This window comes from Eulemur rufifrons, chromosome 24 (assembly GCF_041146395.1).
Source record: "Eulemur rufifrons isolate Redbay chromosome 24, OSU_ERuf_1, whole genome shotgun sequence".
In the NCBI taxonomy this organism is placed as follows: Eukaryota; Metazoa; Chordata; class Mammalia; order Primates; family Lemuridae; genus Eulemur; species Eulemur rufifrons.
Window position 1 is genome coordinate 10,888,000 of NC_091006.1, and position 141,410 is coordinate 11,029,409.

General features: G+C 49.1%; 4 protein-coding genes across 5 annotated transcripts; all 4 read left to right on the forward strand.

Moving 5' to 3' along the window:
- Window positions 1-18,149: 18,149 nt before the first annotated feature.
- HIF3A (hypoxia inducible factor 3 subunit alpha) lies at window positions 18,150-43,319 on the forward strand. The gene is made up of 15 exons (XM_069456909.1): window positions 18,150-18,175; window positions 23,236-23,426; window positions 24,524-24,669; window positions 25,908-25,992; window positions 26,268-26,380; window positions 26,710-26,918; window positions 27,959-28,065; window positions 28,301-28,448; window positions 32,131-32,249; window positions 33,053-33,243; window positions 34,265-34,369; window positions 37,838-38,109; window positions 39,184-39,301; window positions 40,850-40,931; window positions 43,222-43,319. Exons 1-15 carry the CDS (start codon window positions 18,150-18,152, stop codon window positions 43,317-43,319), a joined length of 2,010 nt encoding a protein of 669 aa, XP_069313010.1.
- Window positions 43,320-48,178: 4,859 nt separating this feature from the next.
- On the forward strand, window positions 48,179-81,852 carry PPP5C (protein phosphatase 5 catalytic subunit). 2 transcript variants are annotated; one of them, XM_069458513.1, is made up of 13 exons: window positions 48,179-48,362; window positions 54,385-54,626; window positions 66,445-66,592; window positions 67,296-67,417; window positions 75,826-75,891; window positions 76,204-76,302; window positions 77,046-77,151; window positions 78,445-78,587; window positions 78,722-78,809; window positions 79,775-79,815; window positions 79,924-80,102; window positions 81,049-81,130; window positions 81,309-81,852. In XM_069458513.1, the coding sequence occupies exons 1-13, from the start codon at window positions 48,242-48,244 to the stop codon at window positions 81,369-81,371; spliced, it is 1,500 nt and encodes a 499-aa protein (XP_069314614.1). In that variant the 5' UTR covers window positions 48,179-48,241; the 3' UTR covers window positions 81,372-81,852. The 2 variants fall into 2 exon arrangements, with proteins under 2 accessions (XP_069314614.1, XP_069314616.1); XM_069458515.1 differs by lacking the exon at window positions 75,826-75,891.
- Window positions 81,853-86,032: 4,180 nt separating this feature from the next.
- Window positions 86,033-108,269, forward strand: PNMA8A (PNMA family member 8A). The gene is made up of 9 exons (XM_069456910.1): window positions 86,033-86,138; window positions 86,619-86,722; window positions 87,194-87,213; window positions 88,724-88,846; window positions 89,742-90,029; window positions 105,826-105,930; window positions 106,051-106,163; window positions 106,427-107,716; window positions 108,216-108,269. The coding sequence occupies exons 1-9, from the start codon at window positions 86,033-86,035 to the stop codon at window positions 108,230-108,232; spliced, it is 2,166 nt and encodes a 721-aa protein (XP_069313011.1). The 3' UTR covers window positions 108,233-108,269.
- A 26,631-nt stretch (window positions 108,270-134,900) lies between these two features.
- Window positions 134,901-135,512, forward strand: PNMA8C (PNMA family member 8C). The gene has a single exon (XM_069457972.1). The coding sequence runs from the start codon at window positions 134,901-134,903 to the stop codon at window positions 135,510-135,512; it is 612 nt and encodes a 203-aa protein (XP_069314073.1).
- The last annotated feature ends 5,898 nt before the right edge of the window (window positions 135,513-141,410 follow it).

Here is a 141,410-nt window from a genome sequence, read left to right on the forward strand (position 1 = left end):
TGGAATAGTCATGAGTTTTCTGGGAAAGGGGTGGTGAGTTGTTAGAACTGGGAACCCTCCCCTTTCTTGACCTTATAGGGTAACTTCCGGGGATTGCCGTGGCATTTGGAAACTGTCATGGCGCTGGTGGGTGTGATTTTTTTACTATGTTAATGAGAGTAGTTCTTTTAGGGACACGGTCACCTCAACTGTGCACATGCTCCAATTAAAGGAATTGCCCTTCTGCTTCAGATAAAAGTGTTAAAGGAAAAATAGAATAACTCAAGAGTCCCAATTGGCTACCTTTGTCTTAGCTAAGCATTTTCACATTCTTGTAGCTTTCTTATCCTGTTGGCCTTCTCCTCTGACCCCTGACCTAATTGCCTGCAGGATATCTGACTCCTGTCTCAATCCCAGGACATGTTCTTTTTTTTTTTTTTTTTTTTTGAGACAGAGTCTTGCTTTGTTGTCCAGGCTAGAGTGAGTGCCATGGCGTCAGCCTAGCTCACAGCAACCTCAAACTCCTGGGCTTAAGCGATCCTACTGCCTCAGCCTCCCAGGTAGCTGGGACTACAGGCATGCGCCACCATGCCCGGCTTATTTTTTCTATATATATTTTAGCTGGCCAGATAATTTCTTTCTATTTTTAGTAGAGACGGGGTCTTGCTCTTGCTCAGGCTGGTCTCGAACTCCTGACCTTGAGTGATCCATCCGCCTTGGCCTCCCAGAGTGCTAGGATTACAGGCATGAGCCACCGCGCCCGGCCATGTTCTTTAGACATTTTTTATGTGCTCTGTATCCCAGTGTGGGAGACTTCTCAGTTGCCTCCATCTTTACACCGTGAGCTGCCACCTGCACTATGCTGAGTGGGGCTCTGTCCATGGTGCTGACCGCGTGCCTCCATGCATATGGTGGCAAGCAGATGAACCATCATACAAAGGCAGGACACACATGGACAGGAGAGGACAGGTGAGGACTGAGTTGCCTCTCACCAGCCAGGAATGTCAACTATTGGTTCTTCCTTAAAGTAACCACTGTTTGGATGACAAATTTGGTTGTTGATTCATATTGCCAAAGCCATAGTACAAAGAGTCACTGGCTATTTCACACAGGCTAGGAATTGCCACTCAGACCATGTGTAGATTCTTTGCTGGGTCCGATGTAATCCTCTGCCTCCCCATTCATTCTTAACCCAAGAAGTTTCCCTTCATTCATTCACTTCTTTATTGCTTCTCTCTTGAGGTCTTGTGAATCCTTAGTTTTTCATGACTAAATACTTTAGTTTCTCTCTTTCATAACAGATGGTATCTGATTTTCTGAGATACTTTCTATTATTAATGTGGGATCAGGGACATCTACATAAATTCATCATGGAAAGACTGATTGTCCTAGACCTAGAATTTGTGGTGGATCTTGTGCTTATAGGTAGCAGGAGGAAAGATTGCTCTTATGTGATATATATATATATATTTTTTTTTTTTTTTTGAGACAGAGTCTCGCTCTGTTGCCCAGGCTAGAGTGAGTGCCGTGGCATCAGCCTAGCTCACAGCAACCTCAAACTCCTGAGCTTAAGCGATCCTACTGCCTCAGCCTCCCGAGTAGCTGGGACTACAGGCATGCGCCACCATGCCTGGCTAATTTTTTTTTCTATATATATTTTAGTTGGCCAGATAATTTCTTTCTATTTTTAGTAGAGACGGGGTCTTGCTCTTGCTCAGGCTGGTCTCGAACTCCTGACCTTGAGCGATCCACCCGCCTCGGCCTCCCAGAGTGCTAGGATTACAGGCGTGAGCCACCGCACCCGGCCTCTTATGTGATATTTTAGAAGAAAATTGTGAAATTTAGGATGAGCAAAAAGAAGGTGGTGGTTCTATACTCCTGGGATGTTTGCAAAAAGGGGCTGGATGCTAGGAAATCTTTGGCCTGATCTTGAGGAAAGGGCAAAGCTTTGAGAAGGCCTGTGGAGGGGCCAGAGGAAATGGAATGGTTTTCAGTGTTAGTACCAGGGAGATGTCCATGTCAGAGATAAGACCCATCATTGTCATGGTGACGGGCACTGATAGCAGAAGTGGGTTTAAATGGCAGCTCTGCCAGACACTCACAGGGCCACATAGATTAATTGATGCCACTTCCTTTACTGTGTGTGCCTCAGTTTCACTAGTTGTATGGGAAAGATCCTAATACTCTTGGATTCATGACATTTTAGGAAAGATTAAATGGATAAATGTACACAAAGTACTGAGTACAGGACCAGGCACCAGCAAGTGCTGAGAGATGCTCACTATTACCACCCCTACCTGGTCCTCAGCACTGGGATTTAACCCTCTGACTGCCCATGTCCTCTGCCCCTCCTCACCTCACCTAGTCTCAGTGCCTCTCTCTGCCCCACGCTGTGCCCCAGGGCCTTTGCTCCTGCTGTTTCACTTGCCTGAAATTCTCTCCCATGGGTCCCACCATGGATGCTTCTGAAGGTCTCAGCCTCAGTGCTTCCTTGTCCAAGGGACCTTCCTGGACACAGCCTCTACCTATATTCAGCTGTGGCTTTCTCTCTCTGCACTTTTAAAAAATTTCTAGCACTTTACATAAATGTGGACTGACTGCAATAGATCTGCCTCCCACTCTGTGCTGAGAGACCTGTGGGCACAGGAGCCAAGTATGTGTAACTCACAGCTGAGAGGTGATGCCTCAATTTTCTCATCTGTAAAATAGAACAAAAAACTGCCTCCAATTCCTGAGATTTTGGAAAGTTAGAGCAAGTAATGTATTAAAGCTCATTGGCGCAGGGTCTGTCAAATGTAACGCTCTGGACACCTGGTGGTGTTAATGCACTTAATGTTTGTCGTGTGAACCTGGTGTGGCGATTCCTCCCTGTGGTCCACACTCAGGGCAGTCCCTGCCTGCGCCGCCAGGGGGCGCGCCAGCCATGATCTCCCCCTTGGGGCTGAGACCAACAGGGGCTCCCGCTCGGCTCTGAAGCCGCCTCCTTCCTAAGGAGCGCGTCTTGCTCCCCGTCCCACACCCTGGCGAGTTCGGTGCAAGCACCTGGAGCCCTGTGATTTTGATGGAATTGTTATGCAGTGAACCCCAGAGAACCTGGACGTTAATCTTGAAACTTGCCTATATGGAACAAACGGGTATGTCTTGCTGCCTTGGATGCAGAAGGACCCCACATCCGCCCTTTACCAACCTTGATCCTCCTCAAACTTCAGCTCCCATAATTACACTAAATACAACGTACACCATGAAAAGTTTCTTTGTGCTTTACCGCCTGATGGCAATAAGGATGCAAGGAAATGAAATTTCTCAGAAAGGGGCACACAGAGCCAGTCTGGAATTGTGCCTGCTTGAAATTGTCCATAGGGTCAATGGTGATGGGTCTGGGGCCCAGGGACCCCTCATCTCCGCAAAGCCCCTCATGCTTCTTCAGGACCATGGGAGGGGGACCAGTCACCCTACTCAGGGCAGATCCAGGCTGAGTGTTAAAGAGGGGACAGAATGAGGAGGTGGATTGAGTCTGAGTCTGTCCTGTCTCCAAACACCCACTCCACGTCCCAGATCTGAGTCAAGGCCAGACCCCTCTCACCAGGCTCATTCAGGACGCAGGTGCTGGCCGTCAACTTGTCACCTGATCTTCCATCAGTTGATGCTGGTGAGTGAGAAATACAGACCCAGCCAGAGACAGACAGAGAGTCAGAAGAAACATCAACAGAAAAATGGAAAAGAGAGACAGGAAAATAAAATAAAATAAAAGGAGGCATCGTGTCTGTCCCGATTGCCGCGGTTTCCCTGTGCTTAAAACAATACCTGACACACAGCAGGCGCTTAGCAAATATTTTTGAAATGTACGACAACTACTAGGAGAAAGGATAGAAAAGATGTCTAATTTGCTAATTAAAACCCCACATCTGCTCTGTGGTGTCTGTGGGCACCAAAATCTGTGCTCAGCTGAAGTCCCTCCTCCTGTTAGAATCTTCTGGAAGGCCAGACTATAAACTGGGTAGAGGTTTCCTGGGGGAAGGAGGACAAGTGACCAGGAGGAGAAAGGGGGATGTGAGTTTCATTCTATTTATTTCTCTGCTGGACTTAGGTAAATTTGGGGCCAGGAACTCCAACAACCGGACTCCATGTGGCACCATGGCCAGGACATGGCACCTTCTTCCATCACGCGACCTCCGCTATCCCATATATTTGCGGGTACAAAGTCCTGGAATGGCTTTCACGGGGACAAGATCGGCATGATCCTGCCCATTCCTGCCGCCCCCGGCCGGGTGGCGGGGTCGGATCTTACACTGGCTTCGCCTGAGCGCGGGAGAAAACGGTGTACAAGTGGCCGCCAGGTGGCGCCCGACAACTGGTCCTGACGGCACTGGGTCGGATCCTGGTCCCCCGGCCGGTTTGGGTGCACCAGCTGCGCCCGGACGCCGGCCTTGTCCCGGTGCCCCTCGGACTGCGTTTTTCCATCCGGAACGGTCAGAGGGCGACCCGCCAGGCCCCAGTAAGGGGACTTGGGGAAAATCTGGGAAGAGTCCCCTCTGGTCAGCGGATCCTGCCAAGCAACGGACAGACTCACCTATCTGCCCGGAACCTGGTTTTCGGAACCCGGAGGGGAATTTGGAAAATTGTCTAGAATAGTCTCATGGAAACTACCGAGCACCAAAAGGGACCTGGGCCGGCACGGTGGCGCCCTCCCCTGGGCATCTCAGGCCAGCGCAGCTTGGTCCCCATCTCCAGAGGGAGACAAAAAAAAAAAAAAAAAAAAAAAAAAAAAAAAAAATCTTGAGGCTCGTCTCAACGAGAGGGACCTTCGAGAGCCCAGGCGCGGAGGGTAGGGGACCCTCTGTCACCACCTTCAGTAAATCGAACCCTCTTCATGGACAGAGAAACTTTAATCAGTATTATAACAACAACAATAAGCATCGGTAATAGTAACAATCATAATGAACAGCAACAATAATAAAACTTGACCTTCGTGAGCTGAGCTCACTGTGTATGATGGGAGTACTGAGCAGGCCCAGGATTTACGATGCTCTGGGGAGAAACGGGCTTCTGCCGGAGAAATTAGGGACCAGGTCTCCTCCCATCCAACGCTTAGAAGCAGAGATGCCCAGCGCCGGCCCTGAGGGTGCTGTGTGACTGCTGGTTCCCACATCACCACCACAGCCCCCACCTTTGTCCAGCTGGGGGAGGGGCCCACGTCTCTGCCCTTGGCAGCTGCCGGCCGGACTTGCTAAGGGGGGAGGGGGCGCCTTGAGTCTCCCCGCCTTCGCCTCCCCCTCGTGTCTCCGATCCCAGGCACCCCCAGAGCCCCCTCCCCAGGCTGGACTGAGGAACGGCAGCAGACACCGGGAGATTGAGCAGGGGAGGTAGGGGTAGAGGGGGCCCCACAGAGAAGAGAGGAACAGAGGGGGAGAGAGAAAGGGACACAAGGGGACACAAAGAAGGAGAATGAACAATCAACAGACACTGGAAGAAGAGACAGAATCTCAAACTTCCCAGCCAGATACCCTACGTTTTGTGAATAACTATGATCCATAAGCAAAAATCATACTTGAATCTGGATGCAATGAAAAAAATCTTAACAGAACAAAATTATAGTCTATGGCCAAACCACGCTGATCTCCTCTCGCATCATGAAGCTAAGCAGGTTTAGGCCTGGTTAGTACTTGGATGAGAGACAGAGTCACAGATTTGTACCTTTTTTAAAAAAAATTGATGCTAGCTTGCTACCACAATGGTCTGACAACACATTCTGAGTGAGTTTGATTATTTGAAACTTATTGATCATTCATTTTTATTTATTTTATTTTGGACTTTATTCTTGTAGAGCACTTTTAGGTTCACCACAAAATCCGGAGGAAGGTACAGGGATTTCGCATACACTCCCTGCCCCCACACAAACACGGCCTCCCCAGGGTCAACATCCCCCACCAGAGCAGTACATGTGTTACAACTGATGAACCTACGTTGACACATCGTAACACCTAGAGTCCACAGTTTACATTAGCCGTTGGTGTTGTACATTCTATGGGTTTGGAGAAATGTCTAATGACATGTATCCACCACTATAGAATCAGACAGAGGAGTTTCGCTGCCCTAAAAGTCATCTGTGCTCCACCTCTTCAGTACCTCCCCACTCTAAGTCCTTCTTTATGTCTCACTGTGGGGTTGATTTTGACAAATGTTCCACGTGCACAGAGAAATAATGTGAATTGTCAACTGTTGAATATATGTCAACACGTGTTGTAAAGCTGCATAACTGGAAACATGCAAATTCATGATGGCAGTGTCTTCCTGTTGCATCGGCCCCTTTTTTGCTCTAATAATACTTATTTCTTAAAGTCTACTCTGATATTAGTTGAGCTACATAGCCTTCTTTGGGTTAGAATTTACATTAATATAATTTTTCCATCCTTCCCTTTCAGTTTTTCTATGTGTTTGTATTAAAAGTGACTCTTATAAGCAGCATGGTTTACTTTAATGTTTTAAAAATCATATCTGATAACCCTGGTGTTTACATGGACTTTTCAGTCCATCTCAAATATAATTAATATAATTGCTGGTATATTTGGGTTCGAATCTACCATCTCACTCTGTGTTTTCTAGTTTGGCAACCTTGCATGTTCCTTTCTTTTTCCTTTTTTTCTTTTGGATATCCAGCTTTTGGACCTTTCCATTTTTCTTCTATCAATTTGTTAATTATATATCTCTTACTCTTTTCACAGTAGTTACCTAGAGATTACAATATATATTAGTATTTTAGTCAAGTGCTAATTATTATTGACTCCTGGGATCAAGTGATCCTCCTGCCTCAGCCTTCCAGGTAGCTGAGACTACAGGTGTGCGCCACCACACCCAGCTAATTTTTTATTTTTTTATTTTTATAGAGGCAGGAACCCTATGTTGCCCAGGCTGGTCTCAAACACCTGGCCTCAAGCCTCCCTCCCCGGCCTCCCAAAGCACTGGGATTACAGGCTTGAGCCACTGCACCCAGACAGAAGCTATTTTTAAAAAGGGCACAGGGCCAGGTGTGGTGGCTCACAGGTGTAGTACTAGCTACTCAGGAGACTGAGGTGGGGCACTTAAGCCCAGGAGGTCAAGGCTGCAGTGAGCTATGATCAGGCCACTGCACTCCAGCCTGGGCGACTGAGCAAGTGACCCAGTCTCTTAAAAAAAAAAAAAAAAGGACACAAGAGCCAGCTTGAAGGGCCTCCTACTGGATAATTTGGGAATCAAAATATATGAATGGATTTAAATGAATGAAAAAAATGAAAGGAATATTTTCCTTACAATGGAATGCTAATTAATAAATGTAGAAGAAAATACAACTAGAAAATTTTCATCTGGCAACTTTCATAGTAAAAATAAATTCAGCCAAGAAACATCAATAGGCATTGTAAGCAAAGGGTGAAAGTTTGAAGAGGAAGGGGATGTTTACAAAGTGTCGAAGTATCTCCCCACTGAACATTTGTTCATTACAAAGGGAAAAAGAAACACTTGACAGAAATGTGGAAAGCAAGGCCTTAATCAAGTGATCAAAGTCAATACGATGGGTAATGACAAAACGTAATCATGTATCACCTGCAAGGAGGCAATAAGAAAATCACTTCTGTGATGTTCCTGCCTGGGATGCACATCCTGAAGCTCATCACGAGAAAACATCCGACAAACCCAATTGAGGAATGCCCTACAAAGTAATTGGCTGGCAATCTTCAAAAGTGTAAAGACCCTGAAAGCCAAAGTATATTTAGACAATTACCTGTCATGTGTGGTTCTGAGCTGGGTCCTTTTGTTGTAAAGATGCCATAGGGACAATTGGCAGAACCTGAATGGCCTCTAGGGATTAGATAGTAGCAAAGCATCTTGGTAATTTCCTGATCTTGGATTTGGTTGTATTTGGTTGTGTTATTTTGGTTGTGTTCTTGTTTGTAAGAACAACACACCGAAATATTCAGAGGGGAGGTGATGAAACATCATGTTGACTAGTTACTCTTAAATGGTTCAGGAAATAGAAGTGAGGTAGTAATGATCACCTTCTAGGACAGATGTGAGTATTAAATTATACGATGTGAAATGTTTGTAACTAGTCCCTGGCACATAATTTTTCAACGAATTGGAGATATTAATATGTAAAATCTAGCCACTAAAAATATGTAGTCAATATGGCCTTTAACTGTAGGTTGCTATTTCATCACAACCAAATACACACACACAAACGCGCACACACACACACACACACACACACACACACAAACACACACACTTTTCAGGTTTGTTTACCGTCCGAGTCATCCTAATTTCTGCCACCAGAGGGCGTGTCAGGCTTACCTAGGGTTCGACTGCTTAGTTTGGATCAACCACTGGTTGGTTCTCAAATGATTTAATCTCAGAACTCCTTTATGCTCTTAAAAATTATTGAGGACCCCCAAAGAACTTTTGTTTATGAGCCTTATATACAGTGGTGTACTAATAAAACGGTTCTCTGGGGGCAGGGGAGCCCTCATATAGCATTTGCTGATTCTGAAGTGTAAATGACTCCCACCATAGTCCCTTTCAAACCACCACAGTTACCGCCCGGTTCACAAGATCGTGAACATTTAACAGTTGGCTCTCCACGGACTGCGGGGGCTGACACCACCGCACCACTGGATATCTATCAATATTTACCTTACTGTTATTTAACTGAGGCATTTTTTAAAGGTCCACTTATTCATTTAAAAATAACCATGTTAAATCTATTACATGTTAATATCACAGCAAGGACATTGTCAAATATCACATAAACTCTGGAAAAACTCAGTGTATATTGGAGAGAAGAGCAAGTCAAACAACATCTTAGTATTATTGTCAAAATAGTTTTGACCTTGTGGTCGGAGGACCCCTGAAAGGATCTCAGAGAGCCCCCAGGGATCTGCAGACCATATTTTGGAAACCACTGGCTTCAGTTTTCAACCCTATTCAACCCACTACTCCCCCTTTTTGAATAAAAAGTATGTAAATGTTTTGTAACATTCTTTTTATTGTCATGAAATGAAATTTACATAGAGCATAACAACTGCACACATAATCTCTGATTAAAAAATCACTACATTATCTGTAATATAGAAAGAAAACAAGCATACAAAAATACTGTCTACAATCCCTTACTAGATGTGTGTGTAGGAATTGAGGTGGTGTTTGGATTTTTAAAAGGTGGCGCACATATGTGACGTGACACCCAGCTGGGTTCAGGGTGGCTCCTGGAGTGAAACACATCAATGTTGGTTTTTTTTTTTGTTTGTTTGTTTTTTTTTTTTGAGACAGGGTCTTGCGCTGTCATCCAGGCTGGAGTGCAGTGACCCAATCATAGCTCACTGCAGCCTCGAACACCTGGGCTCAAGTGATCCTCCCACCTCAGCCTCCCAAGTAGCTGGGACTACAGGCATCCACCACCACATCTGGCTAGTTTTTAAATTTTTGTAGAGACAAGGGCTTACTATGTGGCCCAGGCTGGTATCGAACTCCCGGCCTCAAGCAATCCTCTGGCTTTGGCCTCTCAAAGTGCTGGGATTACAGTTGTGAGCACATAGACATTTATGCAGTGAGATGTGGGCCATTCACACCAAAGTGGAATAAATACAGACCACCAAAATAGCCTCAGGTCAGATTTTGCCACCAAATAAGTTAGATAATAATCTCTCCCTTTTCAGAGCTATTTGGATCTTGGAATTGTGATGGACAGATGATGAGCCTGTACTTTATTTTATCATAGATAAGAGGTGTTTCATTAGGCCAATGCTAGGACAGGATTCTGCTCACAGACATACAGAGTCAGATGTTCCTGCTATTGACAAATTACACGTTTAGATTTAAGGTGAATAAGACAATATTTGGTCAAATGTCTATTTTTGTTTATAGTTGACATTTTGAAATAAGGACTAAAGAAGACCATTCATATATCTATGTAGACTATGACACAGATTCATTCAACAAAGCAGAGGGACCAGCTTAGACGGTCTGGGATTCATACCATAAGGGGGCAGACATCGGGGATACAATTCTCTGAAATGGTTAACACTCCCGATACCGGCTTCTGCCCCAAACAGGGTATGATCTGCCCTTGATTTACATATAGTTGCTTTCCTGGAAAATTCAGAGTATATGAAAATGGTGCAAACTTCTTGTTGTTTCTATGTAAAATGGGAGAGGCTCTAGCCTCTGGTGATTGTCAACAGATTCTTCCTGTACAGGCAGACTCGGGCAGGATCCATATTTTAGAGGTGACAGGTGCCCTTCTTTACAGAACCCTGATGTGTGCAGATGTCACTATCAGCCACTATCAGCACCAACGTGTGCCCATGTGCCATCATCAATAAACATGCTACTCTCAAGGCGTGCCTAAGGCTAAGGGTTAGATCTTGGTACCATGGCATGTGCTGACATGTATATTTGTCAGAATCCACGTGGGTGGACACTGATTTGTGCGTTGATGGTAGCTTGTGACATGACACGGTCATCAAGACGTGCAGGGACCACGTAGATGTGGGCACACATGTCCGCACTGGGTAGTAAAGCCACTTGTCTGAGCTTTGTACATTCACCGTCCAGACTGGAGCCCCTGGGTGGGCTGGGGAAGTTCCGATTAAGTTGTGTCCCCAGTGTCTGGCAGAGAACAGATGCATCATAAATGCTCGAATGAATGAGCAAGTGGATAAATGAGCGAATGACAACAAATACTGCGGACAGACCGGGTGCTAGGCGCCGCCGCTCAGCATTCATGTGCCTGATCTAATTAATCCATACCACAGTCTATAGTGTAGGGACTATTGTGATCCCACTGTACAGATGAAGAAAACTGAGTCCTAGAGATACCATGTGACTTTCCCAAAGGCATACACCGTGTAAGTGACAGAGTCTGGATTTGGCCCAGGTTTCTCAAACTCCTAAACTAGTGTCTGATCCACTGGCCCGTCTTAATTATGACGCGACAATCCTTTCCGCCAATTCCTGGGACACACTGCCAACCTCTTTCGAGGGCAGGCATGCAGCAAGCTAGAAGAGAAGGCAGCCTTTTATCATCAATTCAAAGAGGAGAAAAGATGAAAGAGACACTTTAAGCCCAATGAGGCTCAGAAGTTCTGTACCAGGTGGAAACTCCTGGCCCTGGGAAGGGGGTGGGATTGTCTTGTGGACACTCAGCTTTAGGGCAGAAGAATGGGAGTCCTTCTCCCTCCCCCATCACTGCGGATCTATAGTGCTCGTGTTAGTGAAGATGTGGAGAAATTGGAACCCTCGTACATTGCTGGTGGGAATGTAAAATGGTGCAGCTGCCATGGAAAACATTTTGGTGGTCCCTCAAAAAGTTAAATGTAGAATTACCAAAGGACCCCGCAACCCCACCTCTAGGCATAGACCCAAAAGAATTGAAAACTCAAACAAATACTTGCACACCAATGTTCATAGCAGCATTATTCACAATATCCAAAAAGATGGAAACAACCCAAACATCCATGACCTTGAATGAATGAACAAAATGTGATATGCGCATACAATGGAACAATATTCAGTCTTAGCAAGAGATGACACACCGGTGCATGCTAAAACACGGATGAACCTTAACAATGATGCTAAGTCAAAGAAGCTGGACCTGAAGGCCACATATTGCATGATTCCATTTATATGAAATACCTATAATGAGAGTATCCGTAGAGACAGAAATTAATGGGTGGTTGTCAGATGCTGGGGGGTGGGGATGGGGAGTGACTGCTTAATGGGTATGGGGTTTTCTTTGGGGAGTAATGAAAATGTCTTGGAACTGGACGGAAGTGATGGCTGCACAACATTGTGAATGTACTAAATGCCTCCAAACTGTACACTGTAAAACGGATCGTTGTACTTTATGTGAACTTCGCCTCCGTTTTTTAAAAACCCTACCCCCAAATAAATAAATAAATAAATAAATCAGTCCCTTGGTCACATTCAACACATTTCAAGTGCTCAGTGGCCACATGGGCAGTTCAGATATAGAACATTTCTGTCATCACAGCACCGGTCTAGAATTTCCCACCGTCTATATTGGGTTCGCTGCATCCTCATGGTGTTGCTTAACATATTTCTCTGTCCACTGCCTTTCCTGTAAGCCAGTCATTACCTCTGGAAGCTTAATCAGGTTCAGGTTCACTTATTTTAGTGAAAATTCTTCACGGGTGCTGTGTCCAGCAGGTGGCACATCCAGTTTGGTTGTCTCGTGTGTGTGTGTGTGTGTGTGTGTGTGTGAGAGAGAGAGAGAGAGAGAGAGAGAGAGAGAGAAAACAGCACACTCACATTCTATTGGCCAAAGGAAGTCACATGACTGAGCCCAAAAATCAATGGGCCAGGAAATGTATTTGGCGTACTCAAGAGGACCTGTAAAGTCATATGGTAAAGTCATGGATATATATAATTCTATATCACTAGAAGGGAGAAAAGCTTTGGAAACAATAATGCAATCTACCATAGTGGCATATTTGAAAATCAAATGCATTTTTCAGAAATGACTCTCTGAGCCACAGACAGGTCAAGCAACTTGCCCAAAGTCACACAGCTAGTAAATGGTGGAGTCAGGATTTGAACCCAGGCAGGTTGGCTCCAGAGCCTGGAATCCTAATTACCACCTTATAGGCAAACCATAGAGCCCACTTAATGAGGCCGTGGTGACATCCCAATAAGAACAGGAATGCGCCAGGCTTAAGACAGCACCTGTGCAACATGCTCGGGACTTGTGTTGTTATTTCCACAACCTGATTCCAGGTTGGCCTTGGCTGAAGTTTAAAGGCATTTTCTGCCCCTGGCAGTGTTCCAGGGATGACAGCTGGACTTTATAAACCCACCGTATTAGGAGTCAGAGTCAGGTGCAGGGGGATTGGAGATAAAATCAGATCACAAGGGGTAGCTGTGAACGGGTTAGGAGCAATTCTCCCCATCCTTGGGCAGTAGGGAAGGTGAGTCAGCAGAAGTGATTGTCAGGCAAGTAACATGTCCAAGCAGATGTGCAGGAGACAGTGGCCAGAGATGCTGACTTATTAGAATTGGGTTCGTCCACACTTCTGGGTTTTGTTGCCGAACCCTCTCTCCCTGTCAATGAAACAAGCATTTCTTCCCTGGTATCCCAAGACCTATGACTCCAGGATGCTGCTCACAGGCAGAGCTCCAAGATATTGTCCTAGGAGGAGTGTGGCAGATGATATTTCCCCAAAATGGCAACAGTAATATTTTGGGTCTCAGATGATCTTTCTTGTGGGAGCTTGCCCCTCTCATCAAGAGGCAGAGTGTTTCCCTCTCCTTGAAGCTGGGCAGGACTTTGTGATTGCCTTGACCCCCCCCCCCCAAAAAAAGAGGCAGAAGTCACAGTGTGACTTCCAAGATTAGGTCATAAAAGGGGACAAGGCTTCTGCTTGCCCCTTCTGTGCTCCTCCTTCTCCCTTCTCCCCTCCTCTGCCCTCTGGGACCTAGCTGCCATGATGAGAGGAAGTCCAAGCAGCCACATGGAAAGGTCACAAGCAGATGTTCCAGCCACAGCCCCCAGGTGAGGTCCCAGCTGACGGGAAGCATCAACTGCCTGACAGGTGAGTAAGGAAGCTTACTCATTCCAGCCCACAGCCTTTAAGCCATCCCAAGGGATATCGTGTGGAGCAAAGATGAGCCATCCCTGCTGAGCCCTGCCCAGATTGCAGATTTGTGAGCAAAAGAAATCTTCTCATTGGGTGATTTGTTTTGTAAACTAGAGAGCTTCCAGTTCTTTCCCAGCTGAAGGGAAAGAGGACTGAAGACTTTTCCCTTCATTCAAACTCAGATGTCACTTTCTTGCCTAAAAGCCTCCCATGTTCCCATCTCCCTCAGAATGAAATCTAAAGTCCACACATAATCTAAAAGACTCTTTCTAGGTGCAGTGGCTCATGCCTGTAATCCCAGCACTTTGGGAGGCTGAGGCAGGAGGATCGCTTGAGTGCAAGAATTCAAGGTTATAGTGAGCTATGATCACACCACTGCTCTTTCGCTGGGTGACAGAATGAGACCCTGTCTCTAAAAGAAAAAAAAAAAAATGGAGAGAAGTCTTTGAAAAAAAATAATAAAAGACCCTTCCTGTATTATGTGATCTGCCCACACCACCATTCCTGGTCAACACCACCTCTCTGACCTCACCTCCCACTCTCCCCATCCACCCTTCTGCTATAGCCACACTAGCCTCGTTGTTGATCTTTGAACTTACCAGGCAAGTCCCACCTCAGGGCCTTTGCACTTGCTGTTCTCTCAGCTCAGGATACTCTTCCCCCAGAAATGCACATGGCTGCCCACCTCATTTTCAGGTCTTTGCTCAAATGTCACTTTCTCATTAAGCTCTTCCATGACCACATTATTTAAAATTACAGCTCCCCCCACAACAAAAATAATCTCTAGCCATCCCCATTCCCTGAGTTCCACTTCTCCATAGCACTTTGCACAATCTAATGTATTACATATTTCACTTACTGCCTCTTGTATATAGTCTGTCCAACCAGAGTTCCACGAGGGCAGGTGACGGATTTCTACCTGTCGCGTTCGCCACTGTGTCCCCAATGCCTACAGCACGACCAGGCATATGTTTGCTACTCTGTAAATATTTGTTGGATAAATTGAAGGAATGAAAGGTTTAATGGGTCAGTATACTGTCGGACAAATAGATCCAGGGGGCAATGATGGAAGGAAGAAGGCAGAAAAAGACCCCAACCCACCTTTAAAACATGAAGACTTCCATTTGTCCAAGGCAGAGCATACTTAAATAAAAAAAAAAAAAACAACTCTGTTATCCCCACAATCAAATATTAATAATTGATCACTCTCTAAACCATGTTTCTCTCGCCTCCTAAATATTTCTTGTTTTGTCCAACATTTTATTATGAGCATTTTCAAACATAGCATTTTCAAACAAAGCTGAAGGATTTTGCAATTAACACCCTTATACCAATCACCTAGATTCTACCATTAACATTTTGCTATATTTCCTTTACCATATTTCTATCTGTTTATCCAACCATCCATCCATCCATCCATTATTCCAGCCTTATTTTTGGATGCAGTTCAATGAAAGTTGCAGACATCAGTACATACCCATATTTTTTATTTTGTTCTTTATTTTCTATTTTGAGGTAAAATTTACATACAACAAGATGCACAAATCTTAAGTTGCCATTCACTGAGTTTGGATGAATGCTATACCTGTGTCACCCTAACTCCTACCACGATAAAGAACCACTCTCCTAATTTTTTCCATCACACATTAGCCTTACCTGTCCTGGAACTTCATTTAAATGAAATCACATAATATATTCTTTTCTGTGTCTGGCTTCTTTCATTCCTCATAAGGTTTTCGAGATCCACCCATGCACATGCACACGATGATGCCTGCGCATCAATAGTTCATGCCTTCTTTTTGCCGAGCAGTATTCATCGCACGGGTGGACCACAGTTTGCTCATCCATTCTATTGCTGGTGAACCTTCCTGTCTCTTCAGTCCGTCTGTTGTCCTTCCCCATGGCCCCTGCCCTGGCCCAGGCACCTCCTCTTTACATCCAGGTCTTCCCCAAGCCTCCTTCTTGGCCTCTGACCTCCAGTCTCAGCCTGTCTCCTCCACCTGGCATGTAGCATCCAGAGGAATCTGTATAAGGAACATGTGCTTCTGTCCTGCTCAAAACTCTGCCATGGCTCCTCAGTGCTCCCTGGGAAATGTCCCAGCTTCTTTAATGGCTTTCAGGCTTGGTTTAATCTCACTCCCACGCACCCCCCCACCCCCCCACCCACCTTCTCTCTTTATACTCCCGGCTGCAACCACAGCCTACTTGCCGGCCCCACAGGGTGGGTGAGGAGCCTCAACCAAGCTCCCATGGTCCCTGGTGGCTCAGACCACTTTACATTTTCATATAAAAAGTTCTGAAGTTCCCCCTAAATTTCAGTTCCAGTTACAAAACTTGTCTCTCCGGACGAATAAGAACACATCCTTTAGCAAAAATTGGAAACCATTTCAACACACACATTTCCTTTATTGCCTTAGCTGCTGGGAAACTCTGAGTGAAGTTTAATGCTGACCTAGATCATAGACACTTAGTGCCTCTGTATATATAAAGTTTTTGTTCTATTTTAATGTTTGTTTAACAAGTTCCAGCTTTCCTCGGGCACCTGTAGATCCCTCAGATTGTCTATCTGCTATGACTCCCTCGTCTCATTGCAATGGGTTCTTTCTTTCCACTGAATCATCAGCCCTCCCTGGCTCCCTCTCCAAACTCTTCCAACATACCCTCTGGAACTTTCCTACCTGGTTAACAACCACACTCCCTCCTCAGTTTCTTCCTTGAACGTATCTTTCTTTACTTCATGTTCTTAACTAAACCCTGAGCAGCCCGAAGAACACTGCTTCCCCTGCAGCGCTTTCTAATTCAGGCCTCTCATTTCCTTATACCCCACATGCCTCCACACTGAAGATTGAGAGCAAATTTCTCTGTTCTGCAAGATCCTTTTGGGTGCAAGCATCTAAAATCCACTTAACGATCCTAAGCACAAAGTAAATAAAGCAACGGTATAATAAATAAAGCAACATTTGGCAGCAATCAAAAATTCCATAATGGTTCATGTGAAAGTCCAATATTAAATTGGAGTTCAGGTATGGCTAGATCAAGGCACCCAAGTGCCGGCATCAAGACTGTCTTTCACAGTTTTTTTTTTGTTGTTGTTAATTTCTGCTCTCCTCTGTACTCAACCTCCTCTCCTAAAGCCTCTCCCCTCTTCGTGGCAGTATGAGCCCCACGAGCTCCAGCTTGGCAACTCCAGCAGAAATAGAACAGCTCTTTCCTGATAGTTGCAGCAAATTTCTCAGGGTTGGTTCTCATCCGGCTGAGTTAGGTTACATTCCTTCGCTGGACCAATCGCTGTGGCCAGGGAAACAGAATAAACTGATTGGCTGGGTCTGGATCCTATGGCCACCCCTGGAGTTGGTGAGGGCAGGGCTATGCCAGTCCTATTCAAGTTAAGCAGACTGAGAGGGGAGAGAATTGGGTTCTGACAAGAAAACTGAGTGGGATACTGGGGTGAGGTGAGGAGCTGTGCGGATTTCTAGGGGGAGAGCATTCTAAGCTGAGAGAACAGCAAGTGCAAAGGCCCTGAGGTTGTACTTGCCTGGTGAGTTCAAGGATGAGCAAGGCCACTATCTTCTTCCCTGCCCAAAGCTGCATCTAGAACATTGGGGCAGCATGCCGTTAACTAGCACCCTACTCCACGCACGGCGCGCACGCACACTCTGTTCCTTATCCAATTGTAATGCCATCACCTCTCCTCCTTAATTTAAACCTCTTCCTCCTTACTTGACTAGTGAAAGGATACCATTTCTCTGCTCTTTTTAAAAGTGGGTGTGGCTGAGTTAAAACATATTTGCTTGACATAAGCTTAATTATTCATCAGTGGGAACCCGAAAAGGGAGTCAGAGAGGGGAAGGGGTCAGGGTGGAGTCGAGGGGGGCCGGGGAGGGGAGCTGGGGTGTAGAGGGTGCCAGACTGGACAAATGGGGGGCGAGGTGGGGGACCAGCCAGGCCGGGGACAGGGGCAGTAGGGAGGGGCTGGGGACCGAGAGGGAGCGTCGGGATCCAGAGGGCGAGGGATTGCGGAACTGGGGTGGGGTTGGGAGTTGAAGCAAGTGGGGACTCAGTGAATGCGACAAGGCTGGGACATTGGAAGGGGTGGGATTAGAGGTCGGGGGCGCCCGACAGAGGGTAGGAAATGGAGGGGCGAGACCCGGGCGAGGGTTAGAGGGCGGGCGCTGGTGTGAGGGAACAGAGCGAACTGGGCAGGTTCCGAAGAGTACCGGTGCTGCAACTTCAGAGTCTGGGCCAGCGAAGGCGCGGCCCGCGGACGGCGCGGGCGACACAGGCGAGGAAGTCCGCGGAGCGGAGCGCGGGTGGGGGAGGGGATGTGCATTACACAGTGTCCCCCACTCCTCTCGGAGTTCCAAGTCTTTTCCTCTGGTCCCGCCTTCTTCTCGGGAGTGACAGACCCGTCGGCCAACCAGAGCCGCGGGCCGGGCGCCGCTCAGCCAACCACGTGGCGGAGGGCGGAGCTGAGGAGGGGGCTCGCAGGGCCAGGGGGAGGGGGCCGGGGGCCTCCAAGGGCTCTGGAGCGGCGACCGGCGAGCCATGGCGCTGGGGCTGCAGCGCGCAAGGTACTTGGGTTCGGGGGCAGGAATGGCGGCGATTGGGGGGCTCTCCTTCCGGAGACCCCTGAGCTGGGTGGTGGAGGGGTGCGCGGGTGCGAGCCAAGGACGCCCCGGGGCGCGCAGTTGGAGGCACGTCCCAGCCGCACCCTCCACCCTAGGGGACTGCAGGGCTGGGGGATTTCCCCAAGTCCCCGGCTGCCCCGCCTGTCTCGCCAGGAGCGACTTTGGGGTCGTGATCCCCGATTTCCTGCTACCTCGGGCTCACTTCCCCGCCTGGCTGGGGGTGCGGAATTAGGGGTAAGCTGCATTTGAGCGGTCCCCGGGCTTCTGGGAGTTACTCTCCCAACACATACTGATCGCTCTGTCCCCGAACCCCCAGGATTGAGGTTGCTCCTTTGCCAGCAGACCCCTGGGATCCTAGGAAATATGAGATGTTCCCAAATTGAGCCTTTCCCAGATACGGGGAGTCCCTTGGAGTGGCATTCAGCTCCTGACTTCAAGAGAAAAAAGATCTCCTTAGATAGGACCCTTCCTGATACAGGCTCTCAAACTTTGAGTTTTCCTAGAAATGAGCAGAGAGGGGCCCCTTTCAGAAGCTGCCTGGGACCTTTCCCAGGGGCCTTTTTGTAGCCTTTTAAAAGGTAGGGTCACCCCCTTAAATAACACGGAAACAAGATCGACCCACTTCCCAAAGTCTGGCCCTTTGTCTCGGTCCTCCACCCCCACCCAGTCCCTTTTACTGAGGGACAGGGGGGCCCCATCCAAGCCTTATTTGGGGGAGACCCCCTGGGGTGGGAGCTGTGCGGGCTGCAGTGTGAGAGCCTGAGCCGCTAGCTGTGGTGGGAGCGCCCCCTGCGCAGGGCTCAGCTGGGCTCTCCTGGGCAGAGGGTGGGTTTCTGGGTTCACCTCCCAGCAGGGGCAGATCTGCTGGGGCAGAAGGGAACCTGTGCTCTGGGACCACTGGCAGAGGGTCCCATCTGGCCATGTTCTCATGGGACTCCGGAAAATGTCCCAGGTCCTTAACTTTCCCTGTCCAATCTGAGGCATCCAGTAAGCCTCACCCCCTTCCCTCCTCCCTGGCTTCGCAGGTCTGATTGGACCCGTCCACACCCCCATGTTTTCTTACCTCCCTCCTAAATTCGGCCCCCCTCATTCTATTCTGGTCCCTGGCTCTGGGCCGACCAGGGAACTCTATCCCACCCCTTCTGGGCCAGCTGTGGCCCCACCTCCCAGCGCCCCCTCCTGGCTGGGTGGGGGCCGATCCTGGCTGAGCTGGGGTGCTCCCCCCTCCTCACTCAAGGCCAGCCCTTTCCTGTGGTGTCATCTCGGCGCTGCGCACCACTCACTCATAACTCGCACCCGGATCCCGGCCGCGCTCCGTCCCTTCCTGCGCCCCCAGGGTGGCACTTCAGCCAAAGGGGGCCTGGGCAATGGTGAGTGGGCCCTCCACACCCCCTTGCCCCCTTCCCTTCTTCCAGTTTGGGCTCGCTGCCATCCCACCCCGAGCAGGGGTGTTTGGAAATCCTCGATGGGTACAGGGCCCTGAGTGACCACCAGAGGTAGGGGGCTCCTGAAGAAGACAGGACTTTGGGAACGGGCACCCCACTGGATTACCATGTCCTTGGGCACAAGAAGAATCAGGGGAAGAGAGGACCCTCCCCCCGGCCCCGCCCTGAGTCTTCTCAAACCCAAACCCTGCCTCTGGACTCTCGGACTTCCTCCCGGCAATGCCAAGAGGAGTCCTTGCCCACGTACAGTCTAACCCCCCACCTCCAGATCCTCCATTTTTTGCAAGACCACTAATACCCAGTTGAGTATCAGAAGAGAGAGGCCCAGAAGCAGCCCTGAATGTGGGGCAGGGTCTCCCCGCTTTCATCATGCTGTTGCTCATGGGTGGCAAGTCCTTCAGGCAGGGAAGAGGTGGGCTTCTCTCCCTCCTGGTTGGGACAGGGGGCACTGGGCCCCAGCCCCTTTCCCAGGCCTCACCCTGAGGCCTCCAGAGCGTGGTCCCACCCCTGTTCTGGGCTGGAACACAGAGGAAGGGTGGCAGGGTTCCAGCTGCACGTCCCGAGCTGGGCAGAGTGCCAAGGGGCTGGCCCAGGGCTGGGCATGGGGCCAGCTGGGGAGATCAGGAGGCAGCAGGGGTGGGACGGGGGAAGGGACTGTGGCCACTAGGTGAAGGAGGGGCAGGGCAGGGGCCCCTTAGGTGGTGGGTACAACTGCCAAGAGCACAGGCCCCAAAGTCAGGGTTCAAATCCCAGCTCGCCCACTTTCTGGCGGTATGGCCTTGTGCCCGTGGCTGCCCCTCTGAGGCTTAGTTTCATATCCTGGAAAATAGGGGTCATACCTCCCCTCCTCCACCCCACAGCAAGATGAAGAACCAGTGAGGAAACAGACCCCGGGGGTGGGAGACCCAGTAGGTGTGCAATAAACTGCGCTCAAGCCGGAGTTCTGGGTGGAAGTAGGTAGACCTGGCTTGAATCCTCGCTCTGCTATGGAAAGCTGTGTGGTCTTAGGCAAGTGCCATCACCTCCCTGGGCCTGATTCCTCATCAGGAAACGGGAAGGTAATGGCAGGTGCATGGTTGGATTAACTGAGAAGCAGGTGAGCGCAGCTGAGGATCGATGGTGGGCGCTGGGATTCCCCCGGGGTTACTTGGGCAGGGGCTGCTCTGACCCTCGGTTTCTACCTCTGTACGAGGGAGATCACTTCTGCTCCATAGGGTGGCTGTAAGGATTTAATGGGGTCTCTAGCTCCATGAGTGTTCAATACACCAACGCTATCACTATTACTACTATCATTATTCAGTCCTCTTCCCAAGGTGCTTGTATAAAAGCCGTGTAATTGTACACACACGCCACACCATGGGGTCACCACCACAGCCCACAGGTTACTGCAGTGCCCAAGAGGCTCCCAAGCCTGGGCCTTCCATCCCTGATGTGCACAAAGGGAAAAGAGTAAGTTTAAGGTTTATATAGCACAAACCCATTGCCAGGTTCTGTTTTCTAAGTCCTTGATATGTATTAATTCATTTAATCTTCAAGCAACCCTATGGGGTAGGTGCTGTTACTGTGCTCAGGGAGGCTGTGCAACTTGTCCAAAGTCACACAGCTGATAAGTAGTGAAGGTGGGATTGGAACCCTGAACCGGAGGAACTAGCCTCCACACTCTAACAGGAAAGGCCCGCATTTCCCGTTAGAGATGTTAGAACATTCCGAGAACGGGCTGGGAGCTGAAAGGAGGGTCCCTCTGCAGCCCCTGGCTGGCTCCTTCTCTGGAGGAAGCAGCCCTGCCACGAAGAGAGAATTACAGAGCCCAGCTGCCTGGGAGGTGGGGCGCGGGCAGCGCCTCTTCCCACTCCCTGTTCCCTCTGTCTGGGCCCCCAGCTCAGGGAGGCCCACCCCCCCCACCCTCTGGGCAGGAAGACAAACAGGGCTGGAAGAGAACAGGACGGAATGTCCTCTAGGGCAGAGAGGACTGAGGCCCCTGCCCCCAGCAACCAGGAGGGAGGAGATGGGGGCCATATCTCCCCCCTTCTGTGCCTCCCACCCTGTTGCACTGAGGGCGTTTTTTTTTTTCCCCCTCCTCTAATCTAGACAGGAAATCTCCTCCCCTCTCCCTGGGGGTGGGGCTGCAGGTCTCCTGCCTGGGGCTGAGGTTGATGCCACCGTAGAAGCTGTCTTTGCTCCCCTGAACTTAAGAAGGGACAGCATGCCCTCCTAGCAGTTGGTCTCGCTTCCCTGGGAGGGGTCCCAAGAAGGGAATTAGAGAAAAGACTGAAGGTTTTGAAACCTCCCTGCCTGGATTCAAATTCCAGCTCTACCAGTTACTGGCTTTGTAACTTCTTGGGCAAAGGACTTCACTTTTCAGAGCCTCGGTTTCCCCTTTGTAAAATGGAGGTCTAAAATGCCTCCCTCCTAGGGCTCTGCTGAGGATTGAACGAGTACACACAGGCAGAATACCTAGCACAGTGCCAGAAACATAAATGCTTAGCAAATGACAGCTGCTTATTACTAATGGTTTTATTAATGTTATAAACATAGATAAGACTATACTATATGCTATGCTAGATGTAATACACCCTGTAATTTTTTATTCAAAACTGAAAATATAGAGACACTGGGTTCCAACAGACCTGGAGTTTGAATTTGAAGACAGTGGCAGAAGCAGGGAGTGGCACTAAAACCCGGAGATAAATCCAGGGCCACAGAGACAGGGAAAATTTAGGAGTTCAGGCAGACCAGTTTTCAAACCCTGGCTTCACTATTTATAGGCAAGCACTGCACCTCTCTCTGCCTCAGTTTCCTCATCTGTTTAATGGGAATGTCATTATAACTTTCTTCGAGGGCTGTCTGAGCATTATATGGGTTAACAAAGTTCACTCTGGGCCCAGGGTCTGACATAGTAGTAAAAGCTGGATAAGGGGCAGATATTTCTGACGAAAAGATACTCATTCTTCCGGCCCCCACACGCAAAATGCAGGTATTAGAAGTGGATTACAGGGCAGGAATGAGTGGTAAGCCGTCGGCTAGACAGAACTGGTTGGTTTGCTGTGTCACCCTGACAGGTCCCTGCCCCTCTTAGTGGGCCGTTAGACTTTGAGATCTATGTTCCAAGATTATGAGGACTCAGCTCAGCTGAGGGGAAAAGACAGGGGAGGAGATTCTGGGAGGCTGTAGGGCAGGGGGCCTGGGAAGCTTCCTCCCTCCCCTGGCCCCAGGCCAGCTCGGCCAGCCCCCTCTCAGCAGGAGGCCTCCCTGTCCCCTAGGCATCCCTAGCCCAGGATATAAACTGCAGATAAAAGTCAGGGAGGGGACAGAGGGGCCCTAGGCGCGCCTCGGAGAAGAGCAACGCGCTGGCAGCATGGGCTGGCTTGGGAACAGGTAAAATCCGGGGCTAGGAGGGGCTCCAGGGTGTAACCCTCCCAGGCCCAGAAAGCGCCATGAATTCGCCGGGGCCACACAGCCGCAGCCCTGCCCTCAATGAGCCCGGGCCCCATGTGGCGCGTCCTGTAGTCCTCTTGCCTTTCGGGGGACGCCATCAGTGAACGCTGCTCTTGCCCTCAGGTCGAGCACGGAGCTGCGCAAGGAAAAGTCCCGGGATGCGGCCCGCAGCCGGCGCAGCCAGGAGACCGAGGTGCTGTACCAGCTGGCGCACACGCTGCCCTTCGCGCGCGGCGTCAGCGCCCACCTGGACAAGGCCTCGATCATGCGCCTCACCATCAGCTACCTGCGCATGCACCGCCTCTGCGCCGCGGGTGAGCCCCGCCCCGGGAATACCCGTCTCGGCAGGCCCCGCCCACAGAAAGCTACAGCTCAGGGAGGCCCCGCCTCCGGGAAGTCTTATCCCGCCCCGGCCCCGCCCCCCGGTGACGTATCCCGGCGGAGCCCCACCCCCTCGGGAGTCTATCACTTGTGAGGCCCCGCCCCTCGGGGGGTGCGCCCTTGGGAAGCCCCGCCTCCTTAGGATTCTAGGTGAGGCCCGCTCATTCCACTAGGCCCCTCAACCGTTAGAATTTGGTCCCCTAGGACAGCGATCCTCAACCTTTTTGGCACCAGGGTCCGGTTTCATAGAAGACAATTTTTCCACGGACTGGAGCGGGGGGAGGCGGAGCTTAGGTGGTGATGCGCAGCCCGCTTCCTAACAGGCCATGGACCTGTATGGGGACCGGTTTGGGGACGGCAGCCCTAGGAGATTTTCCCGGATAGGCCCTGTCCTGTTATAATAAATACCCAAGGGAGGCTCGTTGCTGTACTTGAGAGTCCCCCTTCCCCTCTCCTCCCCTCTAGCTCTGCCACTTCTTCCCTTGGTAGCAATCCCCTTGACTTTCAACTCTGCGGGAGGCCTTGCCCTGCGCATACACGCACAGACACACACACACACCCCCTTTGGAATCCCTGGATCCTGAAAAGATTTTACCATGAGGGAAGTAGAGCCCTCCTCTGGCAGGCTCTGCCCACTGGACCTTCCCTGCCCCACAGAATTTTACTTCTGCGTGAGGCTTTGCACCTTTAGAATTTTGTCCCTTGGGCGTCCCTGCTGCTGTAGAGTTTTGCCCATCTGGAAGGTCCCGTCCTCCAAGAATTCTGAGCCCCTGGGAGGCTTGCCCACCCGCCGTATTCCAACTCCCCCTTAGGCCCTGGACCCTTAGAATTCTGTCCCCTGGGAGACCCTGCTCCTAATTCCAATGCTTGGTGGTCTTGCTCTCTTCCTTGGGACTTCCAGCCACTAGGACGTGCCCCGCCCCCCACCTGGGGGGAACTGTAAGTTTCTCTGAATGATGGGAGGCCAGCGGGGGCGGGGGGGGGCCACAACTGACTAGAGACACCCCCGTCCCCCTGCCTCGGGCACCAGGGGAGTGGAACCAGGTGGGAGCAGAGGGAGAACCCCTGGATGCCTGCTACCTGAAGGCCTTGGAGGGCTTCGTCATGGTGCTCACCGTCGAGGGAGACATGGCTTACCTGTCGGAGAATGTGAGCAAACACCTGGGCCTCAGTCAGGTGAGAGGAGCTGCCTGCTCTGTGCCTGGCCCTGTGCTGGTGATGCTGGGAATATGGTGGTGACCAAGACAGTCTTGGCCCTGCCTTTATGGGAATCACAGTACAGAGGGGAGACGGGCATGTCACCAGACAGGAAGACCCAGAATGGTCAGGGCTGGGATGGGACAGCCTGGGGGGGTGTGGGAGACCAAAGGCAGGGGATACCTGACCCAGCTTGGGGGGAAATCGATGGCTTCCTGGAGGAAAGTACATCTGAGCTGAAACCTGAAGGTCTTGGCCACTCAAAAGGGTATGGGGAATGAATGGGACCAGTGATGATCAGGAAGATATACGACAGAGGGAACAGAACAGAAAGAGGCTCAGAGACGAGAGGAAGCAGAGCACTTTGGGGAAATAAAGAAGTTTATCCTGTCTAGGTGCAGAGTGCAATGGGAGAAGTTGAGAGAGAAAATTCTAAAGAGGTCAGTAGGGGCTGGACAATTTAGGACCACATTAGAAGCTTTCTCTCCAGGGCCCTGGGGAGCCATGGAAGGATTTGAAGCTGTGGAGAGGTTGTGCCAGAGAGAGAGAGAATCAGATTTACATTTTTGGAAGATCCCTCTAGGTGCTGCATGGAGATAGAGTTGGAAGCAATGAGACCAGAGGTGGGGAGATCGAGGTGTGGGTGCCAATCTCGGGTGGGAGAAGAGGTGTAGGGGAGAGGCCATGGGGATGGGAGGATAAAAACAAGACGCTAACTTTAATTAACCCTTACAGTGAGCCCCATGAAAAAGTTCCCATTCTCTCTTCTATTTCATGTAAGTGGATGTCATGGTTGGCATCTGTCCCTTTTCCCTGCCTCATGACCCCACTTCTGGTACCAATGTCTCTGTTGGTATGAGCTGTTGAACTCAGAGAGGTGACTGCCCCAAAGCCAAAGCTGGGAAGCGGCCGAGCCAGGGTGTGAATCCAGCTCCAAGAGGTGCTGTCAGAGGAGTGAGACCTCACTCTTGCCCCTTCACTGTCACTGTCACCACTCACGTGAACTGGTGTGGGTCCCCCTTCATCTGTGTCCCCTCCCCCGGCACCAGCCTCACTGATTAAGTTGGAATGAGCAGTTGGGTTTCTGGCTTGGCAAACAGGCGTGATTTGAATGGGGTCTCATCTCAGGGCCTTTGCACTCGGGTGAGGGGACTCGGATGGCAGGGAGGAGACGGGTCAGAGGCCTGATTCTCGAGCTCTGCTCCCGTCCCTGGCAGCTGGAGCTCATCGGACACAGTATCTTCGATTTCATCCACCCCTGTGACCAAGAGGAGCTTCAGGATGCCCTGACCCCCCAGCCGAGTGAGTTCCTTGGAGGCCTCTGTCCCCACTTTACAGAGGAGGAAACTGAGGCTCCATGCCTCCCTCTGCATATCCCTTCCTCCTCTGCAACACCGGACTAAGGGAAGTGGAAAGAGGAGAAATAGCCCTGCCCTGGGGGTCTGTGGGGACACACTGTCTGGCTCCAGGTCCCAGTTTTGGGGATGAAGCAGGGGAGACTTTCCAGGCTGCTGGAGAGAACCGGGCCCTGTCTGTGGCTCCCTGGTGACCTGTCCCCACCCCCTGACCCTCCCCAGGCCTGTCCAAGAAGAAGCCAGAGGCACCCACCGAGCGGTGCTTCTCCTTGCGCATGAAGAGCACCCTCACCGGCCGAGGGCGCACCCTCAACCTCAAGGCGGCCACCTGGAAGGTGGGCAGGGCCAGGCCCAGAGGGTGCCCGGGGCCTGCTGCGGCCAGGCTTGAGCCCCTGAAGATCTCGAAGGCGGTTGCGGTCCAGGGGTCTCCGGGGCTGGGGACCCTGCGGGGCTCTCTCAGGCTGGGTCTGGTGGGTCCTGAGGGCGTCTAGGAGGTTGGGCTGTGGGCCTGGGGCCGGGGCTCCTCAGCCCCTTGAGTGTGGAGTCCACCTGGGGTTGGAATCTGAGGGTCTGGAGTCCTCAGGGATCTCCTCTGAGCTCCCTGTGGGGGCCAGGTCCCCGTGGGCCCCGCGGCATCCCTGCCTCGCTCCCTCCCGGCCCCCAGGTGCTGCACTGCTCTGGGCACATGAGAGTCTACAGGCCCCCCGTGAAGACCTCCCCGGCTGGGAGCCCCAACTCGGAGCCCCCCTTGCAGTGCCTGGTGCTCATCTGTGAAGCCATCCCCCACCCGGGCAGCCTGGAGCCCCCGCTGGGCCGGGGGGCCTTCCTCAGCCGCCACAGCCTGGACATGAAGTTCACCTACTGTGACGAGAGGTGGGCAGGGGCCCAGCTGCCCCCCAGCCCTTCCTCTTCCGTCCTGCCCAAGTTCACAAGCTGAGTTTCCCCTCCCACCCTCCTCACCCCCACCTCCCTCTCTCTCTTCCTGTGTCTGCCTATCTCTGAATTTTCTATGGGGCTTTGTATCTTTGATTCTGTCTGTTAGTGTCTGTCTCCCTTTGTTCTTTTTCTTACGTGAGTCAATTTGTAGCCTCACTGCAGCCTCAAACTCCTGGCCTCAAGCGATCCTCCCACCTCTGCCTCCCAAAGTGCTGGGATTACAGCCGTGAGCCACTGTGCCCAGCCTATTTCTTTTCATTCTTTCCTCTCTTTCTTTTTGTGATTTTCTTTCTGCCCCTCTCTTCCTCCCCTCCTATTTCTTGCACTTTCTTTCTTTCTTTTCTTTGCTCTTCCCCCGCTTTTCGACCTCTCTCCCTTGTGTCAATTTCCTGTTGCTGTTGTAACATTACCGCAAACTCCGTGGCTCAAAATTACACAAATTCGGTGGCTTATCGTTCTCGGGGTCAGGAATTCGAAATGAGTGTTAGAGGGCAAAACTCAAGGGCTATGTTCCTTCTGGAGGCCCCAGGGAAGAGTCTGTGTCCCTGCCTTTTCCAGCTCCTCAAGGCCGCCTGCTGTCCTTGGCCCGTGGCCCCTTCCTCCGTGTCCACGCCACTCCTTTTCATGCTCTGACCGCCGGCCTCCCGTTTATTAATGTAAGGCCCTCCGTGATCACACTGGGCCCACCTGGGCAATCGGGCTCATCTCCCCGTCTCAAGATTAACTTCATCACCTCTGCAAGGTCCCTTTTGCCACATAAGATGCCATCATATTCATAGGATCTGGGAACTAGGGTGTGGACATCTTTGGGGGCATCGTCCAGCCCAACACACTCCTCTTTTTCTGTTTCTTACTTTCCCTTTCTCTCTGTTACAATCGTGTCTCTATGTCTCACTGGCTTTGTCCCCGTGTCCCCTTGCCCTTCCCTACACCCACCCTCCACCTCAGCCTGGCTGATGAGACACCCCCCATCCCAGGATCGCGGAGGTCGCCGGCTATAGTCCCGATGACCTGATTGGCTGTTCCGCCTACGAGTACATCCACGCGCTGGACTCGGATGCAGTCAGCAAGAGCATCCACACCTGTATGTGTGCTGTTTCCCCAGCCTGGAACCGGCTGCTGCATGGCCCCCAGCCGACACCCGGCCCCCAGCTCCCCACACCCCAGGGAGCCTTCCTCTCCCCACCCCAACACCAGCTCCCCAAGCCCCAGGGAAACTTCTTCTTCCTGGCTCCCCCATACCCAGCTCCCAATCCCAGAGCCTTCTCTCCCCAGCCGCCCCTTCTGTGGCCCTGACCCCTCCCCATCCCCCTCCTCAGTGCTGAGCAAAGGCCAGGCAGTAACGGGGCAGTACCGCTTCCTGGCCCGGAGTGGTGGCTACCTGTGGACCCAGACCCAGGCCACAGTGGTGTCTGGGGGCCGGGGCCCCCAATCAGAGAGTATCGTCTGTGTCCACTTCCTGATCAGGTACGCAGGAGGGATTGGGGTGGCAGTTTGTGTAGGTCTGGTCTACATCCGTGGACAGGCGTGTGTGTGCGCACATAAGCATGCATGTGTCTCATGCGTGTGTGTGAGGCAATGTGCACGTGTAATGTGTGTGTATGGCCATGTGAATGCACCTGTATGTGTCCACGTGTACACATGTATGTGTATGGGTGTGTGTACTATTAAATTTGTGTGTACTATTAAATTTAAAAGGACTATGTTGAAGTTAAAACAAGAAATGCAACAGAATTATGGGTTTTTTTTTTTTTTTTGCTTTTTAAAAATTGAGGTATAATTTACATACAGTCAATTCTATTTTTGGTTTACAGTTCTATGAATTTTGACAAATGCATGCGGTTATGTACCCACTACCACAATCAAGCTATAGAACAGTTTTTTTGGGGGGGAGGTTTTTTACACAGTCTCACTCTGTTGCCTGGGCTAGAGTGCCATGGCATCAGCCTAACTCACAGCAACCTCAAACTCCTGGGCTCAAGTGATCCTCCTGCCTCCTGAGTAGCTGGGACTACAGGCACATGACACCACACCTGGCTAATTTTTTCTACTTTTAGTCACCCAGATAATTTTTCTACTTTTAGTAGAGACGGGGTCTCACTCTTGCTCAGGCTGGTCTCGAACTCCTGACCTCAAGCCATCCTCCTGCCTCAGCCTCCCAGAGTGCTGGGATTACAGGTGTGAACCACGATGCCCAGCTGAACAGTTTGATCACCCCCAAAAATTCTCTTATAGTAAAACCCTCCCCAACCCCCAGTCCCTGGTAACTACTGATCTGTCCCCTGACCCTAGGGTTTGCCTTGTCCAGAATGTCATACACAGGGACTCATACAGTATGCAGTGTTCCGGGTTGGGCTTCTTTTGCTTAGCATGACATATTTAAAATTCATCCATGTTGTGGTTGATATCAATGGTTCCTTTGTAATGGTGAGTACTAGTCCATGGTATGAATGGACCACAGTTTGTTTATCCATTCACCAGTTGGAGGACTTTGGGCTGTTTCCTATTTTGGGTGATTACAAAAACAGCCACTGTAAACATTCTCATACAAGATTTTGTGAGATTACACGTTTTCATTTCTCTTGGGTAAACACCTAGGAGTGGAATGCATGGGTTATGGGGGAAGTGTATATTTAACTTCTTAAGAAACTGCCAAACTGTTTCCCAAAGTGGCTGTACCATTTTGCATCCCCATATCTGCATTCTCATCCACACAGCCGTGTATGAGAGTTCCAGTTGCTTCACATCCTTGACAGTATTTTGTATTGGATGGGGTTTTTTTTTTTGGTTTGGTTTTAATTTTAGTCACTCTAATAGGTGTATAGCGGTTCAATCATAGGCTTTTTACCCCTCCCCCATCATGCATCTTAGAGGATTTTCACCATTTAGGAATGCAGGGGTATCAATGACAACACTATGATGGGGGCAGCATATTATTACATAAGACAGAGTTAGAATTAAAGCTTTTCTGCGAAGGTTATCTTATAGGACATGGTGCCAATTTCTAAAGCCTTAGGGGTCTTCCCAGATCTGGGAAGTGTTCTGAAATACAAATCAATTTATGTCACTGTGCAGCTCAGAGGGCATTTCTGTGGCTCCCCAGTATCCTTAAGAGAAAGCTCGAGTGCCTTAGCGTGGGTTACCAGGCCCTGTGGGACTCCTGCTTCTCTCTTGTTCTCACTCACCCTCCAGACCTCAGGGCCTTTGCATATGCAGTTCCCCCGGGCCCCGTGTGCTCTGCTCTCTTCCCTCCCCTTTCTGCTGAGTCATGCCCCCTCATCCTTCCAGTCTCAGCTCAGACATCACTCCCTGGAGACCCTTTCCTGGGCCCCCACACCAGGTCTCTCCCCAGTATCCACTACTTTTTTTTTTTTTTTTTTTTTTGAGACAAAGTCTCATTCTGTCACCCAGGCTGGAGTGTGCAGTACTACGGTCACAGCTCACTGCCATCTTGAACTCCTAGGCTCAAGCAATCCTCCGGTCTCAGCCTCCCAGGTAGCTGGGATTACAGGTGTGCACCACCGCACCCTGCTCAGCCCGGCCTTCTTTGACTGCCCTTTTCAAAATTGCAAACCCCTAGTACTTATCACTATTTAAGCCAACACTGTCCTATAAAAGTGTGATGCCAGTCACATATGCCATTTTGAATTTCCTAGTACCCAAGTTAAAGAGGTAAACAGAAGCAGGTGAAATTCATTTTAATAATACATTTGATTTTTCCCGTTCAAGGTCACACAGCTCATAAGTGGCAGAGCTGGGCTTTGAACCCAGATCACTGGCTGCAGAGTTCTTGCTCTTACCCACTAGGCAGTACTGCTTGATTAGGAGGTGCTTGTGGAATGGACAAATGATTGAACTACATGTGGCGTATGTGCATATATGTGAGCCCAATTGTGTGACGCCAGGGAGCACACCTGTCCCTGTGTACACTTGGGCATACGTAAGTGTTCCTCTGTGTGCAGTATGTACACGTGTGATTGTGTGTGCTTATGCTTTCCAGGGGGACAAGGGTGGCTTTGGTCCAGCCTAAGTTGGGATGTTTCCTGCCCAGGAAGGGTCTAGTGAGGATGCCAAGGGGTCCTAGCTTCTCAAAGAGCTGGTGGGAAGACCGGGCCGACCTGCATTCTGTCCTGTGGGGTGTTATGCAGATGAGATGCAAATAACAAGGGCCTGGTCCTCGGCCAGCCCAACCCTCCAAAGGCCAGTTTGCCCAGCGAGCATTTGGATCGTCTCCGCAGCCAGAGACTGCGTGACGGGAGGCGCAGGGACATATGAAGGATGTATTTATAAATCTGTTCCCTTGAATATGAAAAACATCTATGAATAGAAACATCATAAATAAAATCTTATTCATAAAAATATAGCCCCATGAATTCTTCATATTTGGTAATGTAATAAAGAACATGTTAAAAATATACCTTTTATCAATACATGTATAAGCATCTGTTTATAAGTAAATATCTATAAAGAGACTGTTTGTTCTTCAGCCTTTCACTGTCCCCTCTGCTCCTGGGCCTCCCCCCTCTGACTTTCACTCCCCCACCCCCACCCCTTGGTCTCCCTTTTCTCTACCCAGGCTCTGCCACGTGCCAGCTTTTTTTTCTGTCTTTCCTTCTACAGAGGGAGCTTGGGAAGGGACAAACTTAACTTTCTTTTAAAAATGCTGTTATAGGCATGGTGGCTCACGCCTGTAATCCTAGCACTCTGGGAGTCAGAAGCAGGAGGATCGCTTGAGGTCAGGAGTTCGAGACCAGCCTGAGCAAGAGCGAGAACCCGTCTCTACAAAAAACAGAAAAATTAGACAGTTGTGGTGGCGTGCGCCTGTAGTCCCAGCTACTCAGAGACTGAGGCAGGAGGATCCCTTGAGCCCAGGAGTGTGAGGTTGCTGTGAGCTATGATGATGCCACTGCACTGTAGCCTGGGTGAAGAGCAAGACTGTCTCAAAAAAAAAAAAAAAATGCTGTTATAATAAAAAACAGTCAACAAAAATCAAATCTTTATGAGAAACAAATACACGTGGAAATTATTTTCTGCAAAATGCCCTCCAGCCCCTGGACACCATTGCCTCCTATGATAGGACATCATCCGAAAAGGCTGCCTGGGCTGGGACCAAAGACCCTCCCTGACTCCCACCCCCCTTTCTGCCTAGCCGGGTGGAAGAGACCGGAGTGGTGCTATCCCTGGAGCAGACGGAGCGGCACTCTCGCAGACATGCTCAGTGGGGCGCCTCCTCTCAGAAGGACGCCCCTAACTCCCGGGACAGCCTTGGTATGGAGCAGGGCTGAGGCTGGGAGAGGTTGTGCCCCTAGGACCCTTGGAGGGAAGCCCAAGTGCCTTAGTGTGGCTCACCAGGCCCTGTGGTACCTGCCTCCTGCCTCCCTCCCCTCTCCTGCGCCCTCCAAACCATATGGCTTCCTCAGAGCTCGTGGAACATGGATTCTTTCATGCCTCAGGGCCTTTGCACATGCAGTTTCTCTCTTTGTCCTCCCTCCTCTCCTGTGTCCATGGGCTGATTGCTCCAGTCTCCTGTCGCCCTCTGCTCTGGGTCCTGTGGCTCCTCCTCTCCCACCCTTAAGCTTCCTTCCTGTTCCCGCTTCGCTGCTGTTTGGCATCCAGTAATCGTGACCCTCCCAAGTCTGGCTCCTTCCTCCCGCTTCCTTCTCTGCACCCCACGTGTTGGATGAGCCTCCCTACCTGCTTGTTCTTGGGGTGCAGCTGCCCATATCCTCTCCCTTTCAGCCTCAGAGCTGGCTCTGAGCCATGCCTTGTCCTCTGGGGACCTTAGAAACTCCTTGAGGACAAGCTCCCCAGAGCTGAATGGCCAAATGGTGTTCTGGGGCCCCAGGCCCCTACCCTGGAACCCTCGGGGCCTCAGTACAATCTGGCAACTAAAGTTAACACCTGGCCTGGCCCAGCAGGGGTTCCACAGGCCCCTTCTGCCCAGCACTAGGAACCATGGCCATGGTGACTGGTTAAGATGTCAACCGCGTTCCCTGGGGTTGGCGTGGAGGGCTCTGACCCTTGGCTCTACATGACCACTGCTGTCCTCCTCACCTCCACATGTCCTGCAGACGCCCCTGGTCCCCGGATCCTTGCCTTCCTGCACCCCCCTGCCCTGAGTGAGGCCACCCTGGCTGCCGACCCCCGCCGATTTTGCAGCCCTGACCTTCGTCGCCTGCTGGCGCCCATCCTGGATGGGGCTTCAGTAGCCGCCACTCCCAGCACACCACCAGCCACGCAGCGTCCCCAAAGCCCTCTTCCGGTAAGCAGTTCTGCCTCCCACCCACCTGAGCCCTCAGGACCCAGGCTGCCTTGGCCTTGGCTCAAGCCTTGCTGTCCTCTGGGCTTCGGTTTCTCCATCTGTGTAGGGGAAGTTGGGATGAGAAGGGGTTGAGATTCCTTGAAGACCCAGATTCCAGAGTCTTCAGTTATTAGAATTCCGGAGTCTGGCCCCCAGCCTGGGAAGTTCCAAGCCGTGACCCCACCCCCAAGCCTGCAACCCAGTATCCAGGCTCTCTGAACTTTGACCTCAAAGAGTCGGAACGTCTAATGTCTTGATTTAGCAGAGCTATATTCAGATCCTAAGGCTGCCTCTCACCAGCTGTGTTACCCTGGGCAAGTGGGTGCTGGAGGCCTTAAATTCTTCACTTATAAAAGGAAGACAATGACAAGTGGCCATGTCATTGGTTATTGTGTGGGTTAAATAAGATTATTTGTAGGAAGCATCTAGTAGAGGCCTGGCACCTAGTAGGTGCTCAATAGACCATAACCTGGATCCTTGAGTGCGGCCTTTATTAAAAGGATTTGTTTTGTAAAATTTGGATTGAGCCAAGGGGCTGTACTTGGGGACCACGGGTTCTCCACCATCTGGTGTTGACTGTCTTCATCCCACTTCCCACCCCAAGAAAACATCTTCTCTTCACCAGAGAAATACAGACTGTGACCTTTGACCTCACCCTTTACCCCTGAGACAGCTGGATTCAGCATTGTTTTCCCCCCAAAATCCAGACTCCAAGACGTGTAGCCCAGAGAACCTGAATGTCTTGGCCTCGGACTCTGGTCTTTCTAACCTTCGCGATTTGCCCTGTTGACCTGCATATACCCGGCCACTCTGACTTTTGAACACCCAGGTTCAGAACTCATTTTCGTTTGATGTTGGACTCCCTTGTGTCCCCAGCTGTCTGACATATGAGCCCCACTTCTACCCCTGAGGTCCAGACTGTTTACTGTTGATACATCCCAGGCTTAAGATTTCCTGAAGTCTCTGCTCCCTCTCCCTGCAGGCCGATCTCCCAGATGAGCTACTCGTGGGCATGGACAGTGCACACAGACTCTGCGCCTCCGGGAAGGACCTCGAGGCAGTGGAGACAGATCTAGATATGGCTCAGGTAAGGGCTGGCATGGAAGGAGCAGTCTTCACCTCTGTGCTCTGGGGACTGACACATCTGGGCATTAGAGACGGGTGGTGCAGTGGCTAAAGAGATGAGGGGCTGGATGGATGGATGGACGGACCCTTGTATTCATTGGTTGAATGATGGTGGGTGATGTTTAGGCAGATATTTGGATGGATAAATGGATGGATGGGTGGATGTTTAGATGGATAGATGGACCACTGGTTCATTGGCTGATGAAAAATGCATAAAGATATTTGGATGAATGATTGATTGAATAGATAGATAAGATGACAGATGGATAAATGAAATGACATAAATGACATGATGGATTAGTTACCCATTACTACATAACAACTGACCTAAAAACTTAGCACCTTAAAACAGCTAACAGTTATGTCACATGGTTACTGAGTATCAGGAATCTTGGAGCTGCTTAGCTGGTGGTTTTTGCTCAGGGTCTCTCGTGAGATTGGAGTCAAGCTCTCAGCCAGGGCTACGGTCATCTGGAGCTAGCAGATTTGCTTCTAAGCTCTCACACATGAGATTGTTGGCAATCCTCAGTCCCTCTCTGGCTTTGGCTGGAGACCTCAGTCCCTCATCACATGAGCGTCTACATTGGTTGCCTAAGTGTCCTCATGGCGTGGCAGTTGGCTTCCTCCAAGGGAAGCAATCCAGCAAAGAGAGAGAGAGAGAGAGAGAGAGAGAGAGAGACGGGCAGGAAGGCAAAGAGATGGCAAGAGCGAGCCTGAGACAGAAGATACAGTCTTTCATAGCCTGATCTCAGAAGTGACGACCATGCCTGCTGCCATATTGTGTTGGTCATACAACCCAGTACAATGCAGGAGGCAGTTACACGAGAGTGTGAACACCAAAAGGCAGGGACCATTGGGGACCTCCAGTGATGCATGTCTCTCCCTCATGCAAAATACAGTCACCCCCTCCTGAGGCCTCCCAAAGTCTCTTCCAATGAAGACCAGAATATTTTTGTGGTGGGGGCACCAAGCATGAGTATGAGTCCAGAATCTTATTATCTAAATCTGGTCTGAGTATGGGTGAAGCTCCTCTCGATCTGCTGGCCTGTGGACTACAGAGACAAGTCATCTGCCACACACACCCCCAGCGTGCAGTGGTGGGACAGGCATAGGATAACTGCCAGAGCCACTCCTATTCAAAAAGGGGTGAAAGTTACCAAGAAGAGGAGGTCTGGGGAAAAAAATGAAAAAGAAAAAAAGTGGGGGGGGGAGTGAAAGAGGCAGCACACATGCATCTCTGGTCCATAGCAGTTCTGAAATCCGTCTGGGCAAATATGAGAAGTTCCTTGATTAGGATTTATTTGTACTACTTCCCAGGAGTTTTTCTTTTTCTCCGTGGCTCTTGGTGCCAGCCTCAGGGCTCTTGGCTCCTTGCTCTGAGTCGTCCTTCCTTTTTCATAAAAGGTAACACGTATTTGTAGCTGAGTAGTTTTCTCAACTTGCTTCCTCCTTCTAGAACTTTGGTGATCCAAAGGCCTCTTTTCATTCTGTACTGTCTCTATCCCTTCCAGTCCAATCTGACGATGTTTCTGTTCATATAATTCTCTTTTTAAAACTTTGTGGGACTTAATTAGCCGGGCATGGTGGTACGTACATGCCTGTAGTTCCAGCTACTCAGGAGGCTGAGGCAGGAGGATCACTTGAGCCCAGGAGTTGGAGGCTGCAGTGAGCTGTGATGACAAAACTGCACTCTAGCCAGGGCCACAGAGCGAGACCCTGTCTCAAACAACTTTGTGGGTCTTACGTGAATTTCTTTGGAGTTAATTCCACTAGACAAAAGCCACACCCACAAATTGCTTCAAGATAAGCCCTCCTCTACCTCTACTCAGCTTCTGCTGAGAAGCTAAGTGATAGTGCCCTTAAGTTTAGTAGAAGCCCTATTATTTGACTGACAAGATCTATGAGGGCTACCCTTAAACTCTTTAGAGTGTCTTTTGTCTGACCAAAGGACAGGCTGAGGCACCACTTTTCATCTTTCTGAAGCCTGAACAAGGAGTTAAGTCCCACCCTGAGCTTCATCTGCAGCCCATGCTTTCCTGGGAGGGCCCTTCTTTGCTCAGAAACCATTTCTTAATTTTAGCATCAGCTGCCATCTGGAGAGTTCCTACAGTCAGCCAAACTCAAGGTTAACGATACAGTTCTCTAGACTGCCAAGTCTGCCCCAAGTCTTCTGAATAGCTGCAAGTTTTGGGGTTCCCAGGGCCACCCTCACTTCAGACCAGCTTCCTAACAATTAGGAGATTTCCACAGTCTCCCACAGACTCCCCAGGTTTGATAATTCACTAGAAGTATTCATAGTACTCAGGAGAGCACTATACTTAGGATTTTTGTTTTATTATAGCAAAAGAATACAAATCAGAACCAGCCAAAGGAAGATATGCATAGCATGGAATCTGGGACTGGGAGGGTCCCAAAAGGAAAGCTTGCATGTCCTCAGGGACATGTTACAGTCCCAGTGCTGAAATGTGGCAATGTGTGCATAGAGTATTGCCAACCCAGGGTGCTTCATCCAAGCTTTGGTGTCCAGATTTTTTAATGAGATGTCATTACATCGGCATGATTGATTGAGTTACTGTCCACGTAACTGAATTCAATCTTCAGTCCCACCCCTACCTTCCCTGGAGGTCAGGCTGATTTCATGTGGCCCAAAGCCACAACCCTCTAATCAGGTGGTCTGGCATGGCCAGCCCCCATCCTGAGTTATCTCATTAGCATAAACCATCTAGGGGGCTCGCATGAGTCACTTTGTTAGCGTAAACTATCAGGTGTGGTCCAAGGGGCTCACAGGGAACAGCAAAGACACTGCTATCACTCAGGAAATTCTAAGCGTTTAGAGGTTACTCCTAGCAGCTGGGACAAAGGCCAGACCTCTCTTTGGATAAAGTTAATTCTTCACTACACAGGAAGGTTGAGAATTTTCAAAACCTTCAAGCCCCAGATCCTTCATATTTAACATTTCTTCCTTTAAGGAGAAATTTCCTTTCTCTCTTTCCTATTGCCTTTTACTATGAGTAGTAAGGAGAAGTGAGGCAGCTCCTTCAACATTGTGGCTGGAAATCTCCTTAACTGGACCCCCCGGTTTACTCGTTACATTTCCTACTTTCCACATAACTGCAGGCACTGGTGTTGCCAAACTTCCAGCCACTACACAACAGGCCCCTTTCCTCTGGTTTCCAGTAACACGTTCCTCACTTCCCTCTAAGCCCTCATTGGCAGCCTCTTCAAGGTTCAGACGTTGATCAATAGTTTGTTCAAGGCAATTTAAGATTTCTCTAACGTGCTCTTCAAAGAGTCCTTATACCCATTTTACAGATGAGGAAGCTGGAGCTTGACCTCAGGCACGCAACGCAGAAGTGGTGGAGCTGGGACTCCAGCCCAGGTCCACCTGTGTCCAAGGCTCACGCTCTTGACTCCCTCCTGCCCCGCTCAGGACGCTGATGCTCTGGATTTGGAGATGCTGGCCCCCTACATCTCCATGGATGATGACTTCCAGCTCAACTCCAGCGAGCAGCTACCCAGGGCCTACCACAGACCTCCAGGGGCTGTCCCCCGGCCCCGCGCTCGGAGCTTCCACGGCCTGCCACCCCCAACCCCTGAGCCCTCCCTGCTGCCCCGCTGGGGGAGTGACCCCCGGCTGAGCTGCTCCAGCCCTTCCAGAGGGGACCCCTCAGCATCCTCCCCTGTGGCTGGGGCTCGGAAGAGGTGAGCCACAGCAAAGGGGGGATGTCACAGGAGTGTAGGGAAGGTCCCTTCCCCTGGTCTTCTCCTTGCCTCTCCATCAGCCTCATCCCTCTCCAGTCCTGCTACCCTGCTGTCCGCTCCAGCCAGGCCCTCAGTGTCCCCAGCACGTGCCAAGTCTGTTCCAGCTTCTGTGCCTTTGCCCACGTTGTGTCCCCTTCTCAAGTGCCCTCCACTGTTACGGTTTATCCAAATCCCACCTGTCAGCCAGGGCTCTCTCCTGGGGAACATACTTACATCTGGCCTAGTGACAATTTATGTCACAGCGAGGAAGACATGGCCACCATGTCAGAGAAGGTGTATAGAACTAAGTCTCTTCACACCTTTGAGAATCTGATGAATGCTATGGACTCCTTTCTGAGAAAATGTACACATGCAGCTTTGCATATAATTTTGGAAGGTCTATGTCCCCCTTCCAAAGGCATTAGATTACTAACACTCAAGTTTTTGCTCTCCAGGTTGCACGCATGTGCCCACTTAGTATCCAGAATGGTCTTTTACTGTCCTTAGGAGGATTTTATGGATACATATTGGTATCTCCCAAGGCTCCTAGCTTTGGGCTGAGTATACACTGGGTGCCCAATAAAGACTTATTAAATGAAGGTGGGAGGGAATTATTAATGAATATAGTGGGTAGGTGGATGGAAGGATGGATGGATGGCAAGTGGGTGGAGAGACAGGTGGATGAATGGAAGGATGGATGGGTGGATGTTGTATGGGTGGGTGATGGATCATCAGTTGGATGAATAGGAAGATTATGGGTATGTGGATGGATGAATGAGTGACTAGGTGGATGGATGGCTAGATGCTGGGGGGAGGCGGAGTAGGTGGATGAATGCTTAGATAGGTGGACGGATGAAAGGAGGGATGGATGGAAGATGGGGTGGCTGGGTGGGCGGGTGAGGGATCATGGGATAGATGGGAAGACGGATTGGGGGCGTATCAGTAAAGGAATGAATAGGTCCCGGGGGGAGTGAATGAATGCCCACACCTGCCCAGGTTTGCTGTGTCCTGAGATTCTTGCCTGTTTTCCTCCAGGGCCCTGACCCAGAGCTCAGAGGACGAGGCCGAAGGAGCAGAGCTGCTGGGAGTGAGACCCCCCAAACGGTCCCCCAGTCCAGAACCAGAAAACTTTTTGCTATTTCCCGTCAGCCTGGTATGTTGGGGGATTAATGGGATTCTCTGGCCCTCAGAACCCAGCAGGTTTATACCTCCTCTTTTATAGATGGAAACCAAAATGGAGCAGGGGCAGAAGGTCTTACAGAAGGTCGTGGGCCCGCTGAGGCTAGGACCTTGATCTTCTAGTTTCACCAACGGGTGTGAAGGGGCTTTGCAAATATGTGTAAGTTGGCAAAAGGTGCAAAGGAGAAAAATTGAGTAGGGCGAGGGGAGAAATGGCAGGTGGTTAGTATCTGCAGGAATCTTCTTTGCTCCCATGGGACCCCCACCGCAAACTAGAATAGGTCTTGGCCTTGGATGACTAGTGCAGAATTAAGAGTACAGACACTAGAATCAGACTGGCTTGGGTTCAAGTCCCGGGTCTGTCTGCCACCTAGTAACTGTGAGACTTTGGGCAGGGGACATCACCACTCTGAGCCTCAGTTTCCTCATCTGGAAAGCGGGAATAGTTAATATCTCACAGGCCTGCCATGAGGATTAAATGATATGAGGCCCCTAGCTGACACTCAGTAGGCTGTCCATAAATGGTGTACAAAAACAAACCAAACAAAAGCAGCCCCTCCACCAGTGTCCCTGCCTCCAGTCTCACCCCTGCTATCCATTCTGCACAACAGCAACCAGAACGCACTTTCTAAAAGCCAGCCTGGGCTCTGTCATTTCCACAAGGCCTCCCTCTGGGACCTCCCATGGCTCTCTAGTACCCACAGAAGTACCCTGGCTCTTCACTCTGCAAAGGGCTGTTTTAACATGGGGGATGAGGTTGATCGTCTCAACAGCTTACATGTATTGAGTGCCTATTGTGTACCAGATGCTGACTGCACTGAGTGCCTTATGTGATTAATTTATTTCACCCCCACAATTGCTCTTAGAAATATTATTGTCGGGGGGAGAAAAAAAAATATCATTGTTATTATTATATGTATTTACACAGGAGAGGTTAAGCAACTGTATCAGTCAGAGTCTGGGCAGGAAACAGCACACTCAAATGGGTTGTTGAGGGGAATTTAACGACAGGACTGTGGACAAAGCTGTGGACAGGGTACAGGGAGGTCAGCAAGGGGCGGTGCGGCACCCGGGGCTAGCAGCAGGGAAGCCGACTCTAGCCCTAGCCTGAAGGTGCAGGCCAGGGGTGGCCACCAGATCCTGGAGCCAGTGGGGTTCACTTGATAAGGGCTGAAACCTTCCATGGAGGGACACAGCCAACTCACAGTGACCCAGCAGGGAAACAGCTACAAGAATAAATCGCCCTCTTGGATCTCCCACGAGCTGAACCCAACAGGAGCACACAGAGCAAGGCTGCGTGGTGCTGCAACCACACGCACAGGCCAGCCTCCTGGGGCACAGAAGATGGGGAAGAAGTGGGGGCAAGGCCCTGGGGGAACACAAGGAGGACGTCTGGGGCAGTGACAGGCGGCTGCTGGACCCCAACAGTGCCCTTGACCACTGCACCGTCCTGCCTCCTTGGATATTGATGATCATGATGGTGGTGACGGTGATGATGGCAGTGGCTACGTCTCTCCCACAGAGTTTCCTTCTGACAGGAGGCCCGGCCCCAGGGAGCCAGCAGCATCCCAGCACCCACCTCCTGGACCTGAATGAGCCCCTGGGTGAGTATCCACGCTGGGCATCCAGAAGCCCTGGGTCGTCATCCTCTGCCCTGGGAGGTGCTTGGATCATTGAGAGAAGGATGGGGCCATCCCAGAGGTGGTGGGGGACTGTCAGGGCCCAGCGGTGACCTTGGTGGAAATGGGCAGACCTCCCCCTCTTTTGTGGGCACTGCGGAGGAAGCAGAGACCCTCAGGGAGGCAGGGGCTGGCCAAGGCTGCCCCTTGGGGTGGAAGCCGAGCCCAGATCCGAGCCTGGGTTTCCTGCGCCTGCGTCTGATTATGCTTCGGAGCCCGTCTGAGTTGGGGTTGACCCCCGCCTTGGCCGCTCCCAGCTGTGTGGCTTTGGGAGAGCTGCTGCTTCTAGAGCCTCAGTTTCCTCCCGTGGATGGGGGCCTATTGAGATAGCTCTTATCTTAAGGAGATGTTTTGAGCAACTCACGGAGATGCCACACTGGAAGCGCTCAGCCCAAGAGCTGAGCGTTGTAAGTGCTCAAGGAACAACCGCCCAATGGCTGTGGTGATGACGCTGTTCCCAAAGCCCCTCCACAGAGCATGGGACAAGCTGCTGTGCTTGTCATCTTCCTGTGCAGCTATCAGCAGCCGTAGCTCCACTTGAAACCTCCAGGCTTCAACCAGAGGGATCTTTCCAAAGCATGAATCTGACCCTGGCCCTCCTCTGCTCAAAACCCTTCCATGGCTCCCTGTTGCCCTTCAGAGAAAGATCAGGCTTGGACTCAAGTCCCTGCAGGGTCTGGCTGCTGCCTCATCTCAGACCACACTGAGCTTCACACCCTCTGTCTCAGCCACCATCACCGTCTTCCAGTTTATTCCTTCCCTTCGTGCAGGTCACCAATATTTGTGGAGCACACAGTATGTGTCCAGACCTAGAACACCATACCGCCTTCGTGGAGCTGACATGCTAGTGTGGGAGACAGACCCTAACAAAAAAAACAAGTACAATAAAAAGGGCAAGAGACGAAAATAGGTGCCACTGGGGAAAAGAACGCATGCAAGGGGAAAGAGGGCTCTTGTAGGGGGGTGGGATTTCAGTTTTAAATAGTATGAGCAGGGGTGGCCTCACTGACAAGGTGCTAGTTGGGCATAGACCTGAAGGAGTGAGCCCTGATGATATCTAGAACAGTGTTCCAGGCAGAGGGAACAGCAAGTGCAAAGCCCCTGAGGTGAGAATGTATCTGTATTATTTGGGGAAAAGCAAGGCCAGTGTGGCTGAAACAGAGAGAAGAGGACAGAAAGGTGAGGGGCAGGTTGCATAGAGCCTCTATAGGGCACTGAGGTGGCTTCAAAGTTGCCTTGCTTTAGCACGCTGCCTCAGGGCCTTTGCATATCCTGATCCCTCTGCCTGGAATGCTTTTCCCTCTATTCTTTGCCTAATTACCACATCCTTTAGATCTCAGATCAAATATTACTCCTTCCACAAAGCCCTCTCTTGCTTCATAAGCTCACGGCTTATAATGCCCATCAGTCCATAATTATAGAGACATAGGTGTTTGTGTCATTATTTGATTACTGGCTGTCTTCTCCCAGCGAGTATAAGACCTATGAGTGCGGGGGCCAGGGCTGTCTTGGCCACTGCTGTACTCTACTTTGTGTGTGTGGCTGGGCACAGAGAAGGTCTCAGAACATTCAGGCACACTGCCTTTGTGCCAAGCTTTGTGCAAAATCATTTATGTACGTGATCCAATTAGTGTCCCACTCTGGAATGTCACCCCACGAGGGCAGGGAGTTTCATCCATGCTGGTCACTGCTGTATCCCCAGCACCTAGCACAGTCCCTGGCACATAGTAGTTGCTCAATAAATGTGTTTTGCATGAGCATATTCTCATAATGAGGTAGGCATGAAATCCCCATTTCCCAAGGACCAACAGCTCACTCACTGAGCACTTACCAGTACTAGTTATTGTTCAAAGCACTCTACTTGGATTTACTCATTTGGCCCTCACAACAGTCCTGGGAGAGAGGTACTGTTATTCGCCCATTTTACAGAGGAGGGGACTGAAGCACAGAGAGGTAAAGCCACCTGCCTCCGGTCACACAGCAAGTAAGTAGCAACACCTGGATTCAAACTAGAGCAGCATCTGGCTCTGGACTTGGGTTCTTAACTCCGGACTTAAACATCGCAGAGAGCTTCAGAGAGCAGAACGTGCCCAAGATTCCACTGCTGTGTGAATCTAGGCAGGCTTGACTCACCACCTGGGCTTTTCACTCCCATGAAGGGAAGATGGGTTGGGGTGATAATTCTCCACTGACTTGTCTTCCATCTTCCCCACAGGCCTGGGCCCCTCGCTGCTCTCTCTCTATCCAGAAGAGGACACTGTCCAGCCCAGGAGCCACTTCCAGCAGGCGGCAGGCGTGGCCCAGGCCCACTGAGCCAGCCTCCCTTCCCTTGTCCCTTTTCCTTCCCCAGCAAGGACCTCAACCACACTCCAAGCTGGCAGCCAACGCACAGGATGGGGGTGCCGGGAGAGGGGCCCGTCTCTTCTCTGAGTACCCCCCACCCACCTCGGGCCTACCTCAGCCCTCACCCCTCTGCCTGCTCCCAATCTGGGGGCTCTTTGGGGCATCAGCTCAGTGACCTCTGGGAGGGGGTCCTGGCCCCCTCCTTCTGCTCTCAGGACTTCCCTTGGGGTTCTCAGTACTTGGTTACCTCATTATCCCTTTCTCGGACTCCCTTGGCTTTATTTTGGGGAATAAGGGGCGGGGAGGGTTCGGGGTCAGATCTGTGTTTCTGGGCTCTGGGGAGCGTGGATAACCATAATCACATTTCTGTCTATCCCTCTTTTATTATTATTTTTGTTGATTTCATGATATGGTTTTGAATCACTATGAATTGTTTGGGGTCCACAAGAATGTGGGACTCCGCTCTTCCCCCATCCTCAAGTGTCACTGGGGGAGACTCTGGGCCAGACCTCACCCCTAGCGACTTCTGATTGCGGCCTCAGCCTCCCAAGCTGCCACCCAGCTCTGGCTTCCTCTTCCACTCCCAACTTCCTGCTGTCCCCTGCTCTGCCTGGACACGGACTTCATCTGTGGTCTTCCTATTTCAGGGGCAGCCGCCAACTTCCTCTGCTTCCAAACCATACACCCTCCAACCTTCTCTGGTTCCAGACTGCACAACCTCCAACCTTCACTGGTTCTAGACCACACAACCTCCAACATGGTCTGGTTTAGACCTCATCCTGAAAATCTTTCTAATTCTGGACCTCACAACCTCTAATTCTGCCTGTTTTCAAACATCAGCAATCTCCAAAGAATTATCTGGTTCCGGGCCTCATAACCTCTAACTCCCTCTGGCTCTAGAATCTATGACCAACAGATTCCATTGGTTCTAGAACGCACTCTCTTAACTTCCTCTGGTTCTAGACTTCTCCCTATAAATTCCTCTTGTTCTAGATCTCACACCCTATAACTCCTTCTGGTTCCAGATCTTATATCCAATGATTTCCTCTGGTTCTGGACCCCACAACTTCAAGATTCCTGTTGGTTCCAGTCTTCCCAATCTATAATAATATAATACATTTGGTTCCAAATCCAGACCTCCTAATTTCTAAATCATTTTTATTCCAGACCTCATGAGGCCCAGGTCATTCCTCTTCAACTCTCTACAATCAAGACTTGTTTTCCCTGTGAAAAAGAAGTCAAATGAGTTTTATGTCTTGATCTTATAACCAGTTCTTCCAGAACCGACATCATGCTTTAGTTCTTTTAGGTTCTGGACCTCATGGCCTCCACCATTCACTGTAGATTACATGACCTCTAAACCTTGTGACCTCCTGGGTCCTCTGATCCCACATCTGATTTTCTGCCATTTTTCTGGTTCTAGAACTGCGTTGCAAATGTCTTCTGAGTCTAGACCTCATACTGTAGGTTGCCCTGCTTCTAGACCTCACTGTCCAACTCCCCCTCACTCTAGATCGTAAGGACTCCAAATTACCCTGGGTCTAAACTCAGCCTTCAAACATCTTAGTTTAGACCTTGTCTTATAAATTCCCCTGGTTCTAGATGTCACAACCCCCCTCCAATTCCTTCTGATTCTAGATCTTATGGTGCCAAAATCCCTCTGGTTTTAGAACTCAGTCTTTGGGCTTTTTCTAATTCTAGTCCTCACTCTATAAATTCCTCTGCTTCTAGGCCTCACAATGTCTAATCAGTTTCCTCTGATTTCAGATCCAAATCCCTCTGGTTCTACAGGCTGCCTTCCAAATGCTTCTGATTCTGGAATCTAGACTTTACCTTGTAGATTCCTCTGGTTCTGAATCTTACAACCTTTGAGTCCCTAACTGCAGGTCCCACCCACCTGACTCTGTTCTGGGCTTCCCACCCCACTGAAAATACCCCAATTACTACCCTGTCCTAAGTCTTCCCATTCTAGACCCCTACCCTCCAGGTCCTGCTGCTCCTGGACTTCTTGCTCAAGCCTCTCTAACCTCGTATCCCTGTAATTTCTGTCTTAGAACCCCCTCCACTGCCCACCCCAGCTCTCCTATGTGCACTTACCTTGACTTCACCCCAGATGTCTGGGAGACCTGGGGCTCCCTCACCCCTACAGGGGGTTCACAATCCAGAAGACTCTTCCAGCCGCACAGGCGCACGCACAGCCTTATCTGCAAATCACAGGGTGGGGAGAGAAGCCAGGACTCCTCAGCTCTCTGCCACCACCTACGTGTCCCCCTAACCTCCCAGCTCCCTTTCTACGATGGTGCTACTCTTTGTCTTCCACAGGAAAAAGTCTCCCCTTCTCAGCTCCATTCACCCCCTTTTTGGAAGGGAGTGCTAGCTCTGTTTTGTCAAGGGGTGACCTATCCAGATTGGTGCTATGGGGAGAGTTAGGGTCTGTCCCCTCCTTCCATCAGGGGGTGATGTGGGTCATCAATGGCGGGAGCTGTGCTAGGCTAGGGGAGGGGAAGGGACTGGACCAGCCATGCTGCCTCTGAAACCCACTAATCTCTGTACCACCATAAAGACCTCACCTTGGTAGGCACCACAGCTCTGTGTGTTGACTCATCTTTGGGATCGCTTCTGAGACTGTGGGTGCACTGGGCGGCTGGGAGTCCATGTTATTAATTCTTTCTGATTCTGTGTGTACATGACTGTCTTCCTACAGGGGTCTGTGTAACATGTATGTCTGTTGATGTGGTCATTCTGTGTATACACGTAGGTCTTTGTGACAATTCTGTGAACCTGTGTTGGAGGGTTGTAATTCCTTCTATGGGTGTGTGTTAGTATCTGGGTGAAACGATTTTGCCTTATGTATCTCTCTGGTTACTTTGAGTGTCTGTGTTCCTGAGTGTGGGAGGTGTGATGATTCTTTGGGACCTGTGTATGCCGGTGTGATGTGATTCTACGTATGTGTGTGGCACTGTTTGACACTGTGATTCTGGGCACCGGTGTGTGTCTGGGTGACATGATTCTCTGTACTTAAGTGAGCATGTGTGTGTGAGAGAGAGTGTGTGTGTCTATAGATTCATGTGCAGATGGCCATGTCGTTCTGTCACATGTCTTTATTATCACTCCCATAACCTCTCTCTGGTGGTCCCCATAGGAATCTTCTCAAGGGAAGAAAACCACTTTTAAGCCTTTGCACTTGCTGTTCCTTCTGCCTGAAATGCCTTTCTCCTTCCCCTCCTCCCCTCACTTGGTTATCTCCTGCTCCTATTTCAGATCTTGGTTCAGACACCCCCTCTTCCAGGAAGCCTTCCCTACCTGCCCTAGTTGGCCAAAGTCTTCACACAACCCTTTGAAAGCTCCTGCCCCCATCACAGCACTGGGCACTCTGCCCCACTCTGCGTATTTGTAATGGAGTGAATATGAAATGAACTTACACTGTGCTAGGCCTCCTGACATTATAATTCTATATAATGCGCATAAGTTATTCTCCCCACTTTACAGATGTTGAAACTGAAGCTCAGAGAGGGTGATCACTTGCCCAAGGTCACACAGCTGGGAAAGGACTAACGGGGACTTAAATCCAGGATTTAAATCCATTATGGCAGCCTCCCCACCCCCTAAAGAACAAAAACAAAATAAAAATTTGCCAACCCTCTGGCACATAACAGAGGCAGTAGAGTAGCAATTATGAGCACAGGGACAGATTCAAACCCTGGCTCTGACACTTCCTTGCAGTTTGACCTTTGGCAAGTGTATTGACCTCTGCAAATCTCAGTGCCCTCATCAGTGAACTGGAGATGATACTGATAGTTACCTTCTAGGGTGGAGGGAGGCGGTGTTTGAGCTGGTGTTACATAGACAGGACAAGAGGTTTAGGGACAGGATACCTTGTACTGCCAGGAGTGGAGCCCCAGTAGAACCTAAAAGGACTCATGAATAGAGGCTGAGGGCTTGGAAAGAATGAACTAGAAGGGTGTACAGTGTGTGAGGGTTGAGGGAAGGGGGTAGGGTCTGGCCAGACTATTTCGGGTCTCATAGGTCACCAGGAGTGGGTTTTCTCCTAAAGGCACTGGGGAGCTATGGAAGGCTGGGGGTGGGGCTATGCCATGGTCTTATCCTGTCTCACAAAGATCCCTCTAGCTGCCATATGGAGGGTAAACTGGAGGAGGGAGGCTGAATCAAGCAGTAGAGAAGGCTGATGCTGTGATCCAGGCGAGAAGAAAAAATGTAGACAAGCAGGAGAGTCAATTTGAAGATTCAGCAGGATTTGGGAAGCTGAACACAGGGAGGAGAAAGATGTTCTGAGCCTTGCTCAGGATTTGGGGGCCCAGGGTGCTTTCAGTTCAAAATTTAGAAACACTGACCCTCAAGGTTGGAAATTTATTTTGCTTGAGAAGTCACCCATTTTCCAAAGAGGGTTAACTGAGGCCCTAGAGGAGGGGAAGATTTGTTCAAGGTCACGCAGGCAATTGGCAGTAGGGCTGGACGCCCAGCTCCCGCTCCGCGTCGGGCATGGTGCTGCCTTGCAGAGCAGGCGGCATTTGCAACCCACCCACCAACTGGCGAGGACGGCAGGGAACCCCACTTCAAGACCTGAGAAACTTTTGTGGCCTCCGAACGTGGTAACTTTGGGATCAGAGGCCACACCAGGTCTTTTCCTCACATGCCCTTTTTCTCCTTCCCTATTGGCTCCTTCTACAAGGGGTGCCGTCTGGGGATCCTGTGGTCACCTTGTCCCCGCGCACTCCAGCGAGAGCGCTCTGCGCAGGCGCGCGAAGGGAGCTGTCGGGGCCCGCGCTTTACGACACTTGTGCGACAGCGGCTGCAGCCACCCGGCCCTCCTTCGCGACGGTTCGGCCGGGTGCCGCTGGCGGCCGTTGCCAGGGTGGGGGTCGCTTTGCGGCATGGCGATGGCGGAGGGCGAGCGGACTGAGTGTGCTGAGCCCCCCCGGGACGAGCCCCCAGCTGATGGCGCTCTGAAGCGGGCAGAGGAGCTCAAGACTCAGGCCAACGACTACTTCAAAGGTATGCCCGCCTCTGAGGGCCGGTGGACAGCGGCCCAGGCCGAGGGGTGCCGGGCCCGCGCGGAACCATGGCAACGCGGAGCGGCAGCCTGGGCGCGGGGCAGGCACTACCAAGTGACCAGGCGTGGGGAGGCCCGGGTTGGCACTACCAAGGGGCGACATAGGGGGCTTTGAAGAGGAGGGGTAATGCCTAGAAGTGGTGTACGGAGCGGGTGCTACTAAGTGGGAGACCAAGGAGGGCGCTACCAAGTGTGGGGCGGGAGGGGGACCGGAATGGAGGCGCTACCAAATGTGAGATCTGGAGAGTTGCTACCTGGTGGTGAGACCTGAAGAGGGCGCTACCAAGCAGTAACATGTGGCAGGGGAGTGATGGTGCTAGCTAGCGGGGAGACCTGGGGTGGATGCCACCGAGTGGGGGGCAGAGGGGGGACAGTCCTAATAGAGAAGGCAATTATGGGGGTGGGGAATAGAGCATTAGATGGCGCTGTGGGGGGGGGTCAAGAAGTGGGAGATTGGGGTGACCCGAGCAAGAAGGATGTGTGGGGTGCCCTTGGGAGCAGAGGTGGGGGGTCTCCCAAAATAGTATGACTTAGGATCTTGGGAAGGACTGAGGTGTGGGGGCACTCATTCATTCATTTATTAAAAAAATGTTCATTCACTACCTGTTATATGCCAAAGGTGGCGCTAGACTCTGGCGGTATAGCAGTGAATGAGACTAATGTAGCCCTGCCCTTAGGCAGCTTGTAATTTAGTAGGAGAATCAGACATTGAGTAGACAGGCAAATAAATAAAATGCTTAAATAGTGATGAGTGCTTTGAAAGAAAACCAGCAGCGTGATGAAGAATAAGGGTTGGAGGGTACTTTAGATGGGGTGGTCAGGGAAGGCCTTACTGAGGAGGAGGCATTTAAGCAGAAACTCAGAGAAGGGGAACTGGGGAGGAGTGTTCCAGGTGGGTGGAGCAGCATGTGCAAAGGGCCTGGGATGGGGAAAGGCTGGCGTGGCTGGAACTTTAGGGAAGGGGGGGGGGGAGACGGATGCAAGAGAGTAGGACAGAAGCCAGGTCATGCAGGGTCTCATAAGTCATTGCAAAGACTAGTTTGGATTTTACTCAGTTATTCAAGAGGACACATTGAGTAGGTAGATGGGCCAGTCTGGACTGGAGAAGAATTTGGGTGTGATCAACCTGTGGTTGGAAATGTTCTAAGAATGGATGAAGTCATCCAGGAAGAGGGTCTAGGGAAGGGGCCTAGGACAGAACTCCGATTGCAAGAGGGAGAGGCTAAGTGGTTAGCTAGGTGGAAGGAAAACCAGGAAAGCTGAGAGAAGAGATGCTTCTGGAAGGAAGAGCTGGTGCCCCGAGTCGGATGCTGTCAATGTGAGCACCAAGAATTGACCATTAGATCTGGCTGCACGGATGGTGGCGGTGACGTTGACAAGAGCAGTTGCTGGGGAATCATGGGGGTGGTAGCCAGCTAGGAGGGCGCTGAAGAGTGAATGGGAGGGGAGGAAATGGAGACAGCAGATGTTGACAAATGTTTGGAGTATTTTTGTTCTGAAGGAGAGTGCAGAGATGGGGGAGGGTGGCAAGAGGGGAATGGGTGGTGTCAAGGGAAGATGCTTTTTTTTTTAAGGGGCGGAAGAGAGTAGAGTATGGTCCAGTAGAGACAGAATTGATTCTGCAAGAGAAAGGACAGATTTGCAGCAGCAAAGCCCTGGAGAAGGTGGAGGGTGGGAAGAATCTAGAGCCTTAGAGGAGAGTTGGCCTCTAAAGGGAGCAGAAACAGATTCAAAGTGTGGGGAAGTTTGATCAGGCAGGAGCAGAGAGGTGGAGGTAGGACTGGTGAGATATGAGGCCAGAGATAGAGCCTTGGAGGCCAGGTTGGGGAGCATTGGGTGTCGTCTTGAGGGCACTGGGGAGCCATGGAAGGTTTTAAGAAAGGGGCAACACAGTTTGATCAGTGTTCGATGGAGTTCTCCTGGCCACTGTGCAGAGATTGGACACCAGGGCAAGACTGGAGACCAGGAAGGAGACTAGGATGGTAGACAGGTGAGGGGTGGTGGTTGCCGACCAGGCTGGGGGGACGGAAATGGACTCTAGAATATAGAAGTGTTTCAGAGAGGAAGTGAGAGTGGCTGCCTGGAGAGAGGGGGAAGGGTACTCCAGGCAGAAAAAACTGGGTGGCAAAGGCCCAAAGGTGAGCAGAGCCTGGCACCGAGGAGGTGAGTAGAGGAGGCGGGAGGAGTTTTTGGTGAGGCCACAGGGAGCGAGTCTCGCAGGGCTGTGGGGAGGAGCCAGGACTTTGCTGAGGGTTCTGGGGAGCCATGGGTGGTTCTGAGTAGGGTAAGGACAGGGTCAGGTTTGTGCTTTAGAAACACCCTTCTGCGGGGGCAGGACTGGAGGCTGGGAGACCGGGGTGGAGGCTGGGGCAGGAGCCTGGACAGGAGAGGACAGAGGCCAGACCAGGGCAGAACGGGGCTGGGGGGTGGAAGGGAGTATGTGGATCTGAGAGGTGTTCAGGAGGCTGACTTCGCAGAACGAAGTGACCACCAGGCTTTGGGGGTTGAGGGGTCGGCGGTGTCCTGGAGGGGCCCAGTTTCAGCTGGGTGTTGGGCTGGAAAGTGGCCTGTCCCTGAGATGGTGCTTGGGAAGAGCAGCCAGGGTAGGGGTTGCTGCTGAGGCTGTGAGAATTCTGGGGAACCGTAGCCATTGGGAGGAGCCCCTTGTCCCCCAGGACTAGGGATCCAAGCTCTCAGGAGCCCTGGGCCTGGGCAGGCAGCCAGAGGTGCCTGGCTTTGAGCTGGCACAGAGGAGAATACATCCCTGCTGGTCCAGGCCCCCGGGGGGCGTCTGGCAGGCAGTGGCAGGCACAGAGCCCCAGGCTCCAGGGCTGTGGGAATAACAATAAAAAGAATAATTACAGCTCACCTTAATTGAGCCCTGCAGTGGCCAGGTACACCATGGGTTTAATCCTCCCTGGGGGCTGGGAGGTAGGTAGGAACAGTCCTGTTTGTTTTATACGTAGAGGAAACGAGGCTCAGAGAAGCGAAACCACTTGCCCAAGGTCAGAGTGTGTGAGCAGCAGGGCCCGGATATCCCCTTCCTTGCCACGTGCTTGGAAGCACCCACATTCAGCGTCCCTACCAGAGCCCATTCTGGTCCTGTTGGAGAAAAAAGGGGCCCTCATGGGAGGAAGGGTCCCAGGAGCTTAGAGGATGTCCCCCCACCAGCTGTGGCTGGTTGCTCTGTGAGCCCAGGCCCATTCCAGAGGTCCTGGAGGGCAGAGCCTGGTTCCTGACTCAGGTCCAAGTCCAAGGGAAGTGGCTCTGCTGTCTTCCCCTGTCTCGGGGCTTCAGTGCATCCCTTCTGTAAAATAGAGGGTAGGGGGCTCTGCTTAACCCCTAAGGAGGCGCCAGGTCTAAGAGTTCGTGGAGAGGAAGCATGTCATCACAAGAGCTCAGGCTGCCTGGGTTTCAAATCCTATTTCTTCCTCTTTCCTGCTCTGGAATCCCTGGGCAAATGACCTAACCTCTCTATGCCTCAGTTTCCTCATCTCTAAAATGGGGAATGTCTTGACGCTTAAATGTGCTCGTATTTCTAAAGCACATAGAGCAGGCCCAGGATGTGGTGTGTAGGCCCACACGTAGTACGGGCCCCGCCCATTCCCTCGTGCCGCCTTCGTTGCTTCATTAGTCATTTATTCATTCACTTCTTTTACACGTATCTGCTGACTACTGCTTCTGCTGAAGCCAGTTTTCGTGAGTGGGTTCAGAGAACCTCCCAGCCAGCCAGGGAGGCAGAGCTGGTTGCGATGCTCAAGTTCCAGGTGAGCAGGTGAGGCTCAGAGAGGGGAGGCTGTCGGCCTGAGGCCTGCTGTTAGGCATCTGCGGAGCCGCTGTCAGGCTCCGAAACACCAGGCTCTCCACCCTGTGCCACTCGAGTAAGTAACAGCTCACCTGTCAAGGGCGCTGGTCGGCCGGCCTCTGGAGCACAGCCAGGAGGCTGGAAGGAGTCCTCGAAGGCGCTGGCATTCCAGGGCAGGTCATCAGAGCTGGGCTGCTCAGCTCTGCCCTTGCTTGTTTCTGGAAAATCCTGCCTTCTTCCTGTGGCTCACAGTCCTAACAGTGACAACTAGAGTGGATAGGGCTGGGATAGGGGGGCCCGGGGGCTGAGGCAGCCCGGTGGGAGCACTAGCCCTGCCTGGGGCTAAAGGGGGGCTTCCCATAGTGGGGACATCTGAGGCACTGGAAAGATTGCCAGGAGTTAGGCTGGCGAAGGGGGTTGTTGTTAAGACTGTTGCCGGCCACATCCCCAGGACCCAGCTGCTCCTTTCTCCAGTGTCTATCTCCGTCTCTCAGTTCCTCCCTCCCGGAACCTTTCGTTGGAACCTGGGACTCTCCTTCCTTCCTCTGTCCCTGGCTCGCTCTCATCCTCCAGGTCTCAGCTGCGGTGTGCCCTGGGCTGCCCCAACCCTAAACATTCCGGGGGCATCACTGTCTGGGGATGGATGTGTCTTCTCCACTGGACTGTGAGCTCTGGGAGGGGAGGGCTGGGGGCTGCTGTGTCCCCAGACAGGGCAGGGGCTCAAGGAATTAAGGTGGGGCTTAGGTTCCAATGGTGGAAATGGATACCAAGCAGACAAACAAAACAAAGGAAAGTGGTGGTTTAAAGTGGGGGTTAGAGCAGGGACTCCGTTCAGAAACTGAAGTCCAGAGGGGGTTCCTAAGTGGCCCAAGGGCACCCAGCTAGTAAGAGGCAGAGCTAGGAATTGAGCCCCGACTACCTACCCCTGCATCTGTGAGTGCCCCTGTACCAGGCTCCCACCCAGAGGTCACCCTGGCATGGGAGTGAGAGTGGGCACATTGACCTTGGCGTGGCTCAGAATCCCCATCTGTCTTTTGCTGTGTGACCTTGAGCACAGGCCTTACCTCTCTGAGCTTCACTCCCCTCATGTGGAGAATGGGGTAATGCAGTCGTCCTTGGGGTCGTGAGGGTTAAGTGAAGGGCCTCCTGTACTGAAACCCTGCATGGCACCTGGGACATCACAGTCCCCCAATGTGGGCAAGGCTCTAAGGCTGTCCAAGCCTTGGTTCTCCTGACTGTCAAATGGGCACGTGGAAGAGGTCAAGCCCGGCTCTTTAGGTGCAGACAGGGAGTTTGACCTTGAATGAAACCCTGTGGCTTGTCGAAGTGAGCACCAGCTGGTACTTATGCCATGGAGACATACATGAGGATTCCACAGGTTCCACGGTCAGGATGTAAAGTGCAGGGCACAGCCATGGCTTATCCCACGTGGCCAGAAGTCACATCCTGTGACTCTATTTTAGAACATCAATGTCCAGACCTCACTGTGGCTGCCAGGGCCCTGGGGATCTGCCTCCAGCCTCTCTGCCTCCTCTCCTCCCAGCTCCCTCCACCCCAGCCACACCAGCCTCAGACTCGAGGCTCACCCTGCCTCAGGGTCTTTGCACCTGCTGTTCCTTCTGTCAGAGCACTCTTCCTCCAGGCCTATGTCTCGCTCCTTCAGGTCTCTGCTGATATGTCCCCTTCTTCTTGAGGCCTAAGTAGGTTCCTTCTTCCCCACTTCTAGGTCTCCCCTCTTTGGGCTTGTTTACTTGCTTTGGCGAGCTACAGGAGGCCCAGGGCAGACTCAAAGATGCCTGGTTCGAATCTCAGCTCTGGCCCTCACTAACACACCCCCTGGGGACCACAGGGAGGATTCAGGAAGCCCCTCCTGAAGTCCTGAAAGAAGTAGTACCCAGCTTGGTGCCTTGAGGGGTGGGTGATGGGTGGGTGTGTGGAATCAGCTTGGGTCCTGGAGATTGTGGCCTGAGGGGACAAGGCCTGAGCTAGAGGGATAGTCAGTACAGGGAAGAGGGGCAGGTTGAGGAGACACTTCTGGGTGCAGCAGCGGACCTCAGCTTTCCCACCTGTGAACCCCTCGGGGACCAGGCCATACCCAGCCCGGGGCCTGTTCCGGCCGGGTGGAGCACTGCCTCATGCCTCCTCCTCCATCTCCGCAGCCAAGGACTACGAGAACGCCATCAAGTTCTACAGCCAGGCTATCGAACTGAACCCCAGCAATGCCATCTACTACGGCAACCGCAGCCTGGCCTACCTGCGCACCGAGTGCTATGGCTACGCGCTGGGTGACGCCACGCGGGCCATCGAGCTCGACAAGAAGTACATCAAGGGCTACTACCGCCGGGCTGCCAGCAACATGGCGCTGGGCAAGTTCCGGGCTGCCCTGCGAGACTACGAGACGGTGAGCCGGGCTGCAGGGCGTGGGCCAGTGCCGGCTCCTGAGCCAGGCGGCTGCCAAGGGGCGGGTATGAGGGGCCGTTCTTGTCTTCACTCATTGCTCACCCATCCAGCGAGTACTCGTGGGTCCCTTTAGCTGGGAGCAGACTGCCCGGGTCACAACCGTGCTTGGCCATCCCATGCTTTGTGACCCAGGACAAGTTACCTGGCCTCTCTGTTCCTTCCTTTCCCCATCTGTGAAATGAGGAGAACAAGAGGACCTTCCTTAAGGGTTGCTGGGAGGAATAAGTGAATTTTTGCTTTTCATGCTTAGCCCAGTGCCTGGCACCCACTCAGCGTCCTGTGATGATTAACCTGATGGTTTTTGTCGCCGGTGGTGGTGGTGGCGAACAGGAGCCACACACCCCTTCTGGTGCAGTTTGAAATTCAGGCGAGGGCGAACAAAACCCCACCACTGAGTAAGTCAGCAGCTTAATTGCAGGTGAGGATCTGTGCTTTGAAGAAAGTAGAGCGACATGCTGTCTCGGCCAGCAGATGGGACATATTGCAACGTGGTGATGAGAGAGGGGACCGGGAGCCCGGCTAGAATTCACTGGTGCCCTCGCTCACCCTGCCACCACCACCACTGGTGATGTGCTCTGATGATAATCATGACAATTGTAAGGACCTGCAGAGCAAGCACACACCTTCACACCAGGTGTGTTCTGCCCCTTCCTTCACGGAGACTGGCTCACTCTAGTCATTGCAGCAGCCTGGGAGGTGGGCACTGGGATTGTCCCCATTGCACAGAAGAGCAAACTGAGGCCCAGAGGTGTTAAATCACATGCCCAACGACCCCCAGCTGATAAGTGGGAGAGCTGGGATTTGAACCCATTTGGGTTGACCCTTGGGGCCTTGTCCCCTCCCAGTCCAGAGTCGGCTCCCTGAGAGTAGGGGTGCGCACTTGCTCTGTTCATTGGGATGGTACGGCAGCAGCGCGGGCAGTATGTGTTCTGCTCCCACACGTAGACGCATCTTCGCTCCCTCTTTCCGTTGCATCCATCACACGCTCTGAGCAGCTTCTGTCATCTCTGTCACCTAAGGAAGGTCAACCAAGGGGGGCTGAGAAGCCACAGTCTGCATTTGGTGGGAGCCAGGTCAGACGGCCTGGACTGGCTGCTGGTCTGGGGTGGACAGTGGACTTCAGGCCAGATAAAGGCTTGAGCCAAGCCTGGGACCAGGGCATACCTGTGTCAGGGTGGGGGCAGAGGCATGGAGGGGGGTGCTGGAGTGACAGCCAGGAGGGTAAAGGACAGCAGAGCAGAGTCCTTCCGAGCTTTGGCTCCCAAGCCATCCCCTGGCTCTGATGACGTGGTGTGAGTGCGGGTCACGGGGGGTGCAGGGCTCAGTAATGAGTAACCAAGAAGGACAGGCGGGGTTGGATGGGGGCTGGGCTCCCTCCAGACACCTCTTGTGACAGATGCTGGAGTGTGACAGAGGACGTGCCCTGTCCTCTTAGACCAGGAGCTCACCTGGGGGCGAGCCGAGATGTGACCTTGGTGGAAGCAAACGAGCCCGAGGCTGCCTTTTAGCAGCCTGGGTCCTCGTGGGAGGGTGTGCTCTGTGCAGCTCAGCCTGGGCCCAGCGCTGCTGGGAGCTCTTCGTGTGCCTGAATCCAGCCTGTTTTACAGGAAAGAAACTGAGGTCTAGAGAAGGGAAGCCCTTCCTCCAGGGTCACACAGCAGGAAAGTGGCAGAGCTGGAACTTGAACCCAGAGTCCGTGCTTGTAACGGTTTGTGGGCAGCAAAGTCAATTGAATGCCTTGAGATCGGCACTTGTGTCTTCCTTAAATAGAGAAGAAAAAACTGTTCATTGGAGGAAGTGTGTGTATGTTGTTTAATGAAAGGTACTTTCCATTTACGTGAATATGGACGTGTGCTGGGTGTGATGCAAAAGGGCCGTAGTCAGGCTGAGGTCAGCAGTGCAGGGGTTGGAGCTACAGGCCCAGGCTCGGTTCACAGCCAGCTCAGATCCCAGCTGTGGGTCTCCCAGGGCCTCGTCTCCTCGGCCTCGGTGTCCTCATCTGTTAAACAGGGTGAGAATACAGGAGTAAAAACCAGTGTTTTTTCTATTTCTCATCAGTAATTAACTTCTGTGGCCTCTGGTCACCAAGAAATGTGTGGCGATTTCTCCCTACCAGCAACTAAGCGATCATTGTAGCGGACAGTAGCTGGGTGTCCTGTAATTCAATTCAATTCTGACATTATCTATCTTGAGATAAGGGCAGATCCCACAGGTGGAGGGCTTAGTCCCACAAGATTGTCCCCAGTTCCGACGCTGACCAGCTGGCTGTAAATCGGGGTTCCCATGGCCCCTTCCTTGGGTTCAGTTAATTTGCTAGAGAGGCTCACACAACTCAGGGAAACACGGTTACTGGTTGATTCCAAAGGATGCAGATGAAGAGATGCGTACGGGAAGTATGGAAAGGAGCGTGGAGCTTCTATGCCCTCTTGTGGCACACCACTCTCCAGGGACCTCCGTATGTTCAGTTATCTGTAAGCTTCCAGAACTTAGTCCTTTTGGGTTTTTGTGGAGGTTCACTAGGCAGGCATGATTGATTAAACCACTGGCTATTGGCGATCAACCGAACCTTAGGCCCCTTTCCTCTACCTGGAGGTTGGGGAGGTGAGACCAAAAAGTTCCAATCCTGCAATCCTGCCTTGGTTTTTACAGTGAGCAGACCCCACCTTGAAGCTACCTAGGGGTGGCCAGCCATCAGTCAACTCGTTAACATACAGAAAGACACTTACCACTTTGGAGATTCCAGACATTTTAGTAGTTGTATGTCTGGGAATGAAACGTGATGAATCCAAATATGTATTTCACAGTATCACAGTCTACCCTTGGTCTTCGAACACAGTTCCCTCACACCAAAAGGATATACAACTCAAAAGACACGGACACATTACTACAATTCCATCCAGTCATTGTCAATCTAGTCTGTCGACCCAAATAAATGACTGAGGCAAAAATCTCAATCAAGAGGTTTATTAAACCAAACTGGGGGCTCACCCCCAAAAAACGCTAACCACAGGCAGATCTGTGGCCGTTTCTCAAAGGGGAAGTTGGAACCTTCCGCATTTAAAGGCCTGTAAGGACAAAGGAAGGGGAGACTGATGAGGCAAAATGGTTATATTCTTGTGAGGCCCAGGAAATTTACATTTTACATCAAATAAGGGGAATGTTAGAAGAAAAAAGGGGGGTGGAGGAAGCATCAATTATATAGATGTAGGTGGAAGAATGTCTGATTCGGTGTGGCTCCAGTTCTGTTATCTGTAAAGTTAAACTTTGTTAGTCATTGTTAGTGTGGAATCAAATAGGCCTTAGTTTTAGATTCTGGAGAGTTACAATTGGCGTGTCCGTGCTTACGGGAAGTCAGCAGGGAATTTCCTTAATGTTCTTCACAGGTGCCTGAGGCCTTTACCTTCCTTTTGCATATGGAGTTGGAGGGTGAAGTTTTGACTTTCTTTTTAGAAGCCCATCATATTGTATGAATATGCCTCACAGGGTGAGGTCACTCAGGTTTGCAGGCCTGCATTCCCTCTGGGCAGCTTCCACAGGTGGTCTTGGCAAACACAGCTTCACCTTTTCAGGCATCTGGTATAACTGAGCTAAGGGACAGTGCCATCTCTTGCCTTGTGCCTTTTTTGAGGGGTTAATGTAATACTGGGTTTCCCCCGTTCATAATCCATTTATTCATTCCTTTACGCTCAGCTGCTGTTTCTCCTTCTCTTCATTTATGCTTGTTGACCTAAAGGAAGAAACTGAGGCAACATTAATATAGGTAGAGAGTTTCTCTGGGCCAAGGTTGAGAATTGCAGCCCAGGAAACTTTTCCAGATTATCTTGGGAAGTGCTCCAGGGGACAGAGGAGAGGCTTGTGCTTTTAAAGAAAAAAGGCCATGGCCAACTAAAATATATATAGAAAAAATTAGCCGGGCATGGTGGCACATGCCTGTAGTCCCAGCTACTCGGAAGGCTGAGGCAGGAGGATCGCTTGAGCCCAGGAGTTTGAGGTTGCTGTGAGCTAGGCTGACGCCACGGCACGCACTCTAGCCAGGGCAACAAAGCGACACTCTGTCTCAAAAGAAAAGAAAAGAAAAGAAAAGAAAAAAGGCCAAATTAGGAGAGCAGCAATTACAGAAGTTGTTTTTCAGAAATTCTCATTGGTTTTCAGAAACAACATTGATTAGTAATTGGCTATACACTGTTGAACTATAGGGCATGAGTTATGGCTGCGGTCCCCAACCCTTGGCCATGGCCTGTTAGGGACCCGGCTGCAGGGCTCCACCACCGCTCCGCCACGCCCCTCTTGAAACTAGCCTTTATAAAATTAATATTCCATCCCTGTCCATGGAAAAATTGTCTTCCATGCAACCGATCCCTGGTGCCAAAAAGGTTGATCCCTGGTTCCAAAAAAGGTTGGGGACCGCTGAGTTATGGTGTCTGCTCATGGCATTGTTAGGTTGATTTACAGCTATTTGTGGCATTGGTCTAGAGCCCACATAGAAAGCTGTCCTCAGAAGATGATTACTTTTCTCCTGGGGGTGTGAACCGAAATAAAATCTTAAGCTTCCCAGCTGACTGAATGAACTCCCATGGTCTTGCCCCCTCCCTTTTGGAGATATCGTTTGTAACAATAAGATACTCAATCATTAGCCGGCCTAAGGCTATGCTAGAGGAAGCTTAAATCACACCTGCAGGCCATCAATTTACTTAACAGATCACTTGAGTTTCTGTAAATGTCAGGGTTTGTCTCTGATTAACAGATATCCTTATCTTAAGTTAAAACATTCCTAGGCTTTAGACAAAGCTTCATTTCTTGAACCTATTACAAATCAAAGAATCTTTATACCCACCTGTAACCTGTAAGCCCCCCCCCCTTCAAGATGTCCCGCCTTTCCAGGCCAAACCAATGTATGCCCTCCACATATTGACTTAGGATCTTACATGCAACTCCTGTCTCCACGAATGTATAAAACCAAACTGTAACCCAGCTATGGTGGGCACATTTTCTCAGGACCTCCTGAGGCCATGTGCTCTGGCTTGGTCGCACACATTTGGCTCAGAATAAACCTCTTTGAATTATTTTACAGAGTTTGGGGTGTTTTCCATTAACGGGGGATGTGGGACCTGACTACTGTCTCATTCCAGCACTTCTCTGGGCCTCACAATTTAAAGGAGGCTCGCATTCCTGAGACAAAGAGTTTGGGTTTTTTTCCCTCTCATTTTCCCCTTTTGATCAAAATCTTTCTTGAAAGCGTTGATGATCAAAGTTTAAGTGTCAGGGTGTCCCTCGTCACTGGGAAGGCTCATTCTAGGACTGTCCTGTCCTCCTTTGGGAGGAAAAGGTGTCTCAGTGAGGAATTTTAATTTAAGAGTGTTACAGCCTTCCCTGGTTCATTGCCCACTGCTCAAGAGGAAGGCAGTGTGCTGAGATGGCAGGGGTTACAGCAGAGAAGGAGTTTAATATTGCAGTCACCACGAGAGGAGACAGGAGGGAGTTCTCAAATCCATCTCCCCGAGAATTTGGAAGAAAGGTTTTTACAGATAGTTTGGCAGGTGCAAAACAGGTGTAGAATATAGAAAGACAGGTGAGCCATGTATACCCAGGAGAAAGCCAGGGCAGGGACAGACACTCCACTGGACCACCCAAATAAAACGGCCCCTCCTCAGTAGGTAAAAAAAAAACCATAAAAGCCCAGAGACAAAGAGCTCACGAGGCCAGAGTCCCAGTGGATGAAGACTCATGAATAGCAATTACAGGAAAGCAAACTAGGGAACAATGGCTGGTTTTATAGATATATATGAACTATGCCTGTACCTTCGCAGAGTTCAGGCCCCTACCACAGTTCTCGCTTTGTGGACCTGTATTAATTTTATAAAGGGTAGTTTCGAGAGCACCCAAAAGCCCAATTGGAATGACATCACAAAGTGGCAAAAATGAGACCTTAGGCTGGGAGAGGTGGCTCATGCCTGTAATCCTGGCATATTGGGAGCCTGAGGCAGAAGGAATGCTTGAGCCCAGGAGTTTGAGACAAGCCTGAGCAGTGCAGCGAGACCCTGTCTCTACAAAAAATACAGAAAAAAATTAGGCCTGGTGGCACGAGCTTGTAGTCCCAGCTACTCAGGAGGTTGAAGCTAGAGGATCCCTTGAGCCCAGGAACTGGAAGTTGCAGTGAGCTATGATGATGCCACTTTACTCTAGCCAGGACAACAGAGCGAGACCTTGTCCCCTCCCCCTCCAAAAAGAGACCTCAGTGAAGTCATTGATTTACATAGCTGCTGTCTCTCTGAATCATCTCCAGTCTTCAGAATACCATTTTAGTTTTCTCGGAAGAAGTAAAACAATGAGAGATAAATAGTGTCAACAGAAAACCCAAACTCTGTAAAATAATTTAAAGACATTTATTCTGAGCTGAAAATATGTGACCATGGCCTGGAGAGCCACACCCAAGAAGCCTAGAGCAAGTGGTCTTGCCATGGTTGGGTTATAGTTTGGTTTTATACATTTCAGGGAGACACGGATTACATGTAAAGTCAAAAGTCAGTACCCAGAAGGTATACATTGGTTCGGCCCAAAAAGGCAGGACATCTCAAAGTGGGGGCATTACAGGTTATGGGTGGGTTTAAAAGATTCTTTGCTTTGTAATTAAAGAAATGAAGCTTTGTCTAAAGGCTTGGAATGTTTTAACATAAGGATGTCTGTAATCAGAGCCCAGCCACTGGACATACACTGGATGTACACCCAGACTCAAGTGATCTGTTAAGTAAATGAATGACCTGCAGGTGTGGTTTAAGCTTTGACTTACATAGCCTTCGGCCTGTTAATGAGCTACAAAGGACGTCTCCAAGAAGGGAGGGAGCCATGACGAGGCATGTCTGATTTCCCTTCTCATGGCAACTCAGCTTTAGGGTATTTCTGACCTCTCCTTGGCCAACAGGTGGTCCATTCCATCAGCTTGAGGGGGCTTAAGATTTTATTTTAGTTCACAACAGCATGAATAATTTGAAGAGTAGAAATATAATGCACAATAAGGATTAAAGTCAAAAAGAATTTGTATACCAGAATGAAAAAAAAAACCCTATTGCATTAGGCAGCCAACTAGAAACATCATGAAGAAAATTAAATCCTGGTTCTTCTTTGGAGACTTAACTATAGCCAGGAAATAATTCAAGGTTCAGTCCAAATTGTAGGCAAATAATAAAAGCGCAAAAACAATGAATGGTCAGGGCTAGAATCTAATGACAGGGGTGCTACTGAAACATTTTTTCTCTTTCCAATCCCCAATTTTACCAAAGATAAATCAAAGTAGGACCAATTTATTTGCAAAACAAATTTTAGTAGTTATACACAGCCTGGTGATTGGCATAAAGTAGAGCAAGAATAGTGGTTGACTGTAGATGCCTTTTAAGTTAGCTTTCCTGGAATGTTTTTAAAGAAATTTCAGATGAGATTCTTAAAAGCCTCTTAAAGCTGGGAAGCCCGGCCAAGGAGTCCCCATCAGGCTGTGGCTGTAATACCTGCACAAATTGGGTGAAGTCCTCTCTCCTCAGGGTCCCAAAATATTTTGAGGATTCTTGGGCATGTCAGAAAGTGACATTCTTACCGTAAGATCAAGAGCTTTGTAAGAGAACTGGGTAGACAAGGTACCAGGCCAGTCTTTTTCCAAATCTTTTCATTTTATAAAGTCAACCTCAGTCCCTGAGAGCATTCTAGTCACATCTGCAAACATGCCATTCCAGTCAAAGCCTTGGTAGAATAACCAGTGTCTCCAATGTGTCCTGTTACAAAAGCAAACAGAATCTTATTGAACTCATGCAGATAACTCTATTGCCGTAAAATAAGAATATTCATGAATAGTTTCTGAATTCTGGAGAAATCAGGTAGAGATAAAAATAAATGTTTCAGTTTTGCTCACAAAAGTATACTTTACCCAATTGGTATAAGCTATTAATAGCTCAAAAGGAAAAAAAAAAATGTTTTCTTGACTCTGGAAAATAAAACATCAAAAGAATCAACCATATTTCAAACCAAAAATCATAAAAATCATTTCAGTCCTTCATCAGTTCGGTCCTGTGTAATTAATTCTGGTTCTGGAAGTTTTTACCTAATCCAGTGGTATGGTGTGCAGTTATCAGAAACCTGTGTTCAAAAGTACTTGTCATGGTCTTTTGCATGAATTTCCTTGAAAAAGCAGCATATTTTTTGCCTGTAGCTGATTGTCCTCAAGTCTCTCGTTTGTGCATTTTACAAATCAGGAGAGGGGCAATTATAAGAGTTTCAGGAATCTCATTGGCTTACAGAAATAACATAAACTAGTCATTGGTTCTACATTGTTGAACTATAGGGTGTGAGTTTTGGGATGGTTAGGCTGATTTATAACTCTGTGGCATCAGTCTAGAGCCCACGTAGCAAGCAGCTTTAGGAGATGTTTGCTTTTCCCAAGGGGGAAGTGGACGAGACTACTCTCTCATTCCAATGCCACTTTGGGCCTGATAGTTTAAAAGGGGCTCACTTTCCTCAGATAAGAAGTTTCTCTTCTTTCTCTGCCCAAACTTGTCCACCTTTGGAAGGGACATTAGAACCAGCCACTGTGCTGGGTCTGCATTTTAGGAAGCAATATAAGTCTAGCAAGTGCCTCGCTTCAGTTTGCTCCCATTCAGATGGGTAAGATTGCACAGGTGCAGAACTCGTGGGCTATTTGAACATCAGGCAGTATATTAATATTAATGGCTGCATTCATTGTTAGCCCCAATTTTGCCAGATGGGGTGAAGGTACCGCTCACCCCCATCAGGTCCTTAGGAATTTTGACATAAGATTTAAAAACATAGTTACAGTTTCTCACTTAGGAATCAGCCCTTCTTCCAGCACTTGTAGTTGGAGCTCTGGTCCTAGGACCACTGTAGCAGGTAGAGGGAAAAAGGTTGAGGTAAGGTGGGGAAGAAAAAGAAAAAAAGTATGATCGTTTTACCTGTGTTCTTCTCCCTTGGCAAGAATCATGTAGTCACACCAGCATCCTTCCCCATCCCCTCCTCCCCAGATCCTGCATTTAATGTTGCAGCTCAGGAGTTGGGAAAGGTGCTAACAGTCTGGTTGGTGGGCGGCTGAAACACGGATCAAGAGATGGCCCACCACGACTGAGTTGGAGATGCCCGATCCGTCTCGGTTAACATGAAGGAAGAGATGCAAAGGCTTAGGGAGATTGGAATGCCAGAGTGTATTTGTCACTTGAAACCTACTCACCCACACTGAGAGGGTCCAGAAGACATACTTCTCACTAATTCTTTGAGAAATAGATTTGTGAGCAGGCCCCAGTATCCCCGAAAAGCTGCACAACTGTGCCTCTCTGTGTGCTGGACCTTACAGTGGGAGCCGCAGTCACTTACTTGGAAAACTTTGAAATACAGTGAGAGTAATTGGATCCCAGGGTGGCAGGCGGCAAGTGGCAGCACTCAACCAGAAGGGAAGGCATCTGTCATGGACAGCAGAGGCAAAGCAGCAAGCTGTTGTCCTCCAGTCAGGGTAGGGGCTTGTGGAGGTCAGGTGATCGATGGAGTTTGAGCCCAGGTCCAGCTCACAGTGGATCCATTGGGTCCCTGAACCCTTCCTGTGTCATTCCCCTGGTTCCAGAATGCCTCATCAGGGTCGACATACTCAGCAGCTGGCAGGATCCCCACATTGGCCCCTTAACCTGTGCAGTGAGGGCCATTATGGTAGAAGAGGCCAAATGGAAGCCATAGAGCTGCCTCTACCTAGAAAGTAGGCAATCAAAACAGTAACGCATCCCTGGAGGGACATCAGAGATCAGTGCCACCACCAAGGACTTGAAAGGTGTGGGTGGTGATTCCCACCACATTCCCACTCATGCACTGTGGGGGACACAGCTGTAACTGAGTCTCGGCCCTGCCCACGGAGCCGCCTTTTAGACCCATTCCCAGCAGCGCCCAGGCCTGGGAACCCAGGGACCTGTGGGAGCCTAGAGGGAGTGTCTGACCCAGCGTGGGCAGGATGGGGAGTTCCTAGAGGAGGGGACAGTGGGGCTGAGACCTAAGGGAGGAGAAGCTAGAAAGGAATTGGAGGTGGAAATGCGGTGTTCTGGGCAGGGGCAGCCTGTGCAAAGGCTGGGAGCTAAGAGGGAGTCGGTACACTGGGGGCCTGAGAGTGGTCTGGCTGGGTGGTACCCCGCAAACAGAGACAGTGGCAAGGTGGGCGGGGCTGCATGGGCCAGGCCATGTGGTGGTTTGGACTTTATCCCAGCTGTGGATTCATAACCTCTCCCTGTTGGGAAGGACTCCAGGGCCCGTCTGGTGCTGCCACCCTCCCCTGCCTGGCACCACACCACAGGCCAGGTGGAGCCACCGGGCAGGGCGCCCTGGCCTGGGCCCACCCAGACATGGGGGAGGCCATTGCCTGCTGCTCCCCAGCTGCTTCCCACCCCACTTGGTCCACATAGCTATCCCCAGGGTGAATGAGCCCCACCCCCTGCTGCTGGCCAACCACCCTGCAGGTGTTAGCGAGTGTCTTGGCACAGGTTTCTGACTCATTCTGCCGGGCTCACCACGGGCAGCCCCTGCTCCTTGGGGGCCGGCTCTGGCTACTTCCCTCTGTTCCCTGGCTCAGGAGCTGTGGGGGCCAACTCCTGGGGAGGCCAGAGGCCTGGGCAGGTCAGGCAGGGTCCGCAGTCTTACAGTAATAGTTACAGATAACCAAACTGAGACTCAGAGCGGTGAAGTCACTGGCCCAAGGTCACATAGCAAGTAAGTGGCAGAGTGAGGATCTGAATCCAGCCCTCTCTGCTTTTTAAGGGTCAGAGTTTACAGTAAGTGGGGGGAGAAGGTGGGGAGAGGAGTGGGGATGGGCTCCTTTACCTGGGAACTTACCGCATGACCCAGAGCCCCGTGAACAGGGCCAGGGAGAGCAGTCGGCGCTTTGCGGAGCTCACTCTTGCCTGGCGCTGCTGCGTTCTCTCACTGAGTTCTCACAGCGGCCCTCGGAGGTAGATGCTGCTGCTGCTGTGAGTCCAGCCTGGTGGGGAACCGACCCGAGAGGCAGACTCGCCCGCCTGCGGTCACTCAGCTCATCATGGGCAGAGCTGGGATTTGGCCCCAGGCGGCCTGGGTCTGTGGCCAGTCTCGCCTCTCTTCACTGGAGGAAACTGAGGGAAATCATTTGTCCCAGGTCTCCCCAGAGGTCGTGAGGAACGTGACACCCCTCAGTGCTGCTGCCTGCCAGGCCCCGTGTCTGTTACTTACTCCTCCCGACAGCCCTGGAAGGGGGAGCCCCTCTTCACCCCCATTTTAGAAATAGGGGAACTTGGGCTGAGACAGTCTGGGTGACCCAGCAAGTCATTGACCCTTCTGGCACTATTCCTTGTGACCATGGACCCGGCCTGTCCTTTCCTCTCAGACTCCCAACGCCTTGGTGATCGCAACAGTGACATCAGTGTGTGTGCCTGGTTGGCACTGCTCACGCCAGTGCTCGTTCCCAGAGGGACCTGAAGCTGAGCAGGCAGCCCTCAGACCAGAAGTTTTGTTGATTTTAGCGGTAGCCATAGCTAGATGTATGAAGCACACCTGTGTGGGCAGCTCTGCTGCGCCCAGTTGTGGGTGCAGAAACCAAGGCTCGGAGGTGAGACTCATCCAGGTTGCACCAGCAGCACACGGTGGCCCCATGGTGGCCCTGGCAGTCTGACTTTGGCGTTCACGGAGCTTGGGCTGGGTAGCCCCAGGTGGGCCAGCCCCCACCTTGCCTCAGTGTGGATGTCCACCCTCTTGCCCAGGTGGTCAAGGTGAAGCCCCACGACAAGGACGCCAAAATGAAATACCAGGAGTGCAACAAGATTGTGAAGCAGAAGGCCTTCGAGCGGGCCATCGCGGGCGATGAGCACAAGCGCTCGGTGGTGGACTCGCTCGACGTCGAGAGCATGAGTGAGTCCGGCCTGGGTGCCCCACCCTCCCAGTCCGAGCACTCCACATTCTTGCACGGGCCCTCCCATTCCCTGCACGCTGGGGGGTTGGGTGAGCTGGGGGCAGCCCCGTCCCTGTCCCCAGGCCCGTGTCTGTTGCTCCTCTGCCTGCATCCCTGAGCACAGTCCAGAGCTGGGCCTCATGTTCCTCAGCAGGCCAGGCTGGGGCCCGGGACCCCACCCAGCCCACTGACCCTCCTCCCCCGCCTGGCCCCTGGCTCCCTGTTGCCATCTCTACCACCCGCCCCCCTGCCTCCCGGCAGGAGCCCCAACCCTCATGGGCCTCCCTGTCTGATTCACCTCTAGGTCCTCTAGGTGCTGAGAAGACTCAGCCGTTCAGTCCACAGATAACTACCGAGCATCTCCTATGTGCCAGGCTGCGTTCCAGGCACTGGGGACACAGCTAGGAACAAACGCTCCCTGCCCTCACGGAGCTGACACTCTAGTGGGGAGAGGTGATGAGCAAGTCAGGGAGGAATGGACAGTGTCCAGTGCTGTGAGATCGCAGAGGGCAAGGGGAGGGGCAGGAAGAGCAGAGCCAGACCTGACCGTGGAGGGGACTCTGCACTTGCTCCGTCCCCCTCTTGACCTGGGTGTCCAGGCCCCCCTTCCTACTCTCACAATGACTGTGGCTGCTGACTCTCGTCCCCCTGTTCACTCACCAGCCATCGAAGATGAGTACAGCGGGCCCAAGCTTGAAGACGGCAAAGTGACAATCACCTTCATGAAGGAGCTCATGCAGTGGTACAAGGACCAGAAGAAACTGCACCGGAAATGCGCCTACCAGGTAATGCGCCTGTACTGGGCCTGCCTGGAACTCCGGGATAGTACCTGCAACCTGCCGTGGGCGCTGAGCAAGCGGGAGGAGGAGGGTGGTCAGGGCAGCTGACACTGTGCTGGGCATCGTGCTGAGGGGTTAGTGCATGACCTCATCTAGTCCCACAGCAGTTTGGGGAGGTGGCAGGCAGTGCCGTGTCACAGGTGCAGAGGCACAGGGCCAGAGAGGTTAGGAGACCAGCCCCGGGCCAAAGGTGAGGAAGCAGCAGAGCCATTTGCTGAGAGTTTTGATCCAGGGCTGTTGGGTACCTGTGGCTGTCATTTGCTGCAGGTTGTTTGGGACTTGATGGTTAGTTAAGCCCCTGAGACCCCCACGAGGGCAGCTGGCCACAGGATGTTGAGCTGATTGAGTGAGACTCAGGCTCTGGTATCATGTCTCTGGGGGAGACCCCTACGAGACCCTCTGCCCTGACCTCTGAGGGATGCAGGGATCTCACTGTACAGTTGGGGAACTGCTGGGGTCCAGCACCTCCTGGGATGGTCATGAGGATGCAGGACTTCCTGTGAGTCCGATTGACAGGCAGGTGAGTGTGGCAGGTGACGGGGAAGATTTAGGGAGCATTGGGGCCTGGTGCACAAAGGGGTTTACCCACCCCATCTGCAGGAATGGGTGAAGCTGCCAATTTATGGATCCTAGAGCCAGATGGCCTGGGTGCAAATGTCTGCTTTCCCACTTACTAGCTGTGCGCCCCTGGGCAGGTGGCTTCACCTCTCTGTGCCTTGATTTCCTTGTCTGTAAAATGAGGATAATCATACTGCTTCCACCAACGGTAGTTGTCACGATTAACTGAGTTTAGTCAACATCAGTGCTTAGAACAACAGTGCCTGGAACATAGTTAGCGCTCTGAATGGGTTAGCTGTTACGCTGACCACATTGACGAAGGTGAGCACAGAGGAGGGATGTCCACATTCCTGGTTGTTTTTAGTTGACGCATAATTCACGCACAATAAAATGCACAGATCTGAAGTGTCCGGTTAGACGAGTTTTAAGTTTGATGTGCCCACTGCCCAAACAAGTTACAGACCATTTCCATCACCCAGCAAGTTCCCCCGACCCTTTCCCGTCAGCCCCACTCCCGTCCCAGAGGCAGACACCAGTCTGGTTTTTTACCGCCTTAAGTTAATTCTGCCTGGTTTTGAATTTCATATAAATGTCACGTGGGTTTATAATCCTTAGTGTCTGTTTTCTTTCACTCGACATAAATGTGTGAGTTTCATAGAAGTGCTGTGTGTCGGTCGTTCAGGTACTCTGTTGTGTGAATAGTCTGTTTGCTCATGCAGTCTTTGCGAGACATTTGGGTCGTGTCCACTTTGTAGCTTTTATAAGTAAAGCTGCTGTGAACTTTCTTGGACAAATCTTTTTGTGACTTTATGTTTTCATTGCTTGTGTTGAATTTCTCTGTTGAGTGTCTTTTTTCTATTTCATTGATTTTCATTCTTTTTTTATTCTCTTCTGCATGCTTGGGGCTTACTTTGCCTTCTAGCTTCTGAAGGTAGATGTTTGTGCTGTTGATTTCACACCTTTCAACCTTTAAAAGCGTTTAAAAGTAAATTTCCTTCTAAGAAGTGCTTTAGCTGCATCCCAGGAATTTTGATATGTTGTGTTTTTATTTAACTGAATGGTTAGAATTTTTTTCTAATTTTGTTTGTGATTTCTTATTTTACCCATAGGTTATTGAGAAGCATATTGTTTAATGCCAGATATTTGGGGACTTTCCAGATATATTGTTGAATTCTAATTTAGTAGTGTTTTGGTCAGAGGACATACTCCTTGTGATTCCACTTGGGGCTATTTTTAGGTCTATGTTGGCAAACATACAGCGTGCACTGGAAAATAATATGTATTTTGCAGTTGTTAGTCGCAGGGCTCTATAAATGTCAATTAGGTCAAGATGACAGAGACTTGTTAATAATCTTATTGCCTTACTATTTTTTCCTAATTGTTTTATTATTTATTGAGAGAGGGCTGCTAAAAACTCTAACTATATTTGTGAATTTGTCAGTTTCTCCCTATAGTTCTGCCAATTTTTGCTTCCTGTATTTTGAAACTTTTAGGTACACATGTAGGATTATTATGCTTTCTTGATAAAGTGACTCATCATTAATGAAATGACTCTAGCAGTACTTCTTGGCTTGAGATCCATTTTTTCTGTTATTAATATAATTAGACCATATTTTTTATGCTTAGTATTTGCATGATGTAAGTTTCTACCCTTTTATGTTCAGCCTATTGGTGTCTTTTTTTTTTTTTTAAACAGAGTCTCACTCTGTTGCCCAGGCTAGAGTGCCATGGCATCAGCCCAGCTCACAGCAACCTCAAATTCTTGGGCTCAAGCGATCCTTCTGCCTCAGCCTCCTGAGTAGCTGGGACTACAGGCATGTGCCACCATGCCCAGCTAATTTTTTCTATGTAGATTTTTTAGTTGTCTGGCTAATTTCTTTCTATTTTTAGTAGAGACAGGGTCTCGCTCATACTCAGGCTGGTCTCGAACTCCTGACGTCGAGCAATCCTCCTGCCTTGGCCTCCCAGAGTGCTGGGATTACAGGCATGAGCCACCACGCCCTGGCCAGTGTCTTTATATTTAAAGTGTTTTTCTTGTAAATATGTACTTGGGTCTTTTTTGTCCAGTTTAGCAATCTCTACTTTTTAATTGGAGTGTTTAGTTCATTTATATTTAATGTAACTGTCATATGGTTGCGTTTACATCTACTATCTTTTTGAGACAGAGTCTCGCTCTGTCACCCTGGGTAGAGTGCAGTGGCATCATCATAGCTCACTACAATCTCAAACTCCTGGGCTCAAGCAATCCTCCTGTCTCAGCCTTCCAAGTAGCTGTGACTACAGGCATGCACCACCATGCCCACCTAATTTTTCTGTTTTTAGTAGAGATGGGGTCTCAGTCTTGCTCAGGCTGGTCTTGAACTCCTGAGCTCAAGCAATCCTCCTTCCTCAGCCTCCCAGAGTGTTAGGATTACAGGCATGAGCCACCTCGCCCAGCCTAAATCTACGATCTTGATATATCTTTTCTATATGCCCATTTATTTTTCCCCCTTTCTTCCTTTTGTGACTTTGTGTGAATCAAGAATCTATTAGTTGGCTGGGTGCGGTGGCTCACGCCTGTAATCCTAGCACTCTGGGAGGCCGAGGCAGGAGGATCGCTCGACGTCAGGAGTTCAAGACCACCCTGAGCAAGAGCGAGACCCCCGTATCTACTAAAAAATAGAAAGAAATTAACCGAACAACTAAAAATATATAGAAAAAATTAGCTGGGCATGGTGGTGCATGCCTGTAGTCCCAGCTACTCGGGAGGCTGAGGGAGGAGGATCACTTAAGCCCAGGAGTTTGAGGTTGCTGTGAGCTAGGCTGATGCCATGGCACTCTAGCCCGGGCAACAGAGTGAGACTCTGTCTCAAAAAAAAAAAAAAAGAACCTATTAGCATTTCATCTGTTTGAATTTTCTGTTATACCTTAGCACAGGGGTGAGGAACCTTTTCATATTGGAAGGCCTCATTAATTCAGCTGTAATCAAATAAAGCCACATTCAAGAAACTTCAATTAGATATATTTAAAAATGTACATTATTTTGCAAAAATGTAACACTATGTACTTAATAATTTCAAAAATGAAAATTATTTGTTAATTTTAAAGTTAACTAACCTTTTAATGACTTTGTTGAGTCTGCTTTTTGTTGGAAAGCATTTGAATATTCAGTTGCAGCATGGAGGTCCACAGTTTCAGTTGATCTTCTAGATGGATATCAGTAATTTGTAACCTTAAGGGTGTCTTGATTAGGGTCAGGTAGGAGAATGTAGATTTGCTGCAATAAGTGATTGAAAAGCAAGAAAGCATTTTTCAGGCATGTTGCTGAGGCATGGGTATTCTACTACATTTTTCTGTATTTCAGTTGGATCTTTCTTAGCATCAGACAATGACTTTAAAATGTCATGGACTGAGAGTTCAATCAATTCCATCTGTAGTTCTTTAGGTGCCTTGGTGATATCAACTAGGTGAGGCTGAAATGCTGATTTGAGTGTGATGTCATGATTCTCAAAGTCAGTGAACCTTTCATTGTGTTCAATTAATAGGTCTATAACAGCTGCGTATTCTTCACATGGTTCGCATATATTATCCTGCTCATCAATGACGTTGGCTAACTGGGGAAAATGTTCATCTAAAATTTCTTTTTGAAAAAATGTTTTGGAAAAAGATAGCTTTTTTTGAAATGCTTGGATTTTTTGCCCCATAATATCAATATATAGACTTAGTTTTACCTTGCAAAGAAATATTCAAGTCGTTTTGATTTGACATATCACACAGAAATGTTGCATTCCTATAGAAATCTTCTTTCAATAATTCATAATGCTGATTCTGTTCTTCATAAAATTTAACTATCTGTTCTTGCAGAGATAAAATTTTGGCTAACACCTGTCCATGCAATAGCCAATGCACTTTAGAAAGATACCGAAAATCCACACTGAATCCCTCATCGTTCAATTACGAAACTGACAGTTACATTTGCATGAATACTGTTAAAAATACTTTTAAGTTGTTGCAAAGTGTCACTTAAAATAGTAGCTTTAGCACAGAGATTTTGCTGATGAAAGACCCTGAAAAGAAATGCGAGCATCTGGATCTGTTAACACATTTTTTATCTGTGCAATAAACCCTTCGTGTTTTCCTGTCACAGAAGGTGCACCGTCTGTATATACACTCACTAAATTTACCAAATGCAGTCCAATTTCATGACATTTTTCTTGAAAGTTGTTGAAGATATCTATTCCCTGTGTGCCGTTCACAGGAGTGTCAAAGCAAGTAACTCTTCATAGCAAAGAAAATCTCCTGTTATGACCTGAATGAAATATAAAATCTGCACGGAGTCAGTAGTGTCAGTTGATTCATCCAAAGTGATTGAATAATATCTATTTTCCTTTTGAATTATTGCATGAACTTCTATTAAATTGAAGGTTATTTCATGCTGCTGATTAGTTGTGATTCTCCTAGAAAGAGGCAGTTGTTTATACTTTGAAATGTTATTGAAGTCTAAGCATCCTACAACTTTGACAATGCATTCTTTCACAATTTCTACATCACTGAATGGCTTCCCTTTTTACCCCAAGTATATAAGCTGCTTTGTAAGTTGCTTCAGTGGCATTATTGCCTTTGTTTTTGCTGCTTTTCATCTTTTAATTTCTGCAGTACAACCTTTCATTCCTCTCCCTCTAATTTAAAATGTTTGTAGTCCTTATGAGTGTTATAATGCTGATGAGCACTGAATTTCTTTAATGTTGATATTTGCAGTACCACAAAGCAAGCAAATCATCTTATCTTTAGCAGAAACAAGATAATATTGCAATTCCCAACCTCATTATTAAAAAATCTGTTTTCTTCCTTCAGCGTTCTCTTGGTCTTGTTTGACATGATGGGCTGTTAAGCAGACAGAATTAAAAAATACTGTCGAGCTGTGCAGCTATTCACAAATTCCACTTCAGACAGAAACAGTGCACCGTTGTCAAAAGCTGATAACAGACTGGCGTACTCAACCCCCATAAACCCTCGCCAACCAGCCTCATGCAGTAGTATAGTGGTGTGCTATAAACCCCACGATAAATACATTGTTGTTATTTCTTAAACAGTCAATAGTCTTTTAAAAAAATTTATGTATGTATACACACTCTTATATGTATATGCAAATATCTAATGTTTTTCAGGTGTCTTTTATATTTCCTACATGTTTATCCTTTCTATTATTTCTTGTTTCTTCTTCCAAACGTGGGCTTCTATCCCATGTCATGTCTCCTACCTGAGTACTTTCAGCATTTCTTGCAGCACATGGCTGCTATAGATTCATTCTCTCAGCTTCTGTCGGCCTGAAAATGTTTTCATTTTGCTTTCATTTTTTATGGTTATCTTTGGTGGATGAAGAGTTCTAGGTTGAAATTTTTTTCTTTCAGTGCTTTAAATATGTTTTTTTCTGTTGTCTTTTGGCCTCCCTTGTTTCTGGTGAGAACTCAGCCATCATTCATATCTTTGTTCCTATAACGTAGCCTGTCTTTTTTCCTTCCTAGTTTTAAGATTTTGTCTTTGATTTTCAGTAGTTTGGCTATGATTTGCCTTGATGTGCTTTTTATGGGTTTATCCTGTATTCTCTGAGCTTTTTAGAACTAAGGGTTAATATCTTTCATCAGCATAAAAACAAAAAATCTTTCATCAGTTTTGGAAAGGTCTTAGCCATTGTATTATCTCTTCTATATTTTTTCCTATTTCTTCTCTCCTCTCCTTCTAGAAATCTAATAACATTCTTTTTAGAACATTTGATATTTTTCCACAGATCTTAATGATCTGAGTTTTTAAAAATTTTTTTTCACTGTTTTTTCTTTGTGTATATCAGTTTGGATAACTTCAGCTATCTTCATGCTCACTGATTCTTTCTAAATCCTGTTAAGCTCAGCAGATGAATTCTTCATTTCTGACATTGTACTTTTTATTTGCAGCATTTCCATGTAGTTGGGATTTTTTGATAGTTTCCCTCTCTCTGTCCCGCATGTTTGTGCATACTGTCCACCTTTTCCACTGGGCTTGTTAACACATTGGCCATCGTGATTTTAAAGTCTGCATCTGGTAATTCCATCATCTGGTTCATCTCTGAGTCGGCTTCTGCTGTCAGTTTTCATGTGTGTCATAATTTTTCATTGCATTGCAGACATTTTGTGTAAAAGAACAGAGATTGAGGTAAATGAAACTTTTCCCCAGAAAATGGTGCGGCTTCCTTCTGTCAGGCGATGAGAGTGAGGGGCAGCTGTTGGTGGAGTTCGTTCACCACTGGCTTCAGATGTTTTCAGAGCGGAACCAGGACTTGCCCTGCAGCGGGGTTTGGAATTTTAGCCCTGGGAAAATTCCAAGGATGTCTTTATGACTTAAAGTCCCCAGCTTTTGGGACTGTGGGCTCTCTCTCTGCAGCCCAGCCCTGCTGGCAGACTTTGGGTTGCTGGGCGACCTCTGCTCTCCTATCTCCCCCACCACTTCCAGGCCTCAGGGGGTCTCTCCCCATCTTGCTTCTTCCCACCCAGTCTTCTGTGGGGGCCGCATCAGAGGGTTGGCAGGTGGGGCAGAGGCATTCTGTGCTGGGGCTCCCTGGGGTTCTGTGTCCCGCCTGCCCTGGCGTGGCCATGAACTTCCACTGGCTTCCCCTCACGCTCAGCCTTGGGGGATCTGCCTCCCACACACCGCCAGAATGGAAGGGCTGCGGGCTTCTTCCCCCAAGAAAGGGCTCGCTGCTGTCTGCAGTTTGACTCCTTTAGGATCCTTTGCATTGTTGGCTCTCAGATGACTTTCCTTGCATTTGATTTTGTTGCTTACTTAGCTTGTTCTAGTCATTAGGGTGAGAGCAACAGTCTTTGTAACTTTCTACATTTTCACCAGAAGTGGACACCTCCTCCTACGTTTTTTTTAAAAAAAAAAAAACAAACATTTTCCCCCCAATTTCTTTTGGAAATTGTCAAAACTACAAAAAAATTGAAAGAACAATACAATTAACATCCACACACCCTTCACCTGGATTCACCAGTTAACACTTTGACACTTTCTGTCTACTTACACAAGTGCGGGTGTGTGTACTTTTGTCCTTTGTTTCCCTGAACCATTGAGAGTAAGTTGCAACCGTCGTAACCTGGATCTCCTACAAACAGGACGTTCTCCTGCACGACTACAGTTGACTTGTCCCTCTTAAAAATTTATCACTGGTGTGACAATAGTGACTAATGCACACAGTCCATAGGCTGTCCATAAAATCTGGAAACGCTGTCAAATATACATGACATTGTCAAGGTCATCTTCAGTCTGTGAAAAATAATACTATCTGCATTTCCAGAGTGATATTTCAGTTTCCTCCAGGTTTCATCACAATGTCTTTTCTAGCTGACTTTTAAAAATCCAAGATCCACTGAAGGCTCAGACTTTGCGTATGACCTGCCTTTTACCTCTTTTCATCTGGAAAGTCTCGCACTTTGTATGGGAGACCTTTTATGACAGTGACATTGAGCCACATCCAGGCCAGTATGTTTGGGTTCAGCCTTATGTTTCCTTGTGATGCTGACTAATTTACAAGAAACCAAGGATCAGGTTTTTCACATGAAATAATCCGGATGTTTCAGTACTTCAGAGGCCACTCAGGACACAGCTGAGGGCCGCCTGCAGCCCGGCCTGCGCCTGCTGGTCCCGGCCTCCCCACCTTCCTCCCGTCTCCCCGCTGCCCCTTTCTCTCAGCCCAGCAGCGTCTCCTGGGCAGTCCAGGCTCTCGGGGCTGGAGTGGGTGGCAGGCCTTCCAGCCAGTCCCACTCAGAGTCTGCCCTGCCTTCCAGATTCTGGTACAAGTCAAAGAGGTCCTCTCCAAGCTGAGCACGCTCGTGGAGACCACACTCAAAGAGGTGCGTGTCGTGGGGCAGTGGCTGGGGGCCGGCGGCTGGGGGTGGGCTGGGGGCTCCCTGGCTGGGGAGGGGCCATGGAGCTCAGGAACTCACAGACCCACCTCCCTCTCTCCCTGACATCCCCACCCTGTGTCTTTCCTCCTGGACGTCCCCTCGTCTTCTGGCCTTTCGGTCTCTGTCCCACCCTCCTGCTCATGCCTCTTGCATGGTTCTTCTCGGTCTGCTGTGACCTCCTGCCTCTCCCCTCACCTCTGCCCCCTCCCCATGTCTCTCTCTGGGCCCCTCCCTCTCCGGTGGCCTCTTTTCTTCCAGACAGAGAAGATTACAGTGTGCGGGGACACCCACGGCCAGTTCTATGACCTCCTCAACATATTCGAGCTCAACGGTTTACCCTCCGAGACCAACCCCTATGTATCCTTCTCAGCAGAGCCACCCTTTCCCCACCCTGCCCCGCCCCTACCCCTGGATTCATGTGGAGGATGGGGGGCCCCGCTAGGGCAAAGGCGTGACCCTGGAAGGGAGCCTCCTGAGCACCGAGGATGGGTGGAGCGGCAGGCTGGCCTCGTGGGCTCCAGGCTCAGACCAGCCAGGGCTGGCCCCACGTGCTGTGTGACCTGGGCTGGGCGCTCAGTCTGTCTGGGCCCTGGCTTTTCTGTGTGCTACAAGGTAGCATCTGAACAGAAGCAGGTTACTTTGCCACTTGGTGCCTCAGTTTCCTCACTTATAAAAGAGGCGTAATAATAGGGCTCATCTCACGGGGTTCTGAGAGGAGCAGATGAGTTAAGGACAGGGCTGGCCCACGCTTGATGCTGATATCACTAGTGCTGTTTGCTTGATAAATGGCCACCGTGTGGGGCCATGAGGCCTATGCATTGTTGAGAGGGCCCATGTCCCATCTCCCCTGTGGCCAATAGCTTTCTGAGAACCAGGGCAGGCTGGGGTCCTCAGGACCGTCCCGCTGAGGCTCAGAGGCTAGGTGGCTGGCTGGCCAGAGCCACAGCACGGACAGGGACAACAGCCCAGAGACACTGAGCCCTCACTCCTTGGGCCATACTGACACAAGCCTTGGACGTGTGGAGACCAGGAAGGAGCAGCCCCTCTGGCCCATCTGCTCTCCCTCCCCCACCCCTGCTGTGTTTTCCTTAACAGGGCAGATATTTAATGGCGATTTTGTGGACCGCGGTTCCTTCTCCGTAGAAGTGATCCTCACCCTTTTTGGCTTTAAGCTCCTGTATCCAGATCACTTTCACCTACTTCGAGGTGAGCTGAGAGGGAGCAGGGTCTGGGGACATTGTGGGGGCCTGGGTAGGGCACTCACTTTGCCTCCTTGAGCCTCCATTTTCTTAACCTGAAAGCAAGGATAATAGTTACAGCCATGATTTATTTGGGGCATTGACTGAGATCACGTCCAGGGCTGCCTCGTAACGTTGAGCAGGTTGTGCACTACACAATGTCATCACACTCAGGAACAGCACTAATATCATAGACAGCATAAATGTGCATGTTCATTATGTCCATTTTCCAGCAGATGGCAGACAGAGGTCTTAAGGAAGAGCCCCTTTTTTCTAATTTGCACAAGGATATGAAACAGGCTCTTGAGTGGCCTGAATCAGGCAAGAAAGTCGAGCTGAGTAACTGAGTGAACAGACCAGGGGCTGAGGGTGGGAGCAGGAAGACTGGTGAGGAGATGGCACCGCTGCCCCAGATGCGGACTCAGTGTCAGATCTGGGCTCTCTTGACCGAAGTAGAGCCCAGAGGGAGGAGCGGAGGCCAAAGGGGCCCTCCGGGTTTTGGGCTAGAGCATCAGGAGGGCTGTGGCTGCCACTGACGGAGATAGGAGCTGGGAGGCTCAGGAGACATGGGCTGGGGTGGGGTCCCAAGGGGGCCATGAACGTGAATTCCGATGGCATTGGACAGGGTGAGCTTGCCTGGGAATGATAGCCGGGGGTGGGGGGGTGGTACCCTGCCCATGGCAAGGTGGGGCGTGAGTGGGAGGGGCAGCCTGAGAGCGGCGGGGGCACTGGGAGGAGGCGGCGAGGGCTGTGTGCTGGGGCGAGGGCCTGAGCCTTCCTGTGGCAGCGCCTGGCACGTGGGACTGCTCAGGAAACCGCTGAGGGGGCCTTATCACAGGAGGTGGGGAAAGGCTCAGGCTAAAGAGTGGGACAGTCAGGCTCTTAGCAGACGCGGGACTGAGCAGCTCCCTGGTCTCCCCCAAGGCCCTGGGCGGGACAGATGCAGCCGGGACGGGGGTGGAGTGTGTGTGTGTGTGTGTGTGTGTGTGTGTGTTTACGTACGTACAGACAGGATGGATGCTTTGTAAATTGTCCTGCATTTTGTTGTGATCCCCCCTTGGCACCTCTAGCCTGGAAGCCCTTGTGGCTGTGTGCCTGTGGATGCTTCTCAGCCTCAGTTTGCTCCTCCAGAAAATGGACTGCGAACGGTGTCTGTACCTCATGGAGTTTCTGTGAAGGGCCAGTGGGCTGAGGGTGCCCGGCAGGGGGTCACCAATGGACCTGGAGCCTAAAGTTTCTCTTCTGTCCCCTTGTTGGCCAGGCAACCACGAGACAGACAACATGAACCAGATCTATGGTTTTGAGGGCGAAGTGAAGGCCAAGTACACAGCTCAGATGTACGAGCTCTTCAGCGAGGTGTTTGAGTGGCTCCCGCTGGCCCAGTGCATCAACGGCAAAGTGCTGGTGAGGACGGCGCTGGGGACCGAGCTCAGGCTCCACCCCCCAGCCACGCCTGGGCAGAGGTGCAGGTGAAGTGCGTCAGGGGCTTGGGGGTGGCGGGCCCCTCCCCTCACAGCGGCCATCCCCCCACCCCCCAGATCATGCACGGAGGCTTGTTCAGTGAAGATGGCGTCACCCTGGACGACATCCGGAAGATCGAGCGGAATCGGCAGCCCCCAGATTCAGGTGACTGGTGGGGTCAGGTGGGCGGCCCTTCCCCTCGGGGCCCCAGTGTCTGCAGCGGAAAGGGGTGGCCTGGGCTCAGGTCTCAGCTGCAGCCACAGCCCTGCCCTTCGCCTCGTGCCCTTGGCGAGGAAGGGCAAGCCTGAGCCTCAGTTTCCTCCCCTGTAACTCGGGGCCTGCACCTCCCTGCTGGGGCCGTGCTGGCAAAGGCATCCGTGACCACAGCGCAGGGCGAGGGCCGGGTGGGCACTAGCACACACCTGTCCTTGTTCACCCCTGAGTTCAGCTGCTGACCTCTGAGAGAAGTACTGGGGCCTCCATTCTAGTGGCGGGGACAGATGGCAGAGAGAATTCTCTCTCTGTCTTTCTCACAGACACACGGTGTAAGTGCTGTGGGGGACACGGACAGGGTGGAGTGCTGCTGGGTGGTCAGGGAGGTGGCATTTGAGCTGACACTGTAAGAGGCGCCTGTCGTGCACAGAGCCTGGCAAGCGCATTCCAGGCACGCGGAGAGGGGTCCCAAGGCGAGGAGAACGTGGCAGGTGGAGGGGCTGCAGAGTGACCGAGGTGGGCAGGGCTGTGCTTTAAGGGCTGACGCTGGACATGAGGTTACCTGGGCTGGATCCTGCAGAGCCCTGTGGGCCTCAGTGTGGAGCTTGGGGTTTGTTCCCAGGGCACTGGGGAGCCACAGAAGGCTTTGAGCAGGCGGGGGACCTGATCTGAGTTGTGATGTTCCAGGCTCCGTCTGGCTTCGGGGCCGTGGTGGGTTGAATGGGGTCTGGAGGGAAGAGCAGTGGGGAGGTCATGGGGGCAGAATCACAGTCACATGTCCCGAGCCCTGTCCACACTGATGTCTCCTGCTGGACCCCCACCCAGGCTGTGCCGTGGGCTGAGCTCCTGGCTGGGTTGGTGGCTTGTGAGTCCCCACCCCTGGTGGCACTTGTCCCTGACCCTCCTCTCCCCACCAGGTCCCATGTGCGACCTGCTTTGGTCAGATCCGCAGCCGCAGGTGAGTCTGGGAGGCGGTTCCAGGGCCAGCGGGTGTGGGCTGTGGACAGAGCGGTTGGGGGGAGTGACAGTCACCCTGAACCCCCGTCTCCCACCTGCCCACCCCCAGAATGGGCGCTCGGTCAGCAAGCGGGGTGTGAGCTGCCAGTTTGGGCCTGACGTCACCAAGGCCTTCCTGGAGGAGAACCACCTGGACTACATCATCCGCAGCCACGAGGTCAAGGCCGAGGGCTACGAGGTGGCACATGGAGGCCGCTGTGTCACCGTCTTCTCTGCTCCCAACTACTGGTATGTCCTGCCTGCCCCACCCAGGGCCTCTCTCCCCAGGCCACAGGCTTTTGTCTTTTTTCAACTTTTTATGATGGAACATTTCAAAGACAGGCAAGAGCAGATCCGACAATTTAATCAATGCCACGTGCTGTCACCAGCCTCGCCAGGCAACTGCCCTGCCCCCACCCCGCGCCGGGTCACCGCAGACCCCAGGCCTCTCATCTTCCTGCCATTTGTTCCCCAGCACGTGGTTGACAGAGCCACTTTTCCTCTTCTTAACGCAACCACAATACCACCTTCACACCTTTAAGAAAGGAGGTGACAGTCCCCTCCTCTCCCCACCAGGTCCCATGTATCACCTGAATCCTCCCCAGTTCCGTTTCTCCCCGGCCCTCGTAAATGTCTTTCTTCAGTTGATTTCTTCCAGGCAGGACCCTAACAAGGGCCACATTTCAGTCGCTTTACCTGTGAGGTCCCTGTCCCCCCAACCATGTTTATTTGCCGAAGACACCAGGCTGCTCGCGCTGCAGTTGCCTGAGCTCTGGACTAGGCTGACGGCACCCCGTGGTGCCCTGTGAAGCATTCCTCTGTCCCCTGTGTCATGTGCCATCAGACGCCAAGTCCAGTCTTGGAGCGTCCTGTCCCCGGCTGTGCCCTGCCCACCTCTGCTTCTCTGGCCCCGCCCTTTTCCCCTCTTCCCTCATCCCGCATCCTGCCGGGCTCTGGGGCCCTGTCTGTCTGTCTCTGTCTGCCACGGCTCTCCCGGGCTCTCCCCGTGTCCCTTCCTCTTCTCTCTCCCGGCCTCTCTGCCCTCCCGCCTCCTCCCCTTCTCTCCCTTCTCTCTGTTTCTCTTTTTCTCTCTCCTCCTCCCCTTTCTCTCTTCCCTCCTCCTGGCCCTTCCTTCTCTTGAACCGCCCCCCCCCAGCCCCTGACCTCCCCGTCCACTCTGCTCTTGTCCCCACAGCGACCAGATGGGGAATAAAGCCTCCTACATCCACCTCCAAGGCTCCGACCTGCGGCCCCAGTTCCACCAGTTCACAGCAGTGGTGAGTCTGCCCTGGGGTCCCAGCCCTCCCAGTCCAGGCCTGAGGGAGGAGGCTGAGCGAGACCATGGGTGGGTGGGGGGGGGTTCTGCACGTGGGTGCTCAGAGGCTCCCCCAAGCCAGCTCCGTTCTGACTCACCTTTCCATCCGTCTGTTTGTCCGTCCGCCTCTGCTCCCGCAGCCTCATCCCAACGTCAAGCCCATGGCCTACGCCAACACGCTGCTGCAGCTAGGAATGATGTGAGGCCACGCATGGGTGGCCTGCGTCCCAGGGCCCCTCCCTGCCCACCGGCCCCCAGGCCCCAGCTGGTGGGGGAGGGGAGGCAGAGCAGGCCCCGCCCCAGGGCAACGTTGGACCCCCTTTTACTTTGTAAAGTTTGTATTTATTCCCCTTTAGGTTTGCAGAGGGGTTGGGGGCAGAGTCAGGGCTGGCTAGAGGGGCTGCTCCCCGGACAAAGAGGAGGGCGGTGGAGCAGCTGGGGCTGGGGGCTCAGCCCGGGCATTCTGGAGGGAGGCCAGCCTCAGGCGGGGCGGGGCCGCGTGGCCGCCCTGCCCCTCGTGTGCATGGCTCCCCCCACTAAAGCAATAGGGCCCCGCCATAGGAAGACCCCCAGAAAGAGGGTCATCAGGGAGGCCTCGCCTGTACCCTCCAGGAGCCCCATGGTGGGGCTAGACTGGGCCCACCCCTCCCCAGCTATTTTATGTCTGTAATTAAATATGTTAAAATAAAATCATTATTGTACGTCAGCTTGTCTCGGGTAGTGGAGCCCAGGAGCTGCCCACGTTGGGGTAACCCTTTCCCCAGGAGAAGGCGAGGGAAGGGGAGGCCACACGGTCCCACCAGCTGGACAGGCCGTGCCAGGGGCTGACGCCCAGGCCGTCTCGTGTCTGCCTGGCGTAGTGGGCTCTTGGGGGAGTTCTGCCCCCAATGGAAGGGCCCTGCCACCTGTCTGTCGCCACCCGTCTATCGTACTTGGGGAGATGCGGCCCGGTTGGGCCCACAAAGCTGGGAGCAACCCTCACCCTTTCCTCCGCCCGTCCCCGCCAGCTGGCGCCCACTGCCCTGCACCCGGCCTGCCCATGGGTGGACCCCGCTCAGGGTGGGCCCAGCCCTGGTTCTTGACATCGTGCCATGAGAGCCATGAGACAGATAACCTCCAGTTGCCAAGGGGAGGGGGGATTCTGTACCACTCCCCACTGGCTCCGTGGTACCGAATCCCACCCTGGCGGCCCGGCCTCGGCCCTGCAGAGAGATCCTGTCTTCAGGGCTGATCCCTGGACTCAACTTGCTCTAGGGAGGTGTAGCCCTGAGGGCAACACCTGGAGGGCGGAGTCCGGGGAATATTTTGGCTCCATTGGTGGCCTGCCAGGCAGAAATGAGGCGACCACACTCCCAGTTCTGCTTGGGCATCAGGGGTGCTAGTGAGCCGCCTTCCTGGGATGGGCGGCGGGGCGGGCTGCCGTTCAGGGCGGCTTCAGGAAGACAGGTGTGAGTCTGGGTCACCAGTGCCCATTCGCACGGGAAAGACAGGAAGGTGCCTCAGACCTCCGATGGGATTTGGCCAGGTGGGAAGCTGGAATGTTCCCAGGCTCTGGTGTGGTGGCTCTGTTCCGCTGCTGCAGTTCAGGAGGTCCCCAGCCACGCTCACAGTCACATGCTGGAAGGACTCCCAGGACTCAGAAAAGCCATCACGCTCATGGTCAGGTTTAACCTGTGACAGGACAGAAGTTAAAAGTCTGCAAAGGGAAGAGGTGCATAGGGTAGAGTCCAGCAGAGACCAGGCACAAGCTCCCAGCTGCCCTCCCCCGCTAGAGTCACGTGGGCAGCACTCCCTTCTCCCTGCACTGATGTGACCAGCACGTACTGGAGTGTGGCCACCTCCCTAGACACTCTGACCCTGGCCTCAGTGTCCAGGTTTTCACTGGGGGTTGGTCACAGCGACTGCCCAGCCCACACGGCTGACCACAGCCCCACCATAAATCACATCCTTAGATGACACGGTGTGGCCCAAGGCCCCAGAAAAACGATGACAGTCTTATCAGGGAGGACATTCCAAGGGCTTCCAGGTGACCTCCCAGGAGCCTAAGCTTTCTCCGGCAAGGCTGATCCTTCCTGCACAGCTGCGTAATAAACCACACCACTGACTTTAAAAAACGTGTGTCGCCGTCTTTCTCAGTTCTGGCTCACCTGAGGACTCGGGCATTTGTAGTCTGGTGGCATCTGGGGCCAGAGTCATGTGAAGACTGGCCTGGCTGATTCCATGACTGGCGACTGCCGTGGGATGTTAGCTGGGCTGTCCCTGGAGCCCCTGCACGTGGCCCGGCGTGGCAGCTGGGTCCTGCCAGGAGCATCCTGGATGCCCAGGGAGAGCCTTGGAGGTCACAGCACATCACATGTGCCGTGTTCTGTCAGTCCATGAGTCACTCAGGCCAACCCAGGTCTAAGGGGCTGGAGAAGCCGACGCCACCTCTCGCTGATGGTGTGACCAGAGCAGCAGTGGGATGGGAGCCACTGGAGCAGCCTCTCAGCGGGCGCCACCTGCCATGCCAGCCCCACCGAGACTCACGGTGACGTCCTTGCAGAGGAAGTTTATTTTTTTTAACTTACGATTGAAAATAAATGTGTAGGTTGAGCCCAAAATGCTTGGAATTCACATTAAACCAAGAGATGCAATTTTTCCTATAGGAAGGGGCCCATACTAGCATTTATTAAATCTGTCACCTGCCTGGCTTTATGTGGTAAGGACAGTCAATTCCAGATGGCATGCTGTTGGCATTCCTCAGCGAGTCCTGCTTGGATCTTTTTCAACTTTTTATTTGGAAACAACTTGAAACTGAATAAAAACTTGCAAGAAAGGTACAAAAGACACCCATGTACCCTTCACCCAGATGTACCTATTGTGAAACATTTTGCCCTGAATGCTCAAATGCTCAATGGCGCGCGCGCGCTTTGTGTGTGTGTGTGTGTGTGTGTGTGTGTATAACCATTTGAAAGTATATATCCCAGAGTATCTTTTTATCTTTAGACTTCACTGTTGTTTTTCGCCATGTGCACATTTATTTTTATGACTTCAGATGTATCAGGATTTATTTCTTTGTGCTGGTGTGAGGGTCGGGTTAGGATGTCTTTCCGCACACCCAGGCTGCGGGGAAGTTCCCTCAGGTTTCTTTTGGTATTTGTGCAGTTTTCTTCTTTACGTCGGGATCTATTTGGATTTCCCTCTGGTACCTGGTATGGGGGATGGGTCTAATTTTATCTTTTTGCAAGTAGCCGTTGGAAGAGGTTTTGCTGTGAGTGCTGAGAGGGACTCCCCACTAGGGGAGGAGGTTAGAGGAAGGTTAGGGTCACCAAGCGGGGATGTGGAAGACACATGAGGAGGTGGGGGAGACACTGAGATCAGGTGCAGATTCCATGAGTGTGATGATGTCAGAGGACACCAGAGTGTTGCACGGTCTGGTCAGGAGCAGATGCCAGAGCCCCAGGAGTCATGGGCATGGACAGCAGGCCCCAAGAAGCCCCACCACCCACAAAGGAGGCTGTGAAGGAAAGGCCAGAGAACCAGGAAGGGGTCTCAGAAGCCCCCCACTGACCAGCCGGGACCCAGGTTCTCTCTTCCTGTCTTTCTCTTGGTCCATTTCTTTTCTTGTTTGATTTTATTTTGTTGAGACAGGGTCTTACTCTGTTGCCCAGGCTAGAGTGCTATGGCATCATCACAGCTCACTGTAGCCTCAAACTCCTGGGTTCAAATGATCCTTCTCCATCAGCCTCCCAAGTAGCTGGGACTACAGGGGCATTGCCACCACACCTGGCTAATTTTTTTAACTTTTTGTAGAGATTGGGTCTTGAGGCCAGGAGTTCGAGACAGGCTTGTCTCGAACTCCTGGCCTCAAGCGATCCTCCCACCATGCCCTCCCAAAGCACTGGGATTACAGGCTTGAGCACCGTGCCGGGCCACTCTTGGTCCCTTTTAGGTTGGCTTCTCTCCTGCCCCTTCATCTGTCATTGGCCATGGTTAGGTCACAGGCCCAAGCTCGGGCCACCAGGGGCAGGCAGAGAGTTGACCAGCCCTCCATAGCACAGGGTGGGGACACCTGCCTCCCACCTGCAGGGGATGTCAGGTGCTTGGCAGCCAAGGGGACAGATGTGTGTTGGTTTCTCTGTAAGTCTGTGTGTGTGTGTGAGTTAGTGTGACTGTGACACAGGCTGACAGGAGCCCAAGACCACACCTTGACACCTTGAACCCAGCAGACCTCCCCGAGGCTCTGCCAGGAACCGTTCTCAGCAGGCTCCCAAACTTTGGACGTGGGTCTTGGTATAATCCCCACATATTGGGGACTTCCAAATACAAGGTCACCAGCTTCTCATGTGGCCAAAAACCAATGAATGTAAAGCAAATAAAAACAAGACCCAGGTGAAGAAAGGAAAGCACAAAGCCAGAGAGTGGGCGGGACAGCCCTGCAAACGAAAAGGCGCCTTTTAACTGGATTACGTTCAGGTTCAGGTAAATTCCGCCTCCTGACATAACTGTCCCCACCCGGTGGAAGTCAGGCGGGCATCATTCCGGGGCTGATGCTGGGGAACAAGATGAAACCAAATTTTCATCCCATTTCCCAGAAGAGGAGTCTGAGGATCAGAGAGTTTTCGTCTCCGAAGAAGAGCTGGAACCCCTGGGCAGACCCGATCTCGCACCTTGAGGCCACTGTGTCCCCTCGCTGCACACCTTCCCCCGCAGTCTGACATGCTCTAGTCCCCCAGAGAGGAACGCCAGAGATTCCCGGAGATGTGAACGGGTTCTAGAACGGCTGGGAGGGAGGAATGAATGAGAGTTCCAGAGACAGACGGTGGCCCCCTCCCCGCCACCGTCCAGGCCCCGCGGGACAAGACCAAGGACTTGGAGTCAGGCCATGCGAGCTGCGGCGCTCGTGTTCCCCACCAGGGGGCGCTCCAAGACCGCTGGCGAAAGACGCCGACTTCGCCGCTTCCTGAGCGCGCAGGTGCAGGCAGAATCACGTGCCCGGATTGATTCCGCTCTGAAGCGGGGAGATGCGATTCAATACTGATTATCACAGTAACCAGCATTTCTATAGCTCTCGCTTTAGTCCAGGCACTGTTTGAAGCACTCAGATTGTTTTAACGCAAGTTTAGTTGCTCTTATTGTGCACGTTTTACAGTTGGGGAAACCGAGGCTGAAAGAGGGGACATGACTTGTCCAGGGTCACACAGCACTGGAATCTGAACCCAGGCCGACTGGTTTGACTCAAAGCTCGTCCATGTGATGCCACAGTCTGTGACTGGACAAGCCCCACTTGTTGCCCCTCCCCCCACAACCCCAGGCAAGGGGGGAAGCGGATTGTGGGACCGAGGGCCTGGGGAGCTGGCCAAGGACAAAATGGTCTCTACACACACGTCGCCAGCCCCACCGCGGTCACGGTCAGGTGCGGGGTAGAGTGGCAGTGACCGGCAGCTGATGAATAACCTTTACTGGACTAGCTGAGGGTCGGGTTGTGTTCACCCGCAACGAGGCTCCATTCAAGCCGGGGCACATCGCAGCCTCTTCCATCTTCCTGATGACTCTGAGAGAATGTGACTTTCAGGTGTGTAAATGGCTGCACCGAGCAGTAAGTAACCAGCCCCAAATCCTAAGGAGCATGAGGACTGGGGGATGGGGGTGGGAGTGAGCTGGGAAAGCCCACTCCAAATACCCCTCCCCTGCTGTGCCCTTTCTGTGTCTCTTGTCAACCCCTTTGCTTCCCCCTTCTCCTATCTGGGACTGGAGGCCGGAGAATGTCCCCACCTGTCTCCCTCCTGGGACAGACCAGGCAGACTCTCTCCTCTATGTCTGCACTCTGTTGTTTCTTGCTTTTGTGATAGTGAGTGGCTGCTGGGCTGGTCTAGATAAAGGCTGATTTGGAATCAAGACTTTGGTCTTTTGGGGCGACTGCTCTGATAACTCAGTAGGTTTGAAAACACAATCCCAAAGGCTGGATTTGGGGACTGGGCCCTACAGGCACCATTTAAATTCTCTTTGGGTTAAAACCAGTGGACCCCCTTGCTGCCATCTTCAGGTTACCAAAGTGTCCGTTCCGTATCCGAGCTCTAGGTGATGCTCGTGCTAGGGTGGGGGGCAGAGATGGTGCGTCCCTTCTGCAGAGAAACAAATCCAGACTCCAGGTCTCTTCTGTCTCAGCCGCTGCCAGATGGCGCTTTGGTGCGCTGTCTCCAAAGATGGCCGCTATCAATGCTTCGCTTCTCTGTGGGCACCTGGTACTTCCCCCGTCAAGAGATTAAATGTTTCCCCTCCGCTTGAACCTGGGCTAGCCTTATGCCTTGGTTTCAGTTGGCTTGACCAACAGGTCAAGTCCCTTGAATGACTCCTCTCCCTAAACCTGCTAATGGCTTTCTGTGTCACTAAAGATCAAAGCCCAAGTCTTTTTTTTTTTTTTTTTTTTTTTTTTGAGACAGAGTCTCACTCTGTTGCCCAGGCTAGAGTGAGTGCCGTGGCGTCAGCCTAGCTCACAGCAACCTCAAACTCCTGAGCTCAAGCGATCCTCCTGTCTCAGCCTCCCGAGTAGCTGGGACTACAGGCATGCACCACCATGCCCGGCTAATTTTTTCTATATATATTTTTAGCTGTCCATATAATTTCTTTCTATTTTTAGTAGAGATGGGGTCTCGCTCTTGCTCAGGCTGGTCTCGAACTCCTGAGCTCAAACGATCCGCCCACCTCGGCCTCCCAGAGAGCTAGGATTACAGGCGTGAGCCACCACGCCCGGCCCAAAGCCCAAGTCTTTATAATGGTCTAGACCTGTTTTCTTCAATGCGGTAGCCACTATTCACATGGGTGATTTCAATTTCAATGTAATTAAATAAAAGTACACATCCATGTCCTTAGTCACACTAGCCAGCTTTCCAATACTCAAGAACTACACGTGGCCCATGGCTACATTGAACAACGTTGATGTCAGCCATTTCCATCATGGCGGACAGCTCTCTTGGACAGCTCTGATCTACACGCTCTGCCCTGACTTTATCTCTCATTTCCCACCAGCCTCTGGGTGTCTGCGGGGCTTCAGCCATCCAGGTCTCAAGGACCTGGGCATATTCCTACCTCAGGGCCTTTGCACTTGCTGTCCCTGCTGCCTGGAGAGCCCCTCCCCAGGATATTTGCATGGCTCCATCCTTCACTTCCAGGAGAGGGTCTTTCTTCAAGTGTCACATGGGGGGAGGGGTTATTCCCCGACCACTTATTAAAAATGTAACCCTTTCCCCACACCCTCACTTGAGTTTTCAGAGGTCTGCTTGGCCCTGGCACACTCATTTGCTTCTCAGTAGCACACGACTGTACTTGTCAGAGTGGTTAATAGAGGATATTGGTGACAATCAGGAAGTGCAAAAAGAGGGAAGTCAGGGTGTCCAGAGATTACTAATGCAGCAAGCTGCTCGGGCCCCAGGGCTGGAGGAGCCACGTGGGAAATGCCGCTGCGCAGAGCCCGGGTCGCCGCCCTGCCAAGGTTCCACGCTTGGAGCCTATTTGCTTGAGGAGGGACACAGGAGCCCCTGGTTCACCGCAGTGGCTGTCGCTCTGCTACCCCCAGATATCGACTCCTTCCTCGCGCTTTCCACCTCCCGCCTGTGCCCCATCGGCCGCCGCCGCAGCAGCAGCCCCTGGCTCAGGACTCTGGGGAGGTGGCTGCCTGGTCCTACCCGGTAGGGGACAGGTGCGCGTGGCGGGGAGAGGCGGCAGAGCCGCTCAGGTGCAGCTCCCTGGGGACTGAGTGTGGCCTGTCTTGTTCCCAGCACCGAGCCGGCACGCGATAGCTGCTCAGTTGACATCTGTTGAATGACTAACAGACGGAGCGAACCACGCCCACTGGGTGAGCCAGACCCGGGATGCTCCTGGCGAAGAATGTGCTGGAAAGATTTGGCCCCTGGAAGGAGTGAGCCGAAGGGGGGGGGGGGAGGAGCGTTTGAGGTCGCAGGGGCAGCCGCGTGAAGGCCCTGAGGTCCCGCAGGGAAGCGCCGGGCGCGCAGAGGAGACCAGCACGGCCCTGAAGGCTGAGCCACGCGCTGGGGAGCCCGGCGGGGTGTTGAGCAGGGGACGGGGAGGTTTGAGCTTTCAGGCCGGCCAGGTGCTGGGGACAAGATCGGAGCAGGAGGAGGCTGGGGGCAGGGACCCTCAGGAAGAGGACAGAGGGTGGACGAGCGCGGAGTCGTGGGGATGGCAGGAAGGGGGTGAAGGGATTTGCAGGGAGCCTGATTTGCCGGGACCAGGTGACTGGCGGGCTCAGGTGTGTGTGTGTGTGTGTGTGTGTGTGCGCGCGCGTGCGCACTCGTGACCTCCTGAGCCTGTGTCTGTGTCTCTGTGGGGGTGCGGAGGTGGACAGGTGTATAAGTGTGTGCGTGTCTTTGTTTGGCTCTGGGAGAGGAGAGTAGGATGAAGGTAGGAACAGGATGGAGACAGATTTTTACCCCCACTTCCCAGATAAAGCAACTAAGGCTCAGAGAGGCAGGGAAGGGAGCCGGAAGCGGGGTTCGTCTTGAGCCGGGGGCCCCCTCGATCGACCCTCCCCCAGAGGCTGAACCTGTCTCGCGCCCTCCGCTTGTTCAAGCCAGGAGCGTGGCCGAGCCCCGGCACTGCGGGAGGGGAGAGTGGCTGCGGGCCACGCCCCCTCCCGCCGCCGCCCGCCCTGCGGAGGAAGCCTGGGCGCGCTGCAGTGCCCGAATGCCCCGCCAGGGGGCGCCCCAGGCCCGCTGGTTACCATGGTGCGGCGATGGCGCTTCGGGAGGGCTCGACGTGCTCTGGACCTTGGACCTGGTGCCTGGAAAGCGCCAAATCTCCACCAGGGCTTTGAGCGCCAGGCTGCGGAAAGCGGCCTTTCCTGCAGGGCAGCGATTCTCAAAGTGAGGGCCTGAGACCGGGGGCATCAACGTCTCCTGGGAACTAGATACATAATCCCGCCCCCCACCCCGGACCTGCAGAACCACGCTGGGGGTGGGGCCCAGCGATCTGTGTTTTCCGAGGCTCTCCAGGTGGTGGTGATGTGTGACCAGTTTGAGAGCCACTGCCGTGGGGTCTGATTATCTAATCTCTAGGACCCCTAGGGTCGCGGTTGTCAGTCCTGGCTGCACCTTGGAATCACCTGGAAGCTTCAGGAGCCAGCCCTACCCTGCACCATTGCATGTGCGTGCTGGGCACGGACTCCAGGTCATTCCAGGGGTGGCCAGGACTGGGAACCACAGGTCCCGTCAGGGCTGACCTGTGTCGTGAAGAACTGGCCCAGCTGACATAAGGCAGGAATAAGGGGAGGTGACATCTGTTGGGGCTGGTTTGAGCTCGAGCACATCACACCCTCTTCAGTCCCCTGAGCCACGCTGGGAGGCAAGCTCTGCCATGACCCTCCTCCAGATGAGTCAGTGGAGGCACCGAGAGGTTAAGTAGCCAGCCCAAGGTCACACAGCTTGCAAGGGGCGGTGCTGGGGGAAGCCAGGCAGCTGGACTCCAAGCCCCTCCTCATCCAGTCCCCAACCATTTCCTCGCCTCTTGTCACACACGATGGGCCTGGGAGGGGACCTAGAAAGTGCCCCTGTCTTGGGGTGGCATCTCTTGCCTCCATGTGTGTGTTCTGTCATTTTCTCCTTGGTGACAATGAGGGCTGCCTGGTCCAGATAAAGGCTGGTTTGGAGTCAAATCTCTGGGTTTCTGGGGTGTTTGAAACCACAACCGCAGAGGCACAAAGGGGCTGCGTTTGAGGACCGGCCCTGCAGGCAGCATTTGAAACCCCCTTGGATTAAAAATCCCGAAGGGCCCATTACCATCTCATCTCGGGTTACCCACGGGCTCCTCCCCGCCTGCAGCCTCTCTGGATGCTCACGCTGGAGATGCTGGGGACAGGACTGCAGAGAAGGTTGTGTCCACTAAGGGAGGGACAGATTTGCCCAAAGCCTCAGGGCTCCTTAATGGGAGTGTGAGGATAAAAATCTTGTGAGTTGACAAGTGTGTTTCTGAGTATAGGTGTGTGTGTTTGTGCATGGAGGTGGGTGTGTGAATCTGTGCACGCCTGTATGTGTGGCCCAGTGTGTATGAAGCTGTGTGCTTGTGTCTCAGCCATTAGGTGTATATGGGTGCGCGTGTCTATGCGGATGTCTGAATTTGTGTGTGTGTGAGTGGGTGTGTCTGTCTGCACACAGTGTGGGTGTTTATATTGCTCTGTGCTTTTACATGGGCTTGTGTGTGTGTGTCTGTGTGTGTGTGTTTCTGTATTTATGATTGTTAAAACACGGTGTTTAAAAACGTGGGTTAATTGTGAGTTTGTGAATGCTTGTCTGTGTGTGGGCTTATGTCTGTCTATCTGTGACGTGTGAATGCATATATGTGTGTTTGTGAGATGCCTGCATGTGTGTTTCCGATTAGGGGTGTCCGGCACCTAGAACCTCCTCCACAGACAGCTCCAGAGATGTTCCCTGTGTAGTAAAGGGTTAACTCAGCAGACCTGGGCTGCCCAAACCCTGCGCATTCAAAAGAAATAGGAACAGGCCTTTGCCCAGCTCCTTGGGGGTGGGGAGGTGGGGTTACTTCTAAGCCTTTACTTTAGAATACCCTGCCTGCTAAGAGTGTCTGTTTACCTGGGACCTTGGGCCACACCACATAGTTTATGTTAAGGACGTGATTTATGCTGAACACCTGTTTTTGTTTGCCTGGGTCGTGTGGTATCAGTTTGACTCTGGAGGGGCTGGAGACCGAGTTACTAAGGTTAGCCACCCAGGCGGTCCCTGCCTGTATGACCTGTCCCCAGTGAAAACTGGGGACCCCAAGGCTTGGGGGAACCTCCCTGCTTGGCGAAACTCCATGTGTGTTGTCACACGTCATTGCCGGCAGAAGTTAGCACCGTCCATGTGACTCTACTGGGAGAGACAGCCGGAAGCTCGCGCCCAGGCCCTCCTGGACCTGCCTTGTGCACCTCTTCGCTTTGCTGATTTTATTCTCTGTCCTTCACTGTAATAAACAGTAGCTGTGAGTACGGCTGCTTTTCTGAGCTCTGTGAGTCCTTCTGGTGAGTCAGTGAACCTGAGGGTGGTCTTGGGGAGCCCCCTACACCGTCTTCCCAAGCACACAGCCCTGGTGATGAGCAGAGCTGTGTTCAAACACCTGTCTCTTTACCCCTTGTTGGTTGCAGGGCAGAAAGACAGATAGCATTACAGATCTAGGCAGAGGAAGCAGGTGACGTAGGGGAAAAAAACCTTAATCAGTCTTCATTCCCTCGGTTCCAGGATCCCAAAGAGGCGCAGCTGCCAACCCTTCCATCCTATGGTGTTCATAAAAAATATTCTTTGTGTGCGTGTGGCCTTGTCTCTAGGGTGCCTGTGTCCCTAGAGACAGAAGATAATTCAGAATCACTTCTGCTCTTTAAAAAAGTCTCCCAGTTCATTAAAAAGGGAAGACGTGTCAAAGCATTTCAGGCATACCACTAAACGGTGGCATAATTTAACCAGTGACATTTACCAAATGACAGCTTTAAGGCACACAAAACATCACGACACAGTCACCACTGTGCGCGATACAGTTGGGCTCCTGGGGAGTGAGGATTTCTCGCACACTGCAGGCTGGCACGGATCTCCAGGCTCCAGCACCAGGGGCGTTTACCTGTGTTGGCGAAACATCCAGAACCCTGCGTGTGCCCACCGAAAGGAGAGTGGAAGGGGAGCAATGGTCCAACCACAGTATGGGACCTTCTGCAGCCACGAGAGGATGGACCGGAGCTTCCACTGGGCCTTTCTGAGTGACACAGTGCGATGCCAGAAACGTTGTATATACTATGACCCTTCCCCTTTTTTGGTAAAAAGTAAAATATCCCAAAAAACCTCTGTAAGTATCTATATGTGTGTCTGTATTAGGATTTAATGAACAAAGAGAAAACGCGGCAGCCCATGTCGTGCTACAGAGCCCAGGCTTAGGAGCACGGCTAAATCCTGGCTCTGTGACTCGCCAGCTGTGCGACCTCAGGTGAGTTATTTCACTTTTCTGAGACTCAGTTTCCTCAACTGCAAAATGGGGATAATAACAGTATCTGCCTCATAGCATGGCGAGGATATATGTGAAGGGCTTCTAACAGCTCCTGGTACACAACAAGTGCTCAATAAGTACCAGGTATGGGTCATTAACCTGGTTATGTAGGGAGTGGGGGTTACATGGGAGGTCACCCCCTATATGATCGTGTCTCTATAGTCATGTAAAATTGTACGAGTGTGTATAAGAAATTAAATAAAATACATTTTGAAAGGAAAATTATAAGATGAACCTCTTCTGTTCAAGCTTTCGGAATCTCTCTGAGACGGTGAGATACGACCCACAGGTCTGAGCCTGGTTCTGAACCTTCCAAAAAAGCCTTTTCTGCTTAAGGCATTGTAGTGGGATTGAATAGAGTCCTCCAAAAATTCACATCCACTGGGAACCTCAGAATGAGACCTCATTTGGAAATAGGGTGTTTGCAGATGTAGGTAGTTAAGGATCTCTACGTGAAATCATGTAGGGTGGACCCCAAATCCAATATGACTGGTACCTTTACAAAAGAAAGGAGAAGGAGATTTGCACAGAGAGAGAGAGAGACAGAGAGACAGGGAGGACAAGGTCATGTGGAGATGGAAGTAGAGATCGGAGTGACGCAGCCACAAGCCAAGAACACCTGGCACCACAGAGCTGGTATGCTGGTCCCAGCCAACCCCAGAAATGGACTGGCCACCTGGATCCGTTTCCAATGGCTGCTATGGCAAATTATTACAAAACTGAGTTGCTCAAAACATGAAACGTTAAAGAAATATGATATATATTTTGATAACCTGGAAAAAAAAAGACATCAGAGAAAAATATCTCCAAATACAATGAATTTATCCAGGAGTAAGCAGCAAGGATTTGAGGGTGGTATGCACAGCTATGGCAGTCCACAGATGCACCTGGATTTGGGGCTGCAAAGGGGAGCTGTTGTTGGCAAAAAGAAGTTCACATAAGCTGCTTGAAACAGAGCTCGTTGGTTTTGGAGGCCCAAAGCCAGAGTTGGCATCCGGTCATTGGAGTGGCGATGTCGTCACTGGGCAGGTGTTCTTTGGAGAGCACCTGTCAGGATTGCTGCGATCCTAAAGAGGGAACTTCTTGTGGGGTTATTTTAGAAAGTCCTGGAGGCAGTCTTTATCTCAGACATGCAAGCACGAGCTCTCGCGCTTTGGTTCTCCTGGCTCTAATTTGTCTGGGTCTGACGAGAGGTGATTTTTATCCTGGGATCTGCAACTTTCCCAGTTGTGTCAGACGGTGATCATTGCTGCAGAGAACAATAAAGCTGGAAGGTTGAACAAAAGGAGCTGAGCGGTGCAGCCACTATGGAGAGCAATATGGAGGTTCCTGAAGAAATTAAAAGTAGAGTTACCATATGACTCCGTAACCCCTCCTCTGGGAGTATACCCAAAGGAAATGAAATCACCACCGCGTATGAGATATCGGCATTCTCATTGTCACTGTGGCTTTATTCACAATAGCCAGGATATGGAAACAGCCTCAGTGTCCACGATGGAGAAATGGACAAAAAAACTGTAATACACACACAAATATTATTCAGCCTTAAAAAAGGAGATCCTGCCATGAGTGACAAGATAGATGAACCTAGAGGACATTGTGCCAAGTGAAATTAGCCAAACACAGAAAAAAAAATACTGCATGATCTCACTTATAGGTGGGATCTAAAAAAAAAACCAAAAACCCAGCATGAATACACATAAACAGAAAGGACTAGAATGGTGGTTCCCAGGGGCAGGGGGACGGAGGAAAGGGACTGATGGAGGTAAGGGGAACAGAGTCGCAGTTCTGTAGGATGAATAAGTCCAGGGATCTAATGGACAGCACGAAGACCTATAGTTTAAAATATTGTACCCTGGAAATTTGTTAAAAGAGTAGATTTTAGGTTCTTTTGCCACATGCACACACGAAGGTGACTGTGTGAGATGTGGATATGTTAATTTGCTTTTCTCTAGGTTACCTTATTATAAGAATACAGTATATAATCACATAATACACAAAATATGTGTCACTCAACTATTTATGTTATCAGTAAGGCTTCTGATCAACAGTAGGCTATAAGTAGTTAAGTTTTGGGGGAGTCCAAAGTTATACATGGGTTTTTGATTGTGTATGGGGTCTATGCCCCTAATCCCCGCATTGTTCGAGAGTCAACTGTACATATGTGTATTTGTTTAATATTGCTGCTATAACAAATTGCCACAAACCTAATGGCTCAAAAGCAATTCAAATTTATGATCATACAGTCCTGGACGTCAAAATTCTCAAATGGATCGCATGGGGCTAAAACCAAGGTGTTGGCCAGACTGTGATGCTATTGGAGGCTCTAGGGGGGATTCCGTTCCCTGGTCTTTTCCAGCTTCTAGAGGCCACCCGCATCCTTTGGCTTGTGGCCCCTTCCTCTGTCTTCAAAGCCAGCAGAGCAGTATTTTCCAATCTCTTTCTTTTTCTCTCTCTCCTCTTTCCCCTCCACTCATTGCCCCTCCTCCCATAGGTATTAACTTCCTCTACCTACTTCCAGATATTTTTAATGCATATAAAGTATATATGAATGTATGTATAGTAGCATTCTATACACACTGATGTGTATGTTGCTTTTTTCACTTAATATTGTACCTTGGACTTCTTGATCAGTACATAGAGACCTTCCTCATGCTTTTATACAGTTGCATAGTATTCCACTGTGTGAATAGGCCATATTCATTTGAAACCAGCCCCCTATTATTAGACATACAGGTTGTCCTCCATATTTTGTTGCTCTTGTATGATCTCCAATTTTCTAGCCTTCTTGGACCATCCTGCTTTTCAACAACCAAATAAAACATTTAAAGCTACATCCCAGGCTTGTGGGAAATGTGTAGATCTTAGAGAATTCCTAAGGAGTGTCACCCGTCTGGTGGACTCTTCCCTTCCAGTTCCACGCCTGGGTTGTGGATGCCCAAGACCATTCCCAGGTTTGATATGCAGGCTTTGTCCAAGCCACGCCCTGATCTCCCCGGAAAAATCCCATCATGTGAGTAATAAACTTTTTGATACCCATTTGGTGTGTGTAGCGTCATCAGTCTCGACAGCCCAACCGATTTGGGGTGAGTGGTTGCTTCTGCCCTCCCAGGAACAACCGCAAAACCACCTCTCTATTCAAAACGTGTAGCTTGAACCCAGGAGTTCCAGGCTGCAGCGAGCTATGGTGGCGCCACTGCGCTCCAGCCTGGGCGACAGAGCGAGCAGTCCCATCTACTCCGGAGGCTGAGGCAGGGTGGCGGCTGGAGGCTGCAGTACTCCGCGATGGCGCCTGGGCCACACAGCAGACCCGGTCTCTCAAAAACAAAAACATGTACTTATCCGGGAATACGATCCTGTCTGTAATAACCGGACGCAGGATGTCACAGCAGGGAGGGAGTTAACGGACATCTAAGGCGGAGCTTCTCAAAGTGTGTTCCGCGGGGCAGCAGCCAATGGCTCCCGGCACCCCTGCAACAACTGGCTCAGAGCCCAGATGCAGGATGACTCTTCTCAATCTTGGCTACACTTTAGAACCACCTGCGGGCTTTTAAAAAGTTGGGATGCCCCGGCCCCACCCCCAGAAAGTTTGATGGTGTTGGTCTGGGATGTGGCAGGGACACGAATAATTCTAAAAGCCTTCCAGATGCTTCTAACCCAAGCCAGGGCTGCGAACCATTTCTACGCCCATCTCCCCATTCACGTGCAAGGAAATTGGGGAAGGAACTTGCTGTGGTTAAGGGGTTAAGTTGGCGACAAAGCAGGCACAGAAACCAGGAGTCCTGATTCCCACTCAAAGCTTCTTTTCATCACATATGGGCCCCAAGTCCTGTTGTCGTTATTTTATTATCATTATTATTATTATTATATGCTAGGGGAGGACTGATGTAGCTTACTTTAAAGGTTTCCATTTACTTAAATTCATTTTTTTATAATTTTTTAAAAGTTGTATTTAAAGGCGCGAGCCACCACGCCCACCTAATTTTTTGTTTCTATTTTTAGTTGACTGGCTAATTTTTTTTTTCTATTTTTAATAGAGACGGGGTCTCGCTCTTGCTCAGGCTGGTCTCGAACTCCTGACCTCAAGCGATCCTCCCATCTCGGTCTCCCAGAGTGCTAGGATTACAGACGTGAGCTACCGCGCCCGGCCTATTTACTTAAGTTCAATACTTTGAATTAAAACCAATATTCTAACTTTACGAAGCAAAATGGTCTACAGTAAAATGTTAATGGTGTATGTGATGGGTGATCGTTTCCTCATATTTATCAAGATTTTCTTCACTTTATATATATATTTTGAGATGGGGTCTTGCTATATTGCCCAGTCTGGACTCAAGCTCCTGGGCTCAAGTAGATCCTCTCACCTCAACTTCCCCAGTAGCTGGATTATAGGCGCAAGCACCACCCTGCCCAGCTGTCAATGTTTTCTGTAGTAACACACGTTACTTTTATAGTCAGATAAAGAATGTCCTATATACGTGGCATTGGGGTGGAAAAAAACCAAAAACAAGTAGACTAAGTAGAGTGGGATGGACGTGGAGTGTTTTGATGGAAATGCTGGCTCTAGCCAGGAAAACAAAGAAAAAGAAAAATGTACAAATGATTCATTCTCCTTTCCAACCTCTGAGCTAAACACCTTCCCCCAGGGTGAGTGGGTGGCTCTGAAAAGCAGCCTCTTTGCTGCATAGACCTTGTTTCAGTTGTTACGATGACCCCTTGGTCTTAATGTCCCACCTCTCCTGTTTCCTTGCGTTTAGGGTTTAAATATAGGTTATTTTTGTTCCCTTTCCATGACCTCCTCCTCCTCCAGGCTCACAAGAGAATATGATCTCCCTCCATAATTCATGGTGATAAACTCCCAGTTATGTTTATTAAATTTGGTTTACCAGTTGTCTTTCTGCTGTGTCGCCTCTTTGAGTGGACATTTATAACTTTTATCAAATATAAATGTAATATATATTTAGAATTCAAGGAATATAACACACACCTTTTTTTAAAAAAAATAAATAAATAGAATAGTTCATTCTCTTTATTTTTTTCTTTGGCTAAGAGCTTCAGACAAAAAGCACAATTAGTCACCCGCCGAGACTGTGTTCTCACCACGTGACATTTTCCAGGCACCAGGAAGAAATGTGATCAACCCCCACCACGAATGACAGGACCTTCACCTGACTGTGTTTTGTGAATTTCATTTGCGAGTCTTTTAAGAATGTGCATTTGTACTGCTGGGTTCAGGTTTTCAACTATAGAACATTCTAGAAAATAGTTATAATATTTATTTCACTGCTATCACCTGGAATGCCTGACTTTTTTTTAAAAAATATTTTTTAAAATGGTGGCCTACATAACACACATACAGAACTATGCCCTAAACACACACATACTGTTTAACAAATGCTTTTATAGCAAACTCCATGGTAACTACCACCCCATCGAGAAATCCTCCTCCCCACCCCAAACCCTCCCCGTCCCGGGGGTAAATAATCTTCTGTTTTGTGATAAATACTTCTTTGCTTTTCTATAGACATGTATGTTTATTAACAAACTATAGATCTCTCAAAATAGAAGAGCTGATTATTTTTGAGCTTGATATTAATGCAGTTCTACTGGATGGATTATTTTGCTGCGTGGCTGTTTTTTTTTTTTAGGAAAAAATAAATCAAGAAAAGAAGAAGAACGTGGGGCCTCTCAGTTTCCTGGCCACAGTTCCTCACTTGGAATGTTTTTCCCTGCCTGCACAAAGTGGAGGCAGCTGCTAGATTTGTTTTTCAGGAGAAAATTCAGAGCCTGCAGCTGTGGCTGGAACCCGAGCCCCAGCTCAGATGAAAACACATCCCTTCTCCCTCCACATAATCCCCAGGTCGTGTTGGTTATTTCCAGAGAGGGAGAGAGAACCAACTCAGAACAGCCCAGAATACGGTTGCCAGGTTTGTGGTCTCAAAGCACTGGGCTTTATTTTAGACTTCTGTGCAATGAAAATGTGCAAACCAGACACTATGTCTTTTGAAAAACATCATATACTTGAATCCAAGCACCGTAGAGTTCTGTAGGGCACTACCCACCAACCCTTCCCAGCTCTTTATTTGAAATAGCAAAAAATTGGAAACAACCTACATATCCATCCATGGGGAGGGGAATAGGTAATTAACCTATGGCAGTGGCTGCCACAAGTTATTGTGACCACAATCCATGATAAGAAATACATTTTACTGCGACCCAGGAAACACACATGCACGTATATATAATAGGAAATAAAGCTTTATAAACTAACACAAGATGGACTCAGATATTTTGTGCTGTATGCTGTTGTTTTTGCAGGGGAAAATTGTGAAAGACCTTGAAATGTATCAAAAAGATAACTGGTGTCTTTGCTGGAAATTTAAGGTGTTTGGCACATCCTTCCAGCTTTGCTGATTCTATGGGGTCTCTGAGTCTTTGAGCTATTTGCACCCCTGGAAATTGTAGATAAAAGCGATGCAAATGATCCTTGTCCACAGACATGTAAGTGAATTTTATCTGGTGGAGGTTCATCTGATTTCTGTCTCCCACCGTGGGAAAAGCCAGTTTTCTATACGTTAAGGAAATTCATTTTAGCATTCCTAATGGCCTGTGTGTGTGTCTGCTCTTTGGATTGTCCCTTTAAACTGGTTGTACTATCTCCAGTTAGTTGATGAGTTAAATAAATGACACACATCCAGTTTGTATTTGTGTCAACCTAGAGGGGTGCTGGACCCAGCTTGAGGGGAGGTCAGGGAGGGCTTCCTGGAGGAGGAGGCAAATAAGCTCAGACCAGAAGGACAAGGAGGTGTGATCTAGCTCAAGAATGACCAAGGCTTTGCAGAGAGAAACTTGCCAGGCTAAAAAGTATTCATACATGTTTGTGGTGAGGCTACCAGGGAGCAATGGGGTCTTTTGAAAACGTGTGTGGGGGCGGGGCTGGTGTGGGTGATGTAAAGAAGTGTGAACTGTGAATACTCCGACCTCCATGAGGCACCTGAGCTCAGAGAAAGTGTTGTTGGGATGTTTCCAGCGAATGGCCACCCACAGTATTGGTGGCCACATGGAGGGACTGGCTTGTTGACAGTCATTAGAAAAATCTCCCTCCAAGGTCATCGGGACTAATGTCCCTCCTTTATTCTGACTGCCTTCCAAGAGCTACAGACAGAGACAACCTGATTGGTTCTTATTTTTTCAAAAGAGAGTCTGTCTCACTCTCTGGCGTTAACTGGAGTTGCAGTCGTTATCCAAGTGAACTGTTCCATTTCCCATCCAATACAGTTAATAGAATAATGTAGTCTTGTAAGTCATAGTACTTTAAACCACTAAGTCTGGGGGTTGTTTGTTATGCAGCAGACACTAACTGATACGCTAATAAATCAACGTGATATGACCGTGATTTTTGTGAGTGTATGTGAAGGGTAAACCAGATAGGTGCAGTCTGGTAAGGCTTCTTTGAGGAGGTGACATTTAAGCCAAGACCTGAAGGATGAGAAAGTAACATGTGAAGGGCACAGGGAACATACATTCTCATCTTAAGGTGAGAATCACAGGTCACAGCTGAAAAAGATCTAACTGAACATGCAGATGCTTCAATTCTTAAACTGGGGTGGGGTGGGCAGGCAAAGGGGCATGCAGGTGTTCATTCTAGAACTCTCTATACCTTTTCTCATATAGCTGAAGTATTTAATAGTGACAGTTTTCTAAAGTTAAGAGAATAACAATTATTTAAAAAGAGCACACAGTACATCTTCGTTCGGTTAAAATACTCTAATAAAATAAAGAGGACAGTGTGCCTCTTCTCAATTAATAATATAAATTTTACCTTTTATAAGTTATAGGATGGGATACATTTTATGACAGCAATTTGGATTAAAACAATAAAATCCTGTGGTGTTGCATTTTACTTTCTGTAAACCATGTTAACGACAAAAAAAGAGGACATTTTCTCTTTTTTTTTCCTTTTTAAAGTCTTTATTACAGAAATTTAAAAATATGTACAATCCGGGTGCGGTGGCTCACGCCTATAATCCTAGCACTCTGGGAGGCCGAGGCAGGTGGATCACTTGAGCTCAGGAGTTGAAGGCCAGCCTGAGCAAGAGCGAGACCCACATCTCTACTAAAAAAATAGAAAGAAATTATATGGACAGCTAAAAATATATATAGAAAAATTAGCCGGGCATGGTGGCGCATGCCTGTAGTCCCAGCTACTTGGGAGGCTGAGGCAGGAGGATCGCTTGAGCCCAGGAGTTTGAGGTTGCTGTGAGCTAGGCTGACACCACGGCACTCTAGCCCAGGCAACAGGGTGAGACTCTGGGCTGGTCCGAAGGTAGTGAGTTATCTCACTTGATTGTTCACAGTCAGTTACAGATCGAACCCCTTGTTCTACTACTTTCCCCCCCTCCTCACTACTGCATTTGACTAGTCTAAAAAAAAAAAAAAAACAACAGCACAAAACAAAAACCAGAGTGAGACTCTGTCTCAAAATAAATAAATAAAATAAAAATATGTACAAAAGTATGATAGTATAGTAACAGTATAAGTCTCCAGCTATAACAATGATCATGGCCAATCTTATTTTATCATTATTTTAATAGTAATTTAAAAAATAGGCCAGGCTCGGTGGCTCATGTCTGTAATCCTAGCACTCTGGGAGGCCAAGGTGGGAGGATTGCTAGAGATCAGGGGTTTGAGACCAGTCTGAGCAAGAGCGAGACCCCCATCTCTACTAAAAATAGAAAAAAATTAGCAGAATGTGGTGGCACGTGCCTGTAGTCCCAGCTACTCAGGAGGCTGAGGCAGGAGGATCACTTGAGCCCAGGAGTCTGAGGTTGCTGTGAGTTAGGCTGACACCATCGCACTCTAGCCCAGGTGATAGAGCGAGACTCTGTCTCCAAAAAAGCAATAAAAAATACAAAATAAATGATGGCTATTTGAAAATAACCTGTGTATTTTAAATGATTACATGAAACGGAGAAATGTATGTGTAGATGCACAGCAGCTGTTGAGATTGGTAATCTGAGGGCTGGAGTGGGGGGAGTGGTGTAATTTGGGGGTGGAGAGGAGGGGGAGGGACAAGTACACACTTAGGAAACTCTGGGGCAAGAAGGAGCTCTCCCAGGACAAGCGGGACAGAACAAGCCAGGATGAGCCGCAGACCCACCGTGGCAGGTTATTACAACTTACTCAGGAGAGGAAATCTCAGCAGGAGCCCAGGGACCCCTGGGCCTTCTTTGGGTTCAGTATTTACGGAAACTGTGGGTTCTCATTTAAAATACACAGCGGGGCAAAATAAAAGCCCAAAGACAAAACAGAGAGGAAGAGGATGGAAGGGTAACCCTAAACCCGAAGTGCAGGGATGGATGGGAGGGTTGGGGCTGCAGGGATGCGTTGTCATGGAAACCACAGAGCAAGGCACTGTCAAGAAAGCCACAGCAGCACATGTTGCCATGGGAACCACAGTACTGCATGTTCTCAGGGAAACCACAGTAATAACCCCTATTAAGGGTGCTTCAAAACTGTTTTTAAATCTCCTGGGAATAGGGGGGCTGCTTAGTGGGAGTGGGCAGACAGCTGAGTCCATGTAACACACAGATGTATGTCCATATGTATACACACAGACGCACATACGTGAATGTATATGTTTCTATATCCCTTTTTATATACAAACAAATAGTAAAATTTTCTCTCTCAAATATTTATCTCATGTATTTTGGAATGCATGGTATATATGTACGTACATACAACATTATGCAATGCATTTATTTTAAATATTTTTATAACTCAATTTTTATCTGTAGTTTTCAAGTTCTTCATATTCTTATTCATACACGTTAAAACCACCTAGATTAGAAAATAAAATATTAATTTAGAAAGATTGTTTCCTTCGGCCCCATGCTGCACTGAAACAGTTTAATTCAAAAGCTTCATTGCCGTCTTCAATGCCCGAGTCTTCCGACCATCCTTAGATCCACCTGGAAAATCGCAGTTTTGAGGACCTCAGACGCGTCACTTCTGCCTGTGTTATTTATGATATATTTGGTCAAATTCAAATATGACGCTGGCTGTGGGAAATTTCATCCCAAGCCACATCTGCCACTTTGCAGCTTAACCTCTTATTGTTAATAAAGCATCTTTGTTTATTTTTAAAATTCTGGAATATTCCAAACCCAGAGCCAAGAATAGAGAATTATCTCATCAGCCCTCATGTATCCCCTGCCATTGTTTATCAAATATTAATATTATGCCCTATTTGTTTACACCTCTTTTTAAAAAATTACAGTCTAGGGCTGGGCGAGGTGGCTCACGCCTGTAATCTTAGCACTCTGGGAGGCCGAGGCAGGAGGATTGCTCGAGGTCAGGAGTTTGAGACCAGCCTGAGCAAGAGCAAGACTCCGTCTCTACTAAAAATAGAAAGAAATGATTTGGACAGCTAAAAAAAAATAATATATATATATATATATATATATAGAAAAAATTAGCCGGGCATGGTGGCGCATGCTTGTAGTCCCAGCTACTCAGGAGGCTGAGGCAGGAGGATCGCTTGAGCCCAGGAGTTTGAGGTTGCTGTGAGCTAGGCTGATGCCACGGCTCTCTAGCCTGGGCAACAGAGTCTAAGTAGCCTGTGTCCCACCCCTCCAATCCTATTTCCACTCTTTTTGTCCCTAGAGATAGTCACTTTGAGGATTACTGCATTAAAAATTCCAGTATTTATCAAAATCCAGGGTCTATCATTCCCTTGCATGCCAAAATAAATTCCTGTATAATTTCAGAGAACAGTCAGCTACTAGCTTGTTCAACTGGCTACTCTACTTCTGATTTCTGATGCTAAATGCTGAAGGAACAAGACCTTTTTTTAACCGGCTTTGGTAATGGTGATGTGTGACTGAATTCCCATGCTTTCCTTTCTTACTAAAAGTAACTCACAGAAGTGGAAGATTTATCTCTTCTTCAACTCTTGAAACAATTCCAGGAAGTGAAACTTTGTGCATTGCTTTATAAAGCTGCTTTGGGGAATCTTTTCAGGAGAAGACTTAAGATTTTTGCTCTCGTTTCCTGTTGTAGTAATGCTCTACCAATCATCATCAATTCTTGCTGCATTCCACCTTTGCAATATCTCCCAATTATCTATTGCCGCATAATAAGCCACCCCAAAATGTACCATAGAACAACTGTTGCCATAGAACAACTGTTTTGTTATACTCATATAGATTCTATGGTCAGGAATTCACAAGGGTTTAGCAGTGATGGTTTGTTTGTGCTACACGATGTCTGGGACTCAACTTGGAAGTTGAAAACAGTTGAGGGCAACTCAAATGGTTGAGAGCTAGAATCGTCTGTAAGTTTCTTCACTCATGTGTCTGCTGCCTGCACCGAGATCCTTTGAAGGCTGGGCTCAGTTGGGAAGTGGTGACTGAAGCACTGACATGTGGTTTTTACGTGTGGCTTGGGCTCCCTCACAGCATGGCAGCCATACGATAGTTGAACTTCTTACTTGGAAGCTCAGGGATCCAAGAATGAGAGTGTCCCAACCAAGGAGGAAGAAGGTGCATGGCCTTCTCTAACCTGCTCTGAGAAGTCACTTAGCTCCCCTTCCACCACCCTCTAGGGGTTCATTTTCCTTCAACCACTATTGGTTAAAGAAGTTAGAAATCTGCTCAGATTCTAGGGTAGGGACATACATCCCCACTTCTCAATAGGTGTGTCAAAGAATTTATGGACATATTTTAAAACCACTGCATAATCATATACATTCATTCAACTGATTGAATTTCAACATATAAACTACATGAAATTTTAAAACTCTATTTATAGCTAGAGTGTTTATCTTTATTGAGATATTTAGAAGTGAATATTGATTGAGGTGTTAATTTGAATGACATGGGTTTTTCCTGTTTGTTCCCCACACACACAAACATTGATCACACCCAAGTTTAGGGATGCCAGAGATGACCGTGAAATAGGCATTCCACTGTTTGGCCTTGCAAAGGCCAATTCCAAAGCTGAACCCACAGAACAGATTTTGGTTGAATACCATGGCTACAATCGTAATTCAGTGCATCTTTCATATGTGATCTCTCTGAATCGTCAAAATTTCCTAATCATGAAGGTTTTATTAGCATTCCTATCGTGGAAAGAAGGAAGGAACTCAGTAACTCACTTGTCTAAGATCACACAGCTAGAAAGCAGCATTGCTGGGCGTATCAGTGAGGCCCTGGCAGGGAACAGATGGCAACTCAAACAGAGTCACATAAAAGTGCTTTTTAATTAACTGCTAACAAAGGTGTTGTCCATGGGCAGCAAGTTCAAGAAACCAACAAGGAAAGGTAAGGCGCCATCTGTAGGCCTGGGGGACTGGGGTGGGGGAGGATGGGGAGAAGTTTCTAGAATTTTCTGGAAATTCATGGAAGAACCCGGGAGCAGGAGCTGGAGAAGGCTGCCTAACAGGACCTGTGGCTTTTGTAAGGGGTGTCCAGGGGCATTAAAGCCGCTCTTTCCTCCTGCCCCATCCCCGAGGCCCACAGGGAGTAAAGGGTGGAAGAAGGGGGCCTAGGGGGGGCGATCGGAGAATACCCAACCCCCTGGCTCGCTGATCACGTGCACTGCCGCACTCCCACCGGCACCCATGCTCAACCGCAGAGCCAACTTGCGGGCCACGGTCAGTCTTAGCAACCAGCGGTCGGTTGCCATGGAGACCTCGAGACCTGCGCGGCCCGAAGACGCGGAGCCGCGGCGCGGGAGCAAGTGCGCAGGCGCGCGCTGCGCCGCCAGCCTCCACTCAGCGCAGCTGCCGGGATCGAGGCGGGACGCCGCGTGACCTGCCCGGCCTGGAGCGGGGGCGGACGGCGGCTTCTCGGTTCCTAGTGCCCGGAGCGGCAGCGTCGGGTGGCCGGAGCCAGCGCCTGGGGAGCGGCTGCATCCCAGCGGCCTCTCCTTGGCCTGGCTGGCCGGTCGGAGGCGGGGCTGCCGAGTACCAGGTCCGGGGGAGGGGCCGAGCGCAGTTTGCGGCAGATTCCCGGACACGTGTGAGCACCCGGGGCCGGCTGGGGGAGGAGGGTCTTGGGAAAGTGCGAGGCCTCCTCCTGCAGGCCAGCCACGGAGGGGGCAGCTGGGATCTCTGAGCTTGGCCGATTTCACGGAAATCTGACCTCATTCTCTTGTGACCTTGCAGGGTTAATGTTTGGGCAGCCCACGTCCCCCCTGTAGACTCTTTAGTGCACGTGAGATTAGATCCGCTAAGTGTCCAAGACCATGGCCATGAACCTTCTGGAAGATTGGTGCCGGGGGATGGAAGTGGATATCCACAGGTCCCTGTTGGTCATAGGCATCCCAGAGGACTGTGGACATGCAGAAATTGAGGAGACATTGAATGGGGTCCTCTCTCCCCTGGGCACATACCGCGTGCTCAACAAGATCTTTGTGAGGGAGGAGAATTCCAAGGCTGCCCTCATCGAGGTAGGCGAGGGGGTGAATCTGAGCGCCATACCCCGGGAATTCCCAGGAAGGGGCGGTGCCTGGAGAGTGGTCTGTAGAGACCCCACCCAGGATGCTGAGTTTTTAAAAAACTTGAACGAATTCCTGGATGCCGAGGGGCGCACCTGGGAGGATGTGGTCCGCCTGCTCCAGCTCAACCACCCCGCGAGGTCCCAGAACCAGAATCAAACCTCAGAGAACTGGGCGGAATCTTTGGGTGTGCTCTTGGGCGCGGTGGTGCAAATCATTTTCTACATGGATGCTGAGATCCGCAGTCGGGAGGAAGCGAGGGCTCGGGAGGCTGCTGAGTTCGAGGAGATGACAGCCTGGGCTTTAGCAGCAGGGAGGAACGTCAAGAAGGAGCCAGGGCTGGTTGCAGAGGCGGGCTCTGCCTTGAAGGTGGAGAACCCCAACAACTGGAATGAGGTAGAAAACCAGGGTGATCCTCCCAAGCCTTTGGTTCGCAAGGCTGGAGCTAAGACTCGCTCCAGGAGAAAGAAACAGAGAAAAAACCCCAAGCAGGAACCAGTGCCCTGGAAAAAACCCAAAGGCAACCACTCCAGCAGCTCAGCCTGCTTGGAGGATCCTGGCGCTGAAGGCATGGAGATCTCAGAATCTCTCAAGAGCAACAAAAAGCCCTGCGTGAAGCAGGAGGAGGTGGCTTTGAAGAAGCCCCTGGCAAAATGTGTCTGGAAGTCTCCCAGAGCCCCCCCTCTGGAGGCCCCTGCAGCAGCCGAGAGCTTTGGCGCTGCCTCCGAGTCAGACCAAGATGGCGCCCAGGAGAGCCCCCCAAAGAAGAAGGCCATGGGCTGGGCCTCTGCAAAGAACCCTGCCCCCATGAGAAAGAAGAAGAAGGTGAGCTTGGGCCCTGTCTCTTATGTCCTTGTCGACTCCGAAGATGGCAAGAAGAAGCCGGTGATTCCGAAGAAGGGGCAGGGATCGAAAAGGGATGCGTCAGCTCAGAAGGCCCCTCGCGGCCCGCGGCCCACTGAGTCACCAGCTTCAACGTCCAGGGGGCCGAAGGCCAAGCCAGAAGGCTCTCGTCATGACGCCAATGGTGAGAATGACAGCAGAAATGATTGGGATTGTGTCAACAAGTATAGGAGGTGGGCGGAGCGGAGTGGCTGGTGGGGGCAGAGGAGCCCAAGGGGGTGGCGGGTCAGCAGGGTGATGAGCAGGACCCCAATTCATTGGACACACCAGTTGAGGTTTTAGAGGGTCAGAGCCCGGACCACCATCCTGGGAGCCCCTGAGGGTCAACACTGGGGACACCTAGCAGGCAGGAGGTGGCAAAGCAAACCCACCCACCAGTCTTTTATTGATTAGTGACACTGTAGTCATTCTGTCACTCCATCTGACCGTCTCCCTCTGTACGAATTTAATGCTTTGGGGTTAATGTTGTCTGGCCAGGTATGTGGCTTTAAGGGTGAAGTTTTCTGGAGGCCTGGTCGACGGGGATGGAAATGTTCCAGGACTCAGAAGGTCTTAGGAAGTAAAACGTTTCCTAATGACACCTTCTCTGCTTCCCCTCTTGAGCTGTTCTGATTTATCCACAGAATCCAGAAAGCTTTGATTTGGGGCACCACCCGTACCTGAAGAGTTGAAAGAAGACCAAGGAAGAAGTTCCAAGGCAGGAGCCAAATTTTCTCTTGTCACTGGATGAAACAAGACTTTTGACTCTTTTAGGGACCAGTTTGTAGATATCTGACTCTCAGAGGTAAATGGTAGGTGAGATCTTAGGTGGGGGGTGTGGGGAGGGCGGTATGGCTCTGTGCCCTTCTCTCTGCCAAGCATGCTTTTTCACCTCTTCCTCCACTCACCTTCAGAGGCAGGAGAGTTGCTAAGTGGATTGGGAAAATTCTAGAACATTCATTCCCCTTTATGCATGGGAAGGGTCCCTGTTACACTTAACCATGTTCAGCCTTTCTTCCCAATTCCCTGCTTCCTCCTTGGACTCCTGCATGGTCAGTGACCTCTGCAGGGCCTGGGATTTTGAAAAGCTGGGCGGCCATTTTGGCCCTTCCAGCCTCTCTCCTGTGACCAGCAGGTAAGTTAAGCCAGGGCGTTCGATGCATACGTGGCTGGCTTGCTCTTTTAGTCAACTGCCATCCTCTAGTCATCTAGCCAGAAGGTGGTAAGGTCCCAAGAGTTGGTTTTAGGGGAAAAGAATGTCTGCGTAAGCCTTGAAGTATTTGAGTTTTAGAGTTTGTTAATAAAAATGGCACTTTGATTCCCATTTGGGGTGAGCCTCTCAGGAAGCCTCTGGGGACAAGGGATGACTTGCAGGGGAGGACTCAGGCGTTCCTACATGTCCCGCTCTGCAGCTCAGATTCTGTCTAATGCATCCACCCACCAGACTGACACCATCTTTGAAGCTGAAGACCTCTTCTCGCATTACAGTAAGAGGGGAAGAAATCTTTTAAAAATTAGCTAATTTTAATTTCTGCCCTCTGAATTTAGATGCTAAATTAGACCAGACTACCATGTGTCATTGTGTGTGCATGTGTAGGGGAGAGGGCAGGATCCCCGAGATCAGTGGTTTCCGGACTGTATCCTGGGGAGTCCCCAGGCATCCACAAAGATCTAATCCACATCTATTTTTCTTGTGTGCTTTCCAAAAACTGTGAAAAATGACGACTCAGATATGTTGTAAACCAAACCAGTCGCACTGAAAACTGTCAGAATATTACCTTGCGTTCATAGATGAACTTGTTTTCGTACAGGTCTCGAGTTAGTTGTTTCTGTGTGTTGAATTTCCTGTAAATGTGACTCTGCTAAGAAAGGTTGGAAGTGAAAGAAATCCAGTCCTGTGCATGTCCTATAATCCGACACTCTTGAAGAAAAGCTTCCTTTTGTAATTCACACGCCTCCCCCTGCTGTGATTCTTCAGTCATGTGATAGCAAGTAAATGTATTAATATGACGCAAAATAATAATATATTCTGTCATAGAGTTTTAGCCCTTGTAAGTTTTCAGAGTATCTTTTCTGACTTCAATCTTTGTGATAAAAATGTGAACACAGTTGTTAGATGTTGTTAGTGATTCAACTTTAAAACCAATTTCTTTGTGACAATTTCTTTCAAAAACCTGGATGAGTCTAATTGAAGATAACAGAAAAAGAATAGTTTCCATTCGCAGCTACTCAACCTGTGTGCGTCAAGGTTTTCCTTGGGTGTGTGCAAGGCAAGACCCGGAAGTGGATTGGACTTTCAAGCTGCTAGAAGCCTGCGACTGCCCAGCCTCCCGATTTGAAAATCTGGTCCTCTGGGGCTTCATTGTGTTAGCAGATTGACACCGTGATTATTAAATGTAAGTGTACCCACATAAAATAAAGTTCAGCAAATTAATCGTCCTGTTTAGCCTCTTTTATAAATGGAGATTGCACGGACTATTTATTTTGAGAAAAAGGTTCTGCTGCGAAACAACACGAACTCCTGGACCTCCAGCCGTACACAAGTGGTTATCAGACTTGGATTTGAGCTTTACGGACTGTTAATTTTCCATGAGACAAGAAGCCCTTTCTCCTTTTTGCTGTGGCCTTCCACCACTGGGAAAGGATCTCCCACAGATGTTAGGGTTTCTAGGTAACTGGTGATGTAAATTACCTGTAAGTGCTGGTTTATTTTTATTTCTTTATTATTTTTTTTCACCTTTCATTATTCCCAATGCTGGTTTAGTTTTAAAAGCAGCTGGAAGATGAAAACCCTTCCCTCCTCTCCCATTCCCTCAGACAGAAGCTGAGGTCTCTTAGCTAAAAATTTAGTTTTCTTCTGCCCAAGGTTTCCCTCCCCATCCCACCCCCACCCCCAACAAAGGGACTCCTAAACCAGGGTGGTCACTATATCAGTCACTTGGAATCTTTGTTTAAAATGCCATTTTGTGGCCCTGCCTGCTAAGTCAGAGTCTTGGGGTTGTCCCTGGGAATCTGCATCTTAAACAATTTCTCCTGAGAATTCTAGTGCAGACATAGGTTGGAGAGCTGTAGATGGAATTGTTTAAACTTGGGGAAAGGGAGGAGGTACCCTTAGGGGTCAAGGTTGGGGTTTTGTGAAAGGTGAATGGAGGTTGTCGGGGAGGGAAGATGGAAAAGAGACCAAAAGGGAAGCTGGGATTTGAGACGGGGGAGCCCGTGGGGGACTGGACACACTGAGTAAAGGTTTGTTTATTGGGTCCTTCCCTCCCTCGCGCCCCATGGGAAAAGCCACGCTTGGCCAAGATGTTTAAGTACTTCCCACCATAATGGTCACTCCCCCTGCACCCAGGCCGTCAGTAAAGCCTGAAAGGCCCATGAGGCCTGAAGCAGGGATGGGGCACATGGCTCAGGGGAAGCCAGCTGGCTTCAAGGGAACCCCTCAGATAACATCTTGGGTGGTGGCAGCGTGACACTTGAGAGAGAGCTGCAGCACTGCCAGCAGGGCCCAAGGTCAAGTTTCCTGGTCTGTTCACGCTGACACTCAGGATTTATTGGCATCTGTGTGGCAGCCAGGAGCGGCAAGATTCTTGGCCTCCTGGAGCTTGACGTTCTGGTAAGGGGACAGACCTTACCTAGGTCCAGGTGGCGGGACGTGCTCTGGGGGGGAACAAAGCAGGAGAGGGCGAATGTGAGCACAGTAATTCATTTTTCCAGCTGTGTTGGAATAAAGACTCTCCTTCGATACAGTGTTAAATGTGCCATGGATTAGTAAGCCGGTGGCTTTGCGCTGCCTTGATGTTTAAACTTGCAGCCTAAGCACGTCCTCCCTGCCTACCTGGAGAAGCGGGAGAGCCTGACCCCAAGGCAGAATTTTCTTCAGCGTCTCTGCTGCTCGTCTGCTCCAGTTTCACTGTGATAATTATGAGTGAACCTGAACAAATTCTGCTGGCATAATCTGGCATTAGAGATGATTTTTGTGCTTGTAAATCTGCGGTGCTCTCCTAATACCTCTTTGTGGGAAAGAAGTGAGTGGTGGTTAGTATTAAAAATTCAACACTGAGACAAAGATCCACCACGCTCTTCCCAGTCTTAGGATGTTTAATTTGAGCATTTTCTCTGATTAGAGGGTGAACAGTTTAACATTCTTACAATTTAAGTTGCCAAGAAAATTCTAAAACAGACAAGGAAAGAGGATGGATCTTGTGGGACGTTAAAAGATATTATAAAAATGTGTCGTGAATCCGCAACAGCAGACAGAGCAGAACAGAAGGGCCAATTCAGAAATGGACACGTAGATTGGAAAATTTCATTTAGTGGTTTTGCAAATCCATGGGGAGAGAGAGATTATTTAACAGATGGTGTGTGGCAGAGGTGGGAGCAGGGGCCGGTTTTCTTTAGAAAAGAAAATTTCCAGGTAGAGCAAAGAATAAAATATAAAAAATAAAATTTACAAAAGTTATAGAAGAAAATACAGGTGAATCCATTGTTCTGGCTCAAGGAAGGCTTTTCCAAACAGGATACAAAACCTCGGGGCCATTAAAGGAGGAAAATGAAATCATCTGGCAACATAAAAATTAAAAACAATCTTGTGGCAAATGTCACTATAAAGGAGAAAACAGACACACTTGAAAAATGCTCCCAATACATATTAATAGAAAAGAGCTAATTTTTTAACTTTCTTAAGAGCTCATTCAAATTAATAAGTTAAAGATAAAAACTTAATAGAAAAATGGGCAAAGGGAATCACATGCAGGCCGGGCGCGGTGGCTCATGCCTGTAATCCTAGCACTCTGGGAGGCCGAGGCAGGAGGATCACTCCAGGTCAGGCATTCGAGACCAGCCTGAGCAAGAGCGAGACCCTGTCTCTACTAAAAATAGAAAGAAATTAGCCAGACAACTAAAAAATATATATAGAGAAAAAATTAGCCAGGCATGGTGGTGCATGCCCGTAGTCCCAGCTACTCGGGAGGCTGAGGCAGAAGGATCGCTTGAGCCCAGGAGTTTGAGGTTGCTGTGAGCTAACCTGACATCACAATACTCTAGCTTGGGCAACAGAGTGAGACTCTGTCACAAAAAAAAAAAAAAAAAAAAAAAAAAAAAATTACATGCACCACTGAAATGGTGAGCTTCCTCATATCAAAATGAATGCATATCAAAACAAGGTAGCCTTTTCCACCTGATGGGCAAGTCTTTTTACATCTTGTGTATTCTTTGCTAGCAAAGGTATTAGGAAAAGGCAGCTTCCTAGAGCAAATCTGCTTGCTTAAATTGATGCCAACTTTTTGGAGTGTTTATTGATTGATCCTTGACAACTACAACTAAAATTTTAAATGAACACAAGTGAACCTGTGTTACTGTTATTTTTACAAAAGATCAGTATGGTGGTGCTACTTCGGAGGTGGGATTATAAACCATATATTTTTAATTAACTTTTTATTTTATTTATTTATTTATTTATTTATTTATTGAGACAGAGTCTCACTCTGTTGCCCTGGCTAGGGTGCCGTGGCGTCGGCCTAGCTCACAGCAACCTTGGACTCCCAGTCTCAAGCGATCCTTCTGCCTCAGCCTCCTGAGTAGCTGGGACTACAGGCATGCGCCACCATGCCCAGCTAATTTTTTCTATATAGTTTTAGTTCAGCTAATTTCTTTCTATTTTTAGTAGAGACGGGGTCTCGCTCTTGCTCAGGCTGATCTCTAACTCCTGAGCTCAAACGAACCACCCGGCTCGGCCTCCCAGAGTGCTAGGATTACAGGTGTGAGCCACGGGGCCCAGCCCTAATTAACTTTTTAATATTTACCTACATTAAAAAATACAACAGCACAGAATTTTAAAAGCACCCAAATGCATTATTTAATTCAGCAATATTAGCCACTGTTGTCAGAGGAACTCATTCTCCCACATAATGCAGTAATTTTTTCTGTTTACCGATTTGCACTTTTGTGACAGTATGAGTGATTACGAAGATTAGAAAGCTGTGCTGGTCTGTGCTAACTAACGTTCACCACAGGGCACGTCCAGGCCTGTAAAACTGCACCCACGTGTCCTGGGTCTACACCGCACATCTGTCCCACTCAATTAAACATCGGGCATGGCTGTCACAGACCCGTTGGGTCCTGGCTCTTGTCCAGGCCTAATGGCCATGTAATAGCAAGAGAATGCATGACAGGTCTCTGCATGACAACGTGGCATTAGGGATATCTTAGTGCTCAGTGTAAGATTTCGTGTTTCTCCTATGACTTCTACATTTTTTGATAAGGAGAATGAGGAGTTAAACAGAGTTAATGGTCCATTATGAGACCATATTTCCTGCGACTTCACTGTCAAGCTCTGGATCCATTTAAATTGAAGTGTATCCTGGGTTTGCAAGGCAAGCAAACTGTTGAACAATTGTTACCACATGAGAAGACATGAAACTTTCTAGAAAAAAATGTACTGGGTAGAGGTTACCGCGTGACCTAAAAAACGTAGTACATTAAAATGTACATAAACATATTTTAATTCATTTAAAAGGACAGAGTCTGTGCTTCTAACCACTGAAAAGATAAACTGTAAATTTTGAAAAATATTAGCAGCATAAATAACAAACATGGGGCTAACTTCCTTAATTTACCAAAAGCTAATATGAAATAATAATTAAAAAAAAAAAACCAGACAAGAAAATACACTAAGGCAATGGAGAGTTTAGAGAAAATAAGTGAAAATGGCTAATAAGTATGTAAAAAGAAAGATGCTCAACCCCGTTTCTATTTTAAGAATTAAAAATTAAGAGCAATGAATTACAGTTTTTCACCAATCCAAAATTTAAAAGATTGGATAAAACCCACTGCTGGTGAGGCTGTGGAGAAATGGGCAATCTCGCAATCTGGAAATAATCTGAATGCCTGCGATTTCAGGACTGATTAAATAAATTATTGTAGACATCTTTATGAAAAGATATCATGTGCTGACGTGAAAGGATTCTAAACTATCTTACTAATTGAAGAAAAAAATTGAGAGGATGTATATGAAGATCACATTTGTTTCAAGACAAAAAAGATTTGTATATAAATGCTGGTACATGAATACTTCATTTCTGTGGGAGTGATACATAAACAAACAGTAATAAGAAACTCTAACTGTTGTTATTTTGGGGAGAGGGACTAGGGAAAAGAGACTCTCACTTTTCATCCTGTGCCTTTGAATACTCCTAGAATCTTTCAACCACGAACAATAAATGTATTTATTTATTTAAAAGTAACCAGAGAGAGTGCAACTACTTTGGAGAACTGTTTGGAAGTTTCTTAAGAAGTTAGACATACCCTTAACATATGACCCAGCCATTCCACTCCCAAGTATTTACCCAAGAGAAATGAAAACATGTTCAGCAAAGATGTGTACATGAATGTTCATCGCAGCATCCTGATTCGTAATAGCCCAGATCTGGAAACAACCTAAATGTTGTCCCACATTTTATTCATCCATTCCTCAGCTGATGGGCATTTGGGCTGTCTTCACATTTTGGCTACGATGAATAATACTGCTATGAACATTCGTGTACAAGTTTTTGTGTGGGCGTATATTTCTCTTGTAAGTATAACTGGGTGTGGTGCCATCCATCCAAGGGAAAGTTACCCAACAATAAAAGGGAATGAAGTCCCGATACAACAATATGGATGAAATCTTGGTTTTATGCTGAGAGGAAGAAGTCAGGCACAAAAGATATACACACCCTGTATGATTCCATTTGCAAGAATTTCTAGCACAGGAAAAACTAATCTATGATGGAAAAAATCAGAACAGTGGTTTCAGGAGGAGGAAGGGCTTTGAATGCAACGGAGCTGAGCTCTTCGGAGTGGTGGAATGTTCCGTGTCTGGGTGGTGGTTGCACAGCTGTCAAAATGAGTTTCTGTCAAAACTCGTCAAATTGTATGTACACTTGAAATGTGTGCATGTCACTGCATGTAAATTATACTTCAATAGAAGCTATTTTTACAATGTCACCGAAGGTCTATTTTTTTTTTGAGACAGAGTCTCGCTCTGTTGCCCGGGCTAGAGTGCCGTGGCATCAGCCTAGCTCACAGCAACCTCAAACTCCTGAGCTCAAGTGATCCTCCTGCCTCAGCCTCCCAAGTAGCTGGGACTACAGGCATGCGCCACCATGCCCGGCTAATTTTTTCTGTATATTTTTAGTTGTCCAGCTAATTTCTCTCTATTTTTAGTAGAGACGGGGGAGGGTCTTGCTCTTGCTCAGGCTGGTCTCGAACTCCTGAGCTCAAACGATCCACCCGCCTCGGCCTCCCAAGTGCTAGGATTACAGGCGTGAGCCACCGTGCCCGGCCTTGGAGGTCTATTTTATTTTCATCTTTACAATTCTATGCACTGAATAAATAGCCCAAACCATAGTGATGCCATGCACTAAAGCCACAGTCACTGATGAGCCCAGTTTAACATGTTTTGTATGTGATTGTCAATCTTATAATAATCTGTGGATGTCACACTCATTTGAGGTCAGGAGGCTGATTTGTAGGGGCTGCGCAGTCCAGGGTGAGGGTGCAACAAGTCTCTGCCCCAGAGGAGCTATTGGAGAGGGTTTTCCTGTTGCAAACTATCACCCTTACATTTACGATGGGAAGGTGCTCAGCTATTAGGGGATGTTAATGATCCAAGATGACCCAAATTTCTCATCCTTGACTTACAAGCATTTAGGTTGGTTTCACCAAACTACATCTTGACATTATAAAACAAACTACTGTATTTAAAATCTGCTACCCCCTGAGAATGGCCAAGAACATTCAGGAAAATGAAAATTAACATGGGCAGATTAACCCTACTAGTAGATAATGAAACGGACAGTGAGGTTGCAATATCACTATAGTTTATTCATGATAAAGAAATAGGCCAACAAAACAGTGGGACAGAATACTGAACCCAGAAATAGAGCTTCATACATCTGAGAATTTAGACTCGTCATGGTGCTATTTATTTGAAAGTGCTAGGAGAGAAAAGAGATTTTCTAAACTTAGCTGGTGCTTAGAATAGCCATTTGGGGGGAGGAAAAAGGGTCCAGTTGGATTCCACTTGAAAGAGTCAAGTTGGAAGGTATCCCCAAATACCTTCCAGATGAATCAAACATGTAAATGTAAAAAATGAAATGAAGGAACATTTACATAAAATCAGCAGGTTTACTTATAATTTTGGAAGCAGAAGGCATTTCTAAGAAGGACTCAAAGCTCAGAAGTCACAAAAGAAAAGATGAATTAACCTGACTATACAAACATTTAAATCCAAAAAAAAAAAAAAAAAAAAAATCCACAAAGTCAAAAGACAAACAAACTGGGGGACACATGTGACGGACTCAAGATTAATTTACTCGATTTACAAAGAGCTCACTCCTGGCCAGGCGCGGTGGCTCACGCCTGTAATCCTAGCACTCTGGGAGGCCGAGGCGGGTGGATCCTTTGAGCTCAGGAGTTCGAGACCAGCCAGAGCAAGAGCGAGACCCCCCCCACCCCCGGCCCCGTCATTACTAAAAATAGAAAGAAATTAGCTGGACAACCAAAAATATATAGAAAAAATTAGCCGGGCATGGTGGCACATGCCTGTAGTCCCAGCTACTTGGGAGGCTGAGGCAGGAGGATCGCTTGAGCCCAGGAGTTTGAGGTTGCTGTGAGCTAGGCTGACGCCACGCACTCACTCTAGCCCAGGGAACAGAGTTAGACTCTTGTCTCCAAAAAAGTAAAATAAAATAAAATAAAATAAAACAAAAAATAACAAGAGACAATACACTGGTATCTGTTACTGAATGCATACAGGTATCTTAGTTTTCAGGAAGGTACACGTAGGGTTTTTTTTTTACCCGTGATTACCCAAGGAGTAGGGAAGGGGGCGGGGGGAGACTTCAGGGTTTATTTTGGTTTCCTGCACCTTGTCAATTTCTAACCATCAACACTGATTGTTTTTATTTAAGTGGTAAATATTCAGCCATAAAAAGGAATGAAGCACTGATACATGATATAATATGGACAAACTTCAGAAAACACTGTGCTACGTGGAAGAAGCCAGACACAAAGGCCACAGATTGTATGGTTCCATCTATGTGAAATGTCCGCAACAGGCAAATCCATGGAGACAGAAAGCAGATTAGTGGTGACCAGGGGCTGGGGGCACGGGGGATGGGGAGTGACTGCTTAATGGGGAAGGGGTTTCTGTTTAGGGTGATGAAAACGTCTCGGAACTAGATAGAGGTGGTTGTGAATATACTAAATGCCACCAAACTGTGTACGCTTTAAAAAGGTGAACTTTATGTTGTGTGGATTTCATCTCAATTTTTCAAAAACTAGTAAATAATCTGGCAGCTGGGATCATGTACCTTTGTGGGGGGTGGGGGCATTCTTCTTCATATTATACCTCCCCTGCATTCAAAAAGCCACAAAGCCAGACAGCTGTGTTATATGTGAAAATCACATTCCTTTTGCTGCCAGGTAGATTAGCTCTGCTGCAGAACTGGAGGAAAGCTTTTCCTGTCGCCTTGGGATGTGTATTTGAGGTTTTTAATCAACATGTTTTTGGTTAGGAGGGCTTTTAGCTTCCCAAGGGTCAATTTTTAAAATTCCAGCCTGGGCTTAACCATTCTTGTAAAACTGGAAAAGCGAGGGGACTTGGAGGGTGTACAAGTCTGGTCACACTCGAGTAAGACAAAGCCTCCGGGCTCCAGGCTCCGTTGAGAATGTTCTGGAACAACAGTAAATGCATAGCTAATGTCAAAGCACTTTCATGCTGGAGGCAAGTTCTGGGTGTTTCTCCTCTGACTTTTGCTATTAGACAAGAAGTGTGAGCACTCACAGGGTGTTCCAAGGTCAGAACCGTGAAGCAAAACATCTACCACTGCTTTTTCAAGATTGTATACGCGCTTAGCTAAAGCATTTTCTATGAGTGCTGTTTTAAAAATGGTCAACGTATGAGAACAGGGAGGGAAAAATCTGCAATAAACAACCAACCAGAAAACAGAGAGAGAATAAATGACGAAAGGGAATTGGCTTTGATAAATATTAAAATTTACAATGAACCTACAATCATTAAAACAGTTTGGGAGGGATTGAAGAAAAGGAGAATGTCACATTGAAAGCAGCTGCGTAAATGTACAAATACAGTTTATGACACCCAGGCTGGAGTGCAGTGGCATGATCATAGCTCACTGCGGCCTTGAACTTCTGGGCTCAAGCGATCCTCCCACTTTGGCCTCCCAAAGTGCTGGGATTACAGTTGTGAGCCACTGAGCCTGGCCCAAATTATTTTATAAAGTGAAAAGTACTAAGGTGCACAGAGATCACATATGATCACCTTTTTATAGATGACAAACGTTATATGGTTCCGTATAGAAGTATACGTTGCTTTCTGGAAGGAAAAACAACAAACCAACAGCTGGTTGCTCCTGAAGTGGAGAACTGAGTGCCAGAGAGGGGGGACGTTGTTATGTCGCTATCTGTAACTCTCACACTTTGGAACACGTTATTTTTTAGAATGTCAATGTGGAGACATAGTAAGACATTTTTCATGTTCTCTGTACTTCTTTACATTAAAACAACAATATTGTACTTAAAAAAAAAAGTTAAATTACCCCAAACCACATTCACCTATATTGCTAAATTAACCAGATTTTTCTGCAATTCTTGGAAGTGTTTCCTGCCCCATTTCTGGACAAATATTTGCACTTCTTACAAAGAGTACTTGTTTTGAAAGGTGTATCCCTGCCTATGCTGGTTAGTTAAAAAATGTTTTCGGTGTGGGTATGTGCATTGCCTGTCAAAACTCTCCCAACTATTTCTGCAAAGCACATGCCTTGTCACGCACAGTTACAATGACAAGTGAACCTTGAGCACGGCTGCTATGGAAAAGCTCCGGTCCCTGCATAATGGTTCTATAAAAACAAGTGAATGTGTAACAAATCAGGGCGTGGTCTTGTGCTATGGGGGACGCAGACCACGTGTACCCCTGTCACTCCCACAGTCAGGCTAGGCAATGTGCACAGCTATGGATAGGGTTGGTCATTTAGCTATAAAACTCCACGCCGTCTCTTTTCCCAGCTCCTGGAGTTTAACATTCGAGAGTGCAAGATAAACTGTTGCAAATTTGTTACCATCTGAAAGTAACCCAGAAACTTTGGGAAAAAAAAAAAGCATAATGTGCAGTCGGGGCGGGAGTATGTCCCCACCAGGTGGTAAAATGCATTAGGAATCTACAATATTTCTAACAGTTTGATGCCCGCAAATACGAGATTTTCAGTTTTGATGAAGGCAGCTTTGCAAGCCAGCGGGCAAGGCAAGAATTGAGTGGCCAGACATTTCTTTGGAATGTGAGGGGATAAAAGCTAGATGCTCCGATGTTCCTTTCACAGACATAAATTCCAGATAGATCAAAGATTTAAATGCAAACCACGAAGCCATCAAGTGCTCAAAAAAAAAAAAAAAAAAATGGTGAATTAATAAATACTCTTAGAAGTGGGGGGAATATTTTTCTAAACAGAAAATCAAAACGCAGATGCCAAGAGGGACACACTTCATACATTTGAATTTTAAAACTTGTCTGTGACCAAAAAATCAGAAAGAAAATGTTTAAAATGGAAGACTGTGAATGTATATGTTTGAAATCATTCCAATAATGTGTTCTTTTTTTCCCCTCTAATTCCAAAACTTTTAAATTATTATTATTATTATTATTTGCAGGTTGTTAAATGAGCTGGTCTCACTTTCTTTTCAGCAATGTCCTGGCTCAAGTGACCCAGTGGCAGCTTTTGGACAGCTGCCTGTTCTAATCTCGGCTACCTAGATCCAGAAGGATTCAAACTGGTGTGGTGGAGGAATTTTTTTATATATATTTCTGAGCAGAATTACGAAACTCTTTTCATTTCTTATCATAAATGACAAAGTCACAAGGGAACTACCCCGAAGCCATCTATAACAGCAAACCGTTGTGTTCAAGCTTGTTACACAATCGCTTGTTGTTGTAAAGCCCTATGTCACCGAGGCTGAATAAATCCTTGGCAGATGCTCCTGTCATTTCTTGAAGCCTGAGGAATGTGCACTGTGGCAGCTGCCGGCTTGGCCAATCTCACATGCTGGGACGTGCCTGGCCCGGGATGTGCAGACAAGGCCATGAGCGTCTTAGTCGGCCACAGATTTACAAGAGTAAAATCAAGCTAAATGAAGGCTTTATGCCAGACCTGGAGAAAGGGGGGGAAAGGAAAAGAAAGAAAAAAAAGAATTACTGTGGCTGTAGCCTATAATGTGGTTTTGGCTTCTAACACATTTTATTTTTAGATTGCAGTGGTTTGCTTTTTATTTATTAAGGAGCCACTTAAGGAAGAAAAACAAGGAATGACCCAGAAGCCCACGGCGGAAATAGCCCCTGTAGACATTTTAAAATAAGATATGCAGAGTATTAGACATTTACACAGTACAGAATTGTAAAAAGAAAGTGCCACCCACCCCACACATATTTTCATATATGTATGTCTGTAAAGTTTGTGTCTATGTGTATAATATATGTATTTGTGCATATATGTGTGTAAATGTATGTATATGCTTATATGTCTATGTGTATATATGTTTATGTATATGTGTATATGTGCATTTATATGTATATATGGGGAGATATGTACACATGTATATGTGTATATATGTATTTGCATGTATGTGTCTTTATATCTGAGTATATGTCTGTGTATATCATATGTATGTGTGAATGTATATCATATTTTACACAAAAGGATCATAAGTGTTAAGACTCTGATGCACTTCGCACTTGTTTTTCTTGGAGAAAAGAAAGCCTTTTAAGGAAAATACCCAGGCCAGGCATGGTGGCTCACGCCTGTAATCCTAGCACTCTGGGAGGCCGAGGCGGGAGGATTGTTTGAGCACAAGAGTTCGAGACCCCGTCTCTACTAAAAAAAAAAAAAAAAAAAAATAGAAATTAGCTGGACAACTAAAAATATATAGAAAAATTTAGCTGGGCATGGTGGTGCATGCCTGTAGTCCCAGGTACTCGGGAGGCTGAGGCAGGAGGATTGCTTGAGCCCAGGAGTTTGAGGTTGCTGCGAGCTAGGCTGACGCCACGTCACTCTAGCCCAGGCAACAGAGTGAGACTCTGTCTCAAAAAAAAAGGAAAATACCCAGACTAGAACACAAAAATGTAATAGTACTACATATGAATTCATAAACATCAATACCTTCTGTATAGCAAAAAATAACAACAAAAACCAAAAAGACACATTTCAATCTGGGAAAATATCTCTTAACACTTATGTCAAAGGGCCATGTTCTTTAAGTCATAAAAAGAATATACAAATCACTAAGAAAAAGTAATAATTCGATGGAAAAAATAGGCAGAGGAGATGGATAGGCCATTCTTTGAAAAAGATATGCTGGCATCCCATAAATCTATGGAGACATTCTCGGCTTTACTAGTGTTCAGGTAAATACAAATGGAAATTAAAACAACTATTTCCCACTAATCACATTAGGAAAAAATAAAAATTAACACTATACAAAAAGTGACTCGATTTTGCTAAAAATTGGGCAAATATAAATTTGAATAGAAATAAGCCATATTTTTCACTTCTCAAATTAACATGACAAGTGGATAATTCTAAGTGTAGTTGCGGCTGTAGGAAAACCATCTGAGGGGAATGCTCTTTTGTCCCTTCCACTTTGCTGACTGGAGTTCAGACGTGATGGCTGGAGGTTAAGCAGCCATCTTGGACCATTAGGTAGAAGCCACTTGTTGAGAATGTCGAACCACAGGACAGAGGGATCTGGATCCCTGATCCTCGTGGAGACACCATACCAGCTCTGAACTGTCCGCCTTGTGAATGTTTAATTTTCGAGGCAGAAATAAATTTCTCTCTTTTTAAAATCTCCTCTCATTTGAGGTTTCTGTCACCAACAGCCAAACTAATTTCAACTTATATATGAAGGACAATACAAATTTAATTACAACTGTTTCTATAAACTCTGTATTTCTTACCATGTGCAAGAATTCCTTTTTAGGCTGGGCGCGGTGGCTCACGCCTGTAATCCAAGCACTCTGGGAGGCCAAGGCGGAAGGATCACTTGAGCTCAGAAGTTTGAGACCAACCTGAGCAAGAGTGAGACCCCCGTCTCTACTAAAAATAGCAAAATTATCAGGGCTGGCTGCTATGAGAACTTGGGCTTCTGCTCTGCAGGTGAAGCTCCTGGCACATTCTAAGTTCACATTCCAAAATTCTCATTTTTCTGAAGAATTGAGGCCATTTCTCTCTGGTCTTAATGTTGAGAGTCCGCATTGTCCCCTCCTGCAATCCTGTCCTGGCACCTCCATCAACTGACCGTGTGATGCTCCATGTCACCCATGGCTTTCTGGGCCTTGTTTACCTTCTGGAAGTGAATCAGTAAAGAACATTTCTGACTGCAAGTAACAGAAAACCATGATATAAACAAATAGGTAGTTATTTTTCTCACATAATGAAAAATCTAGAAGAAGGTTTCAGGTTTGTTTCAATGACATCTAATGTCCCAGGTTCCTTCTGTCTCTCTGCCTCACCATCCTTAGCATGTTGACTTTCATGTCTATTGCCTCATGACCACAAAATGACTGCCCCAGCTCTGGCTATCACACCCGCATTCAAGGAAGAAAGAACGCAGAAGCCCCTTCTGGACCTCGTTACCAGGGACACAAAAGGTGTCCGCCTCCCATATGACTTCTGCTTTCATCTTGGCCATCATGGTGTGACATAACTGTGACTCGTAGTAAAGAATGCTGAGAAAATGAGTCCCTGGCTTGCAGCCTCTAAAGTAGGAGGGTAGTGAAGAAGGGAGTTGGGAATGACGATTGGGTTACCATGGTAACCACTGGAGTTCAGTGTCATGAATGAGACGAGGAGGGGAAAAATCTGAGACAAGGAGGAGACAGAAGGAGGGTCCCTCTCCCTGGGGTATGGGATTTGAGCCTCGGAGGCACCTCGTGGTAAACTGTGACCCTGGAATCTTGTGTGACAAGGGGAAAATGACAGCAACACTAATGACAACAGTAGCAATTAGCATCCAGCATCTGTGCCGGGCACCTGCTCTACCAACACAAACCCGCTTATTGTTCCAACGAAGCCTGTAATGATTCCCTGCGACTATGCCCTCACTGGGCTCACAGCGTCTCTCTTGTCCCCACAGTGTGTTCCCCACTCGGCAGCCAGAGGAAATCTGTTAAAATGGAAGTCGGGGTCTGTCCCTCCTTGGCTCAGAGCCTTCCCACAGCTCCTGCCCACTGGGAATAAAAGCTGAAGTCTTCACTGTGGTCCACAAGACCCCAGACACCTCCAGCACGCAGAACAATGCCCAGAGCATAGTAGATGCTCAGTAAATATTTGTTGGATAAACAAATGGTTTGTCTCTTCTCTGAAGATAAATAAAGCTAATGTTTGTCCAGCACTTGCTGCGTGCCAGCCACCCGCCCCAGCGCTTTCAGTGTACCCACGAGACAAACCCTCAGTGCCACCCTGAGAGGATGCACGACCATCCCAATGTATAGATGGAGAAACTGAGGCCCAGGGAGATGAAGAAACTTGCTGCGTCAAGTTTTTGCTGCTGTTACAAAGGACCGCAAATGTAGTGGCCTAAAGCAACACAGATGTGTTGTCCGACAAGTCTGGAGGTTACAAGTGGAAATGGGTCAGCAGGGCCGTGGTCCTTCCGGAAGCATCACTCCGAACTCTGCTCCCATCGGCCCAGTTCCTTCTCTGCCTCCCTCTTTTCTTTATAAGGACTCTGTGATGACACTGGGCCCACCCGGATCATCTAGGATCCCCTCCCCATCATAAGATCCCTAACTTCATGACATCCGCAAAGTCCCTTGTGCCACTGGAGGTCGCGTATTTGCAGGTTCTGGGAATGGGGACATGGTTGTCCTTGGGGGGTATTATTCAGCCTCCAGATAACGTGGTGGGAGGTGGCTCACGATGACAGGCCCTGCTTGCTCTGGTGCCCAAAGCTAAAGTCCTAGGCAGCTTCAGAGGCCCTGAAAGGTCTGGGCGCTGCTTCCCCGCCAGCCCCCCAACTCCCCACCCCTGCCTCTGGGCTCCAGTTCCTGGAATGTTAACTCGTTTCCTTTGGCCGTGGCCTGTGAACACCCTTCCAGGGCCTTCCCTCCCGCTCGGCCTGATTTGGCTGTGCTAGCTCCCAGCGCTTAGCTCGCAGGGCCCCAGGTGGCCAGCTGGAAGGACAGACAGGCCACCCAGCGCCAGATTCCAGGCCCGCATGAGCACCGAGGAACCAGGGCGCCTCTGGATTTGCAGATGGACCCTGGACTGGGGAAGGGGCCACGCGTCTCCCTTCCTGCCCCGCCTCCCTCCCGTGCACAAGCCTTTCCCTGCCACGAAGCAGGAGGAAACCCAGCCAGCCGGCTTCCCGGATTTCACTGGAAACCCAGCACCGCAAACCTCAAACGCGGGGCCCTCCTTTTTTTCTAATAAGTTTTCCTCTCCAAGACGGAGGCTTTTGACTCTCCTCGCTCCTCGAGCCTCCACGTGCTCCCACCCAGACCAAATCCTCACCGGCTGATCTTGCCTCTAAAAATCAAGTGCATCCGCACAATAAAATGTCATTTATCGCGCACACAGCACAGAGCAGTATTAGAAAGTCTCAGAGTGTCAGTTCTGCAGCCCAACTGCCTGACTTTAAACCGTCCTGCTTCCGACTGGCTGTGTGACCTTAGGGAAGGCGCTTCCCCTCTCTGTGCCTCCGTTTCCTCATCTGTAAAATGGGGGTGAAAATATAACAGTAGCTACCTCAGGGGATTGTTGTGCAAATAAAATGAGTTAATATTTGCCAAGAGTTTAGAACAGGGTCTGGCATGTCGTAAGTGCCATATACATTTTTGTTGAATAATGAAATACAAATATTTATAAATATAAACATTCTTTAGCTTCCTACCATGAAATCTGCACTTTGATAAGAATATTGAAGAATTTTCAGACATATTAAAAACCATGAAAGTCTTTGCACCGTCTTTGGGTGACATACCCTAACCTGAACTTTTCCGGAAGCCCTATTTGATTTTACTATGCTGTTGAACATAATATATAAGGCTTTTCAGAATGCACGTCGACCCCCATACTATGATTGCTAATTTTATGTTCATTGCAGTGGGGATGTCTAGGAAGACTAGGAGAGTCAGAAAGCCACCCCTCAAAAAATAGCTCCCAATGTAGTAACTCCCTCGAGCCTGAGAACAAGGGGTAATGTCCTTCATGGCAAAGCACCCTTGGCTACAATCACGAGAGTTTCAAGGACGGACAGAGGCTCCAGGCCCTGCACCAGAAAGCGGAAACTTCGAGTGCTGGGCCCAGATTCAAGAAGCATGACTCGTGTCATTATATAGAAGAAAGAAATAAGAGCGTGAACATTCGAAAGCAGGAAGTGTGGCTACCTTTTAGAAATGATATGATTGTGTACCTAGAAAGAGAATCAACCCACCAACTATTAGAAGGAATGAGGATTGAGCAAGGTGTCTCTGGGCTGCAAAATCAAAATCCTCAAAGTAACAAGATGCCAATACACAGAGAACTGGCTTAGAAACCAAAGACCATCGTATTTACTCTCGCAATAATAAAAAGGTAATAGAAACATCTTGAAATGAGCTTATCAAGAGTAGCACAGGATCTAGTCCAAGAACATTTAAAACTGCTATGGAGTTTGCTATACAAGGTTTAAATAAATGCTCTTGGATGGGGAGATTCAATATGAAAAAATTGAACCCATTTCCCGCCCCCCGCCATCTGTGAATTTAATCCAGCTGTAATTACAACACCAAAAAGCTTTTTAAAATTAGACAAGTTGGCCGGGCGCGGTGGCTTATGCCTGTAATCCTAGCACTTGGGAGGCTGAGGTTTGAGTTCAGGAGTTCGAGACCAGCCTGAGCAAGAGTGAGACCCCCATCTCTACTAAAAAAATAGAAAGAAATTATCTGGACAACTAAAAATATATAGAAAATATTAGCCGGGCATGGTGGCACATGCCTGTAGTCCCAGCTACTCGGGAGACTGAGGCAGAAAGATCGCTTGGGCTCAGGAGTTTGAGGTTGCTGTGAGCTAGGCTGACGCCATGGCACTCTAGCCTGGGCAACAGAGCAAGACTCTGTCTCAAAAAAAAGAAAAAAATTAGACAAGTTGATTTTTAGATTCAAAAGAAAAAAAATATGAAAAGATCCAAAAAAAAATTCTGAAAAAATAAAGGAAGAGAAACCAGCCCTTCTCTATATGAAAACAGATCATGAAAGTATAGTTTTCAAACAGTCTGGGGCTGGCTCTAAATGGATAAACAACTGGTTAAGAGGCCAGATTAGGGAGACCAGTAATACACATGGGAATTTATATGATAACAGTGGAATTTCATATCATTGAAAAAGAGACTTTTCTCCATAAACATAGATGGCTGAGTGGCTCTCTGGAAAGACATAAAGTTGGATCTTGTTAAAATACTCCAATGCAGTCCAGGTGATTTGGAGATTTTGATGTCAAAAATGACACTTTAACCAAAGAAAAAAAAGTAGTGAATTGTCATCTTAGTATAAAAAAAGCCTTGTTAAGGGTGACACGGCCCCTGAGTTCATGAAAGAAAAGACTGATACATTTAACAACACAAAAATTTATTCATACAAAATTTAAAATGGCCTTGGAGGCATAATGTATCCTAAACAAAGCCAAAGCCAAAAAATAAACTTGGAAAAATATTCAAGACATGTAGCGCAAAAGTGTTCATTTCCTTTTTTTGCAACACTCTCTTATCCCTCAGCTAGAAAAACACCCTCTAATTTAAAAAAATACGTGGATGAAAGATATGCATAGGAGGTTCACAGGAAAAAAAAAAGGAGGCTGGGCACAGTGGCTCACGCCTGTAATCCCAGCTCTCTGGGAGGCCGAGGCAGGTGGATCGTCTGAGCTCAGGAGTTCGAGACCAGCCTGAGCAAGAGTGAGATCCCTGTCTCTACTAAAAAAAAAATAGAAAGAAATTATCTGGACAACTAAAAATATATAGAAAAAATTAGCCAGGCATGGTGGCGCATGCCTGTAGTCCCAGCGACTTGGGAGGCTGAGGCAGAAGAATCGCTTGAGCCCAGGAGTTTGAGGTTGCTGTGAGCTAGGCTGATGCCACGGCACTCTAGCCCGGGCAACAGAGCAAGACTGTCTCCAAAAAAAAAAAAAAAAAAGGAAATGTTGCTCAATCTTGTGATTAAAGAAATGTCAAATTACAAGACACGATTGTAACCTGTCAAATTCTAAAGATAAAAAAAATTTCAGTAACACAGAGCTGTGGAGAGTGGGGAAGACAGGGATACTCTTCTTCCTCCTGGCAAAGACGTATATGAATGCAGCCTCCAGGAGGACAGTTTAGCGAGAGCGGTGCCATGGAAACTTTTTCTAGATCCTGGAGACATAGCCTCAAACAGAACAGGCTCCCAACATGGTGTAGGTCCCCTCTTATCCACTCCCAGAACTCACGACATTTCATTTTATTTGTATGCATGGCGGTTGGGCTCTTGGATCTGCCCCCAGTGTTAGAGCTAAAACACGCTGCAGAAGGGAAATCGTTACTTCTTCTCAACTCTCAGAAATCCACGTCCTCCAACACCAACACCTGGCCTGACTGGCAAACTCCTATGATGCCCCCGGCCTCGATTACCTCAATGACTTGCAAGATCTGGCCACCATCTCTTCCCTCCTGCCATCTGCTTTTTCTCCCAATTTCCTCTCAACTCTCCCTTGTTTCCTCTGCCCCAGTTACACTGGTCTCTGCTATTCCTCAATTATACCAGGGGGGCTGTGGCCTCGGGGCCTTTGCACTAGCTGTTCCTTCTGCTGGGAATGCTGTTTCCTCAAATATTCACATGGTCATTCTCTTCCCTCCTTTGCGTCTTTGCTCAACCATCCCCCCCATGAAGACTTGGCACACTGTAAAGATTATAACACCCTCTCCCCCATAAGCACTCATTATCACCACGTGACATATTATATACATCTTCTTTAACTATCCCTGGTCTGCCTGCCCAGTAGAATGTCAGCTCTCAGAGATCAAGGAATTTTGTCTATCTCATTCATTGCTGTAGCCACAGTGCCTGGAATCAAACTAACAAGTAATTTGATCATGACATACGGTGCAGATAATATACTCATTCCCTCCATTTGTAAAAGTTTCTTACTCCTCAGCAAAAAAAATGGAAACCCCAATTTTTAAAAAATGGGTAAAAGATATGAACAGAAAGTTCACAGAAAAAATGAAACTAAATATTAAAATCTCACTAGCTATAATAGTCCCCGATAAGTGACTTAACTGACCATAAAATATAGGAGCTGCTCAATTATGTTTGTTGAATGAATGAATGAATGATTGAATCAATAAAACTATATCTAACTCGTGGACTGTTGTAAAAATTCGATGACTTAGTGCACATAGCAGACTTAGAATGTTGTCTGGCAGATAGTGTGCCCTACGTAAATGTTAGTGCTTATTATTTTAAAATATTAATTATTATTTAATGTTATTTATTTAATATTATTGTTGTGGTTATTATAGGCATCCATCGAAATTTCTCTCAAATGTCACCTCTTCCAGGAAGCCTTCCCAGGTGAGGCCAGACAGGATTAGCTGCTCAGGACTCCCCAAAGCACTGTATGCAGTTCTCTCTTTAAACTCTGGCAAAACATGTCCAGGAAAACCAAGTCCACCTAGTATATTCTACAGTCTACACCCCACACCAGGGGTGAGAACACAACTTGGTGGTAATTATAGGGCTTCTCTCCCTGACTGCACACAGGCTGAGCCCGCCTGGCATGAACACTAGGCTGGCTCCCAGAAGCAGAGCCTGTCTCTCTCAAGCATGCCCAGCACATTGCCCCAGGCCTGGAACAAGGAGACCTCTCAGTAAATACTGGTGGCTTGAACAAGTGAGCCATTCTGTGGCCTGCCTCTCCCTACGGAATGTGCGTAAACCCAGGGATACCCAGTGGAGCGCCAAGGGTTCATAAATCCACAGCAGATATTTTGCATTGCCAATTCTACTTCACCTTTGGAAGGAAAACACATCTCATCTTCGTATTATAATGGATAGTGCTATCGTAGGGTGTCGAATATGAATTTTTAATGACGAAAATTAGACATCAAAGAAATCTCTGTTGAAGAGCTGGTTCCTCAAACCCCTAAATGAGAGGGCACATCTTCCTGCTCTACTCTGTACTGGAAAGCTTGAAAAGAAATACGTGGGCCGGGCACAGTGGCTCTAGCCTGTAATCCTAGCACCTGGGAGGCCGAGGCAGGTGGATTGTTTAAGCTCAGGAGTTCGAGACCAGCCTGAGCAAGAGCGAGACCCGTCTCTACAAAAAAAAAAAAAAAAAGAAAGAAAAAGAAAGAAAGAAAGAAATTAGCTGGACATCTAAAAATATATATATAGCAAAAATTAGCCGGGCATGGTGGCACATGCCCGTAGTCTCAGCTACTTGGGAGGCTGAGGCAGAAGGATTGCTCGAGCCCAGGAGTTTGAGGTTGCTGTGAGCTAGGCTGATGTCACAGCACTCTACACTCTAGCCTGGGCAACAGAGTTGGGACTCTGTCTCAAAAAAAAAAAAAGAAAGAAAGAAAAGAAAAGAAAAGTAATACATGATCAGTCCAACTCTGTTGTTTTATAAAGGAAAAGTCATGGTTGCTCAGAATTGGTCAGTGCTCACCATGGAAGCCAGTCCAATGTGAGCCACGTGGGATAAGGAGCTTGTATGGGATTGGAATTTAGGCCATCGTGGGCAAAGTTGGGGAGATGAGGATCAGGAAAGGGATGGTGGGGACATCAAAGAAAAGTTACTAACCAGAAAAAAGCACCAGAGTTGCTGGAGGAGAGGTATACACAAGGTCATTGTTGTTTCCATAACTAGTATTGGGTTTAAGTCTCTGTAGGTCAGCTGGCTGGGCAGTTTGGAAGCTGGACTAGAATAGCAAGGACAAACTGGAACCTACAAGAACAATCTGGAACCCATGTGGCCACATGGGAACCCCAGGTGTCTCTTACCACCTCTGACCTCAATTCCATGCTTGACTGACTTGCAGGAGAAGCTGGTGCCCGTCCCGCACAGAGCTGCCCAGGCCCCTGGCCCCAAGTTCACAGAAGTCTGGCTTTGTTATTCACTAGCTGTGTGGCTCTAGGTAAGTGAATTAACCTCTCTGATTTTCAGTTTTCTTAACTATAAAATAGGAGACTTTCATACTACCCATGTCATCAGGTTGTTGTGAAATTGCGGAGTCATTGTGTACATAGGCTAAAGAAAGGAAGAAGAGTCACAAGGGAGTGAAGTGCGATGGGCAATGGGGTCTAGAATGTGAGACCTGAGAGGGAAGGGAAATAAGAGACAGAGGGTGTCTGGGGGGCATCCCTGCTAAACTGGGGCATCGCTTGGCTGAGAGGGAACCCTCACACAAAAATGAAGCTTCTATGTGCTGTGCAACATTCGTAACTCCACAGCTATTGGTGTTTGAACTCCTTTATGGAAAATTACTCAAAAATGTCAAAGGATGGGCCGGGCGCGGTGGCTCACGCCTGTAATCCTAGCACTCTGGGAGGCCGAGGCGGGTGGATCGCTCAAGGTCAGGAGTTCGAGACCAGCCTGAGCAAGAGTGAGACCCCGTCTCTACTAAAAAAATAGAAAGAAATTATATGGACAACTAAAAATATATAGAAAAAATTAGCCGGGCATGGTGGCGCATGCCTGTAGTCCCAGCTACTCGGGAGGCTGAGACAGGAGGATCGCTTAAGCCCAGGAGTTTGAGGTTGCTGTGAGCTAGGCTGACGCCACGGCACTCACTCTAGCCCGGGCAACAAAGTGAGACTCTGTCTCAAAAAAAAAAAAAAAAATGTCAAAGGATGAATTAATAGAAAAAGTCACTGACACAGTTAATGATGCCCACCGGGCATTTCAAACTCGAAAACCCACAGAGACAAGGAGGTTAACATAGAGGCACAAATTGAGCTGAGTGTAGGACAATAGGGACTGGTGGGGTCTGTGGAAAACCAGAGAGTAGGTGCCCTATCTCTAGGAAGGCAGAAGTTTCTCAGCCCCAACAGATTTTAACCAGGCGGCAACGGGGATCCATTTTGACACATTCTCTCATTTTTTAAGAGAAGCCAGAACTCTGTATTTTCTTTGAATTTTTAATTTAAAAAGTTGGCTATGGATTCAAATTTTTGAAAAGTAGAGTTGAACAAATAAGATGAATCTAAAGCCCAGTTTTCAATGTTTCGGCTTCTATTAATAGTTTGTGGCCTCTGATTTAAACATTTTCCTCCAACTAACAATGGATTTTCCCCGAGGCATTATCCAAGGTCATTGTGACACTCCCTACTCTTCCTCAGACACTGCCCACAGGCTCACTGACATACACTTGCCATTCAGTGCTGGCACTCATGGATGGGTGGGGTGCCATTGTGAGGTGCTGGGTGTAACGTCCCATAGAGAGGTCACATCTGCAGTTCAGGCTGACGCTCAGTTAGTAGATGGATTCTTCATATCCTGGGTCCCTCCAGATCCCCATCAGACCTGCCCTCAGATCTAGCGGTCCACCTGCCCAGTGTGCTCCCAGGATAACCCAGAGGAGGAGATACTTTGAGAGCTGGAGAAATGCCTTTGAAATTTGAGAGAGAGAAGTTCCTCAATAGATACTAGACCAACACTATGCTGCCCCTGTTGTAAAAATAATCAGCTTATGACTATGACAATTATCAGATGTGAAAGAGACAAAAGAAAATGTGTATGTGGTAAGTACTCTTGAGTCTTTCTATGTTAGTTAAGCTGTATTTTGGGATGCAACTTACGGAAAATCAAAATCAGATCAGCTTAAAACAATCAAGGTACTATCTAGAATATATAAAGAACTCCAAATCAATAAGAAAAAGATGACAGCCCAATAGAAAAATAAGTGAAAGACTTTAACAGACTCTTCACAAAATAGGATATTCAAATGGCCAATAAGCATCTGAAAAAAGTTCTCAATTTCATTGGTTATTAGGAATCTTCAAATTAAAAACACAATGAGATTCCACGCAGGAGACACACAATGAGATATATACCAGAATATCCGGAAAAGTCTGACAATACCTAGTGTTGACGAGAATGTGGAGGAACTGGAACTCTCATACACTGCTTGGTGGAAGTGTAAAATGGTACAGCCACTCTGGGAAACTTGCAGTATCTGCTAAGGCTGAACATTTGCTTAGGCTTAAAACCAACAGATGTGTACACTTACTTGTTCACTAAGAAACACAGAACACATAATATGTAATTCCATTTCCATATTACATAATACAAAACAGACAAAACTAATCTATGCTGTTGAAAGTCAGGTTAGTAGCTACACTTGAGAGGATATAGTGACTTGGAGAAAGCACAGGATGTTTCTGGGATGCTGGTGATGTCTATTGATTTGGGTGCTGTTTACACAATGTGTTCAGTTAATGGATTTTCATTTACAATTTGTGCATTGAAATACAACAGTTTTTAAAAAGTAAAGTGTCAGAGGATGTAGATTTCAGGTATGGTTTGATCCTGAGGCATATGATGTCATCCCAACTGTGGCTTGGGTTTCTCATTATTATCTCAGTTCTGCCTTTCTCTGGATGCAAAATTCATCCTCAAAATGGCTTAGCTCGTGGTTCCAAGATGGCCTTCTGCAGCTCCCATGCTTACTGTTTCACAGCTAGGAGGAAAGAGAGAGTTTTCCTGCCCAGGCTAGTCACACAAGTACTTTGCTTCATTCTGATTGGACGTACTGAGTTCACATGTCCAACGCTTCACCAATCTCCATGACCCAGGAGATATCATGCACTAATTGGCTTTGGCCCAGGTTACGTGGGTGATCATTCTGAACCAATCACTGTGGCAAGGGGGTGGGATTATGCTGATTAGTATTAGTTCAAGCCAATCAGTGCTCACCTGGGTGTATGGAGGATGTCAAACTAACTCAAATATTACGACTTTATTAATGTGGTAGGGAGGGGAGGAATGGACTTCGCAGAGGCGATCACATGTGGGGGACATTTCTTATTTCTTTTTAAAAATGTATTTGAAACAACCACAAACACAAAAAAGTTGCAAATGTGGTACAAAGAATGTTTTCCTCCCTGAACCGTTTGAGAGTAAATTGCCAATCCAGTGCCCTATCAAAGCTGAACATTGTAGTGTGTGTGTCCTACCAACAAGGACATTCCACGGTAAAGATACATTTGCCCCCTTTGATGAGTAAGTATTACACGGGCAGGTATTTGAGACAATGTAACAGCCTTCATTCCTCACCAAAATTTCCATTCATTTTCTTACATCTACATGGACATGGATTTTTATTTCATTCAAGAGATTAAAATCTGTTACTGTTATTTTTAACGTTGATGTTCAAATTGTCCCAGAGTTGGCCAGTGGGAGCCCTTCAAGCTGGCTCCTGTGTCCTTCCAGGTGTTCTCATCGTTCTTTGAGCACTTGCTTACTTTTGACCCCAAAAGATGCTCCAGACTCCTCCTGTATGTTCCCTGTCCCCCCATGCCCTGGAATCAGCCATTTCCCAAAGGAGAAGGGAGGGCACTTCTGATGATAGGTGGCTGACCCCTCACCTCCGAATGACCTCCTGAGACTCTGATTTCAATGCAACCAGGCGGCCAATGGCAGAGGCGATGCTCCGGCGGTTGCCATGGAGACCACCGGGCCTCCGAGCGGAAGGAGGTGGTGACGTCACTGCGGGAGCAAGTGCAGCGGCCACATCCTCCTCTTCACCCGGCCACAGAGCACTGAGGGCGACCTCTGCACTGGCAGTGAGGGACGAGCCTCCCTGCCTGCCAGCCCTCCGCCCCCCGTCCCCCACGACACCTCATTGGCAGCAGCCCCAGGGAGATCTGCTGAGACTGTCGGGGCCTGCGGGACCTTTGGAGGCCACCGCCAAGAAAGGGGAAGCAGCATCTCCAGATCCTCCCTGGTGCGTCCTTGCCCGGGACCCAGGAGCCACGAGTCAGCTCACAAACGCCAGCTTCTGCTTCCTGGGCAGGCGTAAGTCCCTGGGGAGTCCCACGAGCCCCCTAGGACCCCGGACATTGTGCAGCCCTGCGGCGCGGGCTGGGGGCTGGGGGCATCGCTAACCAGCTGGACAAAGTGGGCCTGTCTGTAGGCTCTGGCCCTTGAGGCCCCACTGTCACGTAGCCTTTGGGAAGGGATCGCGGCACCCTGGATAATTTTCTGGATTCCCGAGGCAGCTCAGGTGCGCACCAACGGGCATACCGCTGCCTCAAAGAGTTGGGCAAGATGCTGTTCGGCGTAAAGGACATCGCACTGTTGGAGCACGGGTGCAAGGCCCTGGAGGTGGACAGTTACAAGTCCCTGATGATCCTGGGGATCCCAGAGGACTGTGGCAACGAGGAATTTGAAGAGATCATACGGGCCCCCCTAAAACCTCTAGGCAAGTTCGAAGTGGCTGGGAAGGCCTTCCTGGAGGAGGATGAATCCAAGGCGGCCATCATTAGGCTGGCGGAGGACATCAACTACGCCGTCGTCCCCAGAGAGATCAAGGGCAAGGGCGGCATGTGGAGAGTGGTCTACATGCCCCGGAAGCAGGACATTGAATTCCTGACCAAGCTGAACCTCTTTCTGCAGAGCGAGGGCAGGACCGTGGAGGATATGGCCCGAGTCCTGAGGCAGGAACTGTGCCCGACAGCGAAGGGCCCCAGAGAGCTACCTGCCACAAAGTGCTGTGTGCCCGGGATGGGAGACGAGCCAGAGGCTGGGGCCACCACCAGGGTGGACGCGGGGCCAACTCTGGACTCCTCGGAGGACAGCAAGGCTGGAGATGGCAAGCGGAGCAAGAGGAGGCACAAGAAAAACCGGCGACGGCATCATGCATGTGACAAGAAGCTGTGAGATGACGTCAAGTGGGCACAGGGACGTCGAGTGAGAGTGGCCGCCATCTGAGTGGGTGTGGGTGATGCCTGTGGGAGGGCAGGTGCCACTTGAGTAAGTTTGGGGAGTGCGAGTGAGTGTGGGTAATAGGAGTGAGGGTGGGTGTTACTCCAATGAGTTGGTAACTTTGGCTAAGAACGGGTATCACCTGAGTAGCACAGGTGACATCCGACTAGTGCGAATGAGGTGGGTATTTTTATCTGAGTTGACTAACGTGTGTGTTACATCTGAGTGGGCGTGGCTAACATCTGATTGCGTGTGGGTCATTCATTCATTCATCTGACAGATATTTACCTGCTATGTCCCAGACACTGTTCTGGGAGCTGAGGATAGGCAAGGGAGCAAACCCAACAAAAATCCCTGCCTTCGTGGCACTCAGCGTCAGTGGCCAATGTTTGAGTTACTTGGATACACCCGAGTGAGCGTAGGTACCATTTGAATAGATGTGGTTAAGAGCTGAGTGATCATAACATCTGGTTGAGTGTGGATCATTCACGCATGCATGCAACCAACTAATATTCCCTGAGCACCTACAGCGTGCCAGGCACTGGGGCTACAGCGAGTCACAAAACAGACCCAAACCTTGCCCTCGTGGCTGTCACATTGAATATTTGAGCAGGTGCGGGTAACCTTTGGGTTACTTGAACACACATGGGTGAACGTGGGTACCATTGGCGTGTGTGGGTAGCATCTGGGTATCATTGAAAGTGGTATGGGTAACATTTGAAATTGTGCGGCCAACACCTGAGTGTGTGTATTGGTATTATTTGAGTGACTGAGAGTAACTTCTAAATGAGGAAAAGTTTCAAAGATCTGCAAGCGATTTCTAACACCTGGGAGACCCCGCGGGAGCCGCGCAGTCGCAGTCAGAGCCGGAGCCAAGCAGCGCGTCCGCCCGTTGCCATGGAGACCGCGGGCGGCGCCAGGCGCCAGCGCCAGTTGCACGAAGTGGAGGAGGAGAAACAGGGTCCCGGATTCCGAGGTTTTGCAGGTTTCTTACCAGAATTGGAAAAAAAATAAAATAAAAAAAAATATATATATATAGTCAAGCAGATCCAGGAAGAACGTGTCAGGGAGATCCCTGCTTGGGAGAAGGGCCGCTATCCCCCTTTGGCCATCACCCCAGGCCTGATGTTGGGGACAGCCCCTCTTGCTGGGGGGCGGGGGGCAGCACAGACCCCTCTAGTTTGGGGCCCTCTTGGAAATCCTGTCATTGCAAAGTCTAGATCCGTTTTCTGTCTTTCGAATGGATGTATTTTGAATGTTCCTCTGGCACAGACTTGTCCGGAGTGAGCCGACCAGAAGCCGTGGCCGCCAGAGTGAGCTGCCTGCCCGCCGGTGTAACCCCGGTAAAAACCGTCGTTGTTCTCCACACTGTGAGTCTCCCTCACAGAAGCTGTCAGAAGTGGTACCCTTCTGCCCTGATTGGCACTTGGGGTGAGGGTGTGGGTCTCCCCAAATTAATCCCAGGAGCTCTGACTTGGGGAGCGGGGTGAGCTCCACTCTCTAAAGGACAAAAGGCAAGACTTCCAGGGAATAGTCCAAAAGGAAGTAAATAATTAAAAGGCCACTTTCAAGTGTTATCGATTAACAACATTAAGTCCCCAAGTCTGTAAGCTGAGTCCCCTGTGATGGTGAAGAGGAAAAAAACAGTACAATCCAAATATGCATGAGTAGACAATTTCCTTGGTCAGGGGCATCTGACCTGTGAATTTGCAAACTTCCATTAGGTCAGAGTTCTGCAATGGTTTGAGCTGAATCGCTTTTCAAAAGTATAATTTACACACTCACACACACACACACATGCACACACAGATTCTTTTTTTTTTTTTTTTTTTTTTGTTGAGACAGAGTCTCACTTTGTTGCCCAGGCTAGAGTGAGTGCCGTGGCGTCAGCTTAGCTCACAGCAACCTCAGACTCCTGGGCTTAAGCGATCCTACTGCCTCTCAGCCTCCCAAGTAGCTGGGACTACAGGCATGCGCCACTATGCCCGGCTAATTTTTTCTATATAGATTTTTAGTTGTCCATATAATGTCTTTCTATTTTTAGTAGAGACGGGGTCTCGCTCAGGCTGGTCTCGATCTCCTGACCTTGAGCAATCCACCCGCCTCGGCCTCCCAGAGTGCTAGGATTACAGGCGTGAGCCACCGCGCCCGGCCCTTACACACAGATTCTTATGTACCACAGTCAAAAGGTGGAGGTTCTCTGCAGCCAGGGTGCAGGGAAGGGACCCACCCTCAAGCAGTCCTATTAGATTCTTGTGTTCTCAGCAAGTGTCAAGAAACAGAAGGAATTTTTAGAATTCACGTGGTCGACATCACCTAAAATCTCAGAGTCTGATTCCTGTCCATTTCCCAAGCTGGCTGTCTAGCATCAGCCTCAACATTATTTTCTTAGTGCAATGGCTGAGATAGAGATTTTCTTACCATCCCCACACACGTATTTGAAATGCTTGCAAATCCAAGGTCAAGAACTTTGTAGTCGTATATTGATCTTTGTATTCCTTGTAAATCCCTGTCCTGGGCATATCGACTCACAGAATATTGTACTAGTGTGTTCATTGTCCCGTCACAGAGTCTGAGCTTGAATAAATGCTACACAAGCCTTATGCACCTCTGTTGCATGCTGTTCTTCCATTATGGCACAATGATTGTATAAAAAGGGACAGTGTGACATTTCTCATCACCATATTGCAGCATTAAGACTGTATATGTGCTTATTATGAGTTCTGGGTGTTTCTCATATGTTTATATTTGTAATATACAACAGGAGTGGTTGTTCAATGTTGCCCATGAACCCAAAATCTTCTACCACTTCTCTTTTGAGGTTTTCTGGACCAGTCAAAGAGTTTCCTGGGATTGCAATATAAGCCCTTATGTAAAACTGTTACGATTTAAAGCTACTTATCTGAGTCAGGACATCACCGGCAGGGCAAATCCCAAGCAAAAATTCACAAATTGAATGTGCTGGCTGACAGAGGGCTACATCTGACCTCTGTAAAGCCCTGATTTCAAAAGTGGGTTCAGCTAAAACTCTCCATTGTTCTTTGTGGTTGATGCTATGTTGTATAAATATGAACTCATAAAATAAATGTATGCTAATGAAGCCATAGTCTGATCTTTGATAAGTTGGGGAGGGGGAGCCATGAAAGATTTAATTTGGAAAAATGATCTAGCTGCTACAAAAAGTTTTGAAAACCACTTTCATGGGTTGCCTGAAGTTTTCCAGGGCCACATGGTTTTTAAAAGAGGTGTTATCAGATCTCAGTGGCCAAGAGAACACAAAACACACAGGCTTATTCTATCCTGCAGGCTTCTCAGCCATTTTCCAGGGGCTGATGCAAAAGGTGAGACAATGTATCTAGAATAAAAACAGTAATATCTATCCTGTGTTCTGGGCACTTGCAAAAGCCTTCATGTCATTAGCTTATGATATCCTGCCAGCCCCAAGAGATATGACCCAATAGGTCGCCTTAGACAGAACTCAGACCAGATGTGGTTCAGAGTTCAGAGAGTTTTGATTTTTAGAAAATAATACAATGACTATAACTTATATTGTAGAATTCATTCCTGGGGATGGGGGTGGGCTTCTGGGAAGCCCCCATAATCCCACTAATAGTTCTGTAGTGAAATGTAGGATATTGACACTAAGTGAAATAAATTGATCATAAATATTGTCACATTCGCCTAGGTCTTGCCTCCAAATGTTTTTTCGTGGTGCTAAGCTTTCCATTTTCAGAGGTTTTTGGATTTCAAAAGAGTAGATAAGGGATTGGATTATGAACCTGTACCATTATCATGGTCATCATGATCTCATTCTATGGATGAGGAAAGTGAAGCTCAGAGAGGTTAAGTAACTTGCCTGAGGCTACACAGCAAAGCACAAGAAGGATTGAAACCAGGTCTTTCTGACCACTTCCTGTGCTCCTGACGCAGATCTGGGTCTCTCTGGGGCTGGGGAGGCCCCGGCTGACATCGGAGTCGCAGAGCAGCATGGTTCTCTGGTAAATGGATGAGCAGAAATTCTTCAGGAACTGAACAAACCCAGTATCCCTGCCCTCACAGGGTGAAACAATAAATAAATTTTTAAAATTAGAAAGTGGTAAGTGCTGTGATCAAAATAATTCAGGAAGATGTGGGGAAAAATTCCCTGTGAGGTAAATTCTAAAATTAACATGTAGGTATGTAAGCTTTCTCCCATGCCCTAGTAAAGTACAGAGATATTTACTGTGATCACTTTGGGGGAGAGAAGAGGCTGAAGGTTGGGGAGAGGAAGACTTTTATTCAGTTCACACCTTTCTGTAACTTTTGCACTGTCTTACCCCATGTGTGTCCTTTTTTGTAATATTTTTTTAAATGACAACTAAGTGTAGCTGGTGGAGAGATTTTGGCCACGTTTCGTTTCTTTTCCCCATTCTTTTTTTGGGGGGGGGGGGAGCAGGCGGGTCTCGCCGGGAAGCGGCGATCTCCCGGCCCCCATTCTTTTCTGATTTTTCATTTCTTTTAAAGAAATACAAAAGCGGACGCTATAATTATCAATTTTCATTCTGCGAGGGCTGGAGAAGGATCTCACCTGCCAGAGATCTGGGCAATAGAAAACACCCACAGCACAACCGCTCAGGGGTCGGCAATTTTTTGTAACAATGTCGAACATTTGGGGCGGGACGCGGTGGTTTACGCCTGTAATCCCAGCACTTTGGGAGGCTGAGGTGGGAGGATCGCTTGAGGCCAGGAGTTCAAGGCTGTAGTGAGCTATGACGACGCCACTGCACTCCAGCCGGGGCGACAGAGGGAGACCCTGTCTCTAAAAAATAAAAAGAATGTTGAGCATTTGAGATTTTCATTTCTAGGATAATCCTCCCTTCCCCCCCCCACCACCACCACCAACAACAAAAAGCATAAAAACCTTTAATCAACTGCAAAAACCAACCGTCTCATTTGTGAGGTCGCCACTTGGAAGACATTGTCATGACTTCACAGATTTGAGATTCTTAAGCCAGCATTCCTGAAACCCGTGTGTTCTCGGAATTTTCAGTTTCCGGCCTCTCCAAAGCAGCTTTTCAGGGCAGCTGGATGAGGCGGAAAGAAGGCATAGAAGGGGCGAAGAAGAGGGGCTGCCCGCCCCCGCCCTCCGCCGCCGCCCCCCCCCCCCCCCCAGTCTCCTCCAGCCCCTGCGTCCGCCGCTCGGCGTCAGCGCACACTCCAGCCCGGGAGCGCGTCCTGTGTTGCCATGGAGACCACTGGTTTCTCCCCCCCCCCCCCCACCACCACCAGCCACAAGAAACCGAGCAAAAGGGAGGGGCGGGGCGGCGGGAGGCCCCGGGGCTGAGCAGGGCTGCAGCGCTGGAACTAGAGAGAAGCCCAGCGACTCGGCTCTGCAAGAGAAAAACAACCCGAATAAGCCAATAATTGTGCAAAGGGCTCGCTGCGACCTTAACCGCCCTCCAGCCCCACGCGTCTTTCTTTTTCCCTCTCTCCTCTCCGTTCCCTGTTTCTCCAAACATCGGCCTTGCTCCTTCGTGAGTTAAATGAAATCACACGCCATGAGTTAAATAAATTCACGTGTGTTCGTTTTTATACTGCGGCGGTGTTAGTCATTATGGTACCTGGATTTGGTGGGGTTTAAAAAACATTATCTTTTGTAGCTGTATTTCATTATCATTGGTTTCCTTTGTAATCCAATACATGTAATTCTGCGCTTTGAAAAACTTTGTTCTGAAAAGGGTCGGTGGCACAGGGTTAAGGATTCTTGGCTAGAGAGCCCTGGAGAAGGGAGGTAGGTGGGGGTAACATGGGGTGGGGAGGAAGTTGGGGAGACTCTCTGAGAAGGTGACAGGCCAGCAGGGGCCTGAGGAAGGT

What these genes read in the sequence shown, in the direction of transcription:
- HIF3A (XM_069456909.1), top strand. Translation starts at nt 18,150, where the DNA reads ATGGCGCTGGGGCTGCAGCGCGCAAG. An exon ending in TGCCCTGACCCCCCAGCCGA is followed by an intron (nt 25,993 to 26,267) that starts GTGAGTTCCTTG and finishes GACCCTCCCCAG; the next exon opens with GCCTGTCCAAGAAGAAGCCA. An exon ending in TTCACCTACTGTGACGAGAG is followed by an intron (nt 26,919 to 27,958) that starts GTGGGCAGGGGC and finishes CCCCCATCCCAG; the next exon opens with GATCGCGGAGGTCGCCGGCT.
- PPP5C (XM_069458513.1), top strand. Translation starts at nt 48,242, where the DNA reads ATGGCGATGGCGGAGGGCGAGCGGACTGAGTGTGCTGAGCCCCCCCGG. An exon ending in GCATCAACGGCAAAGTGCTG is followed by an intron (nt 78,588 to 78,721) that starts GTGAGGACGGCG and finishes CCCACCCCCCAG; the next exon opens with ATCATGCACGGAGGCTTGTT. An exon ending in TCCACCAGTTCACAGCAGTG is followed by an intron (nt 81,131 to 81,308) that starts GTGAGTCTGCCC and finishes CTGCTCCCGCAG; the next exon opens with CCTCATCCCAACGTCAAGCC.
- PNMA8A (XM_069456910.1), top strand. Translation starts at nt 86,033, where the DNA reads ATGCGAGCTGCGGCGCTCGTGTTCCCCACCAGGGGGCGCTCCAAGACC. An exon ending in TCCTACCCGGTAGGGGACAG is followed by an intron (nt 88,847 to 89,741) that starts GTGCGCGTGGCG and finishes TGTTCAAGCCAG; the next exon opens with GAGCGTGGCCGAGCCCCGGC. An exon ending in GCAGGGCAGCGATTCTCAAA is followed by an intron (nt 90,030 to 105,825) that starts GTGAGGGCCTGA and finishes GCTCAACCGCAG; the next exon opens with AGCCAACTTGCGGGCCACGG.
- PNMA8C (XM_069457972.1), top strand. Translation starts at nt 134,901, where the DNA reads ATGCTGTTCGGCGTAAAGGACATCGCACTGTTGGAGCACGGGTGCAAG.